Below are 121896 nucleotides of genomic sequence, written 5' to 3'. Positions count from 1 at the left end.
CCAGGGAAGTCCCTTATGGGACAATAATTCTTACATAAAGAATAAACCAAAACCAAAACCAAAGAAACAAACTTCGTTCATGAAATTTGGTTGTGAGCAACAAGAAATCATTGGAGATCGTGGGCACTCAGCTCCTCTGTCTGGATGGGCAGAAAAAGGCCATCCTTAAACGAAATTACCTGCACTGAGACTTGTTGGGTAAACTTTGGTACAATCATTCAGCATTCCTTAGTCATCTTTCTTTGAGGAAATAAAAGGAGGGTAAGAGCTTTACCTGAATGTATGGTGTTAAATGAGTCAATATAATCTTTGAGGTTTTGTGCTAAATATGTGTTTGTTTCCAGCAAAGACTTTGGACGAATTTTGGCATGTGTGGTTTTTTTGTTGTTGTTGTTTGTTTTCGTAAAATGGCAGACTATAAAGAGGTTTAATTTTGAGAAGCCAAGCTCCTGAAACTTCTTCATTCTCAGCTTTGGTTTTTAGGACCAAGTTACAGTTTTTTTCCCTTCCTAGTGGGGTAAGGAGTTGTGATACCTTCCTGGCAGGAGGTGCAGAAGCCAAACATTTACATTCTTTGCAGGGGGTTCTCCTCTCTTCCGCTCTCCATTTCCTCCACACCCTGGGCCGGGGCAGCCTCTTTCGCAGTATTTGTTGTCAACACTCTTTGAATTCAGTTTGCTTGCCGTCCCAGTTTTTCTAGCTTAAAATTACACCCGAAAGAGACCTGTACGAGATTTTGGTCCCATTCAGTGACGATCTGGAAACGCTGGGAGCCTGATTTTCTTATCTACTACAGTCTCAACATCCCTTCTTACGCTTACTCTTAAAAACAGATCAGGTTTCTAAGAGGCATGAACCGCAGTGAAGTAAATACCCGTACAAGCTTTTTGCCCTTTACTGTTCTAAGAAGGGCTAACGAGGCAGCGATGCGGGCCCTGAATTCCCTGGAAGCGCGCGTCAGCCGGATGAAGCTTTGCGGGGGCCTGGCGTTCTTCTGTGGCTTCTGTGAGAATAGTGTTGGGTGAAAGGTAAGGGAAGCTGTGGTTGGAATCTTGCCCCAGGAAGAGAGCGACCCTCGGCGGAAGGATTTCTGTGCCAAGGGAAACGGCGGAGGAGCCGGTAAGGCGACTCGTGGAGAGAACTTTCCACTTTCAGGAAGAGCAAGATCTCGCCCGGCAGCTCCGTAGAGTAGGGAGGGGAAGGAGGAGGGAGAAGAGGGAGTGGGAGACCTGGAAGCGGAGGAAGCCGCAGCTCAGCAGCGCCGCGGGCATTTCCCTCTCCTTGACAGCCCTGCCGAGAGGTCGTTTTATACACACACAAACAGGACCTTCTCAAGCGTTCCGGACACGTCAGTAGTTCATTCTGGGGGTGAGAAAATGCTAACGTGTTGCAGATGAAAACTCTGTTCCCTAAAGGATCTCCGCTGGGAGTGCTGGCGAGGCGGGGCGCGGGGAAGACGAGGCCGTCCGGGAGGCTGCGGCGCTTTCCGTGCAGATCCCTACTAGAAGCTCCCCGTTGGGTGGCGGAGGAGGTGGGGCAAGGGCAGGGTACAGAAATTGGGCGCTGGGCGTCCGAGCCAGCCCACCAGCAGCTCAGTCCTGGACCAGGCGTCAGTTCCGCCAGCGGCTGGTGTGCGGTGGTGCGGTGCACGGCGCCGCAGGGATCCTCGTTCCGGGAGGGCCTCCGTGAGTCAACGCTGAGTTGTCCCAATCACCACCCAACTGAAATCAGGCACAGGGTGGGACACGTTCCCCGCTGCGCTCGCGTGTCTCCACGCTCACCCCCAGCCCTGGTCGCCCGGCCGGCGCTACCAGGTCTGCGCAAGCGGCAGCAGGGGGCCTGGGCCTCCAGCCGAGAAAGAGTCAGCCGGCCGCGGCGAGGTGGAGCCCGAAGAGGAGGGAAATTGCTGTCCTTCTGAAAGTTTTTCCCGTCCTCTCTTGTTTTCACTGCAGAGGTGAGTGCCAGGCGGCGGCGGCGCTGACTCCGGGGAGCCGGGCCCCGCACCTCTGCTCCCGGAGCTGCCAACAGACTAGCTGGGGACAGGGACTAGCTGTCGCGCTCGGACCTCCTCCGTGGACCCCTTCTGGGTGCGCCGAGCCATGGATGGCGCGGATCTGGCCGGGAAGATAGTTTACACCTGGCTGACTCTGGTGCTCGGCTTCATACTCCTGCCTTCGGCCTTTGGGGTGTCTTTGGGCATCTCCGAGCTCTACATGAAGATCCTGGTGAAAACTTTAGAGGTGAGTGCATGGGGGCATGCCGCGGCCCCTCCTCCGAGGGCTTTAGGGAGATCCTGGGGCGATGCGAAACGAGGGTAGAGCTGAAAGCCGAGTAGACGCGAGGGGACCAGTGAGGAAAGTCAGTGGTCCGGAGGGGTGTGCGTTTTAGTTTATCCGCGGCTGCATCCCTCCTCTCCCGTAGAGCTGGAGGGATTCGGACTAAAACCACTGGACCACCCTGTTGTTGCTGTGGTTGAAGGCAGAACTACCTCCACCCCCTGCTGTTGTTATTATGATTTTTACTGATTAGAATATCAATGCAACCGCCTTTTCTATCACCGAATTTCTTTATATCCTTTCTGCGGGGCAGCTGTCACCTCAGTGTCCTTAGGTTTTACAGCCCCAGGTTTCAGAGGTCCTTTCGTGGACTAAGGCATCCTGTCCAGAAAGGCATCATGTTCTAGTGTCTGCTCAATATAAGAAACCAATTGCTGGATGGTAGAAAGAAATCTGATTATATTTTAACAGAGTCATGGAAATTTAATCTAACCAATGGCGCTTGAAATGTCATTGAAAATCTATATTCGTTGACCTCGACTCTAAGTGGGCCTGATGGGGAACAACTACAGCTTACCCTTAATACAGGGCTTTATTAAATCACAGATCCCTTGTTGATCCTCTCATCAGATGCTCCCCAAAGCCTTGGAAGGTAGGGAGAGCAAGCGTTATTCCCCCTTTTACAGGTAAGGAAACTGAGACTCTGAGAAGTTCAGTGGTCTGCTTGAATTAAGTGGTGGAGACAGGAGTCTTAATTGAGGAGAGGGCCTGCAGCTGTTGGTTAATAGTGTAGACTTTGGGTGCAGATTTGCTTTGATTTGGTACCAAAATCCCAGCTCTGCTTCTCAGTATAGGACCATAGGGAAGTCACCTACTTCTTGTGCTTCATTTGCCTCATCTATAAAATAGGAGTAACAATAACAACTATTTCCATAGGGTTGTTTAAGTGAGTTAAAATATGTCAGGCATCCTAGAATGGTATCTGTATGTGTTTGCTGCTATTAAAAGAATAATATTATTCTTATTATTAAAGTAATAATTGGGCTTCCCTGGTGGCGCAGTGGTTGAGAGTCCGCCTGCCGATGCAGGGGACACGGGTTCGTGCCCCAGTCCGGGAAGATCCCACGTGCTGCAGAGCAGCTGCGTCCGTGAGCCATGGCCGCTGAGCCTGCGCGTCCGGAGCCTGTGCTCCTCAACAGGAGAGGCCACAACAGTGAGAGGCCTGCATACCGCAAAAAAAAAAAAAAAAAAAAAAAAAGTAATAATAAAGTAATAATATTATTACTTAGATTCTAGCATCCTTGTTTCTGTAGCTACTAAAGTACCTTCTAATACGGCTTTGCATTTTTCTTCCCTTATTCTATGTCTGCCCCCAGGCGTGGCTTTATTTGCTCCTCTCCCTCAGGCAGGAGGGTGGCTCTCTAATCTTTTATCTTTTACCTGGAGATTACCAGCAGATCTCCCACCAGCTAATCTCCTGCAAATCTATTCTACCTGCTTATCTCCTGTTTTACCCCGCATTTTTGTTGTACTTCTCTTTGTGGCTATTTTTCTGTCTAGTCTTTGAAGTTGTATTTGATTCTTCATCCTCAGCCCTCATGTTTTAAAAGTTCTGTTGTTTCTACTTGGGAGACATTTCACAGTCTTGAACTTATCTTGTTGATGTCACACTCTGAATTTAGTCACACTCTACTGTGAATTTCTTAGCTGCCTCTTACTGTTAGATCTTCAGAATACTCTCCCCGTAGCAGTTGATCCTCTTCAGCTGGTGTTCACTCTTTCTCAGAACTGAAATGATTGAACTGTTCTCCCATGTAGCAATGTCTTTTGGAATTGATACCCCAAGTGAGGATGGAGTAAAGTAAGTTGCACACCCTGTCTTCCAGGTGCTGACTCCTATATGCTTGCTTGAGTAAGTCAGGATACAGCTAAAGAGATGTCAAGGAGAGAGGCCTGCTAGTTGCTGTTAGCCTGGCAGATAACTATTATACTTTGAAGGGATGTCTCCAGTCCAGGGTCTGGCTTCAGTGTGGCAGGGCCTCAAGTTTTAATTTTTGTCCATCTAGACTTGAAGAGACTTAGAGATGCACTCCTTGTTAATCTAACTCTCAAGAATGCTAGTTTTCTAATTATAGTGGGAGATACACCACCTAGCTTGGAAACCAGGTAGATGGCAGCATAAGGAACCATCCTCTTAGCTCAGACCAAACTTATTAGGTCAGAGAGATGCTTGGCATATATGCAATTAGAATGGGGATTCATTTTGTGAGCCAACTCTGACTTGGTGGCAGCTGCCTGGAGTGCCTGTGTTTGGAAGCAGCTGGGCCCCTCAGGAAAGAGCTATGATCCCATAGCGATATCTGCTTTAGGCCCAGGAGAGGGAGATGGCAACTCAGGGCTTTCCATCCTCTAACCAGAGCAGCATTAGACGTCTCAGAGACATTTCTGTTAGGCCGAGGTTGGTACAGTGGATTGCTTTTTTTTGCCAACTATGGGGATAATTCTCTTAAAAATTGTGCTGGTTGTTGAATATGAGAACATCTTTAGATCTGGAAACATACCCTGCCTTTTTGTAGAGTGCATTCAAGGCCCAGCCCTTCTGTTACTCATTATTCTTTAGCATGTTCTCAACTGATTTGCTTCTTTCTTTCTTTTGCATTCCAGTCCCAAGAATATTCTTTGGGCTCTTTGATTGGAATTAGCTATTTCACAGGTTTCCTTGGTTACAATTTACACACCATTTTAAAAGGTCATTTAGTTTGGTACATGATGTGTTTACTTTGATAAGTTTTCTTGACAATGGGTAGCTTTTTTGTGACCATAAACTCATTCTGGAAGTTGCAATGTGTGTGGGGTACCTTCAAAATAGCTGACTGTGGTAATTGCTAATTGTCAAGTAACTCAGCCAGCTATATGCTCTTCTTGGGCCCCTTCTTAGCTCATCAGTTCAGGTAATAATTATTTAGTGAGTACCTACTGAATGCTGCCTTCTGCATTGCTGAATATCTTTAGATGTGTTCATAAGTCCCTGATATGGCAAGCTGCTTGAGGGTAAGGCTTGAATTCTTAGCCTAGAGTAAGTGTAGTGATTCTCTAAACCAGTGATTTTCAAGGGGTATATAACAATTTCTTAGGAGTATATATGCCAATATGGTAGCAGTATATTGGGGAAAATTGTTTTAGGAATGCAAACCATGAAAAGTAAAACTTTTGGCTGAGAGGATTTGTAGAGGGTAGTCCATCTGCATGGTGGGGTGTATATATCTGAATCTCTGGGATAGTGTGTGTGAATTTTTTATGTTTATCAAACAGGAGCATGGATTAAAGGTTGAAATATGCTGTTCTCAACCCTGCAAGGTTAATGATGCTTCCTATTCATTGACCTAAGGATTGCCATTCATTGGCCTAAGGTTCATGGTTAGAGGGAAATAAAGAATGGGAAGAGAATATAGGATTGATGGAGAAGAAGAAGGCAGGGGAATGATATGTAAATTATCTAATCTAACCAGATAATACAAACAGTAGACAGAAGATAAATGTTAATGGACTGCTTTTTCCCTCAACTTTTGAGGAATAAGTTGGATGCATGAACAACTTACTCCAAATTTCTGGCATTGTAACCTTGGGCAGATCACTCAACATCTCCACCTTAGTTTCTACATGTGTATACAGGAAGATGCCTCACAGAGTTATTGTGCAGATTAAATGAAGAGAGGTGAATAAAAGCACTTGATACATAGTAGGTGCTCAAATCTTAGTGGAGTTTGAATTGGAACACTCTTTGGTTGTGTTTTTTTTGGGTTTTTTTGCTCCTGTGTGGCTAAGATTTAACCTACCTTCAGATCTTTGATGGGTCAGCACACATACATACTCAGAACAGCCTACTCCTGCCTTTTATTTTAGTTATTATCCTTTCCCTTACCATTTCCTCCATCTGCCAATTAGTTTTCCGTCATTTTAAAAAGGCAGGTCAATCCACCTAGAGGGGTGGGATAGGGAGGGTGGGAGGGAGGGAGACGCAAGAAGGAAGACATATGGGAACATATGTATATGTATAACTGATTCACTTTGTTATAAAGCAGAAACTAACACACCATTGTAAAGCAATTATACTCCAATAAAGATGTAAAAAAAAAATAAAATAAAAAGGCAGGTTAATAATTTTCAGATGATAAACACCTCTTATTATAACACTCAGGTATTATCCCTGGTGTTGGAAATATAATAAATCTGCTAGAAGGCCATGACTGTTTATGACAGAAAGTAATAATAAAGAAAAGCTACCAAAGCAATATGCTTTTCAGATAACTTAATTCTACAGCACCTCTCTGGGTTAGGATCTGTTATTATTCCCATCGATAGACTGGAGAATGGAGGTTCAGAGAGGTGGTTTGTCTGGACAGTGGCATACAGCTGTCAGTGGTAGAATCAGGTTTTTAATCTGAATCTAGAGCCTGAGTCCTACTCTGCTAAGATGACAGACTCTGCTGAGAGACTTTTATTTTGCTACAGATGATGGCCAGCTATTATTTGAGTAAGCCTAATATTTTGAATTTTTATATAATTTTATACATTTTTCCTTTTTTCTTTCCCTCTAGTCAGTCAATTCTTAAATGTCTTTTTAGTGTGAAAACTGAAAGTTGAATTGTCTAGGTGACAGAGTCTCGTTTTTGCAAGCTTTTGGCCTAAGCTTTAAAAATTATACTTAACCCTTTATTTTGGTGAATTGTGGACAGCTACTTATTTTCTTCCAAGAGGATTTTGAAATTAAGTGGGGGTGAAAACCTGATTGAAAGTTGTCACCTTTCTTGGTAGGGGTAGTGAGATGGGGAGTGGTAGCCAGGATTGTTCGAAGCTGCTATCTTCAGGGCCCTTTGCAGACAGAGCTGCATCTTTCCTGGTGCCTTGAGGTAGATGTGTCCTGAGATACCTCAAGAGATTTAGAACCTCTAAAGAGATATTCTTCTTCTGTATTTGGGCTTACCTGATCAGCTAGAGAAGCTGGCGTGGTGAAAGAGAAATAGCTATTTATTGGGAGATGCCCTGATGGTCTGGAAAAAAACCTGATCATTTTGGCACCTATATAGATGTAGGGAGGGAGGAGAAAGCCAACGTTTTTCTACCTTGTGGCCGATTGTGTGATGGTCATTGGATAGATTATCTCCTTTAATCTTTACAACAACCCTGGGTATTGTTCAGAGATGATGAAACTTAGACCCCAGGAGGTTAAAGTCTTGTCTGAGATGATTACAGCAAGGAAGTGGCAGAGCTGCAGTTCACATGTACTTCTGTCTGTCCAGCTGCAGCGCATAGGCACTTGGTCATTTTCACTGGAGAGTTAGCCCAAAGAAGAAAACCGTTTTCCAGTACAAATTCCCTTTGGCATTAAGTGACTTCTCCTCCAACCTTAAAACTTGCTAATCTTGAACATTGTAACTACATTTTGGAGGATAGACCTCAGAGTTAGCATTTCAGGAGAGGGTCTGTCTTCTGAAACTTCTGATGATGGCACAGGGAGCTCTTTGGAGCACATCGTGTTATTGGAGGAATGCCTCCATATTAGTTTGCTGCTATAACAAAGTCCCATAGACTGGGTGGCTTAAACCATGGAAATTTATTTTCTCACAGTGTTGGAGGATATAAGTCCAAAATTAAGGTGTCAGCAGCTTTGGTTTCTTCTGAGGGCTCTCTCCTTAGCTTTAGATGGTGCTGTCTTGCTGTGACCTCACATGGTCTGTCTTCTCTGTACATGCCCCTGGTTCTCTTCCTCTTGTTATAAGGACACCAGTCATATGGGATTAGGGCCTCACCCTAAGGGCCTCATTTTAACTTAGTCACCTCTTTAAAGGCCCAGTTTCCAAATATAGTCACATTTTGAGGCACTGGGCGTTAGGGCTTCAACACATGAATTTTGGGGGCACTTTATGTGGGACACAATTCAGCCCATAATAGCCACAGAATACCAATGTTTTCCATCTTATAAGCACGGACTCATTGTTCTAGTCTAAGGTAACTACCATTTATATAAAATATAAAATCACATGCCCACAATGAAAAAAGTGAGCTCCAGGATAAGGATGATGGATTGTTGACAAAGTTTTATTTTAATCATGTCTTAGGTCTCCTTACAACTGATAATAGGTAACAAGGCTTTAAAGTGAAAAACTGTGTAAATAAACCTTTACCTCTATTGAGAAGAGATGGGAGGTAAAGTCCGGAGTTTGCGAATTCCTGCCTAGATCAGCAAGGAAGAGAAAAGGACGCAACCAGATTAAGACTCTGAGCCTATTATCATTTGTCACTTGCCACTTGAAGCTGGGAAGATTAGGCCTCTATTCATAGGCTGTCTTCTAAGCACCCATGGCATGTTCCTACTTTGTTCTTTGGGATATTGTGCAGGGGTCCTGACGTAGTCAGATCATGCTTTGCTCCTTGACCTTCATGTACATGTTTTAGGTTATTTATTCTCCACTACTTATTTTCTTACTTATTTGAGAAAAAATGTTTACCTCTCTGCTTGAGCCCTTCAAGCCCAGCAACAACTGAGGTTTTTGCCTTGACATATTTAATAAATTCTGTCTTTTTGTCCCTTCAAGAGTGCCTAAGTCATAATTATAATTATTATAGTGCCTTTTACCTCTTGTTTTGCTCTTCTCCCACCTCCCCAAATCAAGTCAATTTAGACATTGTTAGCTTCTAGAATTGTAGTCATCTAGATAATATATATATATATTTTTTAAATTAGGTTATTTATTTATTTATTTTTGGCTGCGTTGGGTCTTCGTTGATGTGTGCGGGCTTTCTCTAGTTGAGGCGAGTGGGGGTTACCCTTCGTTGCGGTGTGCAGGCTTCTCATTGCGGTGGCTTCTTTTGTTGCGGAGTACAGGCTCTAGGCGTGCGGGCTTCAGTAGTTGCAGCACGTGGGCTCAGTAGTTGTGGCTCGGGGGCTCTAGAGCACAGGCTCAGTAGTTGTGGCGCTCGGGCTTAGTTGATCCACGGCATGTGTGATCTTCCCGGACCAGGGCTCGAACCCGTGTCCCCTGCATTGTCAGGCGGATTCTCAACTGCGCCACCAGGGAAGCCCCCAGGTGTCTTTTTAACTTTTTGTTTGTTTGTTTTTAAAACTTTTATTGGAATATGGTTGATTTACAATATTGTGTTAGTTTCTGCTGTACAGCAAGGTGAATCAGTAATATATATATATATATATATATATATATATATATATATATATATATACACTCTTGTTTAGATTTTTTTCCCCACATAGGCCATTACAGAGTGTTGAGTAGAGTTCCCTGTACTATACGTAGGTCCTTATTAGTTATCTATTTTATATATAGTAGTGTGTATATGTCAATCCCAATCTCCTGGCAGATGTCTTTTCAGTTAGTGGTTTCATGGATTCCTTTCCAGCTTTCCAAGTCTCACACTGCTCCTTTTGAAAGCTTTTGTCTGATACAGGCAATTAGGCATCTTTGAGTGTGTCTCATACTTGAATGCCTAATTTCTTATGAAAATAATATTCTTTGTGCCCTGTGTTTATGTCTTTACATGTGTTAATCTCATTTAATCTTCCTAGCAACCCTATGGAATAGGAACTATTATCCTCATTTTACAGATGAGGAAACTGAGGCTGAGAGGGATTAAGTAATTTTAAACCCAGACAGACTTGATGCCATAGTCTGTGCTCCTGCCCTTCATGCTTTCTGACCTTTCCAAGGAGTAATTTATTGGGGTACCCGGTCTGTGTGAGGGTTTTTTAATAGGGTAAACATGATCTTTTCCTCTTATTTGGGCATTACCAGTAACTAATATAAGAGTGTACCTGGGATTTGGAATACTATTATATCAGAGATTTAGTGGGGTATCTCTTCAATTCACATAGTACCAGGGCTTAATGATTAATTTCATGTCTATATAAGCATGGTTTAAATATCTTGCATTGTGTCTGTGGCACGGTTTACATTAATACTTGTTGTTTTTTGAACAGTGGGCCACGTTACGAATTGAAAAAGGAGTCTCAAAGGAAACAGTTCTTAAAAACTCAGCTTCTGTTGGTAAGTCTTCCTTTTCATTTTAACGGTTAAAGTATCCAAATTGGGTAGATGTAATCTACCCAACTTGAACTTCAAATATGCATAGAGTAGTACATTTTATGGGCCTTGGATTGTTCATAATTCTGTCCTTTATGCAAAATAGCAGCCTTCTGAGTTTTGGATGAGTTTTTACTGTAAAGATGTAATATGTGCAGGTTCATCTATGTGTTCTTATAGGGTATTTCTAAAGGTATGCATTTAAAGGTGGTTGCCCATGGTAGTTAATGGTCTTAAGAAAAAAAAGGCTAATCGGACTACCTGGGGTTAAGTTAAACCTATGTTTGAGGTTTCATTAGCACCCTCTTCTAACTTGTGGTTCTCAAAGTATGTTCCTCAAAATATTCTTTCCTGCTAAAAACTAATTAGTAATGCATGAAATAAAAAAATAACTACCGGGCTTCCCTGGTGGCACAGTGGTTGGGAGTCCGCCTGCCGATGCAGGGGACACGGGTTCGTGGCCCGGTCCGGGAGGATCCCACATGCCGCGGAGCGGCTGGGCCCGTGAACCATGGCCGCTGAGCCTGCGTGTCCGGGGCCTGTGCTCCGCAACGGGAGAGGCCACAACAGTGAGAGGCCCGCGTACCATGGAAAAAAAAAAAAAAAAAAAACAACTCCCTTGTGAAATAAGCTTGGGAATCACCACATGCTACACATTCCTTTTGGAGACTAATAATGTATAGTAACAAAGGCTCAGAAAAGTCCTGTAGTAAAGAAACTCACTTAATTTTTGTTAGAAGTGAGTTAACAAATCAACCGAGCTAAGCAGTCCCTGCTTCTATATGTGTGCTTTGCCTTTGTCCCAATAAACCCTTTCACTTGGGTTAAGAATTTTAAGAATTTTTAAGACACTGGGTTCAAAGGGGAGTAGAATTCTGTGGAAGTGATGGCTGTGAAATTAAGGAGAAATAAACCCTTGATTTAATTAAAAGATTAAGGCTTTATGTGTTTTTCAAAAATAATATAGAAACAATTTTGTGCCCATCTGATTTAGGGTTAAAGATGGTCAAAATGTCAAACACTTCACTAGAAGGAATTTATCTTCTGAAGGCTTGTCTAAGAGGAATTGTAGAAATTATATGCTATAGTGCATTTAGGAAATAAAGAATCTGAGTGAAAACATCTGTGCATTTTTGTGTAATTAGATTGTTATGTTCAAATAATTAAAGCAACTAGTAGAGCTTCATGGTGTCTACTTAAACACCAAAGGGTTAGCACCAATAATATCTTAACCAAGATTGGATATTTCTGGCTCTACTTGGTCCTCTTCTTATTGACCTGAGAGGTACCTTCTCTCAGGTGTAGCAGATCTACTAAATTTTTTTCTGGGTTCTTTTTAAATGTGTGCCCTTGTGATTTAAGGAGAGAACAAACTTTATTGCTGATTTTTTGTTGTACATGGTGAGACTTTGGGCTGTCATTGTTCTTGGGTGAAATTCTATGGGACCCTACAGGTTGGGGTGGTGGTGATGCATGTCTTGGGCCATGAATTTAAAAGGGCACAAAGTGTTTCAATTTGGTAGGTTAAGAGGATTAAAAAACCACTAGCTGAGGGTGTTTGTAGCGTTGTTTTAGGTTTTTCAGCCTAATGGGAGTGAATATTTCCACTTGTTGGATTTTTTTTTTTTTAATCATGCATCTGTCTTTTCTATTTTTGGTCTTTGCCTTTTTCTTGGTACCTCCAGGAAAGGGTGCAAGTGAGTAGGAGGAGAAAATATATATAATAATGGTTTAGAGTGTGGCTAATGCCTACAGAATTTATCATATTTCATTCAGAGTGGCTGCTCTCCCTTTTAGCCTGTGCAGTTGGGAATTGACTATTGCAGTTACCGAGCATTTGCTACCTGTGAGGGTGACAGGGGATCCCAAGATGATTAAGACATGGCTCCTGTGGGGAGACAGGCATCTGATAGGTCACTGTGATAAATGCTAAAATAGTGGCATAAGCAAAGGATGAGGTGAGATCTCATTTAGGCTCTGCTATGTGCTGCTTTCATCTGTATTAATACCTCAACAGTACTTGGTATGCGCCTCTACGCCCATCCTGACTTACATCCTGCTTGAGTCGCCCTGTCGCAGGGTGTGTGCCCTGTTGAGAGTCAGTCTCAGCTGACTCTAAACACCTGTACATTCTGGTGTTTAGAGTCAGCCTAGAGGTAGTATCACAGTCCTAGACAGAGGCAGAGGGTGATGAAACACTGAGCACCTGTGTGCCTGGCTGGTGCAGTCGCCTACCCTCAGAGCATCGTGTCTCTGTACCGCAGCCAACCGAGCACAAGTCAGTGTTGAGCCGGCCAAAGTTTAGGCAAGGGTCACTGGCAGGCCACGGGTCCCAGGGGTGTGGGTGCAATTTTGAGATGTCTGAATGATACAGTGCTGATGATAGGTTTAGGCAATTGAGAGGGAGAGATGAGCTAAAGAGGGACAAGAGTTATGTTTATTTTCTGCCCCAGAAACTTCCTTTTGCCGCTCTTTTACTTGGTGAAGCACATTTATGGAAACAGTTTTCAAATCTCCCTCTCCAGCTAAACCCCTCTTGTGTTGTACTTCTTCTGTGCTTTTGTTGAATAAGCCAACTGAAAGCTGAACCTCGGGAATTATTATCTTTGTGCTTAAATACTTCTTTGCTGTCCTTGGCTGTACTCTACCATGTCTTCTGTTAAAACACTGTCCAGCTCATTGAGTTTCAGATATGATCATGAATAAAGGCTCTTTAAGAAGCTCTATCATTATACCTTCCTCTTCTGGGTTTAAGGACTTTTCCTCATTGTTAATACAGTGGTGAATATAAATTTTCTCCTCCCTTCAAGTAACTGTGTTATAGGGAAGCATTCAACTTCAGTGGAGAATACAGAGTTACCCTCTACCCTAGTATTTGTTCCCTGAGAGCTGATGTGCTAGAAGGTAAAACAAGAAGAGAGAAGGGTATTGGGTCTTTTGCTTTGCATCAGCTGTACTTTTACCACTCTAGCCATAGAACAAATGCATCTTCTCAGACCCTGGCTTGTGGTCTGATGGAGATTTTAGTAGCTTTCATTTTACTCTGCTGTAACTAGTGCAAGGGACTGTTTGACTCTAAGAAGCCACCAGTCTCGCTCTTTGGGTACCTGATTTCCAGAACTTGTGCTGTCAGACTTGAATGAGTCAGTAATTTTAATTGTGATTGAAATGAATGTAATTAATTATGTCATTTTCATGACTCAGGATTAATGCCACTGTCATTGCATTATGATGCTAGGACATCATAGTGACTAACGACTAAATGTCGACAGGCAGGAGTTAAGGCCTGCAGGTGCCCTTGCCTGGGGAGTGAGTCCTAAACAATACAGATAAGTAGAGGCCATGGCTCAGTCCTTCTGGTGTTTTTCCCTGGGGTGTGTTGCTGGCCTGACTCGGCATTGTTGGCAGTGGGAAATGCACTTGCTTCCTCAGGTCCTCCACGTTGCCCTGTCCCAGCAAGGATTTGGGGTCACCTGGCCCACCGCTAATTAAGCCCCTGGGCTAAGTTTCTCTTCTGCCCAGTATCTCTTGCCCTCAGCCCCCTCCACCTCTTCCTCCCCTCAAACACACACAAAGGACAAAATGCTACGGTGAAGCCTTTGATGTTGTACCTGTCCAGAGCGAATTCAGGTTGCCTAACGTTTCCCTCTACTTTTACATTTGGGATTCTTTTGTGAGAATTGACTAACCGTGTTGATGCCAATACAATGTTGGTTACATCAACATTAAGCAGATCTCTGAACTTCACAGAAAATGTGGGATAATACGTTGTAACAGAAATTTGAGGAGTATCATGTTCTATACTCATTTTGTCTTGGGCGGGCCGTTTTTGATAGTCTGTTTAAATCAGCTAAGTTGATTTCGTACTATTGTCTTGGTGTAAGTGCTCTGAATATAAATCAGTGTCTGCTGTCCTCAAGGATATGGACTATATAATGCATTTAATGGGGTTATCTTGCTCATAAAATCCTAGAACGCGTCTGACTACTTGCAGAGAGAAAAATAATCCAGTTATGGCATATGGAAGGATTATAGGTTGAGATTTTCTTTATCACAGTCAAATGTCTACCTGCTTTTATTAGTCTATCTGCCTGATGGTGACGATGATGATTATGACGATTTTCAAACATAAGCAAAAGTAGAAAAATAGTATAATGAGACCCATATAGCCAACTTGTTTTTGTTTTCTGTTTGTTTAATTGAAGTACAGTTGATTTATAGTATTGCATTAATTTCAGGTGTATAGCAAAGTGATTTGGTTATACATGTATATATGTATATACCTCTATCCTTTTTTGCTTTGATTCTTTTCCACTGTAGGTTATTACACAATACTGAATATAGTTCCCTGTGCTATACAATAGGTCCTTGTTGTTTATCTATTTTGTATATAGTAGTGTGTATCTGTTAACCCCATACTCCTAACTTATCCTCCCACCACTTGCTGGCTTCCCCTTTGGTAAACCATAAGTTTGTTTTCTATGTCTGTGAGTCTGTTTCTGTTTTGTAAATAAGTTCATTTGTGCTATTTTTTTAGATTCCACATATAAGTGATGTCATATAATATTTGTCTTTTTCTGACTTATTTCACTTAGTGTGATAACCCATATAGCCAACTTTTGTCAAGATTTTGCCACACTTGATTCATCTATCACTCCTCAGTTTTTGCTAAAGTATTCAGTGCAGATATAAGATTTCATCTTTTTATATATTTTTTAAAAAAGGACTTTAAGGGCTTCCCTGGTGGCGCAGTGGTTGAGAGTCTGCCTGCTGATGCAGGGGACACGGGTTCGTGCCCCAGTCTGGGAAGATCCCACATGCTGCGGAGCGGCTAGGCCTGTGAGCCATGGCCGCTGAGCCTGCGTGTCCGGAGCCTGTGCTCCGCAACGGGAGAGGCCACAACAGTGAGAGGCCCGCGTACTGCAAAAAAAAAAAAAAAAAAGGGGACTTTAAAAAATAACCACAATGCTTTTATCCCTTTTACAAGCTTAATATTTTCTTAATATCATCTAATACATAGTCCATATATAAATTTCTCTAACAGTTTCAAAATGGTTTGATAACTGATTGTTTGATTCGACATTCAGTCGTGGTCCACAAATATGTTTGCTTATTTATTTATTGGCACTGCCTTTATTGGACATAAGGAGTACAGTTTCTCTTCTTGGAACAAAAATTACTTGATAGAAGGTGTTTCTGAAAAAATTCACTAGCATACCATGTATTTTAATCCTCATATGTTAATATAGTTCTTCAGAAGGCAAAGGTTTGATTCTTTTTTGTTTTGCTTGTTTTAAAACCCTAAGATCAGTCATCTGCATTTCTAAGCACAATATAATGAAAACTTAGTTCGGGGACACTTTGGAGAGCAATTTGGTGATTCGTAGCACTGTAACCCCACAATTCCACTTCTCCTAAGATACCAGACCTACCCAAACTCTCAGCATGTGTGTATTAGCAGACGTGTTACAGGTGCATACAAATAGTGGCAATGTGGAGACGACCCAGTCACTCCTTAGGAGGCAAATTATGTAAGCTGCTTTATTTGTACTGTACAGCGATCAAAATGAACTAACTGGATTTACATGAAGAAAACAAAATGGACAAACATTGAGAGAGAAGAAATGTATAGTATAATAGCATTCATTTAAAATTTAGTACCTTAAACAGATAACTATATATTTATGTAGATGTATGTAGATAAGTATAAAATACATGTGGAAATGATATATCTGCTAGGAGGGAGGAGAATAGATGGGGAGGGGCTTTAACTGTACCTATAATTTTTTCCTTCAAAAATATCTGAAGCAGATATGACAATGGAATTTTTTCTTTGTTGAACTCATATTTTTTGGTTAAACTTGCATTTTAAACATAAACATTAAGAAAACCAACCAAATAAAATATCAGTAAGCCTTCAGCTAGAGTCTGTAGTCTGATAAATGGAACTAGTTTCATATGAATAGAAAATAGGTCCCTGTCTCAGGGGTGTGATTGATGCTTACATGCTCCAAAATACATCTCTAGTCAGCATGCCTAGTGCCTGGAATAGAAACTTAAACCTGTAGAACAAAGGCGTTGTTAATTGAAATATATTACCTGTTAGAGCTGGGTTTCACAACCTCAGTACTACTGACATTTTGGGCAGAATAATTCTTTGTCACAGGGAGTGGTCCTATGTGTTGTAAGATGCTTAGCATTGTCCCGGGTCTCTACTCACTAGATGACAGTAGCACACCCCTAATGTGACAACCAACAGTGTTTGCAGATATTGCCAGCTGTTCCCTGGGGGCAAAATCCTCCTCTTCCCTCCCCGCTCCCTCCTTTGGGACCATTCCTTTGGGAACCACCTCTCTTAGTGAATAATGCATTAATCTATTATGCCACTCTCACTGGCATAATTATGCCGCTCTCATTTGCATAATTTATTCTAGCTTTCTAACTAATAGCCCCTTGAAGGAGAAGAACTTGATTTCTACAGTTTTTGGTGGCTGGTTTGGGGGAAGATAGAATAAGGTAAGGCATGGGAATCACAGGATTAACAGGGTCTCTGGATGGTGGCAGAGGAGGTATGTTCCTTAAGGAAAAGTAGAGGTGAGAAAAACTTCAAACTTCACCTCGTAATCCGAGGAAAATAGACTGCTTCTTTTGGAGGAAACTTTACTTTAGAGTGGGTTAGAGACTTGCATATGAATATGTGCTCTCACCTCTGAAAGCAGATGACTTAGCATGTAATTCTGGCCAACAATGAGTAAGCGAGATGGAGTGGTTCTGGCAGGAAAGAGGAAGACAGAATGTCAGAGCAGACTAATGCTTTTAACTGCATTGTGAGGGATGGGTGGAAAAAGAGCAATTTAAGTGGTAAGTCACAGAAAGAAAGGCTCCCATGCTAATAAACCAGTTTTTCCGCTATATTTTAGCCCATAAAACATACTCTCTACTATTTTTCAGATTGTTTTTCTTTTCATACAGCTGTAACAAAGTGGATGACTTGCCCTGTGCCCTGTCCCTGTTTTCTGTGAAATTAGTTTTTTTAAAAATGTACCTAATATAAGCAGGTTTTAAATCTTTCTATCCTCAGCAGTAACTAGTTGGGGATCTTGTTGGTGATTTAGCTCTCTTAGTCCCAAATACCTCAGTAGTTTAGAAGAGGGTACCTTCATCTCAGAACTGTGGAGGTTTGAAAAAGCTGGGTGAAAACTAAGACACAAGGATTCTTTGAGAGTGAAAAGATAATAGGATCAGATGATAGGACAGTCAACTTGAGAACACATCCCCTGTTTATTTAGAGTTCTCTTTACTGTTGGGAGGAACGGACATCTCATCAGGTGCCCGTCGAATTCAAAATCCAGCTTGTCATTTTAGAAGTGTTCCCAGGGACTTCCCTGGTGGTGCAGTGGTTAAGAATCTGCCCACCAATGCAGGGGACATGGGTTCGATCCCTGGTCCGGGAAGATCCCACATGCCGCGGAGCAGCTAAACCCATGCGCCACAGCTACTGAGCCCGCATGCCACAACTACTGAAGCCCGTGCGCCTAGAGCCTGTGCTCCGCAACAAGAGAAGCCACTGCAATGAGAGGCCTGCACACCACAATGAAGAGTAGCCCCCGCTCGCCACAACTAGAGAAAGCCCGTGCGCAGCAACCAAGACCCAACGCAGCCAAAAATAAATAATAAATAAATAGATAGATAGATAGATAGATAGATAGATAAAAAAGTGTTCCCAAAACCAACCTCCCATTCACCATACCGCTTCTGGCCACCCTACCCCACAGAGGAAACCCTAATCAAAACTACAGAGCTTCTCCATTTTGTTTCTGCCTTATAGATAAGAACCTATCAATAATAATAATAATCACCACTATTTCTTATACACCAACTCCACTGTGCAAAATTAATTTACATTATTTACATGAGGATAACATCTTGTTAATCCTCATTTTACTGATGAGAAAACTACAGGTGAAGAAGTTCAAGTAACTTGCTTCAGATCACATCGCTAGTCAAAGGTAGCCTGAAAACGAATCCCAATTTGTCTTTCCTACTCAGAATCCCTCGCCACCACTTCCTACCCTAAACCGTGCCTTCCTTACCAGCCCCTCTGGCCAGTGTCTTCTAATTCTCCCTTTGAAGGTTGAGGTGACTCTTCCACAAATGGAATCTCCTCTGCTGAGTGTTGGCTTTGTCACATCCTAGGAAACTCATAACATTTCAGTCCTAAATCATCAACAGAAATTTTAAAGAAAACAAATCCATTAAGACTATCCAGCATTATGATCAAAGATACTGTACATAAATGCCAAACCATAAGGTTGACATTTTAATTGAATTGATGGTTCATTTGATGATGAAGTTTATGAACTCTTCTGTGTTGTGGGATTTCTTGTTTAATCAGATTACTTATGTCCAAATAAATGAAGTTAATGTGGATGTCAGTCAAGATATGGGTCAACAGTGTATTGAATGAGATGTTAAAATGTTAATTGTTAAAATGAAACTCTGCCTGTTATTCTAATTGCCTGTTGGTTTCTCTGCAGTGTTGATTGGCAACTGATTGCAATGTCCATACTTCCACCCCATTTATGCTTTAAAATGAATATAAACACATATTTAATTCTGTGATTAGTATTTATATCTGGGGCTAAAATCCTCCCATTTTATAATCAGCATTGATTATTTTATAAGTTTCTGGAGAACTGCTGGTGTAAATAATGATGAAAAAGAAGGTAGATTTTCTCATCCACCTTCTCAAGAGACTAAAAGTACATCTCCACTACTTCTAGCTTAGTATACGTTTAGTCTTGATAACTGAGAGACACTAATAGAAAATTACTCACAATACAAAAAAGGCAAATTATTCTATTATAGATATATAAACCATGTAGAAATCAGGAAAATAGAAGCTTTATTTCAGTAAAGCTTTTGATTTTATCTTAACCCCAAATAACAGGGTCAACAAATCCATTCTACCTGTTACCCTTCCCATGACCCTGGCAGACATCACTAATTGATGACGTCTTTGTCACTGAACCAAGATGTGGCCTCAGAAGTCCTCTTTAGCACAAACCTGCAGACAGCTTCTCACTACCAACTGACCTGGGGTTGGCCTTCCTGATGAAACCTTGTCACACTCCTGATCTGGAGATTAGATAGGGCTTCTCACACTGCTCATCAGAGGACCACTAACTGAAAGGAAGGGAACCTGTTGAGTAATTGGGTTTGGCTTAGAGTTGGTTGTATTGTTTGAGGTTACGTTGATGACTTTGACATCATTGAAGTGCAGTATGGTGGACTGAATGCTCTTAAATTAGTCAGGTTTTAAACAGCCTAGGAAACAGGAATAGAGTTTAAAGTAACCTTGATGTTTTTGATGAATGAGCCACCAGAGAGAGGGAAAACATTCAAGATCCTTTACCCAAGGAGGATGCTCCAAAATGGGTTAAAAAACCAGGCTTGGTTACATACATGATAGGAACTGGCCCCTTCAGAAAGCCACAGGCAGAGTTTTAGATAAGCAGGCAGTGGAAAGCAGGGCACAGAACCTAGACTGATGCTGCAGTGCATAAAAGAGCCAGCATGTTTAAATACACAGTGATGCGCTGCTTTGAATCACTAGCCCTGGTCTTGGCCATGAACAGTGATTCCTGCATGTCTTCTGTGTGCCTACGTTATATTTGGAACTATGCCCTCAAGCAACCCTTAGCCTAGTTAAGGAGATACCACCAAGATCCGGATATCCATGTGGCATTTGAGAATCAGGCAGCACTGGTGGCATTGAAGTCCACAAACATATAAATATAATTAATTTGAGGAAGAAACTTAATGAGCGCAGCATACAAGGAGATCATTTTGGATGGGGGACATCAGAGAGGGTTTTTTGTGGATGTTTGGTGTTGAACTGGCCATGTGGCCGTGGATTGAGGTTAACTAAGGTGATGGCTTTCTAAACTGGGAAAATGAGGGAATCATTTAAATAGAAGTGGGAGTGAGCTTACTTTATAGAAGAGACAACAGATAGAAATAAGATTAGGTTATGAAGGGCCTCAAATGCAAAGCAGTTTAGATGTGATATAAAGGCACAGGTAAGTCCAGGTTTACTGTTTGTATGAAGGGTGGTAAAGAGGAAATTCTGAAGCCCGTATAAAGGGTTGAATGAGATCTGTGAGGGTTGATTATTGAATTTAGAAAAAGAAAATAAAAAGCTGAGGGATTATACATTTTTCAGTTGGTTAATTATTAGAAGGAGGAAGCCATCCCACTTTTCCTCCATATCCATAAAAGTTGGAATAAAAAGATTGGCTTAAATTGAAGTAAAAATATTGATAGATGTAAGAAAGAACTTCTCGTTAGCAAAAAAGGGTACGAAAACTGGACCAGGCTAGTAGGTAGATTATATAGAGATTTTTTGCAAATTGGATAGATACTTGAGAATTTTGGGAGAGGTATAAATTATATAACAAAACTCTTTTCATTTTTTAGCAGTGCCTTTTTGTCTTGGTTGTAACAAATTCCCTATAAATGTTTTAAGTATTTCAGTTTTCAATCTGTCTTTACGTGGCGTTTATCTCTGTAACATCGGTGTCTGCTTGTGGGTCACTGGCTCTATGGGCAGAGAAAGCAAGAAAGCTCTTCATCAGTTCTTTTATTCTGCCAGAAAGTAGCAACAACTCCTCAATCCCTCTTCACCTTTTCTCCTTTCTTCAAGAGATTTTGTAATAGCACTTCCAAATTTCCTTTTTGTTTTGCTGAAGCACTTGGGGCAGCATAAGTTTTCAAACCAACAAGAAAGTGAGGGGTGAGGGTACAAAGCATGCCTCGTACATGGAAGGTGGGGGAGATAGGCAGCAGATAGTGTGGGTTCTACGTTTGTTGAGAATAGGCTCTGGGGCTCAGAGAAAGGAGAGATCCCATTGGACTTGTGATTAGACAGTTTTTTTCATGGGTTGGGGTAGGAAGAAGCCAGTGATGTCTGGATGCCCTGGGGGTGAGCAAAACTCTTACTCCTCCTTGGTGTACCAACCTCAGAACAGTGTGATGAAAAGCTCTACTCTGGACCCCTTCACTCGCTTTTCTGGGTCGGGTGCCTGGTATCTCTGCTTCTCTTCCTCAAAAGCTCTGTTTCCCCCAAAGCTTGGGCTGGCTAAAGAAGAGCTTCTATACCCTGGAGCCCTAGCCCATTTTCTGAAGGTTCCTCAGGGAGCAGAACCAGTAGACCCCTTATGTCTCCTGTAACTTCTGGGATACCTGGTGAACAAGAGTAAAGAACTGGACGCTTTTCTGTTAGGGCTTTAGAGCCTTCTTCCTTTCCAGGTGTTTCTCTCTGGAAACAGGATTTGCCTCTGTGCTTCTCTGGTGTTGAGCACTGGGCAGCCTGCACCTGCTAATTTCACCTGGGAAATAGAAGTGGACCCTGATGCCTGAGGGTGCAGGGGATGCCATGGACAAACTTTGTCGGTGGATCATTTGGCCTTTTTATCTTTGGATACCTGGAAAAATGCATTGTATGCAGAGGACAGCAACTTGGAGAACATGGCTTCAGGCCTTTACAAAATTTAAGGTACTCTGGAGACAGTGCATACACATAGCAAATGACACACTTCTTCAAGTTGCAAGAGAAAACAGCATTAAGGGCAGTGATTTCGGGTATCCCTTTGAAACCAGTGGCATTCTCTTGATTTAAGCAGGGGGGAGGGACTTCCCTGGTGGTCCAGTGGTTAAGACTCCGTGCTCCCAATGCAGGGGGCCCGGGTTCGATCCCTGGGGAACTAGATACCACATGCCACAACTAAGAGCCCGTACATCGCAACTAAAAGATCCCGCATGCCGCAACTAAAGATCCCGCACACAGCAATGAAGATCCTGCATGCCACAACTAAGATCCGGTGCAGCCAAACAAACAAACAAACATACATACATACATAAATACATAAATAAATAAATAGCTAACTAGCAGAGGGGAAGTTGATAATGAATTCCAGAGACCATCCCTTAAAAAAAAGAAGAGAGAGAAAAAATGAGATTAAGATTGGATAGAGAGTACAGACGTTGGCTATGTGTGATTAATTCAAGCATTCACCTGCTTGGTAGACTATGTAAATTACTCCAAGCCTTTGCAAAGGGTAGGTGTATGTTCTTTTTTTTAAAGTGTGGTAAGCTTTTTGTTTATTAAATTAAGTTGGTATCTGTTAGTGCATCATGCAGATGAATCCTTTCCTCTTCCTGCTTCTGCAACAGCATTAACACAAATTTACTTGACTAAATGAACGTCCTCATTTTCAGTGACTCATATGTTCTAAACAGTGAGTTTCCTTGACAGTCAGTGGTCAACCCACATGACCCTCGACAACAGACATCGTGAGTGATGCCAGCAGGCATTGCGAAATCCCAGCGTGTGACGGTGCTCAGCCTCTGATGCTCATCTCAATGAGCCTGTGCCCAAGATTGCTAATCAATAGAGAGGCGTGTGTATCAGGGTATGTGTACAAGAGAAAAACAGGCATTTTGTAATCAACAAAAAAGAACTAACATCTTTTTTTTTTTAAGGAAGGGCATTGCCTTGCCATTTCACCCTCACCCTCACCCTCATAGGACAAGTCATCCATTGTGTCTTTTAGTGTAAGCCTGATTTAGTTTTAGAAACTTATAAGTGATGTTTTGTAAGTTTGATGTAACATGGACTTTTTTTTCCTGTCTTTGCTGATAATCAGTTAAAACAACTCCTGCATCATATAATGAATGGGGTTGGTGGTTCATGGCCTCAAGGAAAATGAAAAAAGGGGAAAATGGAGGTCTGCTGATGTGAAGAATCTTGAGTAATTTTAGAAAAAGGGGTATCAGGTGGAAGAAATTGTAAGCAAAGGCAGGAGAGTAGGAGAGCCTAAGAGATATTAGGGGCCCAAGAACTGATTTAGTCTGGTTGGAGCTAGGATGCGTGAAGATGAGTTGGAGGTGCAAAGTGTCGAGATTGGATATTTCAATCCTAAAAAGCCTTGAATTCCAGGCCAAGAAATTACTTAATTAAATTCAGGACAAATCTGGTAGCTTTTTGGAAGCAGGGTTAGGAAGAGGGTGGGGAAAGTGGAGAAAGGAGGGTGGTAGATGGAAAGCCATTCTGGAAGGTATTGGGGCCTTGAACCAGAGCCATGGGGCTGGTGAAGAGGTGGAGGGTCTGTGCAGCCATATAAAAATGTGAGCCTTGGGGCTTCCCTGGTGGCCCAGTGGTTGAGAGTCCGCCTGCCGATGCAGGGGACACGGGTTCGTGCCCCGGTCCGGGAAGATCCCACATGCCGCGGAGCGGCTGGGCCTGTGAGCCATGGCCGCTGAACCTGCGTGTCCAGAGCCTGTGCTCCGCAACGGGAGAGGCCACAACAGTGAGAGGCCTGCGTACCGCAAAAAAAAAAAAAAAAAAAGTGAGCCTTGGGGAAGAAGTCAGAACTATAGATGTACATTTGGGAATTATTTGCAGAGGGTGGAAGTTGAAATGGTAGATTGAATGACTCACTGAGTGAAAGACATTTATAGAGGCTAGAGAAAAAAGGGGGGCAGGAAGAGATAAATGAACCAGATGAGGATCAACCAGGGAAAAGAATAGGAGCAGAGAGAGTGGAAACTCAGAGGAGAGAGAGTTCTAACTTTGTATTTTCTCTCTCCTCATTCCTCTGTCCACTGATACTCTTTTGTGCTATATTTTTCGATAGATTTTTCTATCAACTCTTTTTCAGAAATAAAAACAGTGAATACCTTATCTGTAAACTGCTTTTCTGTGAGTGTTACACGCGTGAGGTGGTGGTGGGGTTATTAGGGACTTCTAAAGCTAACGTAGAAATTACGTATTTTAGGGTAAGATTTGAAATGCAGGGATGACACTGGTTTATGTGGAAAGTGATCATAGTACGGTTTCACTTTGTTGCATCTGCACAGGCTGAGCCATCAGACTGATGGGATTCTGGGAGAGCCAGCAGATGACACACAAAGGATATGTGTGTGCAAGTTATTGTGTAAACATTTTAAATTTGGGTTTACACATCTTTTAAAAACTTTCTGGCATAGGTAGTATTTACATTCACATGGTACAAAAATCATAGCAATTTAAAAACATGTGCTTTGATAAGTGTAGCTTCCAGCCATTACTTTCTACCTCTGTGCTGTGTTAGTGTCTTATGGATGTTCCAGTGGTTCTTTATGTGACCTCAAACATGCTATTGTAATGGAAATGTTTGTTATTTTCTTGAGTTGCTAATACCAAAGATGATATACAGTAAACACTACTCTGAGCCAGTTTTTCACTTAGAGCCTATAGTCCTTTCCATATTATTACTTAGAAAGTTTCTTTTTTTTAAACAGCTACAAGAAATTTCATTACATCAATGCAAATGGATTTTTACCTGTAGTTCTCCACCTTTTGCTATGAAAAAATATGTGGCGATTCACACTATTTGTAACATGAATTACGTGTAACATGAATTTGTGACATGAATGGGATTGCTCTGTCAGAGAGCATTTGTAATTTTGATTGATGGCCAAATCACCCTTCACTAATGGTTGTACTATTTGTACTTCCACTAGGGGTGTATGGAAGTGCCTCTTTCCCCACAGCTTCACCAATGGTGTAAATGTCTGTCAAACTTTTGGGTTTGCGCCAGTCTGATGGGTAAGAAGTGGAAACTCATGTTACTCTTAATTTGCATTTCTTTTATAGAGAGTGTGATTTGGTATACATTTTATGTTTAAGGGCCATTTGTATTTCTTTTTCTGGAAACTGTCTTTTGGCAATTTTTCTTTTCTTTTGCCCATTTTTCTCTCTCTCTTGATTTCTGTTTCACTTTGATTTCTGGGACCTTCTCATATATTAAAGTGATTCATTAGCTTTTGTCTGGGCTGAGATAAAAATACTGCTTTCAGTTTGCAATTGTATTTTCCCCTTTGCTTATCATGCTTCTTACTATGCAGATATTTTCTTCTTTTAATACATTTATTTATTTATTTATTTTTGGCTGCGTTGGGTCTTTGTTGCTGCGCACAGGCTTTCTCTAGTTGCGGCGAGCGGGGGCTACTCTTCGTTGCGGTGCGCGGGCTTCTCATTGCAGTGCTTTCTGTTGTTGTGGAGCACGGGCTCTGGGCACGAGAGCTTCAGTAGTTGTGGCACACGGGCTCAGTAGTTGTGGCTTGCAGGCTCTAGAGCACAGGCTCAGTAGTTGTGACGCACAGACTTATTTGCTCCACAGCATGTGGGATCTCCTGGGACCAGGGATTGAACCCATGTCCCCTACATTGGTAGGCGGATTCTTAACCACTGAGCCTCCAGGGAAGTTCGATATTTTTCATTTTTATATAGTCAAATTTATCAATATTTTCTTTTTATAGCTTCTGGATTTTTAGTTTTTTTAGTAGAAAAATTTTCCCTCTGCCAAATCTTAAGGGAATTCTCCAGTGTTTTCTTTGACTACTTTTATGGCTTTAAAAAAAACAATTTAAATCTTTGATTCATTTATTCTGGTGTATTTGTCCAGATGGCTATCCAGATGTTGCAACACTGTCTATTAAAAAGCCCATCTCTACCCAAATGATTTGTGATGCAACCTTAATAATTTCCTGAATTCTAGTATAGTTTTGGATCTATTCCTGAACTTTCTATTCTGCAATGTTTACTTGTCTTCTCATGTACTGGTACGTTGTTTTAATTATTGACATTTTAATATCTGGCAGGGATCGTTCTCATTGCTTTTCCTTATAGAACTGTCTTGTGAATTCTTGCTTATGATCCATATGATCTTGACATTCAGCTTGTCTATGCTCCAGAGGAAATACAACTATCTTTTTTTTTTTTTTTTTTTTTGCCGTACGCGGGCCTCTCACTGTTGTGGCCTCTCCCGTTGCGCAGCACAGGCTCCGGATGTGCAGGCTCAGTGGCCATGGCTCATGGGCCTCTCCGCTCCGCGGCATGTGGGATCTTCCCGGACCGGGGCACGAACCCCTGTCCCCTGCATCGGCAGGCAGACTCTCAACCACTGCGCCACCTGGGAAGCCCACAACTATCTATTTTTATTGGCATTGTGGTAAATTTATAAATTTACTGAGGGTGGTTTGACCTTATCTGTGTTGAGTCTTCTTCTCCAAGAACACTACATCTTTCCATTTGTTTAGGTGTTTCTTTGTACCCTCCAGAGGTGTTTGAAAGTTTTCCTTAGACAGTGTCCATTTCCTCTTAAGTTTATAATTCCAGTAGATATCATAAATGGAGTCTCTTCTTCCATCATATCTTCTGATTGTTGTTTGTATATTGGAAAGCTTTGATTTTAGTAAGGCAGAAGGATATTAAAAAGTAAGAATTCTACTTATGTAGGTTTCAGATTTCCTTTTTTTTTTTTCAGGCATGCAGCTATTTTATCTTAGTAGTGATAGTTTTACCACTTCTTATTCAACATTAGTTTGTATTTTATTTCTTTTCCAGTTTATACTTCATTTCTTTCCCTTGTCTAATTGTGCTGGCTGCTACCCCAATACAGCATTGACTAGCAGTGGTGTTAGTTGCTGTTCCTGCTGGGGACAGGCTGTAGTGCCCGCAGCGTCTTCCCTGTAAGCATCAGGTTGGCTTTGATCTAGTTTTCCATCTTATGGGAAATACTTCTTGATGCTTGTTTTGTAAATCAAGAATGAATGTTGAATTTGTCATGCTTTTCAGCATATTTGGTGATGAGTATTCCCCCCACCCCCTTAGGCATATTATGGTAAATTACATTAATAGCTTAATATTAGATTCATCTTTGTGTTTATGGACTAAACATTGCTTGGTCATAATATGGTGCTGGAAACTGTCTGCCAAAATTGGAGTTAGGATTTTTGCAATTGATCCTTATATTTGAGATTAGTGTATTACCTACATACTTACTTCCCTCCTTCCCCCTTTACACCCTTTCTTCTCAGATTTAAATGTTTGGTAAAATTCCTTGTAAAACGGTTCGGGTCTGGGACAGGTAAAGTTCCCTTACTCCCTACAACATTATTGCATTTGTGCAAATGGTCCTCTTTAGAGCAGGGGTCCCCAATCCCCGGGTATGAGGCCCGTTAGGAATTGGGCCGCGCAGCAGGAGATGAGTGGTGGTCACGCAAAGCTTCATCTGCTGCTCCCCAGCGCTCACATTTCTGCCTGAACCGTCCCCCCCATCGTTTAGAGCATTCATCTCTTGGTGTCAGTATTAGTAATGTTTTCTTAGTTAGAAAGCTATCTATTTTGCCTAGCTTTTTATTATATTCATTTGCATAGGACTTTGTGCAAAGCTGTTTCTTATGGTTTTTATACTTTTTATGTTATTTCTTCTTTGTAAATTCTTATTTTGTATTATATGTGGACTTTCTCCCCTGTCCTTATTTTGTTTTTCTTACTTGGATTAACTAGTGGGATGTATAGGTGTTTAAAGTAAACTTTACCCTTTTCATGTTAAAAAAAAGAGTTGAATGTGACTCTTAAATGTGCCAACTGGGGAAACATTACTGGTGGGGGAGCATGAGTCGTTTCATAACGCTAAAGCTTTTTAAAAAACTAGGCAATCATGATTGAGTAGCTCTTAGGGAACCAAAGGAGATGCTAAGTCAGCATTTATTTTGAGCACATTTCATGTATATCATGGGTCATGATAGTTCTGCTGATTTTACCCCCTTTTCTTTTTATGGACCTATTATATGGTACATACGAATCTCATTCTAAAGCAGGGAAACTTGTGAAACTTTTATGTAGAGAGGGTTTTTTTTCTTCAGTTCGCATTGTATTCATATTTTTGTTTTTCATCCTTACCAATCTCTCTACTTCCAAGAAGAGATAAACTTCAAACCTTAAAACAGCAACCAAAAAATGACCTAGCCAACAGCAACCCCTCTTACAAGTATATTGCTAATTTGACAATCAAATAGATAAAATATTATCAATAATAGGTGAAACTAAGCAGAAAGATGTTAATGTGTGTCTGTGAACTCTCAGTGTTCTAATACTTACTGGTAATAACATGTTTCTCTCATCCTAAGTATTTCTTCTTCTAAGTCATTTTGGGTTGTAGGGTGAGGGGTTAACATAGATCTGTCGCTCGTGGCAACAAAATGATATTTTGATTCAGAGGTGGGGGCCAATCCAGGTTGTAGGGGCCTGAAGCTTATACAATTTGGAGACTCTCTTTAAGAAAAAGAATACACAAATTTAGGTGTGGGAGCTTGGAAGGGGCCATGCAGGTGAGGAGACTGAAGCTTAACCTTCTTAATTTTACAGTCAATCTGTCTTTGGCTCAGAGACCTTGAACTCAATGTAGAGTCACGGCTGAAGATATAGCAGGTTGTATAGAGGCTGTTTTCTACAAACCTTGGCTGGGTGACAGTCCAGGTTCATGAGGATATAACAGAGGTAAATGACTTTAGAATAAACCCTAACAGTGACAACAATAAAATATCAAGGGTGATTATCCTTTCTAAACCTTGATTAACCTGCAAGATGCCTGGGACAGCTGCTTCTGCCTCAGAGAGGACTTGAAGAGGAAGGATACCGGCAGGACATCTGTGTGCTGCATCACAACTTGGACAGAACAGCCTCCTCGGGCAACTCGGACCTGGCTGAACTACAAACTGAGGGAGTATTAAATGGACCACTGCCCAGGGGCTGTTTTTTATTGGGCTTATTGTAGGAAGACCTAATGGGGTGTGCTCCAGGCTGTAAAAGATTCCTGCCCCAGATGAAAGAAAAAAACAGTGACTTGAGTTCCTGCTTCCTGGGAGGGATGATTAAGCCTAAGTCAGTCAGTGACAAGTGCGTGTCCAGATTAATGACAGATGGAGACCACTTATAGGTTTTCCCATATCAAAGTTCCATTTCTTCCTTCAAAGGTAGGACAGATACTCAGTAGAAGTGCTACTCAGGGCTTCTCTTTAGCAAGGAAGAACTGGGGCTGATGTGGAGTTGATGGGAAAGATCTTACATCTTTGAGGTTTGTCAAAGAGCAACTGTTGGACAGAGTGACATGGAATTTGAAGGTTTAAGATATGAGAGAACATTTGGTTTTGGAGTCACAGACTTGGTTTCAAATCCTGGTTCTATTCCTTTCTCTCCCCATGGCTCCAGGTAAGTTACCCAATCATTCTGAGCCTTAGTTTCCTAGTCTGTAAAATGAGGATAACAGAAAATACCTCATAGGATTATGGGGATTACATGAGTGTACATGTCCAGGGTTTAGCACACAGTCTGGCATCAGGAAGCATTCAATAAATGTCAGTTGTCTTTTTAGTTTAGGAAGGAAGACAAAAATTATTCGTGGGGAGGGTAGGTATGATTGGCTAGAGCCTCTAATTGGGATTATAGCTAAAAGTTCTGAAGACTCTTAAATGTAACAGTTTTCTTTTTAAAAAATATTTGTTTATTTATTTATCTATCTATCTATTTATTTATTTATTTTGCCTGCACCGGGTCTTCATTGCGGCTCACGGGATCTTCGTTGCGGCATGCAGACTCTTAGTTGCAACATGTGGGATCTAGTTCCCTGACCAGGGATTGAACCTGGGTCCCCTGCATTGGGAGCGTGAAGTCTTACCCACTGGACCACCAGGGAAGTCCCTGTAACAGTTTTCTGATTCCCCCCCAAAATTGAGGCATAATTAACATACATTAAACTGCACAAATATCAACTGTTCAACAAGATGAATTTTTACATACTTGTAAACCAATGTGACTACCACCCAGATTCAGCTGAAGAACATATTCATGATCTCAAAGTTCTCTCAGGCCTTGCCTAGTAGGCGTGACTCAACCCTCAGTCCTCATTGTAACCTCTCTTTTGATTTCTGTCATTATCAATTAGTTTTTCCTATTTTTTGAAATTTACATAAATGAAATATAGAATGGGCTCTTTTGTGTTTTTTTCAAGCAGCATAATGTTTATGAGATTTCTCCATGTTACATGAATCAGTGGATTTTTTTTTTTAATTGCTGCGGAGTATTTCTTTATACAAATACATAAAAATTTGTTTACCCATTATTGTGTTGATTGACATTTGGGTTATTTTACAGTTTTTAGCTGTTAGGAATAAAGCTGCTGTGGCCATTGTTGTGAACCTGTTTACTTGTTTTTCTTGGGTACATACCTTGAAGCGGAATTGCCAGGTCATAGGGTAAACAAGTGTGTTTAACTGTTGGAAACTGCTAAATGGTATTCCAAAATGGTTGTACACTCTCAGAGCTGTGTCTGCATTCCATAGCCTCTTCAGTGCTTGGTAGTTTTGGCCCTTTTAATTATAGCCATTGTGGTGGGTAAGTAGTAGTACATATCTCATTTTGGTTTTTAAAAATAGCATTTTTAGGGCTTCCCTGGTGGCGCAGTGGTTGAGAGTCCGCCTGCCGATGCAGGGGACATGGGTTCGTGCCCCGGTCTGGGAAGATCCCACATGCCGCAGAGCGGCTAGGCCCGTGAGCCATGGCTGCTGAGCCTGCGCGTCTGGAGCCTGTGCTCCGCAACGGGAGAGGCCACAACAGTGAGAGGCCAGCGTACTGCAAAAAAAAAAAAATAATAACATTTTTAGTAGTTTTCTCTCATTATGTAAAATAATACATATACTTTACTGAAAAATTAGACATTGCAGATGTATAAGAAAATTAAAAGTTACCCACATGAAATCCTATTACTCAGAAAAGACCTAATATTTTGATATCTTTCCTTATAGTTTTTCCCCCATTCCTATATATTTTAAAAAGTGTAATTATTTTAATTTAGTTGATTTGGGGTTGGACCCTGATGTCTTTACTTTTATAGATTCCAAAGATATTCTAATGTGCAGCCATGCTTGAGAATTACTGAGTTAGTTCAGCTCCTTTTTTTCCCTCTCCCATCTGTGTATTGAATATTTTAGTGCCTGGCCTGGCACTCTCTCTGTAATGATTGAATGAACGAATGAATGCGATTTAGATGAGGAAATTGATTCCCAGCTAAACTGACATTTCACATGAGTTTCTTAAACAGATTAAAAAAAAATACAGTATTCAGTTTTAAAAAGTAAAGAGAATAGTACAGTTAATTCCCTTATAGCCATCACCCAAATTCAACAAGAATTTGCTTTATCTATCCTTTTTTTCAGTTTTTCCTTTGTGGAAGTATTTTATTTAATTAAAAGTTTAATTACAGATGTAGTATGTGAGCAATGTTGAAAATCAGAGAACACAGATAAGCAATCAGAAACACTGTACTCTCACTTTTTTTTTGTGCTGTCATGTATTTTAATGTATAATTATAGTGACTCATTTTAAAAATTTTTATTGGAGTATAGTTGCTTTACAATGTTGTGTTAGTTTCTACTGTACAGCAAAGTGAATCAGCTATACATATACATGTATCCCCTCTTTTTTGGATTTCCTTCCCATTTAGGTACCCAGAGAGCACTGAGTAGAGTTCCCTGTGCTGTACAGTAGGTTCTCATTTTATACATAGCATCAATAGTGTTATATGTCGGGCTTCCCTGGTGGTGCAGTGGTTGAGAGTCCGCCTGCCGATGCAGGGGAAACGGGTTCGTGCCCCGGTCTGGGAAGATCCCACATGCCGCGGAGCGGCTGGGCCCGTGAGCCATGGCCGCTGGGCCTGTGCGTCCGGAGCCTGTGCTCCGCAACGGGAGAGGCCACAACAGTGAGAGGCCCACATACCGCAAAAAAAAAAAAAAATAATAATAATGTTATATGTCAACCCCAATCTCCCAATTCATCCCATACCCCCATCCCCCGTACTCTCACCTTAATGAATGTCCTTTTATGGGAGTATTTTAAAACTAGATATTATGTCATTTTACTTCTAAGTACCTTAGTATGCATCTCAAAAATCTGACTTTTTAAAAACATAATCTGGATACCATTATTACACTTAACTAAGTTAATTAACTAAGTTAATAACAGTAAACTGGATTTTTAAAAAGTACTTAGGAAGGAGAGCAGTGATAGTCAGGAACACAAAGTATTCACTGTGAAATAAGCATAGTCAAATCGCCTAATTTATGTGCTGGAAATTGTAACTTGACTAACGGCCCAGGGAATTTTTTGCACGTGGTATATCTCAAGCTTAGCCTTGCGATGGTAAATTATTTTGAAAAAAGGTGGCAAAAAGTGGACTGGAAACCTGTGCAGTTGGGGGACTGCGTAGTTGATGCGCTCATTAGTGTGTTAATATCTGTGATGATTAATGAACTGGAGAAGAATGAGGACAGAGCTCAGTGGTCTGTTCAGGGATCTGTCCTTCGTTCTGGCTTGTTAGAATTGTATCAGGACCTTGAACTATGCCTAAGGGATTGAACATGGGTCTTATCTCTCCGGAGGCTGGCACTGAATATTTTCGCCCTTTAATCCCAGCTGCTCTGATCCACCCCACTCCCCAGCCCCAACCGCATACAGTTAATCTTTTTTTAAAAAATAAATTTATTTACTTATTTTTGGCTGCGTTGAGTCTTCGTTGCTGCGCGCCAGCTTTCTCTAGTTGCGGCGCGTGGGCTTCTCATTGCGGTGGCTTCTCTCGTTGCAGAGCACGGGCTCTAGGTGCACGGGCTTCAGTAGATGTGGCACACGGGCTCAGTAGTTGTGGCTTGCGGGCTCTAGAGCACAGGGTCAGTAGTTGTGGTGCACAGGCTTAGTTACTCTGCGGCATGTGGGATCTTCTTGGACCAGGGCTCGAACCCATGTCCCCTGCATTAGCAGGAGGACTGTTAACCACTGCGCCACCAGGGAAGCCCGCATACAATTAATCTTTACAGCTACTTTACCCTGGTCTCTTTAATCAGGCCAATGACATTTATGGATCAGGAAGGATATTGGGGCATGGGAGGGAAGAATGTAGGCCTGGCTTTCTTGCCAAGAACCGGAGACCCTCAGAGGAAATTCTCATAGCAGAAAAAGGACCTTGCCACCACTAGTTGGAGCTGGGACAGGTAAACTCCTTCCTGCCCAATTGCTTAATAATTGGGTAGGGTGATATAGAGTAAACTTTTTTTTTTTTTTAAGGGACGTATTTATTTAATACTATTTAGTATTTATTTAATCCTATAATACGTAAATCATGGAAACAGGGGATTAACAGATATTGTCTCCTTCAATTCTTTTTTTTTTTCTAAAATTGTGGTAGAAACACTTCACATAAGATCTACCCTCTCAACAAAATTTTAAGTGTACGATACAGTATTGTTAACTGTAGGCCATACTGTACAGCAGATCTCAAGTACAATTTTTACAAAATTGAAGCATAATATACATAGACAAGAATGTAAAATTATAAATGTACAACTTGATGGATTTCCCAAAGTAAATGTACTCATGGACCTCTCATCTAGATCAAGAAATAGAACATTAACAGTGTCCCAGAAAGTGCCCCTAACGCCCCCTCTAAGTCACTACAAGATGAGGAAGTTTTTTGTTTTGTTTTTGTTGATTCCAAGCCAGATTTAATTTTTAAATTTCCTGTGGAAACAGTGCTAAAGGAGATTTCTATTTCATGGTACTGCTACTATATGATCACGTATATTTTGGGTTAATTAGGCTTATGATTGGATAGGACTCTAGATCAAACAGATTAATTCAAAGTTTCCATGAGAGAGTGTGTTTTAAACTCTGAGCTTCTGACTTTTGGAATATAGCCTATTGGTAGGTTAAGGATCAACTTCTATACATAAGCCTGCTGTATCCACCTTTGGTCTGTGGTGGACCCTGATTTTCTGTAATTGCTGACCTAGAAAGCATACTTTTCAGCTGGAAGATGGAAAAACTAGCATGATTTATAAATGGGCAGTTATTCCAAGAGTTCACTCAGCTAATTTAGAGTTAATTATATTTGAGATGGTTTTAACTTCAGCCTCCATTTCTTTTAACAGGCCTTTCATAGCTGGTATTATTTATGTACCAGTGACTTGCTCAAGGCAGGTGGCATAGGCAGCTTGTGCAATTCATCTCTTGCATTAGATATAATTGTTCTAATTTTATTTTCATCCAAGCATGAACCTTGTCGTGTTGGCCAAAGCACTGGTGTAAGGACAAAGTTCAAATGTTTATGGCTTTCCCTTTTTGCGGTTAACTTGCGAAACAAAAGGAAATATTTTCTAGAATCAGGGTTTTACCAATTTAAGAACTGTGGGTTGCTCTGAAGGATCAGGATTAATTTATTAATAATAACGAGGTTTCCTTAATGACAATAAAACCAGTATAGAAACTGTCCATGCTAGTTAAATCTGATATGTATTTATATCTATATTTTGAAGACTTTTGGTCTACTTATGAACATTTTTTGGTGTCAAAAGAAATATTTCCTTTTTCTAAGGTGTATTTTGATGCCTGATACATAGTGAGTATCCCCTATACGTGGAGTGAATTGGATATTTTTTCCTGTTAGAAGTTCATACTTAGGGTGAATTCAGTCAGTATTTCTGACCCTCCAGTAGTCAATATTCAGGAAGGAAGTAACATTATAAATTCAGTAGTGCTTCTTTTGACATCTAATTTTATAATACCTAATTTCAGATTTTGTGTGTCTTATTAAAGAGCTCTTAAGCTAGTACCTGCTCTCTTACAATATAGAGCTTCATCTTGGGAACAATTGTCAGTTCCATGTAACTTTTTTTTTTTTCTTGGTTATAGCACATGTGTAGCCACCACCTAATTTAATAAATAAAACTTTACAAAACAAATTCTCCTGTTTATCCCTCCCTGATTCCATTGCCCTGCCAAACCTGAAACTACTACTCTGATTTTGATGTTTATTATTTTTACGCATATTTTCATACTTCCCCTATACATGTATGTATTCTTAAACAATACATAGTATTTATTGTTTTGCATTATTCAAACTCTATAAAAATATCACCTTTCACATATTACTCTGAATTGTGTGTTCCTTCTGATATTTACGAATTATCTAATTTGGTAAATTTTAGCTAATTTCTTTTAACTGCTGTGTAGTATATACTTCATATATCCATTTTAAAAAATATGAGCTGCCATTTATTTACGTATAATTGACATATAACATTATATTACTTTCAAGTATACAACATAATGATTTGATATTTGTATATATTTTTTTAAAATTAAATTAAATTAAAGTTTTCTTGGCCACGCCATGTGGGTGGCATGTGGGATCTTAGTTCCCCGACCAGGGATCAAACCCGTGCTCCCTGCAGTGGAAGCACAGAGTCTTAACCACTGGACCTCCAGGGAAGTCCCGATATTTGTATATATTACTGTATATCCACCTATTGAATGAACCTTTGTATTGATTCCACTATTTTGCTATTATAAACAATGTAGCTAGATGTTCTTATATATGCCTGTTTGTGCACAATTTTATAAGAAACTCTCTAGAATGTAAGGAAAAAGCTCTTCTTTAAAGTGGAATACCAAATAATAAATGTGGAAGGAATGAAGGAGAGAGAAAATACTGTTTTAAAAGACACATAGTACCAATTTATTTGGGGTGAAAGTGTGAGGAGCAGGATATTTCCATAGTTTCAAAGCATCTCCCTTTTATAGATACTTATAGGTAATAATTATCTACTTATGAATCAAAAAGAGAAAAATAGTAACTTCACAGTGGAGGAACCCTGTAAGCACTGACTACCTTAAACCAAGTGGTCAAAATTAAACATCACAACTCATGGGACAAACTGACATCAGTGCCTCCCCATGTGATGCACTGAGAAGGATACAGCATCATTTACATAGTATTCCTGCCCAAAGTGTACAACCTGCATCTAAGCATGAAGAGACATCACGTTAACCCAGATTGAGACATTCTACAAAATAAATGGCTTGTGCTCTTAAGAAATGTCAGTATCTTGAAAAACAAAGAAAGGCTGAGGAAACTTTTCATATAATAGGAGACTACAGAGACGACATGTAAAGGTATTGTACAATCCTGGGTTGAATCCTGGACCAGGAAAAAAATGCTATGAAAGATATTGGTACCATTGTCAGAATTTGAATAAGGTCTGTAGATACTAGTGTTGCAGTAATGTCAACTTTCCTCATTTTGATAATTGTACAGTGGTTATGGGAGTTCCCTGGTGGTCCAGCAGTTAGGACTTGGTGCTTTCACTGCTGTGGCCCTGGTTCAATCTCTGGTTGGGGAATCAAGATCCTGCAAGCCCCGCGGCAAGGCCAAAAAAAAAAAAAAAAAAAAAAAAAAAAGTACTGTGGTTAAATAAGTGAAGCTCCATGTCCTAAGTAAATCTATGCTGAAATATTTGGGGGTAAGGGGCATAATGTCTGCAATTTATTCTCAAGTGCTTCAGAAAATAGTATTGTTTTATACATACAGAGATATGACAGTAAAGCAAATGTGACAAAACGTTGGCAGTTCGTGGATCTGGGTAAAGTGAACCATCACTGCAGTTTTTCTGTATATTTGCAAGTATTAAATGCAGATCTTCCTGTGGTGTACCTGGAAGTAGAGTTGCTGGGTCTTGGGCTGTGAATATCTTTAAATTTACTAGACAGTGCCAAATTGTTTTCTAGTGTGGTTGTGCTAATTACATTCCATTGTCCCAGGTCTTTACCAACACTTGATAATATTCAATTAAAAATTTCTATCAGTCTTCATGGGTATGAAATAGTATCTCATTGTGGTTTTTGCATTTCTCTGATTATAGGGAAGCTGAACATCGTTTTAAATGTTTATTTAAAAGTAAGTAAGTCATTAAGGCTTACTCTTTTTATGAATTCCTTGCCATATACTTAAGCTTTTTTTTTTTTTTTTTTTTTTTTTTGCTGTACGCGGGGCCTCTCACTGTTGTGGCCTCTCCCGTTGCGGAGCACAGGCTCCGGACGTGCAGGCTCAGCAGCCATGGCTCACGGAGCCAGCCGCTCCGCGGCATGTGGGATCTTCCCGGACCGGGGCACGAACCCGTGTCCCCTGCATCGGCAGGCAGACTCTCAACCACTGCACCACCAGGGAAGTGCAACTTAAGCATTTTTTTAACTGAGTTCTTTGACATTTTCTTATTAATTTTTTGTATGTTAATATATTCTGGAAATGAATCCTTTGTCAGTTAGATGCATTGCAGTTACCCACATACTTTCGAAAGAGGCTTAAGGAAAGTATAAAATTGAGTTATATTTTTTTTGAGTTACACACAATAAAGTAGGTTAGAGGGCAGAGAAAACATTGCACATCAAATGTGTAGTGGCTGAGGGATTGGCTTCTGTTTACAGATCTCTTCTCTCCTGGCTCAGTTAAATAATATGAGGCAACTTGAACTTGTATTTTTATCTCTGGTCCTTCTGAAAAAGGTTACTTTTTAGAAGGGCAGTCTCCTGTCTCCAGTGTATTTCATTCAGCGATTTCCCAAGTAACTGTTCATCTCTTCCCTTCTAGACTTAATAAAAAATGTCTATACATTGCTAAATAATGAAACTCTTGCACTGCTAAATATTGGCCAGTGCTCGGATTGAGTAACCTGCTCTCAGTGGTACTGCAGTACCTACAGAGCAAGAGGGTAATTCAGTAGCAAAACTATTTGGTTCATTTTCTAATACTGATTAAACTCTTTGCAGAGATGAGGAAAGATTAAACCACTTGGAGTACGCTACTGAAAAAGAGAATCTAATGATCATTCAAGAACTTACTTTAGTGCTCTCATTCTTAAGGTGGTTAGGTATTAGCTTTGCATGTGGGCAAAACCAAACAAAACTTACCAAAACCCTCAAAAGTAAAATCAGAAAACTTTAGCCTTTGTAAGGACTTTCCCAGCCCACTGCCCCCCATTTTATAAAGGAGGACACCAAGTGAGGTGACTTATTGGTTACCCCTGGTCATAGAGCAAGCTGGTGGTTGTCCTAACAGAACTTGACTTTGGATTCCAGATCCTCTTCACTTTCTACTCCAGTGCATTACTGCCATTCCTTCAAAAAATGGGTATATTACAGCTCCTCCTACAGATGCACATCCAAGTTCTCCAGAGGGTAGATAACATAGCTGTCTCCACTTTTCTCATTGATTTCCTAGTAAACTGAAAAATGAGAAAATCAAAGGGGATCTTCTTTCAGGGAACTTAACGTCTTAAGTCTTGACTTTTCTAATTAATGTATGTAAGAAGTAAATTCATTTGTGATACGCCCCATAGGGACAAATGGATAGCCACGTCACTGTGTATATAGCTACTTTTTATTTTGAAGATCTTCTCATCTATTATTTTTATTCAGTGGGTAGAACTGGGTGGCAGTAGTCATTTTTCAATCTATCAAACTTATGCTATTTTTAAAAATCTTTGAATTATTTTCTTTATGGAAAATACAATAACAGTATAAAGAGGAAAACCTAGTCCTATTGCCCAGAGATAACCACTTAATGTTTCCTTCTGGACATTTTTACTATATATATATTTCATAGAGTTAAGAGTAAACCATAGTTTTAGATCCTGACTTTTTTTCACTTAACATTATAGTTTTTATTAATGGATATACTATATCTCATTGTCTGGATCTATTTTTTTAAATTAATTAATTAATTAATTAATTTTTGGCTGCATTGGGTCTTCGTTGCTGCGTGCGGGCTTTCTCTAGTTGCGGCGAGCGAGGGCTTCTCAGTGCATTGGTTTCTCTTGTTGTAGAGCACGGTCTCTAGGCATGCGGGCTTCAGTAGTTGTGGCTCGCGGGCTCTAGAGCACAGGCTCAGTAGTTGTGGTGCTCGGGCTTAGTTGCTCCACGGCATGGGGGATCTTCCCGGACCAGGGCTCGAACCCATGTTCCCTGCATTGGCAGGCGGATTCTTAACGACTGTGCCACCAGGGAAATCCCTGTCTGGATCTATTATAATGAAAATGCTACAGTGGACACTCTTGCCTGCGTTTCTGATTATTTTCTTATGACAGTTTCCTAGAATTGGAATTATTGACTCATCAGCAAAACTATTTTTAGTTTCTTCATGCCAAACAGATTTTGACAAAATTGCTCCTAGTTCCACACTTGTACAAATTGAGTATGAGAGTACCTGTGTTATTTCTGTTTTGAACTTTATCATTAAACAAACATGTTGCTGATTTGATCATGCAAATAGGCCACTCTTTGTCTGATTCACGTTTCTTTGATTACTAGTAAAAAGGCTTTGAAATATTTATTAACTATTTATCTTTTTTCTACGAATTCAGTTCATGAACTTTGCTTACTTTTTTGCAGGAGCCTATGTTTTTCTTATTAAATAATTTTTACATATTATAAACATCAAACTTTTGTTATTTGTGGTAAATATCTTTTGCCATTTTGCTTGCTTTCTGGCTTTATAGTTTTTATCTGGGGAAAGCATAAATCTTTGTTTCTACACAGTCTAGATTTATACTTGGGGAGAGTTTGTTTCTCTGAGTTCTTTTGCTAATGATTCGTAGGGAGAAGATGCAAGCAAAAGGGTTATTGAGGACCAAATTCCTCTGTAATGAATTGAAATCATTGGGTAGAAGCCGTTTCATGCAGACTCAGGGATTTTTACCTCTTTTCCCACTTCAGTTGCTTGTCTTTTATTTCTGAAATCTGCTTCATGTTACCCATTAGATTTATTTATTTGTCTTCTGCACAGTTAAAGTAGCCTCTTTGATCAGTTGTTCTTCTGTCCTATGGCATTTTCTTATGTCCTGATGCTTTCTTTTAAGGTATTATCCAAAGAGATGAGTCACCCATGGAAAAAGGGCTGTCTGGTCTGCGAGGAAGGGACTTTGAGCTGTCTGACGTGTTTTATTTCTCCAAGAAGGGATTGGAAGCCATTGTGGAAGACGAAGTGACCCAGAGGTTCTCCTCAGAGGAGCTAGTGTCATGGAATCTCCTCACAAGGACCAATATAAATTTCCAGTACATTAGTCCGAAGCTCACCATGGTGTGGGTGCTGGGCGTCATAGTGCGCTACTGTGTCCTACTACCTCTGAGGTATGTCTCCTGCTCAGTAACTTGATGGTACAATTGGTTCAGCTTTCTTTTTAAATCATGTATGTAATGGCCACATGAGAGTATTAATGATACTAACCCACCCCTTCCCATTTAGAAAACACCACTAAACGTGACCTCCACAAAAACATATTATTTATTCTCTCACATTTTTCCCAAGTGGAAGTGTGTATTCAGAATCCAGTATATATTAACTGCATCCATGTTGCTCTTTCAGTCATGGAAAATTTGAGGATGGATAGAAAAGGGAAGTTACAAAAAAGAAGAGAGAGTATTTACAGTTTCACATTCACCAAAGTGTCATCCAAACTGTGACTGCCTCTCTTTGCTGGTCTGTAGCCATTTATAGCTGCACAGGAGAAAAAAATTCCTCAGAGTGGTTACCACAGGGGAGAGAGATATTTGGAAGGGTGAATTTGTTCCACCTAGTTCCATTTTGATCACTCACTTTTCTTATTAAAAGTTCACCAGTTGGGCCCCGTTTTGGTTCTGAGTTTGCGTGCTGCCTCATGATGAAGTAGCCTCAAAGCCCAGTTTACTGGAGCCACAATGTGGATCGTGGGTTGAAGGGGTGACACTGGGCAGTGGTCTGTTTAGCGTGGTGATGGCAGGTAGTAGCACGGGTGCCAGGCATGATATTGCTGTTGATTGTCTTGCTTCATTTCCCTGGACATGGCCTTGGTGTGCTCTCAATACAGCTTTCCAGGCAGTTGCTTCCAGCCGACTAAAATTGGCACATGAGTTGAAACCTCTTTACCATCCCTAGGGTGGCCTATCCTTGCCTCATTCAGATTTATTATGCGGGGAGAGATTGCTTAAGTGTAGGCAAAGGCACATTTCTAAGAAGCTCTTTCTCTTTTCTTGTGCTCATGTTGCCACTGTGTAGATGTTGGGGTATGTCTTTGGGGAATCATTTCAGCTGTGATAGCAAAGTGAAATTAGGACACACTTGCTTGAACATTAAGCCAGTGTTCCCAAAGTGGGGTTCATGCACTCTGGGGATGCACAAGATTAACCGTTGTTGTGTTTGGGAAATGTTTCAGCTTTTATTTATTAGAAGTTTCTAGTCTATTTATAATTAGTGCTTCCATTGATTTTATTTTTATTCTTATAAAGAAATGAAATTTCAGTAAAGTTGAATATATAGATGAGCTCTTACATCTTTACTTGGTCCATAGGTCAGGCACTGTATCCAAGGCAACCTGAAGAAAGAGTGAGGATTTTACAGCCCAGAGTACTTGAGATGCCCTCCTATGTTGGTTAGCTTTCACTTGCTGGGGGTGCCCACCAAATAGTGATATGATTCTATTATCTAGTTTAGATTAATGCTCATAAAATAGATACGTGACATAAAAGATTCTTGCAAAGAAACCACAGATTTAGGCTAATCTAGTAATATAAGCACCCAAGAACAAGAAGAAAATGGCAGAATTGAGGCTCCTACTCTTAGTACATACTCTTCCTGGGAAAGAATTGCTTTGTAAATGCTTTTTAAAAGAAGCAGTTGCTACAAAGTGAGCATTTAAAAAACAGGTTGTGCTAAAATTGTGTTGATGGTTGAATAACTCTGTGAATGTGGCAAAAACTATTGAATTGCCACATTAAGTGGTGAATTGTATGACGTGTGAATTGTATCTCAGTAAAATTCTTAAGCAACACAGATTGTGGCAGAAAACTTGTGTCATCTGTGAGAACTCTCATGTTGGCTCACTGAGACTGGAAAACAGAATTTTCTGTTAATTTAGCAAATAAAAATATTCAATAGTTTTGAACCCAGTTGTTAAACATGTTAAAATATATAACCTCTTCTGAGTTAATGTGTAGGAACAAGTGATTCTCATTAGGACAAGATGGCACAACATTATTTTAAAACTTTTGTGTAATCGATGGATGAGATTAAGCAGTCATTTAGTTATTGCATTAGTGACTGACATGAAAATATGGCATCCAAAGAAAAACTGAATCGAACCTTCAAATCGCTGTGTCAAAAGGTGTTAAACCAAGACTTTAACAAGGTTTAACAACTTAACAAGGTCTTTATAAGTAAACCCCATTTATTTTGAAAGGTATAAAATCTCAGCTTTTTCTTTTTGAGTAATTCTGTTTACATTTCTAAAAATGATTCTTTCCTTTTTGAAAGTAAAAACACTTTTCAAAAATGAGAAAGTGTCGGGCTTCCCTGGTGGCGCAGTGGTTGAGAATCCGCCTGCCAATGCAGGGGACACAGGTTTGTGCCCCGGTCGGGGAAGATCCCACATGCCGCGGAGCGGCTGGGCCCGTGAGCCATGGCCGCCGAGCCTGTGCGTCCGGAGCCTGTGCTCCGCAACGGGAGAGGCCACAACAGTGAGAGGCCTGCGTACCGCAAAAAAAAAAAAAAAAAAAAAATGAGAAAGTGTCTGTGGAAATGAGAGGTATTGTCTGTCACCTTGTTTACTAACTTCTGAGCTATCTAGAACCACACAAGGGAACCACACTTAGATTTGCATGGAAGGATTCCTACATGGTGATATAACTTGGTGCTCTTATTATGAAAGAGCCTTTAAGTAAAACTTTCTCGTCATTTGCTATAAATTTTAAATTTCTTTGGGAAAAATTTGAATTGTGCCCTTTTTCCCCCATCATTAAAAAGCATAGAAAAACAAGTTATTTTCAGACCCTTGCAAGGTATTTTCCTTTTACAACCTCACCATGCCACACCAAAGTATCTCGAACAAAGTAAGTTAACTACTTTCAACCTGAAATGACTCCTTTATACAGCATAAAACTCTTTTCTTATGTAGGAAGTTAATATGTGTATATTTAAAAAAATTTTTAAAAATACTTCAGAAAAGCAGAAGGGCAAGTCCTTTATTCTCTTCACTAGCCCGCTTAACCCTTTGATGATTGCATAGATTGAACGTGGCAGTTTTGTGAACAAATTTCTAGGCCTGCTATATGCATCTATAGACTGGTTATGTGCTTGCTGTTATTTTGAAAATGGTATCATACTCTACACATTATTTTGAAGTTTGCTCTTTTTTTTCTCAGAATGTACAAAGAACCATTCTTCCATGTCAGAATCTATAGATTTGCCCAATTCTTTGAATGGCTGCATCATATTGCGTAGCATAGATGCTCCTCAAGTTATTTACAGTTTAAGTTTTTATGAACTTTATATTCCTTCCCTTTTCCCCCTACTGTTCAACTAGGTTTTGCATTACTGTTTCTTTTCCTTTTCAGGGTTACCTTGGCTTTCATTGGAATCAGTTTTTTGGTTATAGGAACTACCCTGGTTGGACAGCTTCCAGAAAGCAGGTGAAATGTTTCCCTCCTTCCAGCCATTAATAGGTTTGTCTGTTTTCTTAGCTGTGTCCACAAAGAGTATATTTGTGTGATTCCTATGTACTGCGTCAAATTTATGGCCTCAGCACGCGTATTAAAATGCTGCTCACTTCATCTTCATAGTCTTTATTTGATTTCCCATGATGCTTACATTTAAATTGACAGAAGTTGCTTTTCAAAAGGGGAAATGAAGAGAAGGAAGCAAATGGACTGAGGGACTCAAGGAAAGCAAGAGATTCTTGTCGTATTGTCAAGCTCATGAGGCTGAGACCAAAGAAGCTTCAGTTTATCTTGGGCAGGAATTTTATCATGCTAGTCCTTGGTCAGGATTTGTCGTTGGTCAGGGTGGAAGCTATTTTCCATTAGAGGTTTGTCCTAAATACCTCAGCGAGACAGTGAGAATTGAACTGTATGCTGCTGTCAAGGAGCACATTGAAGCTTTTATTGTATTGTTTCTTAGGAGTGCCCAGAGCTGCACAATAAAATGTTTTCTCTTTACTTCAGCCTCAAAAACCGGCTGAGTGAACTGGTCCACCTGACTTGCTGCAGGATCTGTGTTCGTGCCCTCTCTGGTACCATTCATTATCATAACAAGTGAGTGTTTGCTGGCTTCCTGCCAGCCTTTCTCTAGGTAAATCAGCATGTGATTGACAGTAGTAGGTGGGAGGAAGCAGGTGAAATAAGAGTATTTCCAGTGTGTTCATCCCTACTGCTTAGAGCATCACAGACAGCACAGTGCACAAAAACACTTTTCAAGGTTGTGAAGAACCTAGGGCCAGGACAGGAATAAAGACGCAGACGTAGAGAATGGACTTGAGGACATTCTGGGACGAAGTGAGAGAGTGGCATGGACATATATACACTACCAAATGTAAAATAGCTAGCTAGTGGGAAGTAGCCGCATAGCACAGGGAGATCAGCTCGGGGCTTTGTGACCACTTAGAGGTGTGGGATAGGGTGGGTGGGAGGGAGATGCAAGAGGGAGGAGATATGGGGATATATGTATATGTATAGCTGATTCGCTTTGTTTTACAGCAGAAACTAACACACCATTGTAAAACAATTATACTCCAATAAAGATGTTTAAAAAACAAACAAAAAACCCCCCTACTTTTCAAAAGCAATCCATTTGCATAGGGAACATAATAATAAACATGTAATGACCTTAATAAATAGGTATTTATGGTGTGCAGGCCAGGCCCATACTTCTCATAGGTCATCCCTTTGAGAAGGCACTGTGTTATCCTGTTTTACAGGGTGAAGAAATGGAAGCTCTGGGTTTGGTTGTCTAGGGTCACGTGGCTAGTAAATAGGAGAGTCAGGTTTTAACCTGGATCCATGTAAAAATTTTTAAATGGTGAAGGTGACAGGCCTGCAGAATGGTGGAAAGAGGACTAGACTTGGGAATCCTGAGTCTGGTTTCTAGTCTCAGCTCTGCCACTTCTAAAATCCCACAACTGAGCCTTAAAACAGCACCCAGCATTCTGCTTACCTCACCCCTCATCAGAGAGGAGAAAGGTAGTAAGTGAAGTTATTAGCTACATGGAGGTCATTTTGATTGATTTTGAATTACTTTTCTGGAAACTAAATTTTATTTTTTTATATTTAGTATCATCATTTTTAAAGTTCTAGGGCAAGCGTCTCTTTTTTTACTGACTGGATTTTTTTTTTAAATTTAAAAAATTTTATACAACTTTTAAAGGTTACTTACCACTTACAGTCATTATAAAATATGGGCTATATTCCCCGTGTTGTACAGCACATCCTTGAGCCTGTCGTACGCCCAGTAGTTTGCACCTCCCACTCCCCACCCCTGTGATGCCCCTGCCACACACACTTTTTTTTTTTTTTTTTTTTGCGGTACACAGGCCTCTCACTGTTGTGGCCTCTCCCGTTGCGGAGCACAGGCTCCAGACGCGCAGGCTCAGGGGCCACGGCCCATGGGCCCAGTCGCTCCGCGGCATGTGGGATCTTCCCGGACCGGGGCACGCACCCGTGTCCCCTGAATCAGCAGGCGGACTCTCAACCACTGTGCCACCAGGGAAGCCCAACACACACACTTTTAACCACTCGTTTGCTCTCTATATCTGTGTGACTGGATGTTTGTGTCTTTTTTGTAGAAGGGAAACATTTCATCATTTGGCTTTACCATATGTTACCAACATAAAAGGCCCCTTAAATTTCTAAAATTACAGGATTTGTGATTGGGCTGTGAGTTTTGGGGTGAGGATTAGAAGAAAATGTTTTGGTAGAAGTGTGATTAGAGGAAACATCTTCTACAGAAAAGGAGCTTTAATTACATAGAGAGGAATTCACAACTTATTGTAAAATTGCTTTTAATTTTAAGGAAAACATACTAACGTTGTTATGCATTTGGTTCCCTTTCTTCTCTGTATGGGTCCAAAGGAAACCACTTTGCTTCATTAGTGTGAAATACCATTTGAACTTTAGGACAGAGGTTGGCACACTAAACTATGGGCTTGTAGGCGAAATGTGGCTCGCCATCTGATTTTTGTAAATAAAGTTTTATTGGAACACAGCCACACTCATTCATTTATGTATTATCTGTGGCTGCCTTTGTGCCAAAACAGCAGAGTCCAGGAGTTTTGACAGGGATTGGCTGGCTTGCAAAGCCTAAAGTATTTACTCTCTGGCCTGTGATAAGAAGAGTTTGCCAACCTCTGTTTTAGGGGGATAGGAAGGAGGAAACTACAGTGAATTTACTCTGGATCATCCTGAAGCCACTGAAAGTGATACTTATGAAGATTGAAATAATGTGAAAATACTTACGGTAAAATAAGTAAAACTTACATATCACAAAGTTTATTAAAGTTATGGAATCTTTATAATTCAGTCTAATGTTTTAAAATTATTTTTTCATCATAAAAGGACAATATGATCATTACAGAAAAGTGATATAAATGTATGTAAAGGGAAAATCATGGGCCCTTCCTCCTATACTCTTACCCCCCTCCCATCATACTCCCTGGAGACAACCTTTTTAAGATGAGCCCGTATACTTTGAAACTTTATTTTTTTAGTGTACTTTTAAAAACAAAATAGCGTGAATTTCTACATGCTGTTCTGCAAAATAGTGGCCATTTTTTCAAGATTTAGTATTAACCGTTGTTTGTAATTGCAGGCAGTACAGACCCCAGAAGGGAGGCATTTGTGTTGCCAACCATACTTCACCGATAGATGTTTTGATCTTGACAACGGATGGGTGCTATGCTATGGTAAGAACAACGCGTTGATATTTCAAGTAATTGCATGTGTTGTGGATTGTTCAAACTTTTGTTTTATTTTGGCACAAATTAGAAAGTTAGTTTTATATTAGAAAGTGACGGTGTTATACTATGTAAGTATATAATTTATCAATATTAATATATTTACATGAGGAATATATAGTGCAAGAAAAAGAAGGAAAACAGCCATTATATTTAAGGTAGTAAGAAATTAACTTAATGAAATGTAGACATACTTGAGCATGATTGGACTTTATAAAGTTGATTCCATCTTACTTGTAAAATCCCTGCAATGTTTAATAAGCGATAAAAAAAGTAAAAAAAAAAAAAAAATCCCTGAAATGTTTAATGACACTTTGAGATGCTAAAGTCTTCCTCCTTAGAGCTGTACAAATCCCTTACCAGCCAATTAGTTCTGTCTCCCTTCAGGGAGTCATATGCAATTAAAGAAAAAAACCCTGTCCCTTTAATGAAGATCAAGCAAGGAAGGCAGATATATATACCACATTGCCTTTCTCAGTTCTTGCCTACAGCCGCAAAAGAAGAGAAAAGGAAAAAAACCCATCAACAAACCACAAAGCCCACAGTAAAAATCAGACAACTCAAAAGACCTTTTTGTGGCATTTCTGGCATGTTTTCAATTCAAAGGGTGTTTTCTGTCACCCTGAAGAACTTGTCAAGATTTCCTTCTTCTCTTTTATGTATATGTCAAGTAAAATTTGGAGGATCACTAAAGATGTTCTTTCCTGCTGGTGGTAAATATGCCCTAAGCTGGCGTGTGAATAGAATAATGGGAGAGGAATCCTGGGGAATCTTCTTTTCATATCTCATGGTGGTGGCTTGGACTTCAGAGAGAACAGATAGATTTTATTTCAGGTGTCAGCTCTAGTGACTGTTAGTCATGGTCTGATGTGCTTTCCTGGGGAGGCATTTGAAGGGAGCCATTAATTAATTAATTTATTTATTTATTTTGAGGTATAGTTGATGTACAGTATTATATAAGTTTCAGGTGTACAACATAGTGATTCACAATTTTTAAACGTTATACTCCATTTATAGTTATTATAAAGTATCGGCTATATTCCCTGTGCTGTACAACGTATCTTTGTAGCTTATTTATTTTCTACATAGTAGTTTGTACCTCTGAGTCCCCTCCTCCTATGATTGATACTCATGGTCTGGTGTGCTTTCCTGGGAAGGAAGGCATGTGAAGGGAGCCATTGTTGATTTAAGTGTCTGCTGCAAATAGGCAAGTAGGGAGTGCTGGCATGTATGTTGGTAGCTGACAATCTGTGGCTTATACAGTCATTGAGGGGGGTTTGAAGACCTTTGTAAAAGCTCCTAGCTCACTGCCAGATATTTAATCTAAGATACAAGTTCAGATATATAACTCTTGGGCAACCACATTTTAACACGTTATTAAATTTCTCTAAGTTATGGAGCTCTTTCTGAATTTAAGGACGCTTTAACCACCACTCTGAAAAGACTTAATGGGAATTGGTAGTTCTTAACCTTTTTTAGGTTAGTAATGAGTTAATATTTATGTATCCTTTTTTTAGAAAAACAACAACATACATTTGCATCATACAAACAAAATTTTGTGTATAATTTCAAGATGTTTATGGATCCCAGAAAGCCCATCCAGAGACGCCAGAAAGCCTGTCCAGAAACCCTCATGTTAAAAATCCTGGATAGACCCCACCCAGTTCTGGGTATATATAATAATTCCTTGCATTTATGTGGACAAGCACTTTCACATCCATTGTGTTTGACCTTCCCTGTAATCCAAAGGGGTTAGGGCTGAGATGTTGTAGTTGAGAAAGCAGAGGTTCAAGTGTCTTAACCAACTTGCCTAATCATGATTTTGTGTTTCTGATACAATATGCATTCCCTGTCCTGGTCAACAAAGAGTTGAGTATAACTCATTTGTGACTGAGGGCATCAGAATTTTGTTAGCATTTTCCATGCTTCTTGATCGTATATAACTGCAATTACAGGTGCAGTATACAATTGTATAATTTACAGTATTAGACAAGGCTTAAAAAAGCATAGAACCTGCAAACTTTCTGATGGGTTGAGTGATAGAAACCAAAAGCCAGTTGGATTTCTTTATTTATTTTTTTAGTTTTAATGTTTTAATTGTAGTTGAGTACAATGTTATGTTAGTTTCAGGCATACAACATAGTGATTCAACACATATACATTATGAATTGATCACCACTATAAGTTTAGTAACCATCTGCCACCATATAAAGTTATTGCAACTTATTGACTATATTCTCTATGCTGTACATTACATACCATTACTTATTTATTTTATAATTGAAAGTTTGTACCTCTTAATCCTCTTCAACTATTTTGTCCCACCCCCCCCACCGCCGCCCCCCGTCTCCATCCTTTCTAAGCCAAGCAGATTTAAATCAGAGGCAACAGAGGGCAGAAGTGGGAGGAACTGTACAGCTAACCTCCAGAGGTTGTATTTGCCCTCTTTTGGCTAAATATAAACTATACATCAAGATCTCTTCTTAGTGCCTTTTCAGAGTTTTTTTTTTTCTTCCTAAACAAAGCTCTCTACTTTTTTTTTTAAATCTAGAAATATTTTCTAACTTAGAGAGAAATTGTAATAATAAGAATGTTGCATGGAACATCCATATGCCCTTTATCCACATTTACCGGTTGGTAACATTTTGTGCCATTTGCTTTATTATTTACATTCTCATGTGCTGCTTTCTCTCTCTCTATGTAAAAATGTGTGTAAAATATTTCTATTTTTAATATGTTTATATGTCATATTTATGTGTAATAGTAATATAATATTGGAAATCTGAGGCTGTAATAATTCATTCAATTCATCAAGTTCTTTCTTAGTTTTCTGCAACCTATATTTGTATCTCCCTTTTCTTCACAGTGAATACCCTTTTTCCCAACAATATCAACATGTTTACTCATTTTCTCAATCCTATAATACATCTAAAATTGCTTCAGAATTGCTTCACCTGTTTTACTACAAAAAGAAAAATATGTTGTAAAAAGAATTCAGGGTATTTTGCATTTCTTGGTACCCCACCCAAGATGGAGCAGATGTGGTTAAATACTATCTTTGTAAATTTCTTAGATTTTTTTTTCCTCCCCCTTCCTTCAATGTTCTTTTATTCATTTGAAATACAGTTGGGTTCATTTCTTTAAATTTGCTTTCACTTTGCTAATTGCATCCTTGTTGATTTATTTTTTTAATTTGTGAGACATTAATATGCTTTGAAATGTCAAAACTAGACAAAAAAGTACACTCATAGAAGTCACTCCACCCATGTCCATTCTACCCCATTCCCTCCTATCCTTGTAGGTTTCCAACTACATTGGTTTTGCATATATTTTCTTTTTGTAGAGGTAAACAAATACATGTGTATACTTCCCCTTCCACCTAGCACAAAAGGTGGCATACTTTATTTGCTCTTTTGCAATTGCTTTTTTCACTTAACGATATCTCCTAGAAATCACTCCTTATCAGTCATAGAGATCAACCTTATTCTTTTCCTAGTTGTATAGTACTCCATTGTGTGCATGTACCATGGTTTATTCATCTAAGTTCTTATGTTTGGACATTTAGGTATTTTCCAATATGTCTCAATTACAAATAATGCAGTTATAACTTTGTGCATATATATTTCCATTTTGTTGGAGTTATATCTTCAGGGTAAATTCCTAGAACTGGAATTATTGAGTTGAAGGATAAATGTATATGTAGTTTTGATAAATTTGCCAAATTTCCTGCTATGGGTGTTATAATCTCCTCATCCCAAGCAATGTATGAGAGTGCCTGTTTCCCACAGCCTTGGCTCAGAGCGCATTGTCAAACCTTTGAATCTTTATTGATTTGATGGGTCAGAAATCGTATTTCAGTGTAGTTTTTTTTTTTTAAATATTTATTTATTTATTTGGTAGTGCCAGGTATTAGTTGCAGCAGGTGGGCTCCTTAGTTGCAGCACTTGGACTCCTTAGTTGTGGCATGCGAACTCTTGGTTGAGGCATGCGTGTGGGATCTAGTTCCCTGACCAGGGATCGAACCCAGGCCCCCTGCATTGGGAGCGTGAACTCTTAACCACTGTGCCACCAAGGAAGTCCCTCAGTGTAGTTTTAATTCGTATTTCCCTTATCTTGACTAAGTTGAAAGACTTCTACTTTTTAAAGCTAGAGTAAAGCTAGTATAGCAACATAGCTTAAAATTCAAAGGTGCTACTAAAGAATACTTTGTGCTTATATTTGGCCAGTCATGTCCTTTGAACAGACTATGAACTTCAATCAGTAGAAGAAGGCCAATCTTTTCTCTGAGTGGGGAATAGGAACTTACTGGTACTAAAAAGAAAAAAAGACTTTCTTTGGACAGCTATGCCTTTGCATTTTTTTCTCATGGTCCTTCTAGGTTGGCCAGGTTCATGGTGGATTGATGGGAATTATTCAGAGAGCTATGGTCAAGGCTTGTCCACATGTCTGGTTTGAACGCTCAGAAATGAAGGACCGACACCTGGTTACTAAGAGGTAAGCAGCATCATTACACAGTATCCATTGGGGTAGCATAAAATCTTTCAAGCCTTGGTCTTCCTGCCAAAGAAGGCAGAGCAGTACTAAAGGTTAAAACTAAAACATATGGAGCTCTATTTGTGGTTGGCCTTTTCTGGTGAATCACCTGTCTTAGCTAGATTTAAAAATTTTTGAATTCTGTAGTCATAGTGGGATAGATGATGAGATTAGAAGGCCCATACATTTACATTGCCATGACTTAGATATAGTCCAGTCACTGAATTTTTAAAGTTGAAAATTACTACCTTGAAGGTAAATAGTTGGTAACCGTTGGCTGAATAAATAGATGGTGGATTAAGTGTTTGCTGAATGACCGTTATCACTTAAATCCATGTAGAGACAGACAGAGCTAATGCTATTTATGGAACAGGAGAAGGAACTTCTGGGGCTTGGGGTACAGTTGCTTACCAGAAACCTTTGTTTGGAAACAGCTTTTTACCTGAGGCCTTTAACTGAAGGCACTCTGATCATTGCTGTAAAGATGAAGGTGGGCCATGCTTTTAAAAGTAAAATGGAAAGTACCTGTTGAAATCTCTTTAAGGTTAGAAAACTGTTCCCCATCTTGAGATTACTGAGCAGCAGTATATACTCTGGCAGCTGTAATCTCTCTGTCTCAGCTTTACCAGCCTTTACACTTTTTTTAGAAAGGGACCAACTTGAGTTTATTTTCTTTATTTTCTTTACTTGTATCTTATTTCTTTCCTCCTTATTGCTTTACAAGTATATCTGTGTTAGTAGGGAGTAAAGAATACCAAAAAGGATTCCCGCCTCTCTCTTTTTTATGGTATAATTTTGATCCTTTATTTTTCTTCACAGACTAAAAGAACATATTGCTGATAAGAAAAAATTACCCATATTAATCTTTCCTGAAGGTAAGAAGGGACAGTGCTTATTACCAAGCTATAGTTGATAACAAGTACCAAAAGTATATGAGGAATTGGATTGTTCTAGAATTGGCATTCTTAGTTCAGATCTATGCTGTCCTGTAGGGATGGGACGGCCTCTGAGCTAGTAATTCCCTGCTTTCTTTTGAGATTTGATGGAAGTCCTGGTACCTTTTTGACCTTAGAAGTTGTTTCTGGGTAATGAACTTAGAAAGGTATTGTCCATAACTTTTTAAGGTCCTTATTTTAAGATGTGCTGAAATTGTCACCTGTTGTGAGGAAATTGTATCTTTAGAGTAGCCAATAATTAAGTAAAAGTTCATTATTAAACCTGCTTAGAACTGTCAAATTACTACTACTTAAGCAGGAATTGATTTGTAAAATGATAATAAAATATCTGTAATTTTTTTCTTTTTTAAAAAAAATCTGTAATTTGATATGACTTGAATATTTTAAATTATTTTATATCAAAATGATTCGTTTTAAAAATGACTGCTTTAAAAAATATTCACCCTCTACTCCTATTTCCTTATAGGAACTTGCATCAACAATACTTCAGTCATGATGTTTAAAAAGGGAAGCTTTGAAATTGGAGGAACCATATATCCAGTTGCAATTAAGGTAAAACACCCTCACCCCCCCACAAAAGAGGGCAGTGACTTGGTAATGTTATTTTGATATAATTTCAAACTTAAAATTTGCAAGAATAAGGAATACTTGCGGACTCTTTACTCAGATTGACCAATTATTTACAGTTTCCCCATTTGCTTGATCACTTTTTCTCTCTATTGAGATATGTATATAGATATGTGGGGTGGTACTGTGTGCCAGGCCAGTGTCTGAGTACTGAGGAGGCCATGATAAGCAAAACAGATACTGTTCTTCCTTTCACCCACCTTCCAGTTAAGTGGGGAGACAGATATTTAAGAGTCATGTCAATAACCCTCCTGTATCAGTGCTCTCTGGCTCTAGTCAGGGGAGTTATATGGCCTGGTTTGCTCTTTGGGTTTTTTTTTGTTTGTTTGTTTTTTAAATTTTTAATGGAGTATAGTTTTTTTAATTGTTCTTTTAATTTTTACTGGAGTATAGTTGATTTACAATGTTGTGTTAGTTTCAGGTGTATAGCAAAGTGAATCAGTTATACAAATACACATATCCACTCCTTTTTAGATTCCTTTCCCATATAGGTCATTACAGAGTATTGAGTAGAGTTCTCAGTGCTATACAGTAGGTCCTTATTAGTTATCTCTTTTATATACAGTAGTGCATATGTGTCAACCCCAATCTTCCAATTTCTCTCTCCCCCTCTTACCCCCTGGTAACCATAAATTTGTTTTCTACATCTGGTTTGCTCTTTGGATCCTTTCTGTCAAGTGAAGTAGCTTCTCTTTTTTGGGGGGTCTGATAGAGATGTTTGGCTTATCATCCATTGACATGGATAAGAGAAACTGCCACTTAATTCCTAACTGGAATACATTTTCTTTTCTCTTTTCTCAGTATAATCCTCAGTTTGGTGACGCATTTTGGAACAGTAGTAAATACAACATGGTGAGCTACCTGCTTCGAGTGATGACCAGCTGGGCAATTGTCTGTGATGTGTGGTACATGCCCCCCATGACCAGAGAGGTATGCCATAGACAACTGGTCTTTGGTGCTTTATCTAGTCAGATAAAGGCAAGAAAACCTTTGCCTGAAAACCTGGGTGTCTCCCTTCCTCACATTAGCTACAGTTGGACTTTCTGCTTTCTCAGCATTAGTCATTAAAAAGTATATATACCTAGCTGTCTTCAAAATCAAGCTGGTTTTATATTCAGAGATTCTTTTCCATAATAGTTTTTACAATTGCCATTGGTTTCTTGAACCTGCAGATATTGTGGATTTTTGTATCTTGAATAAGGCTAATATAGAGCATAATAAACATATATACACGTGATAAAAATATTAAACAGTACAGCACTGCATTTTCTTAATAGAACAAATGATATTTGCTATGATTCAGAATAGAGCATATTTGAGCTAAAATATGAATCTTATACTTTAAAACAAATCTAAATGATTGTGAGACATTTGAAAGCATTATTTGAAAACTCTGTCTTAAGGAAGTACTTGTGATTGTTTTTTTCCAGGAAGGAGAAGATGCAGTCCAGTTTGCTAACCGGGTTAAATCTGCTATTGCCATACAAGGAGGGTTGACTGAGCTTCCTTGGTAAGAAATTTTTCAGAAGTACTATCACTTTTTTTTAAATTAAAAAAACTGAATTTTAATAATGTCATTTATTATGCTTGTTAGCTGGAGGTTTAGCTGACACTGACAGTGGCTTATACAGCATAACGATGGCTTAACTAAGATAGAATTTCATCTCCCAAACGTAAACATAGGCAGCCTAGACTGCTATAACAGCTCATTCTGTATTGGTCTACCATCCTCGGTGTGCTTCTACTTTATGGTCCAAGATGGCTGCTCCACCTCTACCCAGTGAGTACAGCAAAATGACTAGCACGGAAGAACTAAAACAAGAAGGACACATTCATGTCTTTAAGAGCACAGGCTGGACGTTGGACAAGCCACTTCCACTTGTATCTGTTTGAACTGACACCTTGCTGCAAATGGATCTGGGAAATGTAGTCTTTGTTCTGCATGGCCATGTGTCAAGCTAAAATTTAGGGTTCTTTCACTGAAGAAGAAAGTGAGAATGGATTTGGAGGAATGGACCCTGGGAGGCAAGGGGCAACTTACAGACTTGTTCATATTTAACACCAGCTATAACTATATTAAAAAAAACTTGACAGGAAATAAGCAAAATATTTTAGGTATGGATATCTATGGCTTCAGTTTTTTGTTTCTTTGAGCAAGATTGAATGTAGGTGGGAGTATTAGTCTGCTCAGGCTGCCATAACAAGCTACTATAGACTGGGTGGCTTAAACAACAGAAATTTATTTGGTCACAGTTCTGAAGGCTGGAAGTTCTCTGTTGTGTCTTTCTAAAAAAAATAATTAATTAATTAATTAATTAATTAATTTTTGGCTGCGTTAGATCTTCTTTGCTGCACGCGGGCTTTTCTCTTTAGTTGCAGTGAGTGGGGTCTGCTCTTCGTTGCGGTGGCTTCTCTTGTTGAGGAGCACGGGCTGTAGGCGTGCGGGCTTCAATAGTTGTGGCACATGGGCTCAGTAGTTGTGTCTCACGGGCTCTAGAGTGCAGGCTCAGTAATTGTGGCACACGGGCTTAGTTGCTGTGCGGAATGTGGGATCCTCCCGGACCAGGGCTCGAACCCGTGTCCCCTGCATTGGCAGGCAGATTCTTAACCACTGTGCCACCAGGGAAGCTCTGGTGTGTCTTCTTATAAGGGTATTATTCCCATCTTGAGGGCCCAACCCTGATGACCTCATCTAAACCTAATTAGGTCCCAAAGGCCCCATCTCCAAATGCCATATTATTGGGAGTTAGGGCTTCAGTACATGAATATTGGGGGGCACACAAACATTTAGTCTGTATCAGTGAGGGTTATAATAGGAAATTGATTCTTACACACACAGAGACATAGGATTTGCAAACTGGCACAAAATAGTCCATACTTCAAGTTCTGTAAGTGTAATAAAGTCCCTGCTGTCTTTTCGGTGTTTTGAAAACACTTGACATGAAAAGTTCATCGGAGGCAATTTTGGCAATATTGTGGGAGCAGGATGTGGCTTACCAAGTCAGGCTGTCAGCCAGGCAACCAAAGCCTTCTGAACCCGCAGAGGAATGCAGGACTATTTAGGGATTAAGCCTCTGGAAGAAGGGCTGGCTACATTCTTATATACCCTTTAATGCAAGGGTGGGGAATGTCTCTGAAATATTTTATCCATTCACATACCTTGAATACAACTAATTTCACCTAGGAAAGCCTGTCTCTGGCATCTGTCATGCTAATGAACAAACTACTAATTTCTACAGTGAAAACCCATTTCTAAAATTCATTATGCTAATTAACAAAGCTTGGGAGGTTGATGGGAGATCAAGATAGCTGAAACCTTATAGTGGCACCTCTGGAGGGTGGCCTTCTGATTACATGCCTAGTTGACCACTCTGGGAGTATGAGTTCTTGATTTAGGGCAACTCACTTTAGGGCCCTAAAGTCAAGACTAGGATTAAGACAGGTTAAGACTAATATTTGTATTACACCCTCTAAACTGGAATATGTGAAACTAAATTGCAGACATCCTACCATCATGAAATGACAGGCTTACCAATGTCCTAGTTTACAGATGTCCTAGTGACCCATGTTCATCTGTGTAATGGGCTTCCTCTTCCTTGTTCATTGTTTTCTAATCTTTATCCCCCTTCCTCTTACCTGACATCCCAGCCCCGCTCCTGCCCTGAAGCCATTATGAAAAGCTTAGAGCTTTGGATCTATAGCCTCAGATACCAAGGAAAGGAAGAAAGCCTTGCGAAACAAAAATAGCCTAAGGGAGTTAGCTCCAGGACAGACTCCCAGTCAGATTGGCTTGAACGAAATGGCACAAATGATCCTCAGAGTTTTAAAATTTCCTTTTATCAGGCCATTTGCAGTTTAATAATAAAACGTTACTTTTAATTACCTGGCCTCCTCTTTAAAAAGAAAATAGGCTCACTGCCTTTCCAGATGTGTTTGTCATTTGGATATGAATTAACATGTCTAGATTTTTTTTTTCCCCTAGATTAAATGAGAACTTAATTGTGTCATCTTACAGTGGCTTTTATATATGGCTGCTGCCTTCCTTAAGAACTAAGATCTGCTGTCATTGTAAAGGGGAATTGGGTAAAACTTTAAAGTCTCTAGGGGTGGCAAGTCACAGGTGGGGTGCTCAGAGCAGCGTGAGGTTTACTGGAATGCTTGGGAGGGAGAATTGTGTAAAAATAATGTCAGGATGCTCAAGGACAAATGTTGCTGACTGTGAATTTTTATCTGTTTTGGCCTGGACCTCAGGAATGGAGGAATGGCCTTTCTTCCGTCTCTCCCTCCCTTCCATAGTTCTTACTATTCAGAATTCACATAAATGCTCTGAATAGTTAGAGGCAGCTCATGTGGATAAAAGAGGCCCTTGTGGACAATTCTGGAGACCTAATGACAATTTATAACCTTATTTCATGGAAATTTCCTACAACTGACCCCCTGGAAGATTTGTGGACCTAAGTCTATTTTTAAGTTGAGGACCTCCTGGTGGGCCGTGTCTTAGTTTTGACTTTAGAGGCCAGGACATGGCAGTTGTCTCAGGCAGCCGTCTGTTTGCAGGTCAAGTTCTGTCTTCATGGCATTGAGTTCACTGGCTAACCTATGATCCATTCATCATCATTAGAGAGCACTTGGTAAACATTCATGCTTAGCTGGGTTAAAATTAAACAGGCAGAGTATAAAGTAAGCAAGTTCTTGGTCCACGCTCTCCTAGGAGCTAAAAATCTAAGACATGAGATTAGGAGAGAGTGGCCCTGACAGTCCAGTCCCCTTCCAGCTCTTCCAGCTTGTTGTTTCTTTGTGTTGTCTAAAGAAGGAAGTACACACAGAATACTTGTAACCCAGGCAGGTCTGTTTTCTCCACCCTGGAGAGAGTTCAAAGATTCACAGGCTCTGAATTAAGGAATACTGCTTACATAGGCACTATTATTGGTTGAATGCAGTTTATGTTTTTGTTGCTTGTTTTATTTTGAGTCTGTTTTGGAATATGGAAGATTATAAATACTTGAAATATAGTGGTTTGAATCAAAACATGACTTGTTAGACATAGGATTAGATTTGAATAATGATGAACCCATTTCTCTTTAAGGAATTTACCCACACATACTCAGTTTCCTCACCATTTCTTGTGTGTTTATTTAAAATTTTCCATATGGCTTTCTAGTCAGATATAGGTCGATTTAGATTAAAAATACCTAGTACTTTACTTTCCTTGGGGAAAAAGATAGGTAAACAATCCTAGGTTTAATACAGTATCCAAATATTGAATATAGCAGCCCTAACTTCTAAAAAGAAACTGAGCAGAGAGATTGTTTTCTTTTAATCAAACATGAGAGAGATTGTTCCTGCCTTAAAGTAACACAGGTCTGATTGAGTGGCAGAGCAGAGATTGAAATCTGGTTCCTTCTGCTTCCAAATCCAGTGTTTTTTTGCCTAATCGCTGACCAGCTGCTAAATGTCATGGCACCGTGCAGCATGTATTAATAGGTAACGCTTTTAAATCTCTGCTGGGAGTATCTTTTATTTATTTGTCTTTCTTTTCTCAGGGATGGAGGGCTGAAGAGAGCCAAGGTGAAGGACACCTTTAAGGAAGAGCAGCAGAAGAATTACAGCAAGATGATTGTGGGCAATGGATCTCTCAACTTGGAATTAGACTGAATGCCACCCAGGCTTTCCAGAACTAGTCCTTAGAAATGGAATGTGGTGGAGTATTTTTTTTGGGGGGGGGAGGGCGTGTTGTTTTGTTTTACCGTTTTTGTTTTTTATTGTTAATCTTTTCTACCGAGTGATTGTCTCTACCTCTTGATGCCAGAGGCAGAACCCACGGTGCCCTTTTTGGCTTTTGTTGTTGTTATAGCGTTAGCCTCATGAACTGTAAGGTAGTTTACTGAGTTTGAACAGATTCTCTTTTGTAAAATGATTATGTCATTGTAGATTGAAAGAAATATTTGTACAGGAAAACGTGCTTCTAAAACACTTTGGGAACTCGTTGTGTTTGGAACTCGTTGATATGGTAATTCTCAAGAAAATACCCCAAACTTTGTTCACGATTCGCTTTCTCACGCTCTTTCCTCCCACTCTCTTTAATCACTGAAACAGGGATTACATACCAGTTTGAGTTACTATCATGGTTTTGTTCTACTACAAGTTTGAAAAGAAAAATGGAAGACAGTATTTAGGAGAAAGGACAGCTTTGTGGCCACTTGATCTGAAAGTTGAAAGGAAATTAAATATTTTTTACTAGCGTGTTAGAAGAGACATCCTGTTTGGTGAGCTTTACCAAAGGAAAGTGAGTCCACGTGACTATGTGTGCACACTTATCTGCAGGCAACTTGCGTATAAACATGTTAGCCAGCAACTAGTGATAATGTTTTTAGTTTTCCCGTTTGTTTACTAAAGGTACATACCTAAGGCCTCTCCCATCTACTGATTTGTTTGATCTTGTAACCAAACACATTTCAGATAGGAGGAGCCTTTGACAAAACCACAGATCACACTGAGTGTCTTCAGCGGGGGGTAGGAGTGAGTGAAGTGTGTGGCACTGTCCTTCCCCCTCCACCCCTTTGTCCTTTATTTCAGAACTTTCCCAGTTCCTTAAACAGGAAAATAAGTGGTAAAATTACCTTTTGGAAACTGAGCCTTAAATTTTTTAAAGGGGAAAATAAGTGTTTCCCAACTCCGCAGAATAAGCAATGTTGATAGCAATATAGTGCAATCAGAGTGTTATTCCTCTTCTGGTAGCCATGTACAAAATGTGACACTGTCTTACGGTGAATATAAATAAATTCTATATTTCTAAACGTCTGTTGCACTATTTTCCCTGCACCTCTACCCTCTTAACCTCTTCTGATTTTGAGTAAGTTAAATTCTTTTCATTACAAACAAGGATTGTTTGTTTTTCATTTCAATGACAGAGATTTTCTGGGACAGGAACATCTGGGAAATGAGAAACATGAACCTCTGGTTTTGGTGTGTTTTTTCTTTTTTCTTTTTAGCCTAGTTGTCTGGACTCTGACCCTTGGATTCCGTTCTTTTGCAGGTGAACTCAGGCAACTCTTTCTTAACTGACTTTAGGTAGGCCTGCCCCAATGCTATCAGTGTATATTCTTCTTATCAAGCTATAGGAGTTTGATCCCAAGGGAAGATTTGCAAACAGGTGACCATCTTGGTCAGCTACCCTTCTCTTCTCACTTCCTCCCATCTTTTCCCTTTGTTCTTGCTTTAACCTTTGCCCCCACCCAAAACAAACAAACAAGCAAAAACTCTCCTGAGGGTGAGTTTGACCGAAAATCAGCAAATCCAAATATGTATGTTGGGGTGACTCTTTGTCTTATTTTTTTTTTCTCAGAATATTTCCTTTTCCTTTTTCCTTTTCATATTCAATATAGCTTGAATTAATAAATCCATTTTATTAATTGGGTCAGTTCTCAGAAAAGCTGATAGAACAACTAACAGCTGTTTTGTTTGGACACTGATAATATTTATCTTTCCAAGGGCACTGTGAAAGTAATAATGCTGTCATGTATTCACTAGAAAATCTAATGCTATTTTAATTAGAATCTTCTTATAGGTCTTTGACTTACACAACTAGTTTTCAGGTTGTTTTAGGAATTACAATGTTACTGAAAACATGTTTTTAGAAAGCAAATACTGCTCAGATTTAGCTTATACTCCCTAGAACTCCTTTGGACTTGCCTTCCCTAATATTATTTTATACCCACTTTAGAAATATTGTGCCCAAAATATTGTGTGTATTCCTGAGTCTCCTGTAACTGTATTGGGATATCAAGGGTAGGCAGGATTTGGTAGAAAAATCCCATTAGATAAGAACTTTCATCTAACCCTTGTACAGATTCATTCACTGAGCCTTGAGGTTACCTTTTTTTAGTCCTACCCTTTGTCTTGGTGACATTTATAGATATCGAGTTTCAGGAATGCCAAGGGTTTCTGAAATGTCCTGGCACATTCCGGGACTGGAAGAGCAGCCATGTCTGAATCAGCAAATACACTCAGAGCGTAGGGGGAATAGTCCCAGATCACAGCCTGGGACAAAGAACAGTGGCAAGGAAAGTTTTCTTGTATAAGCAGACTTTCCAAGGCCAACTCAACTTTGTCTTAGTGATTTGCCATTATCCCCTCGGTGCACATGCTGCGTTTGGGTTGTTCTATCGATACCCGCAAATATATGATAAGGGCTATTGGTTTCTCGTGACTACAGAAAAGTTACTGTGGTCATGTGGGCTGCCTCTTGACCAGAGTTGCTCTCACTCGTTGTTTCTGAAATATGGTACTTTCTTAAGCGTGGTACTGCAGATCTAACCTGCTTCTTGCTGGGTCTGAGTAGCTTGTGCTAGGAGGCTGGCGGGGAGGATGGGATCTGGGATTGGTACCGAAAACTAGGGGCCCTATTAGGAACTTGACAAAAGCTATATGATTGCTTTTGTCTTTTTTAACACTGGTTTCTAGCGAATTGATGCTACTGGTGTTTGATTTTTTTTGGAGTAATGGTTAAGATGAGATAAAGAGTCATAAAGACATTTTCTAATTGTGGCTCTAGCACTCATCAGCTTTTCAGCCTTTGACAACTTACTTCTCTGATTCTCACTTGTCTTCTTTCTATTTATTGTGAAGTTCTAGAATGCACACAAATGTATATGAAGGTGTGCAGGTACACTTTAAGGGCAGTGATAAAAATAGATACCTGCATGCTTGTTACCAGGCCAATAAGTAGAACATGACTGGATCCTGGAAGGTATGAAAAATCACAAACTATTATTCCATTTACAGTCAATGGACTGTAGGGTTCCTTTTAGCTTATTGTAAATATGCTTGCATATCTCTTTTTAGGCATGCTCAAGAGTTTCCCTAGTTGTTTGTATAGTAGGAATTAAGGCTGCTCCAGGATAGGGTATGAGCATTTCACCTTTAGTGTAGAAGCAGCCAAACATTTCCAAAAAGGTTGTGCCATTTTACACAACCTAGCAGCAGTGTATGAGAGCAACATTTACATTTAGTATAATAACATATTTGGATTTATTTTTAATCTTGTTTTGTGCTTTCTCTTTCTTCCATTTTTAAAATCTCTCTCTTCTTCTTGCCCTCTTCTGGATTTATTTATCCATTTTCTCTACTTAAATTGGAGTTTAATGGTCTTAATTTGTTTTTATTCTGTGGTTACTTTATAAATTTCAACTTGCATACTTATCAAAGTCTAAAATTGATCACTATCCTTATACTCCTGAATAATACAAGGACCTTGAATTCTAGTCATTCATTCCTCCTGGCAATTTATATGATAATATGCATTTTAATTACTTATATAATCCCACAAAATATCGTACTCATTGTTATCATCATTTCGGTTATTTTATATAGTCAGCGTTTACCCACACGTTGACCACTTTCTTTCTTATTCCTTACCTCTTTTATCTCAATCCTTCCATCTGGGATCACGTTCCTTATTGAGAGTCTGCTGGTGGCAAATTCAGTTTTTGTTTTCTGAAAGTTTATTTATTTTGTACACATTCTTGAAAGTTGTTGCTGGATATAGAAGTTTATGTTTATATCAACAGTTATTTTTCTCTAAACACATTAAGGATCATTCCATATTTCTATTGAGAAGTCAGCTACCAGGCATAAATATTACTTCTTTGAAGGTAATATTTCTTTGAGTGTATTTAAGATTATTTGTTTTTGTTATTTTACTACTTCACCATGATGTATCTAGGTGTGGATTTCTTGTTATTTATCTTGCTTGTGACTTGTTGGTTTTTCATCTGTGGTTTAGTATTTTTCATCAATTCTCAGATATCCCTTTCAATAATGTCTTTTTCCCATTTGCCCTCTCCTGTCTTTCTAGAAGTCTGCTTAAACAAATATTAGACTTTCTCACTGTATCCTACCTGTCTCTTAATCTCTTTTTTATATTTTCCATTCCTTTGCCTCTAGCTAGACTTCTTTCTGGGCAATCTTATGACTGTACCATTTCACTAATTCTTCAGTTCTAATCTACTGTTCTGTCCCAACATTAAGTCTTTAATTTCAGTTTTTATATATCTCATTTCTATGAGTTATATTTGATTCTTTTTTTTTTCCTACATTGAAGTACAGTTGATTTACAATGTGTTAGTTTCAGGTGTATAGCAAAGTGATTCAGTTATTCATATAGTGGGTTGGCCATAACATCTTACAGAAAAACCCAAATGAACTTTTTGGCCAACCCAGTATAGCTATATACACATAGATAGCTATCTATTTCAGATTCTTTTCCATTATAGGTTATTATAAGATATTGAATATAGCTCCCTGAGTATTTGATTCTTTTTCAAAAGTGCTTACTCTTCAATAAGTTTTGAAGCAACTTACGTGTATTGATTTTATATGTTTTTCCTACTATTCCAAAATCTTCGATCTTTTGCGAGTCTGAGTCTTTTTATCACCCTGTGGCTTCTTATTAATAGAGTCATTTCTTTGTGTGGTTAGAGAATTTTTATGATGATGTCATCTTTGGAATTTTATCTGCCTTCAGGCCTTTAGATCAGGGATCAGCAACCTACAGCCCATAGGCTAAATCCTGTGCTCTGTCTGTTTCTGTATGATTTTATTGAAGACAGCCACACTTATTTGTTCACTCACTGTCTGTGTTTGCTTCTGCGCTACAGCAGCAGAGTTAAGTAGTTGCAACAGTGACTGGATGGCCCACAAAGCCTAAACTGTCCACCCTCTGGCCCTTCACCTGGAATAGTTTGCCTACCCCTGCTCTAGGGCACAGTCAATCCAGAACCATTTTAACTTATTGGCTTGAGGTTTATTGAACCATGTAAATAGTGAGAATTTAGCCTGTAAACCCAAATGAGGCCATCTGGTGGTTTTGAATTCTCTGCATAATGTTTTTGAGATTCATCCATGTTGTTACGTTTATAAGTAGTTTTTTCCTTTTAATTGCCAAGTGGTTTTAAATCCTTAGGGGGAATTATTTTTCCCTTTCACTTAGCACTAAGGTTTGACACAGACAATTTATCAGGCTGGCATCTGGGAGTGAGGGACGGATGATTTCTACTTTCTTCTTACTTAAAGGGTGTAGCCCTTTGAGATCCCACCCTTCAGGGAAGGGTTTCTAGTTAGACTTCCCACCTTGGGCTGGCCTTCAACTTTGTCTCTTGTCCCTTAGGTCCTTGAGGCTCTGGAAGCCACTGCTGAAGTTTGCTTGGCTCGGCCAACACCCTCACGGTGAAAGCCAACAGCTGGCCTCTCTGCTCTCCTTATCTACTGGGATAACCTATCTTCCTTCAGTCTTTGGCTTGAGTAGTCATAACCTTCTTGCTAGTTTATGGAAGCCATCAAAATAATTTTCTTTTATCATATAGAAAGAGGGTGGGTACATGTTGGTAGAAATAAAAGTTCTAGAAAGCAACAACTTCAAAAGAAATATAGTTTCTCTGAGTCATTATTTTAATATAAAGAGCAAAAATACTTCTTTAGAATTATAACTTAATTTGAAAATTAAACACTCTGCTGAAGGCTTTTTATAAGATGAAGTGATATTCAGGAAAATATGGAACAACACAGGGAAAGTTATGAGGTATTTAGCATCCATACTGCTAAAACCTAACAGCATGAAGGCAGCTGAAAGCAGGTGCAGTGGTATTTTCTGCATTTTTGGGTGACTGGCAAGTTCTCTGACTGCCCATGTTACAGCCTGGGCTGGGGTCCCATCAAAGCCTTTGATGGCCCTCATAGGAGTCAAAAATCCCCCTTATGGGTGCCCCCTACTGTTGTAGGAAGCATACAGCAGTTCTGGCTACTTGTTGGCCTCTTGGCTCTATGTCTGGAAAAGATGCCCAAGATAGCTTTGAAAATAGAATATTTATACCCTGTCTTGGTGAACTAAAATATTTTGAATCCCTTTGAGCTCTAAGCTATGATTAGGGTGTGAGATGCCTGCAAGACTGGGACCAAAGAGTCAGTCTCTTCTCAAGGTGAAATATGATACTCACTACTATTAAAAATAAGTGAATTTAAATTTTTCTGAGTAGAGTTGAAAATTGTGTCCCTTGACTTAAGTTCTTGCCAATTGCAAAAATCAACTGGAAACCAAAGCCTTCTTGGGAAAGCATTCACATTACTGTTTCTCAAGCTTTATAAAGTAAAACACCTGTATTTGGTGACTGCTATGTGTGGCTGTCCTGGGTCTGGGGACACAGCAATGATAAAGGAAGACAAAGTTGCTGGGCTTATGGAAATCCACTAAAGCAGGTGGAAAACAAAAAAATCAAGAAACATGTTTGGACAAAACCATCACAAGGAATTCAGAGTGATCTTTAATTTTTTTATATAAGCCTGGGATAGTAAATGCCTAAGCGTTCTTTAGAAGGAGTTTACAGGGAAGTATACTTCTCTTACAGCTAGAGTATAGCATCAGTGCAATCGAGCTCTGTGACTGGGAGAAGGCGGGTGCCTAATCTCTATGGAATGCACACCTGACAGTGCTCATTGCTGAGCAGACGGAAGGCTTGACCTTGGTTAAAACTTGCTTATTATAGCAACCATCTGCTGATACAGCCAGCCCTGACATCTGGTTGTTACTAAATCAGGCACAAGTGAAAGAGTTCCAAATTTCCTAACTGGAAGGAATTTTCAGCGCTGATTGTTTAAAGCAGGTTCTGAAATTGTTCCTGAAGAGCCAGAATTTTGTTCAGGATGGGGCAGAGGAAGGACTTATCTATCCAGCAGGTTCTACAGTAATTTGGTTAACCAGTAGAGTGACGAACGAGATGCTGTAGCTTCGCCCAATAAATCCATTGGTTTAATACTTCTCTTTTGAAAATGCTTCTATTAAACAGTACTTTTGTTTAGATATTTAACACATACTTTATGAAATGCATATGATGATTCACTCTGCTGGTACTGAGGCTCTGCGCTGCCCAAGACAGGAATCCACACTGCAGGAACTTAGAATCTGGAACTGAAGACGAACACCACTAACCACAAGAGGAAGTGGCAAGGCAAGGCCTTTTTTTTCTGGCCCAGGAGCAAAATGCTGTGGAGTCTGAAGAAGTGGTTAATGCAGGGGATGAAAGGGGGTGTGGAAGGGAGGATATCTGAGCAGCGAGCTACGGAGGGTAAGTGCTCTCTGATGAAATTAAGGGAAATGCAGGTGACTGGATTCCTCATTCTGCATGTGCACCTACATGTACCACGCCCTCCCTTCCCCCTGCCCAAACAAAACAAAAAATTCAATAGGAGAGGGTTGTTTATAACCACAGAATTGTTTGCCTCTGAAACGTTCCCTATTCTTATTTTTGGAACCATTTATTCTTTCTTCACCGTTACTACCTGAGCCCAAGCCATCATCGTCTTTCACCTGGGTTACAGTAAGAATCTTCCAGGGCTTCCCTGGTGGCGCAGTGGTTGAGAGTCCGTCCGCAGATGCAGGGGACACGGGTTCGTGTCCCCCGGTCGGGGAGGATCCCACATGCCGTGGAGCGGCTGGGCCCATGAGCCATGGCCGCTGAGCCTGCACATCTGGAGCCTGTGCTCCGCAACGGGAGAGGCCACAACAGTGAGAGGCCCGCGTACCGCAAAAAAAAAAAAAAAGTCTTCCAACTGATGAATCTGCCTCTGCTCTTCTCTCCAAAATAGTCTGTTTGATGAACTGCAGCTGGTCTGATCCTTTAGCATCATAATCGAATCATGTCACTTCCCCCTAAAATGAGTCCTGTGGGTCCTTCCTCCATGGACGTTCTCTGGCCCCTGCACAGGCTCTGACACCTGCTCTGGTCCACCACAGGCTTCCTGCCACCAGCATGGGGCCCACCATACTCTGCACCACCTGTGGCTTTAGGACTGAAGCATTCAGGAAAGGGAGAAGCAGAGAAAGGGGAAGTAGAAGAGCCATTCCCATCTTTATGAATTTTGGGACAGTGGGGGGTTGCTTAGTGCTTGCATATTGTATCATTTTTCAACCTTTACTTTCAATCTTACATGTTTCTTTAAATTACGCATACATAAGTATACATATTTCATGTCTCTTTAAATAACTGGGTGACTTTCCTGGATAAATTCTAATTTGGCTTTAATGAACAAAGAATATTAAAGATGTTTTAAGACTATGCTTTCTTTTGAAAACTGAGGTCTGATATTACTGCGATGCAGAGGGTAAATGTTATTACTTTTACCCGTATTCTTTCCTGTTGTTGCCATGTTACGGTATAGGGCAATGGACTTCTTCTGCCACAGAGGTTGGTACATCCCCCCAAGGCTGGCCAGTTAGAGGACTTCCTTTGTTCCCAAGGTGTACACATGACCTACAAGTGTCAAGGAGAGTCTTTTGAAAGAGTCAAAGGGATATGGAGAGATAGCTTCTTATTTTTTCTGAGATTGGAGAAAGAGAACCATGCAGATCTAGAGATCTTGGGGATCTTCTTTGCTGCCACATGGAAAGTACCTTGTGAGAATAAAGCGAACATAGAGGAAAGTGGAGAGAAAAAGCGAGACCCATCCTGATGGTATAGTTTGATACCCTTCATTCACTCATGCCTGAAGCCAGAAAACCCTATGAATTTCCAGATACAATAGTCAATAAAATCTTTTCCTCCTACTTAAGCTAGATGGGTTCGCATTTAGAGTGAGTTCAAGTTTACAGCTATAGTATGTTGAATATGAAACAGTCCTAAAACAAATGGTTTTATAAAAATGTATGTATAGTATTTATACTTATACATGTACATACACAGGCACTTTTCTGTTTTTAGCTAGGGAATTCTATTTTTTCCCCCAACTGAAATTGCCCATAGAACTTCAGAAGATAATACTTTCATTGGATCAGGGATAGGATTCCAGATACCCAGAGCTCCATTCACTCGGTCTCCATTTGCCTCCACTGATACTCTGGAGCAGCCCTGTGAAACCCTAGGGCTCTGCAAGACAAAAGGGAAAGCTCAGGCTTGGAGCAATGAATATGCATTTTTTTAAAAATTTATTTATTTTTGGCTGCATTGGGTCTTTGTTGCTGCGCACAGGCTTTCTCTAGTTGCGGCGAGCAGGGGCTACTCTTCGTTGCGGTGCATAGGCTTTTCATTGCGGTGGCTTCTCTTGTTGTGGAGCATGGGCTCTAGGCATGCAGGCTTCAGTAGTTGTGGCTCGTGGGCTCAGTAGTTGTGGCTCGTGGGCTCAGTAGTTGTGGCTCGCAGGCTCTAGAGCGCAGGCTAAGTAGTTGTGGCGCACGGGCTTAGTTGCTCCGCGGCATGTGGGATCTTCCCGGACCAGGGCTCGAACCAGTGTCGCCTGCATTGGCAGGCGGATTCTTAACCACTGCACCACCAGGGAAGCCCCAGAATGTGCATTTTTAAGGAATTTCCCTTTCAATTAAGTAGGGCCTAATTTTTATTTATTTTTATTTTTTATTGGGGTATAGGTGCAAGTAGGGCCTAATTTTAATGGTTTAAATATAAAGCAAGATTGGGATTGACATATATACACTAATATGCATAAAATAGATAATAAGAAACTGCTGTATTAAAAATAAATAAATAAAATAAAGCTAATACAATAAACCTTGTTGACAATGTGTATAGAATTTAAATGTCTCCCTCAGAGTACTTTTTTGGACAGCATCAACTATTGAGCTAATTAAATATTAGTGTAATTAAACCTGAGTCTAGCTAAGATAGATAATTGTGCCCAGGAGCTTCTGGCAGCTTCCTGCTTGATGCAGAACTCCTGTCTGAGGTAGAGAAGCCAGTGTGGGGCGTTAGCCCAGACAATGGAGGCCACAGAGACATGGATTCTTTCAGCAGCTGCAGAGCACAAAATCTCTGGTCAGGGCCAGGGCAGCCAGCCAGCCAGTCTGAGGCAGGGCAGAGTTATCACCAACTCACGGGAAGTAGAGGAAGACGTTCCAGAAGTCCTCCTCTCCCCTGACCTGGAGAAAAAGAACGTTTGAGGCCTGGAATATCTCTCGTTGTTAATCTATACCTGATTCCACCCCTATCGCCTGAGGCAAGTCCCCATGTTCAGCAGTAAACACACACATTTTCTAGTGCTGCAGAGTGGTAGATGTTGGCGTAGAACACAGCACTGACACCTGAACATAAATGGGGTGATTGAATAGACTCTCGAAGGAGTTTAATAATACTGGGAGTTAGAGGTTCCACAATGCTGTAGTTACACTTTGAGGGGGACCAGTGAGAAGGCAGGTATCAGTGCTTTTCTTCTGTAAACAAACCCCTATTGTTAGGAGAGAATGCTGATCTGCAGGAATACGTCTCTCAGAAAATCTCAGAATGTGTAAACCATGGCAGCTTTCCATAAAGCAATATAAGTAGTAACCCTTTTCCTCACTGTACCCTGGGAATCTCAGTCTGTATTAAAGAAAAACATTTTCGTTTTCTCTTTGACCTTGTTTTCTCTCCATCTTTTCTTTCTTCTATTTATAGTGTGACCCCAACACTCAGTCTGGCTTTGGTTGCCTGTGCTCAGTTCATTTTGCTTCGCTATTTTTAGCACATCGTTGAGGTAGTTTTGGATGGAAATCATGTGTCTTGGCAGCACAAGTCATTCAGCTAACAAAAGGCATAGTCATCACTGAAATGACGCCAAGTCAGATTTTTTTTTTTTTTTTAAGTGTAGCGTTTTCCAAGTGGTTATGTGAATTCTAGTGAGATTTGCTTTGGAGCAAGAAGCATTCATTTCATAGTACTGATCTCATTTCCTTCTAAAATGGTCTCATCAAATAATTGCTTACATCATTAGAAGAAAATCCAGTTTCATAGACACAAGCCAAAGTCTGAGGCCAGAAGTTCAACTTCATCTTCTACTAAGAAAGTAAGTAATGTCATAGAAGCCACTTCCTTTTTTTTTTAAATAATGGGAAATTGCTACATGGCCAAAAGGTCTTAAATTTCTTCCTTCTCTCGACTCCTAATAAATTCCAATTCAGGAGATTTTGTTCTGCTGTTGTCATATTATATTTACAGATGAAATTGAGAGAGTGGATCAACTTGTGACAGTTCAAAATACATTGTGGATTAATCACCTGTCCTATATCTATAGCTCGACTTTCTGAACAAAAGCTTAGAGACATTGATTCATTCATTCACTCAGTGGTCACTGAAGTAGAACTTTTCCCAACACCCCTCTGATTGGACAGAAACAAATGTTAATTTTCCACGTTGGTTGTCTCACCTGTTGGTCTCTGGGTGTGGTCTTGGGGCAAGAGTTAAGGTTGCCTGCAGATCTTTTTCTGGCCTTGGGCTAGATGTCCCCAGCCTCTCATTGTGGTGGTTGGAGCGTGGCCTGTGAGGCTGGCTAGTAGTGCTCTCATGGAGGGACTGGATGCAGCCCCAGCCATGCTGGCAGCTGGCCGACACACACTGACATGTTTGTCGGTGGCCAGTGGAAGTGGTTGGCGTTTGAAGACTCCTGAGTTCAAACAGGGGTGAGGGAGACTGTGTTTCTCTTTGCTTGTCCCCCAGTGTTGGGTTTCCCGCTAAAGCCACTAGATTCATGTAATTTCCTGGAAGAGAAAGGAACTTGACCTGCTTCAACAGGTGTCTGTTTGAGCCACACAGCCAGGCATGTGGTCACCTGCCAGATGTGCCTCTCTTGACCTTTTGAATTGAAGAAGTAGGTGTCATTGCTACTGTGAATTCTGTATACCAGGAATTCTAACCCTGCAATGTAAGAATTATTATCCTCATTTTCAGGTGAAGAAAAGTGAGGTCCACAGAGGGTAGGGGGCCTATCTAAGGCCCCACAGCTTGAGAGATGGTATACATTTAAGATATTTCTCTCATACATATTTAACTGCTTTAGTTTTCAAATTTGCTACCCTTCTCATCATTTGTTTTCCTTAATTCTGGTGGATTGCCTTGGAGTTCTAATTGCTTTTCTAATTTATTGATACTGTATGTCCTTTGGTTCTTCTGTCTCCCCTTTGTCTCCCCATCACCTTGGCTGGCAACACCTGAACCTTCTTTACCCTCTCCTGCCCTCTACACACAACTGGATTCTTCCTTTAAGATCACTCCCTTATTTTCTTCTTCTCTGTCATCACCATTCAGGGAGCATTCAGACCTTTTCACTCTGTTGCTAGATTACAATAGTCTTAGAAATAAAGTTCTCCAAATATGAAGTCACCATTAGATTCAGCTTCTTAAAATACCCTTTTCATTATGTCCTTGTTCCTTATTAGATGCCAAATGAAGGCCAGTTCCTTAGCCTGAAATTATAGGCTCCCCACAATATGGTTCCAAACTACCAAAATTCTTATTTATTGTCTTTCCTCTGGGTAGATGTGTATACATGATGTTTCCAAAACGTCCCACAGCAAAAACTATTTATTGTCCCCACATTCATTTTCTTCCTCCTTCTTAGTGACAGAGCCCCACTTTTATTCAAGATATCAGCATACTCAACTGAAAACTGTAACTCCCAGGCTCTGTTGTAACCAGGTATAGCTATGGGACTGAGTTCTTGTTAAGAGGACATCAGTCCAAGTATTGGGTGGGACTTCTGGGAAGCATCTATAAAATAAGTTTTTCTTTCTAGCTGCCTAGTTTGGGGATGTGATGGCTGGAGCTCTAGTAACCATCTTGGACCTTGAGGACAAGAGCCACATTGTAGACCAAGCAAACCAGAGATCTGGAAGGAATCTGGATCTCCAGTGACTTTGTGGATCTATATTATGAGCTCAGCTTTCAATGTTATTTGAGCCATCATTTTGTTCTTTTGTTATGTGAAACTGAACCCAGTACCAACTGATACACATGCTTTGTGGAAGACATAGGGTAGCATTTAGATGGTCCTTGAAGAAAGAGTAGGATTTAAACAGACAAGAAGAGTAAAGAAACATCACAGTCAAGGGGATAAAATAGTAATAAATACCCATTAAATTTACAGAGTACTTTATAGCTTATAGAGTGTATTCACATCCACTATTTCATTTGTTCCTCATAACAACTGGGTATGTTATACACAAATATTATGTACATTATCATAGATAATAACTTTGGAATCCAAAGCTGGACACATAATTAAATGGAAGGAACACTAGATTCGTAGTCAGGAAATCTGGGCTTGAGTTTCTTTTTGTGATGGACAAATTTTAAGGTAGCCCCCATGTTCCCTTTCCTGATATTCATGTTTCTGTGTAATCCCCTCCCCTTGAGTGTAGGTGGACCTGTGACTTGCTTCTAACCAGTAAGATATAGCAAAGGTGATGAGATTTTACTCCCATGATTAAATTACATTGTATATCACTCTGTCTTGCTAGCTGACTTACTCTAGAGTCTTTCTTCATTGCTGGCTTTGAAGAAGGAAGCTGCCATGAATCCTGCAGCTGGAAGCAACCAAATGCTGCTAAGAACCACGTGAGTGAGAAAGTGGATCCTTCCCTAGTTGAGCCTCCAGATGAGCCCACAGCCCAGACTGACATCTTGACTGTAGCCTAGTGAGACTCTGAAGCAGAGACCAGTTAACCCATGGTCAGATTCCTTACCCAGAGTAACTGTGAGAAAACTAATGGGTGTTGCTTTAAGCCACTGAGTTTATTGTAGTGTGTTGTGCAGAAATAGATAGCTAATGCACTTACCTACTAGTTGTGCAGCCTTGAGGTAAATACATAACCTCTCTCTCATGGCAGAGATGATTATTCACCATAAAGTTATGCTCTCTCTTCCACCGAATGGCATCATCACTGAGAAGTGGCTGCCAGCCAGGAACTACATTGCTCAGTGACCCCTTGCTTCTAGGTGGACCCATTAACTGGTTCTCACCTATGAGATATGAGTGGAACTCATTTGAGTCACTGCCAGGAAGAGGTTGCTTAGAAGAGGGTGGGTTTCTCCATTCTCTCCTTGTCTGTCTGCTAGCTGGAGGCAGGAGAGTCCAAGGTCCTAGGGCCTTATAGAGCCACAAGACAGAAGGAGCCCAGGCTCTTCAATCATCTCATGCTGGAAAGCTAATCAGTGTCCAGGACACCTGCCTTACACGGTTACATGAATGTGAAAGAAACCTTATTGTGTTAAGCCACTGACTTTTTGCAGCTTATTTATTATAACCCTGCTTTTCCCCTAATACGGCATCAATTTTCTTATCTATAAAATGGGCATAAATTTGTTGTGAATGAAATAATAATATGTTTAAAACATTTACTAAATTGTAAAATATTATGCTAACATGAGGTGTTAATAGTATCTTCACAGAAAACTCTAAGATGTAAATAGGGAAGGAACTATTTCTTTTCTTATTTTTTTTTTACTCTGATTACATTTCTTTTTTTTTTAACATCTTTATTGGAGTATAATTGTTTTACCATGGTGTATTAGTTTCTGCTGTATAACAAAGTGAATCAGCTATACATATACATATATCCCCATATCTCCTCACTCTTCTGTCTCCCTCCCCCCCTCCCTATCCCACTGCTCTAGGTGGACACAAACAACTGAGCAGATCTCACTGTGCTATGTGGCTGCTTCCCACTAGCTATCTATTTTACATTTGGTAGTGTATATACGTCCATGCCATCTCTCACTTCGTCCCAGCTTACCCTTACCCCTCCCTGTGTCCTCAAGTCCATTCTCTATGTCTGTGTCTTTATTCCTGTCCTGCCCCTAGGTTCTTCAGAACTTTTTTTTTTTTTGATTCCATATATATGTGTTAGCGTATGGTATTTGTTTTACTCCTTCTGACTTACTTCACTCTGTATGACAGTCTCTAGTTCCATCCACCTTGCTACAAATAACTCAATTTCATTTCTTTTTATGGCTGAGTAATATTCCATTGTATATGTGTGCCACATCTTCTTTATCCATTCATCTGTTGATGGACACTTAGGTTGCTTCCATGTCCTGGCTATTGTAAATAGAGCTGCAATGAACATTGTGGTACATGACTCTTTTTGAATTATGGTTTTCTCAGGGTATATGCCCAGTAGTGGGATTGCTGGGTCGTATGGTAGTTCTATTTTTAGTTTTTTGAGGAACCTCCATACTGTTCCCCATAGTGTCTGTATCAATTTACATTCCCACCAACAGTGCAAGAGGGTTCCCTTTTCTCCACACCCTCTCCATCATTTATTGTTTGCAGATTTTCTGATGATGGCCATTCTGACTGGTATGAGATGATACCTCATGGTAGTTTTGATTTGCATTTCTCTAATGATTAGTGATGTTGAGAATCCTTCCATGTGTTTGTTGGCAATCTGTATGTCTTCTTTGGAGAAATGTCTATTGAGGTCTTCTGCCCATTTTTGGATTGGTTTGTTTGTGTTTTTGATATTGAGCTGCATTAACTGCTTGTAAATTTTGGAGATTAATCCTTTGTCAGTTGCTTCATTTGCAAATACTTTCTCCCATTCTGAGGGCTGTCTCTTTGTCTTGTTTATAGTTTCCTTTGCTGTGCAAAAGCTTTGAAGTTTCATTAGGTCCCATTTGTTTATTTTTGTTTTTATTCCCATTTCTCTAGGAGGTGTGTCAAAAAGGATCTTGCTGTGATTTATGCCATGTAGTGTTCTGCCTATGTTTTCCTCTAAGAGTTTGATAGTATCTGGCCTTACATTTAGGTCTCTAATCCATCTTGAGTTTATTTTTGTGTATGGTGTTAGGGAGTATTCTAATTTCATTCTTTAACATGTAGCTGTCGAGTTTTCCCAGCACCACTTATTGAACAGGCTGTCTTTTCTCCATTGTATATTCTTGCCTCCTTTGTCATAGATTAGTTGACCATAGGTACATGGGTTTATCTCTGGGCTTTCTATCCTGTTCCATTGATCTACATTTCTGTTTTTGTGCCAATACCATACTGTCTTGATCACTGTAGCTTTGTAGTATAGTCTGAAGTCAGGGAGCCTGATTCCTCCAGCTCCGTTTTTCGTTCTCAAGATTGCTTTGGCTATTCGGGGTCTTTTGTGTTTCCATACAAATTTTAAGACTTTTTTGTTCTAGTTCTGTGAAAAATGCCATTGGTAGTTTAATAGGGATTGCATTGAATCTGTAGGTTGCTTTGGGTAGTAGAGTCATTTTCACAATGTTGATTCTTCCAATCTAAGAACATGGTATATCTCTCCATCTGTTTGTATCATCTTTAATTTCTTTCATCAGTGTCTTATAATTTTCTGCATACAGGTCTTTTGTCTCCTTAGGTAGGTTTATTCCTAAGTATTTTATTCTTTTTGTTGCAGTGGTATATGGGAGTGTTTCCTTAATTTCTCTTTCAGATTTTCCACCATTAGTGTATAGGAATGCAAGAGATTTCTGTGCATTATTTTTGTATCTTGCTAGTTTACTAAATTCATTGATTAGCTCTAGTAGTTTTCTGGTAGCATCTTTAGGATTCTCTATGTATAGTATCTTGTCATCTGCAAACAGTGACAGTTTTACTTCTTCTTTTCTGATTTGGATTCCTTTTATTTCTTTTTCTTCTCTGATTGCTGTTGCTAGGACTTCCAAAACTATGTTGAATAATAGTGGTGAGAGATGGCAACCTTGTCTTGCTCCTGACCTTAGAGGAAATGGTTGCAGTTTTTTACCATTGAGAACGATGTTGGCTGTGGGTTTGTCATACATGGCCTTTATTATGCTGAGTTATGTTCCCTCTATGCCTACTTTCTGGAGCGTTTTTTTTTAATAAATTGGTGTTGAATTTTGTCAAAAGCTTTTTCTGCATCTATTGAGATGATCATATGGTTTTTCTCCTTCAATTTGTTAATATGGTGTATCACATTGATTGATTTACGTATATTGAAGAATCCTTGCATTCCTCGGATAAACCACACTTGATCATGGTGTATGATCCCTTTAATGTGCTGTTTGCTAGTATTTTGTTGAGGATTTTTTCATCTATGTTCATCAGTAATATTGGCCTGTTGTTTTCTTTTTTTGTGACATCTTTGTCTGGTTTTGGTATCAGGGTGATGGTGGCTTCATAGAATGAGTTTGGGAGTGTTCCTCCCTCTGCTATATTTTGGAAGAGTTTGAGAAGGATAGGTGTTAACTCTTCTCTAAATGCTTGGTAGAATTTGTCTGTGAAGCCATCTGGTTCTGGGCTTTTGTTTGTTGGAATATTTTTAATCACAGTTTCAGTTTCAGTGCTTGTGATTTGTCTGTTTATATTTTCTATTTCTTCCTGCTTCAGTCTTGGAAGGTTGTGCTTTTCTAAGAATGTGTCCATTTCTTCCAGGTTGTCCATCTTAATGGTATACAGTTGTTTGCAGTAATCTCTCATGATCCTTTGTATTTCTGCAGTGTCAATTGTTACTTCTCCTTTTTCATTTCTAGTTGTATTGATTTGAGTCTTCTCCTTTTTTTTTCTTGATGAGTCTGCCTAATGGTTTATCAATTTTTTTAATGTTCTCAAGGAACCAGGTTTTACTTTAATTCTCTTTGCTATTGTTTCCTTCATTTCTTTTTCATTTATTTCTGATCTGATCTTTATGATTTCTTTCCTTCTACTAACTTTTGGCGATTTTTTGTTCTCCTTTTTCTAATTGCTTTAGGTGTAAGGTTAGGTTGTTTATTTGAGATGTTGCTTGTTTCTTGAGGTAGGATGGCATTGCTATAAACTTCCCTCTTACAACTGCTTTTGCTGCATCCCATAGGTTTTGGGTCTTCGTGTTTTCATTGTCATTTGTTTCTAGGTATTTTTTGATTTCCTCTTTGATTTCTTCAGTGATCTCTTGGTTATTTAGTAGTGTATTGTTTAGCCTCCATGTGTTTGTATTTTTTACAGATTTTTTCCTGTAATTGATATCTAGTCTCATAGCGTGTGGTCAGAAAAGATGCTTGATATTATTTCAATTTTCTTAAATTTACCAAGGCTTGACTTGTGACCCAAGATATGATCTATCCTGGAAAATGTTCCATGAGCCCTTGAGAAGAAAGTGTAATCTGTTGTTTTTGGATGAAATGTTGTATAAATACCAATTAAGTCCATCTTGTTTAACGTATCATTTAAAACTTGTTTGGGAAGGAATTATTTCTTTATTTTAGAGGGGATTAAACTAAAACAGATTGGTAACAGGATTTGAGGTCACTCTGTGAATTAGTGAGGGTAGGACTAGGACTTCTGATTTACTGTCTAATACTCTTCCATGATGTCACATCCAGTGTTCAGAGGAGTGGAAGGTGTGCAAAGCAGGGGAGGTTGCAGGAAGACATATTTCTTTAAACGTGAGTAGATGAATGCAATGATTTCAGAACTGTCCCTGCGGAGTTGAACCCAATGCACCTCTCTGCAGAGGCTGTGTATTTGGTTGTCAGTACATTGAAAAGACATACAGCTACTCTTTACGTATGTTTTAGTTAAATTAAAAGGTTGATTTGTATTTATTTTGAGGTGATTGTTGAGATACCTTCCTCATGTGTGATGGAATTTTCTCATTTTGGCAATGCTGAAGACAGTTCATTTAGCTGCATATGTTGTCAGTGAAATTTCCCAAATGCTTACATGAAATATTTGTCTTCTCCAGATGGCCTGTGTAAAGCCCAGTTGTTCTTCCAAATAAATTTACAGTTATGACACATGTGTTATCTCTCTAGACTAGATGAGAGTTTTTCTTGGAAGAGGAAATGGTCTCCTCCATTCAAATGGGGAAAGTGAGCACCTAATTGAACTGAGGCTGAAACTTGGTGGGGTCTGAATTTAGAGAAGTCAGTAGGTTAGAGATGTTACTTTCAACCCCCCTCTACCCACAAAATCTGAGTGGTCTTAAGATCCCTCCATATAAGAACCCCAAACATAAAAGTTCCTCAGAAAAGAGTCCACATATTTCTAACCTCTTGCTTTACAGCTTTTTTCCAGTAATGTTTTCCTTTCTTTGTTACAAATTCAAACATTTATTATTCAATACATTAATAAAAAGGAATGTCTGTACTACATATATATTAAGAAGCATACTAATAATTTGAACACCTGTGGGACCACCGATCGACTTACAAGCCAGAACACGGCTAATGCTATTCATTTTATCTGTGGTTCATTTCTTTCCTCCTCCTCCCCCTCCCACTATGAACCACATTGTGCCTTCCTTTCCAAAATTTTCACGAACTGACTGTAATCATTTATAAAGAGTTTTGAAAACCTTTGTGGGAGAATATGCAATGTGACTTCTGATGTGTATTTACAATAATTCTTCACCTTGTGCTGAGGGCTTTCTAGTCTACAACCTTCTTTGAAATTCACCACAGTCCTATGAGCTAACTGGGATGGGCATTTTATACTTTTGCAGTTAGGGAAGAGAGGCTAACACAGGACTCATAACTGATGAGTGGTTAGCAGAGTTGAGGTTAGAACCAGAACCTTCTGACCCTAAGTCCTGTGATCTTTGCACAAAACAACATTGCCTAAGAGTGAGTAGTTGCAACTGGTAGATTTCCAAGGAGAAATCCTTGTTCCTGACCTGATAGAAATATCACTGCAGGCCACAGTAGCGGACCAACAGTAGCTTGTATTGTCAGCAGATCCAGCAACTCAGGGCCAGGTAGGGTACCTTATTTTTCCCTGTATTTTCAGCTCTCTGCATTGCATCTGAAACAGTAGGTTCAGGTTAGAATCCTGGCCTCTGGCATCCAACATCATGACATTGAAAACTGGCTCTCCATTTAGTAGCTATATGACATTGGGCAAATAAATTAACCTCTGTAAACCCCAGTTACTGCTTTGTAAAATGAGCTGAATCATACCATTTCTCAGGGGGTGCTGGGAGAAGTGAATGAGACAATGACTATGTAGTGACAGCAGAGTGCTTGCCACAGAGCAGGCACTGAATAGATTGTAGCTAAAACTAAAAAGGGAGTATCTGTTTCTATATCCTTGGGCGAATCATTTGATTCCATCTCTTCCCTGCTTCCCGAAGCTTCAGTGCCTTACCTTTGTAGTGAGGGGATTAGACAAAGATGAATTCTCCAGATCTTTCCAGCTCTGACTTTCAATGATGCTAGATATAGTTCCCAAGACTTCTGCTGACTTAGTTTAATGCATTATTTGACTTTAGAAAACCATATCCAAATGCCTCCATTGCTCATTTTCCAAATCCTCACATAACACACAGACTAGGGTGACAAGATAAAATTAGAAAATAATAACCAATGCTTTTCTGTCCTGAAATTTTCTTGTTGCCCCATAGGCTACTGCCTATTGGTAGCATTCACTGATTTGGCCCTAAAAAGTGTAAAAATTGAGTTTCTGAATTGACTTTAAAAAAGCCTGACTTTTAAAAATCAGGCTTCCTATTGGAAGAGTCAGACTTTTGAGAGAGAAAAGGAGTTCTTAAGCATTGAGTTTACTTTCTAACTGCAGTCCGGAGAAGGATGTGCAATGGTGTGCGAGTAGTTCCCCATCAGACAGGCGTTAAAGTCTAAGTGACTGGTGGGGAGCGAAGTTTCAGAGAGAACATGACCGAGACGTTGATGCTACTGAGTGTCTGAGATAGGTGTCCTACACTGAGCCATGTGGTGGAGGTAGAGGATGAGAAAGGAGAGACATTTTTAATACGTTTTGGAGGATGTCAGGGCAGAGAGGACCTGCCCCTTATTTCTCAGGAGAAGCCTGAAGGCAGCAAGCCTTGAAAGAAGTCCTTCTCTTCCAGCCCCACCGTAATGTGGTGCAGCTGAGGAAGAGCAGAATGGTGTGGTGTGCGTAGGCAGAATCTCCTCCCACAGCTCACCCACGTGCACGTGTCCAGTTCCACAGAACAGTTACCAATGGGGGCATGGAACTGACTGGGAGCCAACGAGGAACTTGGAGAAGCCTTGGAGTGAGGATGGCCAGGACCCACGATGACTTGCATGGGTGTGGTTACCAAAGGAAAGGCGGGGATGCACAAGACACTTCTGCATGCAGTGGGGACTGAGGCCTGTGAAGCAAAGAAAGATAGGACGAATTGTGTACGCGACAAAACCAGCCTGAGAGGAGACAGCTCAAGAAGGGCTGGCGGACTCTATTCCTGTGGACACTAGGATAATAGACCACACGGCTTAGTCTGGGAGACGGACAGACACAATTACCAAGAATGCTGTGTGTTATGTGCTGTACTGGAGTATATCCAAGGTGCTATTGCAACTGAGCGAGACATTTTGGGGCCTTTCTGGGAACAGACCCTCATGTCCCCTGCTTCTTAATATTAACCTATGATATTAATTTTAAAATATTAAACTATTTTCAGTCTGTAATTTCCTCTTGGGATTTGGGTTATCAGACTCTTTGTTCTACCATTAAAAAAACAAAAAACAAGCAAATCCCCCCTTCCCAAAAGCCCCATTAGTCATCAGGCTTCTGGAATTGAAGAAGGGCAGTGGAGAAAGGGGAGAAAAGCCCTGAAATGGGAAAATGGTTTGGAAATAATACTTTATTAACAATAAAAATACCATCTTATTTTCCTATGCATGTAAACACATTTGCATATGTTCTCTTAATTGATCCATGTGAATTAGGCTGTTACAGATGAAAGAGATGCAGATTTCTAGATTGAAGCTCTTTCTACTACTATTTTGATCAAGAAGACAGTGCCTAGAGATGGGTGTGTGTGTGTGTGTGTGCGCACGTGCACGCGTGCATGTGTTGCTGGGGGAGAAGGGAGATCTTTCTAGAGGGAAATGTCAGTTAAAACAGCATAGTCACTCAACAAAGGCATGATGAATGAAGGAATAGAGGGACTGGGTTGGACTCTGGAGCTGTTCTGTGAACCTGCCATTGCTTATCAAGACATAAATTGTGTCCTGATAAATAATTGCACTTGCTTTATAGTAACTCTCTGTATTTAGGAAATTGACTCAGATTTGTGACACTCTCATTTGTTTACTCATTCAATAAATATTTACTGAATGCTAGGCATTGGTATTGATGCAAAGTACATAGTGGTACAGAATAGATACAGTTCCTCCCTCATGGAGATAGTAACTGTAGAGAGAGGGAGAATAATATTAAGCAGATAATTAAATAAGAATGTATAATTATAAATTGTGCCAAGTGCTAAAAAGGAAAATTACAGACTGTGGTCAGGATATAACATGTGATAGTGTTTTACTATCAAAGGAGAGGTAACGGAAAAGGACTTTTCCTCATAAAGAGTGTTCAAACTTTCATTCTGGTGGTAGGAACTTTGCATTTTATCCAAGAGGCTTTGTCCTTCATTTTCATAAACTCATATTAAAATATAATTCAGTGATACACTCTGTAAAATGTAGTGTATTTTTGTGTTGACCTTATGTGTAGTAGGTTGTAACTGAAACCTGAAAGCAAGCTTTAAGAAGACTTCTTGGGCCAATTGGTGGACATTACATCTGGTTTAGAAATAGGGACATAAACTTGTGACTCTAAGTTGTCAACAGGGAAAACGATTTAAAAATAATATAATGTTGTGTTTTGCCATGATGAAAGAACAGATAATCAGGCTAATTTCATGGGTGCATAATAGGGGTTTGGGTATCTCAGCTATCATACAACTTGTTGATATGACTAAATTTCCAAAACACTTTGTAGGTTGATCTGTTATCCTGAAAGAAATGACCAAACCTCACCTTTTTACCTTTGTTCAACATTTTGGTGATTTGACCATCCACTGAAGATCATTAAGTGCAAGATACTCTGTGAGGTACACTGTAACTACCAGAGTGTATATGGAATCATCTAGAATGGAATGATTTTGCAGTCTAATAAAATCTATGTGGGGCATAAATAGGACATTAGACATTGGCTAACATCCTGAGTGGCTGAGAAGTCTTTGAAAGAATGCTTTAGGTGCCATCTTGTGGTCAGTATTATGAATGTATTGAATTCAACTCATTTCAGCTTGCCAGGAAGATTGTTTAAAAAGTTTATGAGGACTTTGGGCTGTTTGGACTTGAAAACTCTCCCCATAGAACTAGTGTCATGAAGGGAGATTACATTAACTGGCTATGGCAAAGCCCTGGTATATTAATCAGGTCTCTTTCAGTGTCAGGTGACAGATACCTATTTCACACTAGCTTAAATAAGAAAAGGTGTTATCTCACAGAACTGAGGAAGTAGCAGCCACAGCCTTGGAGGCTAGATCCAGGACCCAGTGTGACCAGGACCTGCCCCTCTGTTTCTCACTTCTGTTCAGTTTTATTCCCTCTTGCTTTAGGGAAGAGTGTTGTCAGAGGTCCAGATTTCAAATCATTTCTGCATTATGCCTGAGGTACAAATTCTGGCCTGATTTGGGTCACATGCCAAGCCTTGTACCAATCATGCACAAGGCTTGGCATGTGACCCAAATGGGGCACATGCCAAGCGCCATTGGCATGGGGAATGGGGCACCATGAACAGCCACTTTAAATCTGTGATCATGCCCTGTGGTTGGGGGTGGAGGAGAAGGGAACTTAGCAACATGAATATGTTACTGTAGTGACAGAATATGTGGGAATGCTTGCTGGGCAAATGAGCAAACTAAAGGAGCAACCCAACCCACTACATTCCACTACTTGGACAGCAGCACACATCCATACCCTTTCCCTGTGCAGGCAACTCTGAAAGAGCCAAAACACTTTAACTTTCCTGAGTACAATGCTACAGCACAAACTTACCCCCTCTTCAAGAGGAGGCAACTCAAAGATGCATTGAGTTGATGAATTCAAGACCAAGTTTAGGATTTCTAGACAGTGTGCATTCCTCTTAGGTCCAGATAGAATGGCTACTCTTGGTCCGACAATCTATTTCCATTAAGGAGAAAAAAAAAACTTGACCACAAAGTCAGTTCACTTGAATTGGTCTATTTTGGGTTCACTTAACATATCTTTGAAAATTTTCAAAAGAAAAAAATCCTCCAAGAAACTTATTTTAGTAAGTCAAACACTTCAGAGACATTCAATCATTTATTCAAATAAGCAGTTATTTGAACCCCTAATATTTGTCAGATATCATTTTAGGTCCTAGGAATATGTCCCTGACTTCTCTGAACTTAAAGACATGGAAAGTAATTACAATACTAAGCAGTAAGGGGCTGTAATTGCAGTATGAACTGCATATATGTTCAACTTGTAGCATTTTTAGAATTCTGTACATTTCACAAGTGGTGCTCATGTAAAATTAAAAACCACTGAAATAAGAGAATCTCATTGGTACAGAGAATAGGGGTAAATATTGATAGAACCTCAAAGAGTTAGTGATATTACTGGGATGAATTTCAGAGTGAAAGATACTTGGCAATGGTTTGTCTAAAAAGATGGAAGCATCTTCTTCCTCTTTCTAGTTTTTCTAGTCTTTTGTTCCAAGCAGAGTTTGGTTTGTTCATTTGAGGGCTAATTAATCATCAAACAATATTGGAATCAATTTACATTATTCATTAGTCAGTTTCAGAGCTCATTGTCCTGTTGGCATTTCTAATTTAAAGCAAATTGAATGATTTATTTTAAGACCCTACATTTAGCTTAATGATTAGAGGAGAAGAATAGGGTAGTGCTTAAGGGCATGGGTTTTGGCACTATATTGACCAAGGTTTGAATCCTGGCTCCACTCTTATTAATTGTCTGACTTTCAGCACATTTTCTAACCAAAGTCTCAGTCTTCTGATCTGAGTAGAGGGAGCAATACCAGTACTCACCTCATAAGGTTATTGTGAGGGTTCAATGAATGTGTAGTGGTGTTAGCACCTAGTTAGGGTACAAAAAAAATCAGAAAATGAAAATCAATTTTTAAAACAAAAATCAGAAAAAAGCATAGCTTTTCTTAAGTACCTTTTATAAGCAGTCACTACATGACTGAAATCCATTTATTAATGTCTTAGAGACCATTGATTTAATGATAATTGTCTATTCATATAATCAATTACTCTGTTCTTAATTGGGGGCCAGTATCACTTGGAAAGGGTATTGGGAGTGTGGAAATTATAAGGCTTTGTTTTTATTTATTATACTGAGTGTTGTTGTGGAGGGATCATGGGACTAGCAAAACTATGTTAAAGTGCTGTTGACAGGGACATGGTGTGGGTTGGTGGTGTTGGGGACACTCTGGCCATTGTTGATGTTTCATCCTGTGTGAAGGGAGCTCCTCTGGTATAATACTTTTGGCCTTTTTGGCCCCTTTGTTCCTCTGTCGAGGAGGAGTCTCTTATCTGACTGCTGGATGTGGAAGGATTAACTATGACGCTACGGTCCAGACTCTCCCCTTTTCTCTTGGGAGTGAGCCTGTCTGCAGGAAGCTTGCATTCTACTCCGATCCTCCTTCCCATAAATATACCAGGGACAGGCCCTGTCTCTGTGAGGCTTGTCCCTTTCCAGTGGTGCTTGTGACTCAGAAGTAGTTTAACTCTTAGGTTCAGTATAATGGAATCCCCTTACCTAAAGATATGAGCCACATCCTCCAGTTTTAACAATGTGATATCCAGTCCCCTATCTGTCTTATTCTTTGATCTTTTTTCTTTTATTTTTTTTAATTTGTTTTTTGGCTGCATTGGGTCTTTGTTGCTGCGTGCGGGCTTTCTCTAGTTGCCGCGAGCAGGGGCTACTCTCCCATGCAGTGTGCGGGCTTCTCATTGCAGTGGCTTCTCTTGTTGTGGAGTACTGGCCATAGAGCGTGCGGGCTTCAGTATTTGCAGCACGTGGGCTCACTAGTTGTGGCACACAGACTTAGTTGCTCTGTGGCATGTGGGATCTTCCTGGTCCAGGGATCGAACCCATGTCCCCTGTGTTGGCAGGCGGATTCATAACCACTCTGCCACCAGGGAAGTCCCTGATCTTTTTTCTTAATCGTCTAACATCATTTGTGGAAAAGATGGATGTTGTTTGTAGAGCCTATTGAAATCCCAACAGTTCTATCAACATAATAATTGCATAGGTTCCACTGGGGACCTCTTAAGAGCCTGAGTGGAATACACTTCAGGATTATCTATTGAGGAGCAAGGAAGCTGGCGTATTTATTCACCAACTCCCATCCCTCACTGATTGAGGGTTGCTTTGGGGGTGTTAATTCCCTGACACTTTTAGTTGGTCCATTTTGTACATAGCAGAAGTCCTCAGTTAGGGAGATGCAAGTACTTGGTGTAGAAAAACATCAGTGTGGCTACAACTATCTATTGAGGCTACAGTGACTTTCAGTGTGGGTTGAGGGGTTATGGGTGGGGTACAAGCAGTGCCTGCTAGAAAGTTGTCCTTGAATCCCCCTTAACTATGTTAGATGCCCTTGCTCTATGGTTCCACAGACTCCTATTTCCTCCTTTATAAAACCTACCACATTGTACAGGTTGTCTATTCTTTCTCCTAGGCTATAATCTCTATGTGGCAGGGACAAGACCCAGGTTGTTCACTGTGGTGTCCCTAAGCCTAGGTGATCAGTAAATATTTGTTGACTGAATGTTCTGATCAGGAATAAATAAACGTTCACAGCCAAAAAACTAACTGTATGAATCTTATTAAAGCTAGTTTTGGTACTTTGTATTTACTACCCATGGGATAGTACTGCTGAACTCATTTAACACAAAGGCATGAATGCTTGGTTTGAACCCATCTGATGCTGGTGTCAGACTTGAAGGAAACTTTTGTCTTTTATAATTTTATGGTCAATGAAAAGAGGTAGAGATCAGATATTTTTCTATTTTTAAACAAATATTGTAAGCAGGGAGTAGTTTCCATGAAGGTAAGATACAGTAAAAATTTTATTAAGTTTTAAGTCTTTCTAATCGGTTCTGTTTGTGAGGTTACTTGTCAAAATTTCCCAAAGGGAGAGAGTTCAGCAATTTTGGACGGATTTCAGGGCTGAGAATATGATGGCGCAATGTGACACTTTTGCCAGTAGGTGGTGCTGTTTCACGAAGCAATTGACGCTTTTTGGGTTTGGACTGTGTTGAGTTCACAACATTAATCTCAAAATGAATTAGATTAGTTTCTGAAGGATTGATAGGATTTTAGCATCAGACAAGCAATAAGGCGAGAAAAGCCAGCCACCACCCTCCATAAGCAAAAAATTCAGAGGGAGATAAAATCTTTGCAATTCATACAACTGCAGCCAATAGTATGGGGAAGAAAAAATACACAAAAATGATGGTTAATTCTAAGTCGATTATATGCTCTGGTGTGGCCTGGATAATTCCAGTTCTGAAACACTCTTTTGGACAGGCACATATGCCAGGAAAGATTCGGATATAATGGACAGCTGTTGCTGTAGGGTCAAGAGTTGCTTAAATATACAGCTTTAAGATGAACTGGGAAGTGCTGGACTTAGCTTTGCGAACTACCTCATATGAAATACATTCATGCTTGCAAATTATTACATTTAAAAACAACTCATAAAGTAATTTTTAATATTCTGATATTGTATAACTTGACGAACTGCTGAGCTATCTTAATATTTCAATTGAATTTAATAAACACTTATTGGGGGTCTACTATGTACCAGGCAGTCTGCCAAGCACTGGAAATCCACAAATTAGTGAAACAGAGCCCTTCCTTCCATGTTAGCCTGTAGTTCAGCTGTTTTCAGGCCTTATGGAGACTCTGCTTCTCCTCCATCACAGCTAAAGGTCTCAGTCCAAGGGCTGTGGTGCAAGGAGAGGAGGTCAATACTCCGTAAATCCGTTGCCTTTCTGTAGCAAGGTCTCTGCTTCTCTCATACAGAAACATTCTCTAGTCGGAGGCTACAGAAGAGTGAGAATTGCTCACCCTCTGATTGTGCCCCTTGTACTACCACCCTTCAAACAGGGAAGAACTATGGTCATTTTAGATGTTTATTAAAATCTAGTGATAGATTTAAAAAGTTATCACTCATCATACCTGAATTTTATAATCATATCCTTTTCCAGGATGCCTGTAGAAGGTTCAAAGACACAGCAAAATGGTCAAAGTGATATTCTAGGAGAAGGCTTGAAAATGACATCTCTTGTGCTAAGATACTGACAAGATTGCCCCAGGTTTATCCTCTCCTCATCATCCAGAAAGATTCAAGATGGTAAAAGTTGCCCCATGCAGCAGCAGGAAGTCACCTAATTACTTTTTACAAGAGTCAAAGCTTTTAGAAGAAATGAGCAGCAATTATACTGAGATGGGTCATAGAACAAGATATCTTTGAAAACACACAGTCCTGGTTCGGATCCCACCTTAACCACTTATCAGCTCTGTTATTTGGGGCAATTTAGTTAACTACTGTAAGCCTTGGTTTTCTCACTTAAAAACAGGAATTATAATTCCTAGCTCAAAAGGTTGTTACAATTCTTGAAATAGGATAATATACGGGAAAGCAACTATAGTAATTCTTGGTGTATGAGGCATCCAAAAAAATGTTAGGATTGTCTTTTCCCTCTTTGGAAGGGGGTATGGGTAGTCAGTCACATGGTCTTCAAACAATGTATAAGGATGCTGGGTATCAAAATTGTGTCATCACCATTGACCCCTCGGTTCCTTTTGGTTCGCTAGTAATCAATGCTCCTCATTTTGATGGCAATGTCAATAGACAATTTCATGGTAAAGTCAATGAGCAGGTGATCTCAAGGGCTAATTCTGAAAGCATTCATACACAAATCCAGAGTGGAGAGAGGCCATTTATATTTCTCACATGTGTTCTTGTAACTGGTAAACCGGAAAGCTGGCATTCTAAAAGAAACTGATGAGATGACAGATCATGTTGGGGCATCCCAGAGCCTTCTCCTTTGCTGAGTGATCCTCAGCCTGCTGGCTTAAGTGAAGTGAGGAACAGTTTCTCTTCACATGCCATGGACAATATGGGAGCCCGACTGCTTCTGTTGCTGATGAAAATATTATGGCCTCGATTCCCTGTAATCAATTTACTGTTTTATGGACCCAAAGTCCTCCAGAGAATTTAATAAATTCACATAATGTTTCTAAGTGCTGCATTGTGCATTTGGAGCACTGACTTAGCTGACAAGTATGAAAAATTCGTGTAGCTAGACAAATCCCTCGTGATTAGACATGTGTAGAAGCTAAAGAGAGCACGTTGCTCCTGAGAAGGTCAGCATTAACATATGGCAGAGACCCTTCTCTCTGATCTGCTTTGTGTCCCTCCAGCTCTGACAGGGAATACCATCTGACCGAATATCTGGGGGTGTTTCCTACTTCCAGTGTGGCTGCACTTTTGCTTCTCTAACAACCCGCAGCTTCTGATCTGGGCAGAGCAAAAAACAACAAAAATAAAGGTGATGGTGGAGCGTGTGACAAGGATGGCACACACTGGATTTATTTTTATTTATTTAATTTTTATTTTTATGGAGTATAATTGCTTTACAATGTTGTGTTACTTTCTGTGGTACAATGAAGTGAGTCAGCTATATGTATACATATATCCTCTCCCTCTTGGACCTCCCTGCCCCACCATCCCACCCTTCTACGTCATCACAGAGCACTGAGCTGAGTTCCCTGTGCTATTCAGCAGGCTCCCACTAGCTATCTATTTTACACACGGTAGTGTATTTATGTCAAACCTAATCTCCCAATTCATCCCACCCTCCCCTTCCCTGCCCCGTGTCCACATGTCCATTCTCTACGTCTGTGTTTCTATTCCTGCCCTGCAAATAGGTTCATCTGTACCATTTTTCTAGATTCCATATATATGCGTCAATATATGATACTTGTTTTTCTCTTTCTGACTTACTTCACTCTGTATGACAGACTCTAGGTCCACCAACATCTCTACAAATGACCCAATTTCATTTCTTTTTATGGCTGAGTAATATTCCATTATATGTATGTACCACATCTTCTTTATCCATTCATCTGTTGATGGACATTTAGACTCACTGGATTTAGATAATGAAATGGCCACTGAATTATGGACATTTGATCCTAAAGATGTCAGAGGTTTCTAAGGGACCTTTTTCTAAGTTAGTATTACAGGTTCCTTGTTTAAAACTGGCTCCACTTAAGTTGTATTGAATCTTTCTGCACATCTCTGTCTTCCATTCTAACTACCTTCCAAACTTAAATTTACCAAAAAATAATAAATAGTAAACCATTTTTATTGTTCAAAATAATCTCTCTTTATTAATGTACATATAAGCATTCTGCCTAGTTATAATCAATCAATCAATTGCTTTGTCTTAAAAATACCATTTTATATTCCATTTTTCCTCCTTAATGTTATTTCATACAAGCAATAATGTTATTTTATATCCATCTAGATGAGCCACAGAGCTGTGGTTTCAAATAGGTTTTTAGTATTGAATTTCTGAAACTTATCTTTAAAGTGGACAAAAGCTGTGTTTTTTCAAAGACCACGGTTGTTCAGAATTACTGCAGATTTTATTGTTGATTTTTAACTTGAATTTTGAATCTTAGCTTGAGCTAAGATTTAGGATTTAGCTTCAGTTCTCAAACTAGGGGAAATCAGCAATAGGTATATGAGAGTGGAGGTTTTGTAATAGCTGGTGGGGAAACAAGCCAACACCTGCCCCGTCTCCCCAGCCAGCTTCACGTGGCTCAACTTTTCCCTCTACTCTGGCAGCCTGGGAGGACTGAGGGACCGTTGACTATCTCCTGATGGACCATAAGGTTTGGGGCTGCTTCTGTGGCTCTGGATCTGGGTGGGACAGACACCCAGATGGTTCACTGATGAAAAGGGAATACTGCTTCAGGTATTGGGATGCTGAAGCGATGTCATATGACAGGTAAACTTTCCACTGCTCACAAAGCAGTTGAAGAGTTAGGGAACCACAGTGTGGTCAGGTATTGACAACCAGTGATAGGACTGGAATGAATACCACTAATTAGTGAATTTGGGGTCATAAATATGCTTCCAGGTGGATTTGGTATTTACTTGAGAAATGAATGTTGCTGATTCGATACCTGGAGTACTGGTTACTAGCAATAAGGCAGGAGGCTGGATAAGTTATAGCTATCTTCTTTGAAGGGTTTAAACTGCTCAGCAAGTTTCCTTCACTGACTTTCATTTATCTGATGTAAAGACTGCGGCATAGAGATGACAGATGACTTGCTTAGGTTCCAAAACCTAGTCAGTGCCTGAGAGACGGTAAAACTCAGCTTCTATGTTTCCCACCCATACTTTTCCCACCAAACTGGTGGTTCTGACCTTTTTCTGTATGAGGACTCTGCTCTGTTAAAAAGTTTAAGCTCAGTGCTTTGTGACCACCTAGAGGTGTGGGATAGGGAGGGTGGGAGGGAGGGAGACGCAAGAGGGAAGAGATATGGGAACATATGTATATGTATAACTGATTCACTTTGTTATAAAGCAGAAACTAACACACCATTGTAAAGCAATTATACTCCAATAAAGATGTAAAAAAAAAAAAGTTTAAGAACACTTATATGCGACTTCCCTGGTGGTCCACTGGTTAAGACTACATGCTTCCACTGCAGGGGGCATGGGTTTGATCCCTGGTCCGGTAACTAAGATCCTGCATCCCGCATGCCACATGGTGCAACCAAAACAAACAAACAAAACCAAAAAAACCCTCTTACAACAACAACAACAAAAACCTTATATGATGGTAGCTATATACATACATTTTTCCAATTTTTAAATTGTGCTAAAATACACATAACATAAAATTTAGCATCTTAATCTTTTTAAAGTGTACAGTTCCATGGTATTAAATACATTCATAATATTGTGCAGCCATCACCACCATCCATCTCCAGAACTTTTTTTTCATCCTGTAAAACTGAAATTCTATACCCATTAAGCAATACTCCTCATTCCTCCATCCCCTCAGCCCCTTGTAATCACCATTCTACTTTTTGTCTCTATGAATATGACTATTCTAAGTACCTTGTATAAGTGGGATCTTATGATATTTGTCTTTTTGAGACTGGTTTATTTCACTTAGCATCATGTCTTCAATTTCATCCATGTTGCAACATATGTCATAATTTTCTTCCTTTTTAGGACTGCATAATACTCCACTGTATGTATATACCACATTTTGCTTATTCATTCATCTGACGTTGGACACTTGGGCTGCTTCCAGTAGCTATATTTTTCGTATCTATTAATTGGGAAAATCCAAAATAGAGTAATAGAACTTTATAGCGACACTGTAGCCTCTTGGGGTGCACAGGATGGAAAATCATTGCTAAGAGATTTTAATTTTAAAATACTTTTTAGTGAACTCTGACCTGGATGGCAGCACGATGCAATGATCTTATAAACAAGGTGGTTGATTGGGAAGCTCCCTATCACACAGGAATTAGCTGTAGATGGTGAGAAATGGAAACGTTGGGGGTTTAGTGAAGGTCCCTTTCAAGAGGAGATGACTTGCTAACGAACATGTTTTCTAGAGGTTCAACTTTTTATGAAGAATGGCACCACATGCCAAATCTAACTGTAATATATCCCATCACTCATCCTCAAATGGTAGAACTGAAATGCTTATACTAGGCAGACAAGATTCTACATTATTACTCAAATGATAAACGCTTGTGACGTTGTGATTTTATTTTTGCCACTATTCTATTGCTGTCATTCCTGATAAGTATGTCTCTATACTTGTCAGTTTGAATTTGCTGTCAATTGTAATACATAAAACGCATACCTGCATATGTACACAGTTTTTTCATTTTCTAAAACGAACATCATAAAAAAGACAGAAACATGACCTCAAAAGGCAGGACACAGACTCAAAATATTGTACAGCAGCTTCATCTTTTTATTAGATTTTCTGTGTTTTCTCCCCACTAGTTGCTGGCTAAAATCCATACAAATGAAATACTGGCTCACTCAGTAAATAATAATGAAAAGGTAAATTCATTTTACAGAGAAGCCAGTACATGTAAGACATCATCTTGAATGACTGTGATTTTCTTGAACTGATCACCAGGCTATTATAGTCTCTCAAAAATAATATCTGGCTTTTAGGCTCTCCAATTGTGCCTGCGACCTCTCCTTAACCCTTGGCTCTTAAGAAAAATTGATTTTTTTTTTAACCATGTGCAGAGTATGTTGCTAAAATTACACAGGTGCCATTTAGTTCACATCACGCTGGTGTTCAAAGAGATGACAGTATATGTTGAGGGTCTTCTTTCTGCCATCATTTATCCCTCAACTACACCCTCAATACTTCATCCTCAACTAAAATACCCAACTATTGTATCTTCAATAGTTATGATATAATACATATAATTATTTCTTTAAAAGAAGTAGAAAATAAGTATCTTTAGGGCTAAAATCATGTTTTCTTTTAAAGTTTATCTTGTAGCTAATTATGGGTCTACACCTATGTTAGGTTCCATTTTATGTTTTTTGGAAAAGCCCAGATGTGTTTGTATGATAATTTTGTTCCTTTCTTGGAGAGTTCCCTCAGACTGGTGGGAGGAATGACATTTAAGTAGATGTACATATGTCAGAGAGGATGATAGGGTGACCAGCCATCCAGTTTGTCTAAAACCGAGGGAGTTCCTAGGACATACAACCTTCAATGCCAAACCCAGGAAAGTCTTGCAAACCTGGATGGGCTGGTGGAGCTAGAGAATGGGTTTTCTCTGGACTTTGTTTCTAGATGAGAGAAAGGTAAAATTCAACTCAACAAAATTTTTTTGAGCAATCCCTATGTAAAGGGCTTCTAAGGACAGATGATTAGCGAAACAAATCTGCTCTCAATGAGCTTTCTACCTGGAGGAGCTGGGAGTCATGTGTCCAGATAGTGGCAGTCACGCCTGTGCAAATCAAGTGCTGAAGGAGCACGTACACAGGCTGCGAGCGTCCAAGGAGGGAATGGTCTCCTTGGAATGTAGGTGGTCTGTGCTCAGATAGTCCTCTTCTAATTAGAAATAAAATACTTATAGCTCAGAAATGCCATGCAAATAACTCAGTGTTTACTGAGAAGATAAAAATGGGCCAGTAAAGTCCTTGAGTAAGAAAGAGTTTGTCCTCAATTCAAGATGAGACTTAGGTATTCTTTTTTTTTTTAATTTTTTTGCGGTACGCGGGCCTCTCACTGTTGTGATCTCTCCCGCTGCGGAGCACAGGCTCCGGACGCGCAGGCTCAGCGGCCATGGAACTTTTATGTATTTGTCTCTAATATCAGGTGAGTAGCAGCCTGAGGAAACACACCTGTAACCTCTGAGAAGTGTGTTCAAATTGAAGTGGTCTTGAATTTGAGGGAAGGCACCGTGAGCTTGGTCAGATAGGCATCCTACCTGCAGAAAAGGCAGGTTGGCGGGGTGAGGGTCTTCAGACAGGAGGCCTTGGGAATTCAGCCAAGTAGTGTGTGGGTGGATTCTGAGGATGGGCAGGCCCTGGCACAGATTATAGTTACTATTAGAAGGAGGAGAAAGCACGGCTGAGTGCAGGATGTCTATCCTGGTTTTTGAAGGTGTGAAAAATGGCCGATAGCCGAAGGAGAGCCTAAGGGTAGAGTCAGACAGTCCTTTATTGGAAGCCCTTTCCCCATGGCTTTCTAGTTGTGTAACCTGGGGCAATCAACTCAATCCCTGCAAACCTCCATCTTATTTGTGAACAGGGGCACAATTCCTTCAAGATAGTTTAGTCATTATGATTAAATAATGTAATGTAAGAAATTTAGCTCAATTCCTGGTACATAGTTAGTTCCCAATAAATAGTAGCTATGAACATTGTTGTTATTAATAGTGGGGCAGTCATCTCATTCACTTGCCATGAGGAAATAACACTTGGTACTTCTTTCTCTTATCATTGTATACAATCTTTTTTTCTTCCTGAACTAAAAATCGTCCTTTTATTGATATGTACTGTAATTCTGAGAGCTGTTTTCTAGCCGATACACAGATTGAAAGCATAAAGTATCCATTGGATAAATTCCTTAGGATTAAAGTTTGACCTGTGTGACAAACCAGCTGATCCAGGATTTCATCAGAACTAATAAGTTTCTTCCTGGGACTCCTCTGGGATATAGTTTATTCTCTCCTCCAATGGCTGTCTGCTCTCCTTGGCTGACCACCGGGACGGGAAGTAGAAGGCAGACCCTGTAGACAGCTGTCAGCGCAGCACATACATGTGACCACCAGTGGGAGCAGCCTCACCTGCACAAACCCACACCACCCAATGTGCTTTGCTCTGCCCTTAGTGCAGCAGTTCACTGACTTTCTGTGCCAGGGAAAGTCATCTTGGGGTCAAAGATTAATCCTCCTCAAGTGTCTAGTAGATATGAGAGCAGGAAGCAGATACAACGAAGGCCAGGTTTGTGGTCAAGGAGAAGAGAGACACTTTGAAGTACCTACCTTGGCCATCAAAGCAAATTTATGTCATATCCCCCTTATTGGGAAGCTGGAAACTGTACACAGGCCAGATAGTAAATGTGCTGAATTCACCCTCATGTGGTTGAATTCTGCCACTAAGATGATTCATTTGGTTTCAAAGGGAACTAGGAATTCAGTCTTTTTAAAATTACAGCTACAGGGACTTCCCTGGTGGTCCACCGGTAAAGAATCCGCCTTCCAATGCAGGGCACGCGGGTTTGATCCCTGGTTGGGGAACTAAGATCTCACATGCCGTGGGGCAACTAAGCCTGTGCGCCACAACTACTGAGCTTGCGTGCTTCAATGAGAGAGCCTGTGCGCTACAACTAGAGAGGAGCCTGCACGCTGCATCAAAGACCCAGCACGGCCAAAAAAAAAAAAAAAAAAAATTACAGCTACAGACTGGGTTGAATGAGACTATTCTCTGCTTAGAAGGTGAATATTTATGCTCACCTCCTACCAGTAAACAATATTAAGCAGTTGATGGTGAAGCCCATGGACTGGGCAAGCAACATGAGCATCAGCTGTGTCGGTAGCTGGGTTTCAGTGGGGCTGACAGAATCAATGTGTATAAAGTGCTGGAGAGCCACATGGGAGAGGACTCACCCCTAGGAGAGGTAGGAACCAGGCTTCATGAACCTAGTCCCTCACCGAGCCCAGAGTAAGGTTTTGGGAGGAATAGTATTTGACAAATTCAAATAGTATTTGAATACTATTTGAATACTATTCTACCTCATGGAAGAGTAATGAAAAAAAAAAGCTATAAGACAGAAGCTGATAGAATCATGATGCTAAAATTCTTACACTAGGTTTGTAAGCAGACTGGAAGTGCTTCAACGATAGAGCATACATAAGAGGGACAGAACTCCTGGGATATAAGGCCATGTTGCTAATGCGGAAGTACAGAAGCTGGGGGATGCCCACTGTGTTGAGTTGAGATGGGTGTCTGTGAAGAGAGCATTTTGACATGCAGCAAATGTGGAAATTAAATCTACACAATGGATGTTGCAAGTTGGATTCCTGGAAAGCTGACTTTAAATCAGAGGTTAGCATACGAGGAGTTTATTAGGGCATGCTCTTGGGATCCGCACCTGCTGGGGAGGTATCGGGCAGAAGGAGGATTTGGGTGGCAATGTGGCTGACCCTATGGCAAGTTCCACGTCTGCAATAGACCTTTGGAGTTGACCCCAGTTGGGGCTTGGAGGCTGGATTTTCATGTCCCTGCATCAACCTGTCATCGAATGCAGGTTGACCCTGGGAAGAGGGTAAGACTTTGGTTAAAGTGGTTGCATTCAGCCAGCTTGAGGGCAATTCCCAAGGGCTGAGAGCTGAGGGCTGTTGGAGGGCAGCATGCCCAGGAGTTTGGGGGAAAATTCCTTCAGTACTGCAGTTGAGATTTAGGTAATATAACAGAGTCTATTTCAAAAGGACTTAATTTTTCAGGGGCCAATGGAATGTACTTCTGGTTTGGGGAGATAGAAGTCAGTGTGGACTATCAAAGCAAACTGTGGTAACACTCAGATCTGGGAATCAGGGGCTGACTGTGTCTTCAAATTAAGCTTTAAAGCAACTTGGATCGAAATGAATGAGCTCCGATCTGCTCCTGTGGCCTTCTCATTCTGAGAAGAGCATACCCTAAGATTTTCTCATACTCTAGTCAATAGTAAGTACTCCGTGTACTTCTAATGTTGTGTGGTGCTACAGAAATAAGAGCAGCAATGATACCAACAACTACAGCTAACACAAATTGAGTGTTACTATGTGCCAGCACTCTCCTAAGTGTGCTATTTACAATCTTCTATTTAATCCTTACGATAACACCATAAGGTAGGCAGTTTTATTATGCTCACTTGAAGGATGAAGAAATCGAGGCTCAGAGAGTTTAAATAGCTTGCCCAAGGTTATGTAGCTGATAAGTAGCAGTGCTGGGTTGCAAACTCAGGCAGGAAGAGCAACACTGAAAATGTCAGAACCAAAGCAGGTGATCTTCCAAAGAGATGGTCCCTGATGCTTTGAGAGCTGGTCACACGCAGTTACCTGAGCAATGGCAGTGGCACGACTGGTCACTTCTGTTTCAAGAAGTGAATGTGCTGTGTCTGACCTGTTCACAGCTGCATCTCCCATGTTAGCGCATGAAGGGTATGGACCCCTGGGAAGCACGGCCAATTTGAGGCATTCATAAGAGATTTATTCAGTGATGGATGGAATGGATGTCCTGGAAAGATTATTGTTTTTAGAGTTAAACAGAGTTAAAACCCTGGACAATTTCCTTACTCTCTCTGTGCCTCAGTTTTTCATCAATAGGAAGGAAATTATGTCTCGGGGTGATATGAGGTTTGGAAGTAATCACTGATCTAGCATAGAGTCTTGCACAGCATACACACTCACCAATTGGGAACAATTATTATTATTATTATAAATGATTTTGCTCCACATGATGGAAGGTGTTCTTTGATTTAAAAACTACGAAGAAGAACTAAATGCCTCTTTTCTTCAGCTTTGGAAGGCTTGACTACATTATCTTTAGTGCTTTGTTTTAAAACGAAGTATGGAATCCTAGCTTTTCATGTTTCTCGGGTGCAAAGTTTTTAAGCAAATAATTCTTACTGAAGTAAAAATGGAGTTTCTCTATTCCATCCGGCCCCACTCAGACCCTTTCCGACGTTTTCAAGGCACATCTTGTTTTTATTACCCTTGCATTAACAGATCTACTTCAAGGAGCTTACCATGACCCAGGAAATGGAGGCTGACTAAAAATGGAGGAGGAGAGAGAGCAAGGAGACATAAAAGGGATTTTATGTTCTTTTTTAGGAGTCATTAAAGTAGTATAAAAGAAAAAAATCCTTAAAATGCCACACAAAGTAGTGTTTAGATAAGACTCAAGAGAACGTTTTCTATAGACAGGTGGAAAAAGCAAGGCTATGTGCTTTTGGCTGAGTTCATTCCTGGGTGGAGTTATGGTAAGGGGCTCTATCAGTCAGGGCTTGGTTGGATGTCAGAGAAACCTCTTCAGCTATTTTAAGCAGAAGGAAATTTCACACAGGGAGTAAGTGTGCTTACAAAATCATGGGAAGGATTGGAGGAGCAGGCACCAGCTGGTCCTCCAGGAGCTGCTATCAAAAGGACAATGCACACGGGCCTAGCAAAGGAACAAAGACTTTAGCACAATTGGGATGTTGGTCCACTGTTGGTTCTGGGGTCATGTTACCTTAGCTGTGAGTCTGGGGTCAGGGTGCCACCACCTTGACTGTCAGTTCAGAAACACATCACCTGGGCCAAATCTAAGGGTCAGGAAGCTGGCTCCATCATTGTTGGCTCTGGAGCCCTGATCTTCTGATAAATCTGAACCAGCAAAATGAGTGTCTCCCTCCCTACTTGAATCAGGTTGGAATCCAATTCTTGCCCACGTTCATCTTCAAACGAGTCAGGGAAATGGAGTTTTTGTCTTTTCAGCTTTGGCAGTGCAGGAAGGCATGGTAGATACAGGTTGGGATAAATGTTGAGCAAATCCATCCACAGTGGTTTACACGGTGGAAAATTGGGAAGGCTTCAGTTTTCTCTTCTCCGTTAAGCTTGTTTTTGTATGTGTATGCAAAGAATGGCACGTGAACCTTTAGAAGCTTAGAACACACACTGTTATCTTATCTTGATCCCATGACTGATTTCAGTGAACTCTAACACAAACCTGAAGTATTTGGAGTTTGGCACTTTGCTAACACCAAATAGGTTTAGAGAGAAAAGAATTTAAATAGCATTGGAAAAAGCAGTCCCTGTCCTTTAAAGCTATTTAAAAAAACACATACCCCTTAAAACCTCATTAAGAAATAATTAACAACTCCACTTCTCACTCACAGACAAGCATATTTAATAATGATGAATTTCATGGAGCTGTTTATTTTGTAATACACTTGGAAAACCATCTCTTCTCCAGTGGTTGTGACCAAATAAGTGCCCAAATAGTTTTTCTCCAGACCCTTTGGCCATGCCTAGATGCTTGGATCATAATCAAGTCTCTTTATTAATGAGAGCACCATAGAGCAGTAGTGCTTGGAGCCTAACTGATGAACACAACGGCTTGTAATCTCTATTTTGTTTTATTTATTTATTTATTTATTTACTTACTTACTTATTTATGGCTTGTAATCTCTATGAGGTCAGGAACCACATATTTCAACCCCCTCACTATCTGCCTCCCACCTCTGTTGATGCTATTTCCCAGGACCATGCACATAGCAAGTGTGCAAGTATTTGTTGACAATTTCTTGACTGAAGGGTGGAAAGCAGGGATGAATAATTGCTAAAGAGATCACATCTTGGTTTCAAATAGTGGTGAACATTGGGAAACATAATAGAGATTTTCTGATTTGGCAAAGTACTTTTGATTTCACAGTTCAATTGTTCAGCCTTTTTTTTTTTTTAACAAGAATGCTTATGAAAACAGTCCATATATATCACAGACAATTTTTTTTCTCCCTCTGGCTTTTATTCTGGAATAGACACAATGACAAATGAAATTCACATGGTGATTATGCTTTGAGCTTTTCATTCCCTGGAAGATCTGTGGACACAAGAGAAGGAACACATTCTCCCAGTAGCATCCTTACTCTAGCCTTCTTTTCAGTACTTTTCGTGCTTCTCATGCTTTCCCAGATTTCATAATTCACCCCAGAGTGACTATGTCCTCAGCATTTTTCCCCACTCTGTAGCCTAATCAATGCTGTCCCATTTGACCTTTGCAAAGAGCAGTGGGCAAAGCAAAATTTTCCTCTGTAGATAAATTGAAAATTATTTTCCCCAGAGAGACTGCAATGAATGACTCAGAATAGTGTTCCACAATAGACATTTTCAAGATGCATTATCATTATAAAGTCAAATACTTTTCTATTGTATGAAATTTCTGATAGGAGGAAAGACATGAGTTCTAAGCAATATGCCCTCATCATGGTGTTTAATTTGTGTGTCTGAAGGAATGTGATAAATTACCAGGTAAAATGGTCAGAAATTATTTCATCATTAACCATCCCCAAATTATTTTTGAGTACTTGCTCTATGGATGCCAGGTATTGTTTTAGTTGCTAGAAATACAGCAAAGAACAAAATGAACAAAATTCCTGCCTACACAAATCTTACATTCTAGTAAGGTGACATGTTAAACACACATACGCACATATAATAAATATGATGTCAGGTAGTAGTCATTGGAATGAAGAAAAATTAAGCAGGTCAAGATGAATGTAATAAGGGCTATTGTTTAAGCAGATAATGATGGGAAGGGAAAGAGTGTTCCAGGCAGGGGACAGTAAGCCCTGTTACCAAAATGAGCAGGAAGGAGGGTGGTCAGGGGTCAGATTATGGAAGGCTTTCTAGGCCATGATGAAGAGTTTGGATTTTATTTTGGGTGTGAAGTGATGCCTATGGAAAACTAAGAGCAGAGGATCAATCAAAATGATGGATTTATATTTTAAAAGATGCCTCTGCTACTGTATGGAGAATAGACCATAGGTGGGATAAGGATGGCAGCAGGCCAATAATCAGGGGCCATTGCAGTTGTCTGGGTGGTGTGAACTAATGCATTGGCAGTGTGAATGTTGAGAAGTGGTCACAGAACATTAATAAATAGAATTTGGGATTATATTGTTATTGAATTGGTCAAATGGACCCCCCCATATTGGCCCTAGCCTGGCCCAAGCTGCCTGCCTTGGTGGGGAAGGTTGTTTTTCATTTGGATTCGCACAGCCAATAGCAAAACCAATGCTGAACAGCACAAGTTTTATTCAATGGCCAGAGAACAGAGAAACAAGAACGTAGTTTGCAAATCAACTTCTCAACGCTACTCAGGCTGAGACACCATATATAATATATAGGAGGGTTGAGATAAAAGGGAGGGAATTGAGTAAAGAGAGGGAGGAATATTCATGTCTTATCTGAAACAGTGGTGTGGTTTGCTCAGAACTGAGGCAAACACTCCATTTCAGTCCTTGTATGGACTCTTCTGGTTATTGTCATGGAAATTGTCAGCAGTCATGGCAATTGTCAGCAGTCATGGCGCTGGTGGGTGTGTCACTTAGCATGCTAATGTATTACAAAGAGCATATAATGAGGCTCAGGGTCTCCTGAAGGTCAGGTCATCTGCCATCTTGGATTTGTCCGGTTCTAACCAGTTCTGGTGGGTTCTTGTTTTTTTCTTCTGGTGGTTTCCTGTAGAACAAGGATAACACTTCTCGGCAGCTTACATTCCCTCAAGGAAGGAGGAGGGTTAGAGCTCGAGGCTAACAGCCATGGTAACAATATTAAGAATAGTAACAATGTAGTTTTCATTCCTACTGTGCTGTGGACATTATTGGAGGAAATGTGCTCAGATGGCAAGTAAAGAAATTTAGTTTAAGAACAGAAAAAAAGAGTGTCAGGGACAAATTTTGTATCGGGTAAACGGAGCTATTTGGAATATCTTTCTTGGAGATATTTTAGAAAAGTGAAGTACTGAGGATTTAAAGGAAGAAAATATTTAAAATAAAGTGACCATGTCTTTTTCAGTGTTGAAAAAAATCCCAGCAACATCATGTTTTCTTAAGAAACTTTCTGCTCACTTGGGCTCCTTCCTTTCATCTCTTTTTCAACTAATTACTTTAAACATGAGATTAGATTTTGTAAAATACGTTGTCAGAACTTTGTCAAGGGCGAGAGGGAGAGCAGGTTTGCATACATGTCTAAAAGAGTCGGGAAGATTAAAAAAAACTCGAATTGATTTATGAAAGAATTATAGAAGCTTCCGAAATAGAAAAAAAAAAAAAATTAGAGAAAGCTGAACCTTCAAGGACAAATACCTGTAGAGATTTTCGTAGAAGTAAGGTCAGAATTACTAAAGCCGGAAAGGAAATGCAGATTCCAAAATTGAAATAGAACTTTTTTTTTTTTTAACTCTATCAGGAGCAAAAGACTAAAGCTGAGTGTTGCTCTTTAATTAGATAGGAAAGCAAGTGACTCCATGATGACATCAAAGGGCCACGGGGCATTCAATGTCTTTTTAAAATATCTTTCCACATGATCAAGTGAATGGGGCTCTGGAAATACATAATGCATACTTTAGGAGAATGAAAAGTGAAAAAGAAGACTTGGAGGAAGATCATTTAAATAAGTAAGATCTGTATCTAAATGTGCAGATCCTGGTGATTTGCATCCAAGGATACTAAAAGAATTGGCTGAAGTATTGTGTACCATAAGTTGAATATGAGTCAGCAATTTGTAATGCTATTATTTAAAAAAGGGAACACGATTGAGAGATGTATTAGCAGGAGTATGACATGAAAAGGGCAAGGATACACTTGGTTTTGATCAACCATTATTTAAAAGATGAAAAGGTTCAAGGAAAGAAGCACAAAATGATGAACGGAATAAGAAATAAGCGAGAAAAACCAACGGTGGGGGTAAATGGTTAAATTCTCCACTCTGACGTCATTTTGGTTAAGAATACCAACTTCCAGGTCACACTGACTTGGAACACCCAGCCTTTGCATCTTAAGTGATTGATATTTCAGTAGCCTTATCTCAGGTTGAAGGAAGTGGGTTGTTTTGTTTAGAAAAGAGACAGCTAATGTATAAGAAGGATTATCGTGAAAACCATTCTGGCTAATTGTTTTTATTTTCCAGAGGAGAGTATAAGAGAGTTGAGATATACTGGTATTACAAGAGCCAGACCAAAAAAAAAAAAACCACAAAAACTAAAACTAAACTAACAGTATTATGTACCAGAATGGAGGGCTCATTTTCCCACAAATCCTTAGCATAATAATCCATGGTCCTTAAGCATATGCAGTGGTCACTGGGTAACTGAGGGAGATTTGTTCCAGGACCCCCCGCCTTAGATACCAAAATCTGTGGATGCTCAAGTTCCTTGTATGAAATGGTGTATTTGCATATAACCTGTGCACATCCTTCCGTATACTCTGTCATCTGTAGATTACTTGTAATACTAGTACAATATAAATGCCATGTAAATAGTTGCCGATGTACGGCATATTCAAGTTTCATGTTTTGGAACTTTCTGGATTTTTTTTTTGTTGTTGTTGTTTTTCAGAATGTTTTTGGATCCACGGTTGGCTGAATCTGTGAATGTGGAACTTGTGGATAAAGAGGGCTGACTGTACTGCTTTCTTGTGTTGTCATAGCACGCTTGATTCAGTGGAAGAGCAATGATCTGACAAGAGTCATAGATAAACAGGTACCTATTTCAATGGGAATTCTGGTATGATGCTGAAATTGCTAAACTGGCAAGATTTGCTTCTTATTTCTCCCAATTACTCATTAATTGTCCCCTTTTTCCATGGACACATCCTAGAACATCTCTTTCCCAGATTCCCAGGGCATTTAAATTGCCCCTCTCTGCCAGTTCAGTACCCTCCTCCTCACTCACATCAATACTTTCCCTTGGGCTGGTGTCTCTGTGATGGCCCTTCATGTCTTGGGCTTCTTCTTCCCCACATACTTGTCAAAACTTTCCTCTCCTTTGTCCCATTATCTAGAATCCTCTACTTGGCTTTCCATATTGACAGTTTATTAACACTGATAACTCTTTCTAGAGGGGTTAATGGCAGTTCCTCAGTGTCCCTTAATGAGTGGCGTGTAGGACTAATGGTACAAGGGAGAACATTTTAAGTGGCATATGAATGTGGCACTGTATAACATTGAATCGCATAGAGTGAAAATTATTCCCTTTTCAATATCTTCTCAAATCTTTCTAATTAAGGCAAGGGGAAAGTTTCATTTTGGTGGTTTTAACAAAGTTTTATCTTTTAACAATTGCTAATCTCCCCTTTTGACAGAGTAAGTATGGTCTTCAGGCTAAAAGCCTTGGGAGGTAAATTATTTCTTAGACTTTTTTTTTTTTTTTTTTGTATTGAGAGTGCTGAATCCTAACCACTAGACCACCAGGGAGCGGCTTTTTTTCTTTTTTCTTTTTTCTTTTTGTATTGAGTATAATATATACACTAGAAAGGAGAGTAAATAAAAACTGTACACCTTGATTAATTATATTACCTCCAATTTAAAATTATTTTTAAAATTATCATTGTATTCATCTACACGTTTCCATTTTATTTATGTTAGTGATACTGGTTTTCTAAGGCCATGAAAACAAAGTTTTTTTTTTTAAAGCAATTTATTCAGTAAAAATTGATTAAGGGGAAAATTCACATTATTTCATAGATTCTAAAGATTCAAATTTCCCCCCAATTTTTTAACCTCTCTGAAATCATGATACATTACACAATTGGTGTCATCTTATGATGCCTGTGGACTAGGTCAGGCAGTGCACTCAGAGTGGTGTAAACCTTCAGGTGACACCTGTGGTTGAATCAAGAAAGATCAACATCAGAGCATTTTAGATTCAATGAAATATGGTAAATAAATATGATTTGGAAAGAAAGGAGATTTGGTGAAAAATACCAGAAATATAGGAAACAGTAGCTTAGTGACCTACTCTTTCCATCTGGTGCCTTTGTATTTTTTTTTCTTTTTTTTGCGGTATGCGGGCCTCTCACTGTTGTGGCCTCTCCCATTGCGGAGCACAGGCTCCGGACGCGCAGGCTCAGCGGCCATTGCTCACGGGCCCAGCTGCTCCGCGGCATGTGGGATCTTCCCGGACCGGGGCACGAACCCGTGTCCCCTGCATCGTCAGGCGGACTCTCACCACTGCGCCACCAGGGAAGCCCTGTTGCCTTTGTATTTTAATAGGAGCTCTCTAAGGTGCAAAGCGTTAGCCCTAAGAGTGATAACAGTGGTAGAAATGTCAGTCTTGTGGCTGGGTTGCGGTGGGTGTCAAGGAAATCCTGGGGAGCAAGGTAGCCTTCTTTTACATCCCTTCAGTGCTCTGTTCTTATCAACCCTGTGTCTGTCCCTGAGGCTTGCCTGGTCCTTTGTGACATATATGTTATCCTCACTCAGAAATTTTGTGGCATTGCATAATCAGGTTGCAAGCTTATGAATTATAAGGAAATCAGCTTTCATATGCAGAATGCTGTTATACTAGAATATAGATCCATACCCTTGAATGTTGGGGTATCTGCTTAGACTTGCTCCCTGTACCCTGATGACTTGCTATGAATACTTATTTATTAAAGGAACAAATGAAGAATGCTTACCCTTGGTCTCCCACTTACAGACTTCAGGTATAGCTGTACTGTGTAGCCTGAGCAGCTAGGGGCCAGCAGCAGCCCACCGTTGGCTTCCCCAGCCTCCTCTGAGGCCCTGGAGGCAATGGCTGGGAATTTGGATGGCACACCATTTGCATACTCTAACGAGATGGGCTATAATTGGTCTTCATTGATTTTGTTTTCATTGAGCTAAAATAGAGTCAGAGCTTCTTAGGCTAGAAGAACTGATTGATTTGTGGTAGAATTCAGGACTATTCAGTTGAAGAAATAATTAATTATGTTCTTATTTAGTAATCATCAGGGCTCAGCCTGTTTCTTAGCAGGAGAATGTGCTCAACAGAATTGGACTTTGCTAAAGCAGGAATGCTTTAACATAGGTACTTTAGCTAGGCAAATGGATATCATACATAATACTTCTTATTTTTAAAGAAATCTCTGTGCAGATTGGAGACAACAGTGTGTACACATGTATACAGAGAATGAGACATGCATAATATTTTTCCATTCATCATCTTACTCCTCATGTGAGCATATTATCCATTTCTTTCCTCTCTCTCCATCTATCCACCATTCATCCATACTTCTACCTATCCACACATTTTGAATCCATCCACCTATCTTCCAGTGTTTCGTAAGTTCTTTGTCTTCCACCTTTGTCTTTCATTTCTTGAGACCCGGCAGTTGGTCCAGATTGGCCATAACCCTAGGGAAGCAGACAAGGGAATTTCAGTCTAATTTGGTTACTCTAGAGCTTGGGACAGTAAACTGAGTAGAGGTGTTTGACAGGCCATCCTGTGTAGATAGAGTAGCTTGGAATTTTGAACTGATTATAACTAAAATCTTTCTAAATGTTTAGTTCCATGTCAACCTCTCCTTTTTAAAATTTCTTTTGAAATTATTATATATAACTTTTGGTTATTAACAGTCCTTATTAGGATGAGTTCTAGCCTCTAAATTGAGACCTTATATCCTTTGAGGAACAAGGTATAGATATAAAGAGCCACATCCTCCTTTCACTCAACATTTATTGAGGCACTCAGTGTGTAAGGTATTATGGTGAGTATTGTAAGGGATACAAACATGCATAAAACACTATAGCTGCTCTGAAGCATCTTACAAGTTAGTATAGCAATATTAGTCAGAAATTCTTTTGTAGGTCAGTTATTTGGAACTATATAGACAATATTATACATGTTTCATAGACTAGACCACAAAAATCTATTAAAGTGTTAGATTAAATCATGAAATTGCCAATGTTTCACCACTTTTTGTCCTACAAAAGAGGCTACTTCATATGGTTCAACGTAATATACAAGTAAAACAATATACCTTACTAAAGTGTAAAACCAAGAGTGACTCATGACCATGAATTGTAGTGATTATGTGTGGAAAATGTTTCCAGAAACCTATCTCCTCCAATAGAAGGCCTAGAAATGAAACAAGGGACCCCTACACAGATGTTTCCATTTTGGGGGACAATTGAAATAGGAGTTTGCCTTGGGCAAGAATCCTAACAAAACTGGTGAAATAGTGGGAATAAGAAGGGGAACAGGGAAGAGGTGAGGAAAGTGGTTCAGTGAGGGAGGCGGGGTCTAACAGGTCTAACTGGCGATGAAGCCCAATGCTTGGGTTGTCATTGCTACCCAATGCTTGAGTTTTCACTGCTACTGTCTCTTGTACCAGAACTGTGTTGAACTCACTATGATTCACACCAGTAAAATAGTGCCCATGTCCTGCCTCTTAAGTCCCATAAAGCTAGTGACCGGGCCTTTGCTAATGCAGCTATGGAAAAACCAAATCCAATAACACCAATGATGACGTAGCTCACGTTAACAAAAATATGGATATAACGTGATTGGCTGTCATCCTCTACCCACCCCTGTGTGGGAATAGAAGTGCGCTAAAGTCTTCATTCTCTCTTGGGGCAGGTAGGGATGAGGGGATGGTAAGGCCAGGCAGGGAAATCCAGGAAATGGTATCTTGAGAATGTGGTGGTTACAGGGATAACCCCTGTGTCTTCCGTATTCTTCCTAACCCAATTTCTCTGGATGGAGATGACAAAGATGAATACTAACTAATCAGGAAATTTCTGAAATTGCTGCTACTGTCTTGGAATTATCATTGATATTAAAGCTGGAAAAACAATAGTCATTGTTGACGCTAAGCTTGAGGTGGGACAGAAAAATTTTAGTTGTGCAGCTAGAACCTCAGAACTTCCCAGCTATGTGGGCTTGCTCCAGTCACTACAATTATCTTGTAATAACAGCAAGCTTGCATGATTGAAAAATTTGGACCCACTTTTCACATTATGGGTAATTTTGCTGAACCTGCATGATGTGCTTATCTGCAGAAGAAAGCAATAGCTGAGTTTCCACCTACTTCCACCATCCAGATATTGCACAATTTCATTGGATGGATCAAAGCAAAATTGCATCTAGAACTCTAGTTGTTTGTCAACTGTGCTGTTTTAGCTTTTCAGGCTTTGCAGTGAGGAAGACACACTAGGAGGAGGGTGGAATGAATGTTGAGTGCCTATCCATCATATCTACTACAGAGCTATTTCAATTTTCTAAGGATTTTTAATCCCAGCAACAGGAAAGAATAGACGGAGGGTACAAAACCTATCTATGACCATGACCCTCATCAGTTCGTTCACTTCTCATTTCCAGTAGGAAAAGGCAGAAAATATAGTAGCTGACCATGATTTTTCAGATACATGAAAAAAACCTGAAGATTTATTTATGCCCTAGAGGAAAATCCAGACTCAGCAAGTCTCCTAAGCACTCTGTCCCTCCAAGCAGGACAAGACGGTGACTCTGGGGAGTGGTGTGGGAACAGGACAGGGACTGCACATGCAGCCCGTGAAGAGGAGGAGCCTGGGGGTGCAGGCTTTCCCTTTGTCTCTCCTTCCCCTTGCTGTATCAAGGAGTGTATATATGTCCATGACACTCTTTCACTTCATCCCAGCTTAGCCTTCTCCCCCCTTGTGTCCTCAAGTCCATTCTTGAAGTCTGCGTCTTTATTCCTCTCCTGCCCCTAAGTTCTTCAGAACTATTTTCTTTTTTTTTTTTTGAGATTCCATATATATATATATGTTAGCATATGGTATTTGTTTTTCTCTTTCTGACTTACTTCACTCTGTATGACAGATTCTACGTCCATCTACTTCACTGCAAATAACTCAATTTCTCTTCTTTTTATGGTTGAGTAATATTCCTTGTATATATGTGCCACATCTTCTTTATCCATTCATCTGTTGATGGACACTTAGGTTGCTTCCATGTCCTGGCTATTGTAAATAGTGATGCAATGAACATTGTGGTACATGACTCTTTTTGAATTACAGTTTTCTCAGGGTATATGCCCAGTAGTGGGATTGCTGGATCATATAGTAATTCTACTTTTAGTATTTTAAGGAAACTCTATACTGTTCTCCATAGTGGCTGTATCAATTTGCATTCCCACCAACAGTGCAAGGGGGTTGCATTTTCTCCACACCCTCTCCAGCACTTATTGTTTGTAGATTTTTTGATGATGGCCATTCTGCCTGCTGTGAGGTGATACCTCATTGTAGCTTTGATTTGCATTTCTCTAATGATTAGGGATGTTGAGCATTCTTTCATGTGTTTGTTGGCAATCTGTATATCTTCTTTGGAGAAATGTCTGTTTAGGTCTTCTGCCCATTTTTGGATTGGGTTGTTTGCTGTTTTGATATTGAGCTGCATGAGCTGCCTGTATATTTTGGAGACTAATCCTTTGCCCATTGCTTCATTTGAAAATATTTTCTCCCATTCTGAGGGTTGTCTTTTGGTCATGTTTATGGTTTCCTTTGCTGTGCAAAAGCTTTGAAGTTTCATTAGGTCCCATTTGCTTATTTTTGTTTTTATTTCCATTTCTCTAGGAGGTGGGTCAAAAAGGATCTTGCTGTGATTTATGTCATAGAGTGTTCTGCCTATGTTTTCCTCTAAGTGTTTTATAGTGTCTGGCCTTACATTTAGGTCTTTAATCCATTTTGAGTTTATTTTTGTGTATGATGTTAGGGAGTGTTCTAATTTCATTCTTTTATATGTAGCTGTCCAGTTTTCCAAGCACCACCTATTAAAGAGGCTGTCTTTTCTCCATTGTATATTCTTGTCTCCTTTATCAAAAATAAGGTGACCATATGTGTGTGGGTTTATCTCTAGCCTTTCTATCCTGATCCATTGATCTATATTTCTGTTTTTGTGCCAGTACCATACTGTATGGAATACTGTAGCTTTGTAGTATAGTCTGAAGTACGGGAGCCGGATTCCTCCTGTTCCATTTTTCTTTCTCAAGATTGTATTGGCTATTCAGGGTCTTTTCTGTTTCCATACAAATTGTGAATTTTTTTGTTCTAGTTCTGTGAAAAATGCCATTGGTAGTTTGATAGAGATTGCATTGAATCTGTAGATTGCTTTGTGTAGTATAGTCATTTTCACAATGTTGATTCTTCCAATCCAAGGACATGGTATATCTCTCCATCTATTTGTATCATCTTTAACTTCTTTCATCAGTGTCTAATAGTTTTCTGCATACAGGTCTTTTGTCTCCTTAGGTAGGTTTATTCCGAGGTATTTTATTCTGTGTGTTGCAGGTAAATGGGAGTATTTCCTTAATTTCTCTTTCAGATTTTTCATCATTAGTGTATAGGCATGCAAGAGATTTTTGTGCATTAATTTTGTATCCTGCTACTTTACCAAGTTCATTGATTAGCTCTAGTAGTTTTCTGGTAGCATCTTTGGGATTCTCTATGTATAGTATCATGTCATCTGCACACAGGGACAGTTTTATTTCTTCTTTTCCAATTTGGATTCCTTGTATTTCTTTTTCTTCTCTGATTGCTATGGCTAAAACTTCCAAAACTATGTTGAACATAAGTGGTAGAGTTGACAATCTTGTCTTGTTCCTGATATTAGAGGAAATGGTTTCAGTTTTTCATCATTGAGAATGATGTTGGCTGTGGGCTTGTCATATATGGCCTTTATTATGTTGAGGTATGTTCCCTCTATGCCTACTTTCTGGAGGGTTATTATCATAAATGGGTGTTGAATTTTGTCAAAAGCTTTTTCTGCATCTATTGAGATGATGATATGGTTTTTATCCTTCAATTTGTTAATATGATGTATCACAATGATTGATTTACGTATATTGAAGGATCCTTGCATTCCTGGGATAAATCACACTTGATCATGGTGTATGATCCTTTTAATGTGCTGTTTGCTAGTATTTTGTTGAGGATTTTTTCATCTATGTTCATCAGTGATACTGGCCTGTAGTTTTCTTTTTTTGTGACATCTTTGGTTTTGGCATCAGGGTGATGGTGGCCTCGTAGAATGAGTTTGGGAGTGTTCTTCCCTGTGCTATATTTTGGAAGAGTTTGAGCAGTATAAGTGTTAGCTCTTCTCTAAAAGTTTGGTAGAATTTACCTGTGAAGCTATCTCGTCCTGGGCTTTTGTTTGTTGGAAGATTTTTATTCACAGTTTCAATTTCAGTGCTTGTGATTGATATGTTTATATTTTCTATTTCTTCCTGGCTCAGTCTTGGAAGTTTGTGCTTTTCTAAGAATGTGTCCATTTCTTCCAGGTTGTCCATTTTATTGGCATATAGTAGCTTGTAGTAATCTCTCATGATCCTTTGTATTTCTGCCATGTCAGTTGTTACTTCTCCTTTTTCATTCCTAATTTTATTGATTTGAGTCTTCTCCGTTTTTTTCTTTTTTTTTGCGGTACGCGGGCCTCTCACTGCTGTGGCCTCTCCCGTTGCGGAGCACAGGCTCCAGATGCACAGTCTCAGCGGCCATGGCTCGCCGGCCTAGCCACTCCACAGCATGTGGGATCTTCCCGGACCGGGCCATGAACCCGTGTCCCCTGCATCAGCAGGCAGACTCTCAACCACCGTGCCACAAGGGAAGCCCTCCCTTTTTTTCTTGATGAGTCTGGCTAATGGTTTGTCAATTTTGTTTATCTTCTCAAAGAACCAGCTTTTAGTTTTATTGATCTTTGCTATTGTTTCCTTCATTTCTTTTTCATTTATTTATGATCTGATCTTTATGGTTTCTTTCCTTCTGTTAACATTGGGTTGTTTTTGTTCTTCTTTCTCTAATTGCTTTAGATGTAAGGTTAAGTTGTTTATTTGAGCTGTTTCTTGTTTCTTTCTTTTTTTTTTTTGGTGGTACACGGGTCTCTCACTGTTGTGGCCTCTCCCATTGCAGAGCACAGGCTCCTGACGCGCAGGCTCAGCAGCCATGACTCACGGGCCCGGCCTCTCCGCGACATGTGGGATCTTCCCAGATTGGGGCATGAACCCGCGTCCCCTGCATCAACAGGTGGACTCTCAACCACTGCACCACCAGGGAAGCCCTGTTTCTTGTTTCTTGAGGTAGGATTTTATTGCTATAAAATTCCCTGTTAGAACGGCTTTTGCTGCATCCAATAGGTTTTGGGTCTTCGTGTTTTCATTGTCATTTGTTTCTAGGTATTTTTTGATTTTCTCTTTGATTTCTTCAGTGATCTCTTGGTATTTAGCAGTGCATTGTTTAGCCTCCATGTGTTTGTATTTTTCACATATTTTTTCTTGTTATTGATATCTAGGCTCATAGTGCTGTGGTCAGGAAAGATACTTGATACAATTTCAATTTTCTTAAATTTACCAAGGCTTGATTTGTGACCCAAGGTATGATCTATCCTGGAGAATATTCCATGAGCACTTGAGAAGAAAGTGTATTCTGTTGTTTTTGGATAGAATGTCCTATAAATATCAATCAAGTCCATCCTGTTTAATGTGTCATTTAAAGCTTGTGCTTCCTTATTTATTTTCATTTTGGATGAACTGTCCATTGGTGAAAGTGGGATGTTAAACTCCCCTACTACTGTTGTGTTACTTGGATTTCCCCTTTTACGGGTGTTAGCATTTGCCTTATGTATTGAGGTGCTCCTATGTTGGGTGCATAAACATTTACAATTGTTATATCTTCTTCTTGGATTGATCCCTTGATCATTATGCAGTGTCCTTCTTTGTCTCTTGTAATAGTCTTTAAAGTCTATTTTGTCTGCTGTGAGTATTGCCACTCCAGCTTTCTTTTGATTTCCATTTGCATGGAATATCTTTTTCTATCCCCTCACTTTCAGTCTGTATGTGTCCCTAAGTCTGAAGTGGGTCTCTTGTAGACAGCATATATACGGGTCTTGTTTTTGTATCCATTCAGCCTGTTCCACTCAACAACCAGCAAGGTACCGTGATGGATACCCTATGCCAAACAACTAGCAAGATAGGAATACGAACCCACCCATTAGCAGAGAGGCTTCCTAAAATCATAATAAGGTCACAGACACCCCCCAAACACACCACTGGACACAGTTCTGCCCACCAGAAAGACAAGATCCAGCCTCATCCACCAGAAACCAGGCACCAGTCCCCTCCACCAGGAAGCCTACACAACCCACTGAACCAACCTTAGCCACTGGGGGCAGACACCAAAAACCACTGTAACTATGGACCTGTAGCTTGCGAAAAGGAGACTCCAAACACAGTAAGTTATGCAAATTGAGAAGACAGAGAAACACACAGCAGATGAAGGAACAAGGTAAAAACCCAGCAGACCAAACAAATTAAGAGGAAATAGGCAGTCTACCTGAAAAAGAATTCAGAGTAATGATAGTAAAGATGATCCAAAATCTTAGAAATAGAATGGAGAAAATACAAGAAACGTTTAACAAGGACCTGTAAGAACTAAAGAGCAAGCAAACAGTGACGAACAACACAATAAATGAAATTTAAAATTCACTAGAAACAATCAATAGGAGAATAACTGAGGCAGAAGAATGGATAAGTGACTTGGAAGATAAAATAATATAAATAACTGCTGCAGAGCAGAATAAAGAAAAAAGAATGAAAAGAATTGAGGACAGTCTCAGAGACCTCTGGGACAACATTAAATGAACCAACACTCGAATTATAGGGGTTCCAGAAGAAGAAGAGAAAAAGAAGGGGAGTGAGAAAATATTTGAAGTGATTATAGTTGAAAACTTCCATAATATGGGAACGGAAATAGTCAATCAACTCCAGGAAGTGCAGAGAGTCCCATTCAGGATAACTCCAAGGAGAAACACGCCAAGACACATATTAATCAAACTATCAAAAATTAAATTCAAAGAAAAAATGTTAAAAGCAGCAAGGGAAAACAACAAATAACATACAAGGGAATCCCCATAAATTTAACAGCTGATCTTTCAGCAGAAACTCTTTAAGCCAGAAAGAGTGGCAGGATATTTTTAAAGTGATGACAGAGAAGAACCTACAACCAAGATTACTCTACCCAGCAAGGATCTCATTCAGATTCGATGGAGAAATTAAAACCTTTATAGACAAGCAAAAGGTAATAGAATTCAGCACCACTAAGCCAGCTTTACAACAAATGCTAAAGGAACCTCTCTAGGCAGGAAACACAACAGAAGGAACCTACAATAACAAACACAAAACAATTAAGAAAATGGTAATAGGAACATACATATTGATACCTACCTTAAATGTAAATGGATTAAATGCTCCAACTAAAAGAAATAACTATTTTTTATACCAAACTCAAGTTCAATAGTTCCTTGGGATGTATCATAATAACAACCCACATCTGACAGTAAGCATACTTTTCAATAGCTTCTAGTTCCTTTACAACAATCTTTTAAGGCATGTGGGGCATGGGTTGTTGTCCCCATTCTACAGACAAGAAAACTCTGGCTCCTAAAGTTAAAGAGACTGCTTAAGGTTTCATCGAAGAAATTAATGTCAGAATTGTTCTCTTATCTCATGATCTATACATAGCAACATATGTATTATTATTTAAGATAAGAATGACAATTTCTGGGCCTGTTGTATTGCACTGACATCACTGTCACAGATAATTTTCTGAGGGCATTTTTTGTCTTTTCTACTTAGAAGAGGGTACTTGAAAATTTTGATGAAACACTTTGGAGAAACACTTCAGTTACAATTGAAAAAACTTTAGTTTCTGGAATTTCCCCTAGTATTCCAACAACTAATTCTTCTTCAGGAGATTTTGTATATATATAATTATATCTCCTGAGATACACCACCCCACACACACACACACACACGGGAATGCTGGAGCTGCAGCCCTAAGCCAAATCATGGGTTGTTGGCTTTGGGTGAACTTGGAGTGGCTTCTCTGTGCCCTTTCCTCTTATCGGTATGGTGGTATGAGGAGGGGAAATCATGCTTCTGCCAGAGGGAGTCTCCCTACTTTGTAATACCACTAATTGATCACCAAGATCTACTTCTATCCTGTTCTACTGGCAATAAGGGAGAATACCTTAAGCCTTTTAAGTCTGAGTTGGGTCAGAGGGTAGAGGTTAAGGGCACAGTACCCAATAAGACTGCATTCACTTCAGATAGCAGCCACAAGTTTGGGGGTCCCTGGTCCACCTGAACTTTTGACCAACTGGCTATAAATTTGGGGGTTCTTATGACCCCTTCAGGTTTGAGAATTAACTATAATGACTCAAAGAACTCAAGAAAGTGCTGTACTTATAATTAGTTTTATTATGAAGGATACATAGGGTGAGGTCGGGGAGGTTTCCAAACTGTCCTTGACACATAGAATCAGGACACATCACTCTCTGAGCATATCAATGTGTTCACCAACCAGGAAGCTAACACAGACATCAGTATCCAGTATTTTCAATGGAGTATTATTGATTGAATTATTGGCCATGTGGCTGAACTTAATCTCCAAGCACCCTTTTCTTTGTGGATGTTGGGCTGATATCACCTAGCTCAAAACCCCAAACTTCTCATCCTATCGTTGGTTTTTCTGGCATGACCAGCCCCTCTCCTGAGTCATTTCCTTAGCATAAACCCAGATACGATCCAAGGACCCATGATGAATAATAAAGACACTCCTATTGCTCAAGGAATTACAGGTGTTTTGAATCTCTCTCCCAGGAATCTGGGACAAAGACACAGTCTTCACTACAACAATACTTCATATAGGTCAATTATCAATAAATGCTTGTTCAATGAACACATGGAGGAATGAATAAGGAAATGAATGAATTTGATGGACTTTCTGAGGGATATGAATCAGGCCCTCTAAGGTCTTTTCTAGGGCAATGAAAGTGGGAGCCTCTGAGATTGCTGCATCCTTGAGTGTCCTGAGTCTACCAGTCCAAATCCACACGCCTATAGTGGTCATGCATCTTGGATTCAGGGTCTTAGCTGGTTCTTCACCTGGGAGTGGTAGTGATGATGGCGATGGTGTCCCCAGGGTGCAGCATACCTTACATGTGCCACACCACACCACAAGGTTTTCACTGATTCAACAAATATTTAATGAATGCCTCCCATATCCTAGGCACTGTTCTAGGTGCTAAGGGTACAGTGGTGAGCAAAGTAGACAAAAATCAAAAATCCCTGCCATTTGGGGGCTTTCATTCTACCTGGGAGAGACAGATAATGAGCACATAACAATATGAAAATCAAGTGGTGATAAATGCTTTGGAAAAAACAAATTAATGCCCAGAACCTGTTGCTGTTCCTCTTCAGGCTGGGCAGGTGAGGGCTGGACAAGGATCCAACTATGGGGCAAAGTTGGTAATTTATTGTTGCTGCTGCATGCCCTCTGGGTTAGAAAAAAATATGTCCCTGAATGTTCAGTGAGGTGGTTTGGCCTTTTGATTATGCAGTGATTAAATGCCAGGCTATTGGGAATTAGTTTTATCCTAATTCAAGGTTAAATGTAGACAAGACCACCCTTTTCTCCTTCTATCAAAATTCAACTATGGATCTTTTATGGGTGTCAGCCCCTCTTTTGAAGCCTCCTCTGACCTCCTATCCCCTAATTGCATTTAATCCCTCCTTTCTCTTCTATCATGGCATTTAACTTATAGCTGTCTTGTATCACATTTCATTCTGCCTTATATGGAATTACATGCTTATTGGCTCTGTTTTTCCAATAGAATTTGTAATTTATTTTGAGGCAAAGAGGTTCTTTTTATTCTCTTCTTCACAGTATTCATCTCCTCTCTCCATCCCAAAGAACTTTAGAATTCCTGGTACATGGTTGCTGTTTAATTAATTACTGATTGAAAGAAAGACACCTTAAAGCATGTTCATCTGATTTGAAAATGTGTACACTTCTTATCTAATTTCTGTTAACATCTGGATGAATGGAGTTTTCACTAGTTTCCTTAGGACATTCTTTGTGACTGTTTCTTAGGAAAGTGTTCCACACTTAAGACTTTGGAAGGGAATACAGTAGGCACTGGGAACAAAAATAACATCAATAAAAAAATATATTTCTTATTCCTTTTCTTATTGTAAGAGAATACATCCTCAGTGGAGAAAAAATAAATGAGCATAAACAAGAAGATAAAAATCACTCTTCATTCACTCAAAATATATCTGTTGAGCTCTTATGACTCTCTAGGTACATGCAAAGCACTGGGAATATAAGAGTAAATAAGGGGGGACCTTCAAGATGGCGGAGGAGTACAACGTGGAGATCACCTTCCTCCACACAAATACAAAAGAAATACATCTACATGTGGAACAACTCCTACAGAACACCTACTGAACGCTGGCAGAAGACCTCAGACCTCCCAAAAGGCAAGAAACTCCCCACGTACCTGGGTAGGGCAAAAGAAAAAAGAATAAACAGAGACAAAAGGATAGGGACGGGACCTGCACCAGTGGGAGGGAGCTGTGAAGGAGGAAAGGTTTCCACACACTAGGAAGCCCCTTCGCGTGCAGAGACTACGGGTGGTGGTGGGGGGGATCTTCGGAGTCGTGGAGGAGAGCACAGCAACAGGGGTGCGGAGGGCAAAGCAGAGAGATTCCAGCACAGAGGATCGGTGCCAACCAGCACTCACCAGCCCGAGAGGCTTGTCTGCTCACCTGCTGGGGCACGTGGGGGCTGGGAGTTGAGGCTCAGGCTTCGGAGGTCGGATCCCAGGGAGAGGACTGGGGTTGGCGGCGTGAACACGGCCTGAAGGGGGTTAGTGCACCACGGCTAGCTGGGAGGGAGTCCGGGGAAAGGTTTGCACCTGCCGAAGAGGCAAGAGACTTTTTCTTGCCTCTTTGTTTCCTGGTGCACGAGGAGAGGGGATTCAGAGCACCGCTTAAAGGAGCTCCAGAGACGGGCACGAGCCGCGGCTATCAGCGCGGACCCCAGAGACTGACATGAGATGCTAAGGCTGCTGCCGCCACCACCAAGAAACCTGTGTGCGAGCACAGGTCACTCTCCACACCTCCCCTCCCGGGAGCCTCTGCAGCCTGCCATTGCCAGGGTCCCGGGATCCAGGGACAACTTCCCCGGGAGAATGCATGGCGCGCCTCAGGCTGGTGCAATGTCACGCTGGCCTCTGCCGCCGCAGGCTCGCCCAGCATCGTGCCCCTCCCTCCCCCTGGCCTGAGTGAGCCAGAGCCCCCGAAGCAGCTGTTCCTTTAACCCCGTCCTGTCTGAGCGAAGAACAGACGCCCTCAGGCGACCTACATGCAGAGGCGGGACCAAATCCAAAACTGAACCCCAGGAGCTGTGCAAACAAAGAAGATAAGGGAAATTTCTCCCAGCAGCCTCAGGAGCAGCGGATTAAATCTCCACAATCAACTTGATGTACCCTGCATCTGTGGAATACCTGAATAGACAATGAATCATCCCAAATTTGATGTGGTGGATTTTGGGAGCAACTGTAGACTTGGGGTTCGCTGTCTAATTTTTATGTTTATCTTAGGTTAGTTTTTAGCACTGTTATCATTGGTGGATTTGTTTATTGGTTTTGTTGCTCTCTTTTTTTTAATTAAAAATTTTTTTCTTTAATAATTTTTTAAAAATTAAAAAACTTTTTATTATTACTATTTTTTCTTTCTTTTTCTCCCCCTTTCCTTATGAGCCGTGTGGCTGACAGTGTCTTGGTGCTCTGGCTGGGTGTCAGGCCTGAGCCTCCAAGGTGGGAAAGCTGAGTCCAGGACATTGGACAACCAGAAGCCTCCCAGCCCCACATAATATCGATCAGCGAGAGCTCTCCCAGAGATGTACATCTCAACACTAAGACCCGGTTGAACCCAATGGCCAGTAAGCTCCAGGGCCGGATGCCCCATGCCAAACAGGTAGCAAGATAGGAACACAACACCACCCGTTAGCAGAAAGGCTGCCTAAAATCATACTAAGTTCACAGACACCCCAAAACACATCACTGGATGTAGTCTTGCCCACCAGGAAGACAAGATCCAGTCCCACCCAACAGAACACAGGCACTAGTCCCCTCCACCAGGAAGCCTACACAAGTCACTGAACTAACTTCACCCACTGAGGGCAGACAAGAAAAACAACGGGAACAACGAACCTGCAGCCTACAAAAAGGAGGCCTCAAGCAGAGTAAGTTAAACAAAATAAGAAGACAGGGAAATATGCAGCAGATGAAAGAGCAAGGTATAAACCCAACAGACCAAACAAATGAGAGGAATTGACAGTCTACCTGAAAAAGAATTTGGAGTAATGATAGTAAACATGATCCAAAATCTTAGAAATAGAATGGAGAAAATACAAGAAACATTTAAAAAGGACCTAGAAGAAGAGCAAACAAACAGTGATGAACAACACAATAAATGAAATAAAAAATTCTCTGGAAGGAATCAATAGCAGAATAACTGAGGTAGAAGAATGGATAAGTGACCTGGAAGATAAAATAGTGGAAATAACTACCACAGAGCAGAATAAAGGAAAAAGAATGAAAAGAATTGACGACAGTCTCAGAGACTTCTGAGACAGAATTAAATGCATGAACATTCGAATTTTAGGGCTCCCAGAGAAGAAGAGAAAAAGAAAGTGTCTGAGAAAATACTTGAAGAAATTATAGTTGAAAACTTCCCTAACATGGGAAAGGAAATAGTCAATCAACTCCAGGAAGTGCAGAGAGTCCCATACAGGATAAATTCAGGGAGAAACATGCCAAGACATATATTAATCAAACTATCAAAAATTAAAATCAAAGAAAAAATATTAAAAGCAGCAAGGGAAAAACAACAAATAACATACAAGGGAATCACCATAAAGTTAACAGCTGATCTATCAGCAGAAACTCTGCAAGCCAGAAGGGAGTGTCAGGACATATTTAAAGTGATGAAAGGGAAAAACCTACAACCAAGATTACTCTACTCAGCAAGGATCTCATTCAGATTCAACGGTGAAATTAAAAACCTTTACAGAAAAGCAAAAGTTAACAAAATTCAGCACCACGAAACCAGCTTCACAACAATGCTACAGGAGCTTCTCTAGGCAGGAAACACAAGAGAAGGAAAAGACCTACGAAAACAAATCCAAAACAATTAAGAAAACGTTAATAGGAACATACATGTTGATAATTACCTTAAATGTAAATGGATTAAATGCTCCCACCAAAAGACATAGACTGGCTGAATGGATACAAAAACAAGACCCATATATATGCTGTCTATAAGAGACCCACTTCAGACTTAAGGACACATACAGACTTAAAGTGAGGGGATGGAAAAAGATATTCCATGCAAATGGAAATCAAAAGAAAGCTGGAGTGGCAATACTCACAGCAGACAAAATAGACTTTAAAGACTATTACAAGAGACAAAGAAGGACACTGCATAATGATCAAGGGATCAATCCAAGAAGAAGATATAATAATTGTAAATATTTATGCACCCAACATAGGAGCACCTCAATATATAAGGCAAATGCTAACAGCCATAAAAGGGGAAATCCACAGTAACACAACATTAGTAGGGGACTGTAACACCCCACCTTCACCAATGGACAGATCATCCAAAATGAAAGTAAATAAAGAACACAAGCCTTAAAAGACACATTAAACAAGATGGACTTGATTGATATTTATAGGACATTCTATCCAAAAACAACAAAATACACTTTCTTCTCAAGTGCTCATGGAACATTCTCCAGGATAGATCATACCTTGGGTCACAAATCAAGCCTTGGTAAATTTAAGAAAATTGAAATTGTATCAAGTATCTTTCCTGACCACAGCACTATGAGACTAGATATAAATTACAGAAAAAATATGTGAAAAATACACACCCATGGAGGCTAAACAATACACTACTAAATACTAAGAGGTCACTGAAGAAATCAAAGAGAAAATCAAAAAATACCTAGAAACAAATGACAATGAAAACACAATGACCCAAAACCTATGGGATGCAGCAAAAGCAGTGTTAAGAGGGAAGTTCATAGCAGTACAATCCTACCTCAAGAAACAAGAAACATCTCAAATAAACAACCTAGCCTTACACCTAAATCAATTAGAGAAAGAAGAACAAACCCCCCCCAAAGTTAGCAGAAGGAAAGATATCATAAAAATCAGATCAGAAATAAATGAAAAATAAATGAAGGAAACAATAGGAAAGATCAGTAAAGAAAAAAGCTGGTTCTTTGAGAAGATAAAAAAATTGACAAACCATTAGCCAGACTCATCAAGATAAAAAGGGAGAAGACGCAAATCAACAAAATTAGAAACGAAAAAGGAGAAGTAACAACTGACATGGCAGAAATACAAAGGATCATGAGTGATTACTACAAGCAACTGTATGCCAATAAAATGGACAACCTGGAAGAAATGGACACGTTCTTAGAAAAGTACAACCTGCGAGACTGAACCAGGAAGACATAGGAAATATAAACAGACCAATCACAAGCACTGAAATTGAAACTGTGATTAAAAATTTTCCATCAAACAAACGCCCAGGACAGTTGGCTTCACAGGCGAATTATATCAAACATTTAGAGAAGAGCTAACACCTTTCCTTCTCAACTCTTCCAAAATATAGCAGAGGGAAGAACACTCCCAAACTCATTCTACGAGGCCACCGTCACCCTGAAACCAAAACCAGACAAAGGTGTCACAAAAAAAGAAAACTACAGGCCAATATCACTGATGAACATAGATGCAAAAATCCTCAACAAAACATTAGCAAACAGAATCCAACAACACATTAAACAATCATACACCATGATCATGATCAGGGGTTTATCCCTGGAATACAAGGATTCTTCAATATATGCAAATCAATCAATGTGATACACCATATTAACAAATTGAAGGAGAAAAACCATATGATCATCTCAATAGATGCAGAAAAAGCTTTTGACAAAATTCAACACCTATATATGATTAAAAACTCTAAAGAAAGTAGGCATAGAGGGAACATACCTCAACATAATAAAGGCCATATATGACAAAACTACAGCCAACATTGTTCTCAATGGTGAAAAACTGAAACCATTTCCTCTAAGATCAAGACAAAGTTGTCCACTCTCACCACTATTATTCAACATAGTTTTGGAAGTTTTAGCCACAGCAATTAGAGAAGAAAAAGAAATAAAAGGAATCCAAATCGGAAAAGAAGTAAAACTGTCCCTGTTTGCAGGTGACATGATACTATACATAGAGAATCTTAAAGATGCTTCCAGGAAACTACTAGAGCTAATCAATGAATTTGGTAAAGTAGCAAGATACAAAATGAATGCACAGAAATCTCTTGCATGCTTATTCACTAACGATGAAAAATCTGAAAGAGAAATTAAGGAAACACTCCCATTTACCATTGCAACAAAAAGAATAAAATACCTAGGAATACACCTACCTAAAGAGACAAAAGACCTGTATGCAGAAAACTATAAGACACTGATGAAAGAAATTAAAGATGATACAAATAGACGGAGAGATATACCATGTGCTTGGATTGGAAAAATCAACATTGTGAAAATGACTATACTACCCAAAGCATTCTACAGATTCAATGCAATCCCTATCAAACTACCAATGGTATTTTTCACAGAACTAGAACAAAAATTTTCACATTTTGTATGGGAACACAAAAGACCCCGAATAGCCAAAGCAATCTTGAGAATGAAAAACACAGTTGGAAAAATCAGGCTCCCTGACTTCAGAATATTCTACAAAGCTATAGTAATCAAGACAGTATGTTACTGGCACAGAAACAGAAATATAGATCAATGGAACAGGATAGAATGCCCAGAGATAAACCCACACAGATATGCTCACCTTATCCTTGAGAAAGGAGGCAAGAATGTACAATGGAGAAAAGACATCCCCTTCAATAAGTGGTCCTGGGAAAACTGGGAATCTACATGTAAAAGAGTGAAATTAGAACACTTCCTAACACCATATACAAAAATAAACTCAAAATGGATTACAGACCTAAATGTAAGGCCAGACACTATAAAACATAGGCAGAACACTCCATGACATAAATCACAGCAAGATCCTTTTTGACCCACCTCCTAGAGGAATAGAAATAAAAACAAAAATAAACAAATGAGCCCTAATGAAACTTAAAAGCTTTTGCACTGCAAGGGAAACCATAAACAAGATGAAATGACAACTCTTAAAATGGGAGAAAATATTTGCAAACGAAGCAATAGACAAAGGATTCATCTCCAAAATATACAAGCAGCTCATGCAGCTCAATATAAAAAGAACAAACAACCCAATCCAAACATGGGCAGAAGACCTAAACAGACATTTCTCCAAAGAAGATATACAGATCGCCAACAAACACATGAAAGGATG

The 121896-nt window shown here is 39.9% G+C and overlaps 1 protein-coding gene across 1 annotated transcript; it reads left to right on the top strand.

The window, feature by feature from the left end:
• Nucleotides 1-2099: 2099 nt before the first annotated feature.
• On the top strand, nt 2100-58992 carry GPAT3 (glycerol-3-phosphate acyltransferase 3; the record flags this gene model as incomplete). Its single annotated transcript, XM_079696343.1, has 12 exons — nt 2100-2240; nt 10270-10336; nt 39998-40268; nt 43506-43580; nt 44112-44201; nt 46750-46843; nt 51273-51388; nt 52247-52302; nt 52850-52935; nt 53812-53940; nt 54441-54520; nt 58554-58992. The coding sequence occupies 12 exons, from the start codon at nt 2100-2102 to the stop codon at nt 58663-58665; spliced, it is 1317 nt and encodes a 438-aa protein (XP_079552469.1). The 3' UTR covers nt 58666-58992.
• Nucleotides 58993-121896: the final 62904 nt, after the last annotated feature.

Source organism: Hyperoodon ampullatus (assembly GCF_949752795.1).
Source record: "Hyperoodon ampullatus genome assembly, chromosome: 1".
Lineage (NCBI taxonomy): Eukaryota > Metazoa > Chordata > Mammalia > Artiodactyla > Ziphiidae > Hyperoodon > Hyperoodon ampullatus.
The sequence above is the reverse complement of the archived record's forward strand: the minus strand, read 5'-3'. Positions and strand labels throughout refer to the sequence as shown.